At 38.5% G+C, this 144,179-nt stretch overlaps 3 protein-coding genes across 3 annotated transcripts; all 3 read right to left on the bottom strand.

The window, feature by feature from the left end:
- Positions 1-3,818: 3,818 nt before the first annotated feature.
- On the bottom strand, positions 3,819-6,286 carry ARL4A (ADP ribosylation factor like GTPase 4A). Its single transcript, XM_055115717.2, has one exon. It carries the CDS (start codon positions 6,284-6,286, stop codon positions 5,684-5,686), a length of 603 nt encoding a protein of 200 aa, XP_054971692.1. The 3' UTR covers positions 3,819-5,683.
- On the bottom strand, positions 3,819-8,919 carry LOC100986273 (centromere protein S). The gene is given in 6 exon segments (XM_003825003.5): positions 3,819-6,375; positions 7,498-8,578; positions 8,581-8,631; positions 8,634-8,732; positions 8,735-8,796; positions 8,798-8,919. Coding segments are annotated over 5 exon segments (399 nt in total). The 3' UTR covers positions 3,819-6,375; positions 7,498-8,513.
- A 26,576-nt stretch (positions 8,920-35,495) lies between these two features.
- On the bottom strand, positions 35,496-120,181 carry SCIN (scinderin). Its single transcript, XM_003825001.4, has 17 exons — positions 120,095-120,181; positions 117,411-117,931; positions 110,164-110,318; positions 107,152-107,313; positions 83,261-83,410; positions 65,003-65,095; positions 62,750-62,882; positions 62,039-62,127; positions 61,090-61,305; positions 58,666-58,787; positions 52,928-53,018; positions 48,593-48,763; positions 44,794-44,971; positions 44,404-44,525; positions 39,571-39,648; positions 37,216-37,276; positions 35,496-36,523 (listed from the first exon to the last, which is right to left on the bottom strand). The coding sequence occupies exons 2-17, from the start codon at positions 117,607-117,609 to the stop codon at positions 36,396-36,398; spliced, it is 2,148 nt and encodes a 715-aa protein (XP_003825049.1). The 5' UTR covers positions 117,610-117,931; positions 120,095-120,181; the 3' UTR covers positions 35,496-36,395.
- Between the last annotated feature and the right edge of the window lie 23,998 nt (positions 120,182-144,179).

Below are 144,179 nucleotides of genomic sequence, written 5' to 3'. Positions count from 1 at the left end.
TTTACCTCCAGTGAGATATACCTAAAGGACAAAGGTAACTACAACATTCTTAAACCACTACCAGTCATCAAATTATTGACAGTAGTATTGCATTGAGATTAAAGTGGAATAAAGCAAATAAACAACTGTGTGTTGCTCGTAACTAATATTTTTGGCATGAGTGAAAAGAGATAATAATATCACTGAAACTAAATAAATGCCTTATTCTGAATGTAAATCTTTGAATTGGAACTATCACTGTGAATTAATAATGTATCTAATCTTAAAAAAATAGAATTCTAGTACTATCCACTGAAAAGGCCTAGAAACAATGACAAATCCAGTAATAGACTGTGGACTCTAAATACCATTTCCTAATACAAGGAACCTGACATCCTAGAAAAACAGATCTGGGACAGGAAATGTACACGTTAAAGGACTTTGTGTTAAATGAGAAATCAAAAAAGCCATCAAAAACTACTAGGGTTCTGTGAAAAAGACTCAGCTCTCTCTAAAGATGAGACAATTTATGCATAAATGGGAATAATAAGCTGCAAGAGATAGAAATATATCAATATATCAAATATATATATATTTTTTGAAATGGAGTTTCGCTCTTGTCACCCAGGCTAGAGTGCAATGGCGCAATTTTGGCTCACTGCAACCTCCGCCTCCTGGGTTCAAGCAATTCTCCTGCCTCAGCCTTCCGAGTAGCTGGGACTCCAGGCATGCACCACCACGCCCAGCTAATTTTCTGTATTCTCACGCCTGTAATCCCAGCACTTTGAGAGGCCGAGTTGGGAGGTTCACGAGGTTAGGAGTTCGAGACCAGCCTGGCCAACATGGTGAAACCTCATATCTACTAAAAACACAAAAATTAGACCTGCGTGGTGGCAAGTGTCTGTAATCCTAGATACTGGGGAGACTGAGGCAAGAGAATGGCATGAACCCAGGAGACTGAGGTTGCAGTTAACTGAGATCATGCCATTGCACTCCAGCTTGGGTGAAAAGAGCAAGACTCTGTCTCAAATAATAATAATAATAGAAATCTAAACACTGGATGGATATTTGGTTATTTTGAAGAAGCATTTTTTTTTACATGTGATAGTGAAATTTTTTTGTGATTATCTTTTACACACATATACCACAATATTTATAAACGAAATGTAATTTCCAGAACTCACTTCAAAATAATCTAGAAGTGGAGGAAAAAGGAAGGTGGCATGGAAGGAAGTGAATGGAAGTATAGAGGAAACCAGATTGGCCCTGAGTTGATAATTAATGAAACTAGATGACAGATACTTGGGTGTTTGTTATATTATTCTACTTCTGTATAAGATTGAAATCTGTCATAACAAAAAGTTAAGATTTTATCTAAAGCTAGACCTTCACTGAAATGAATCAACTTCAACATCTCTCTTCAACCACTAATACAGGTAATCTCCACTTCAGTGCAACATAAACAGGAGACATAAAACAAGACCAAAGACTCAAAGTAACTGGAAAATAACACAGCACACATAATCACCCACAAACACAACCACCGTCATCAACCAGATGTGCCCACAGATACTGCAAATTTGATCTTATCATTAGATCAAATTTGTGAATTATAGATAACAATCTTGAGGCATTTTGAAGAACCATAACGTATAGTTTCAAATTTTAATGTCTGAAAAGTGAGGTATTGTATTTTGATATATGCCTACACCAGAAAATAACCGAGATTTTAAATTAAATTTTATCTCTTACAGGGAAAGGTAAGATAATATTGTGTTACAATAAATTGGTACTTTAGAAACCTAAGTACCATATGATCCCTTGAAATGATCCATATTTCAAGGGAGTTCAGCATATTTAGACTTTCACTAAGTTCCACCAAGTTGCCATTTTGTGACATGTATGAGCTCACTATGTTATATTCCCCTGCCAAAACAAGTATTTTCTTTAAATACATTGATCATAAGGTATTCTGGCTATTAATAACTATCAATTGAATGCTTACTAAAGTGTCAGTTACTCTGCTAAATATCATTGCTTGATTTAATCCTTTTAATCAGTTATACCCCAGTGGTAGATATATATAATCCACACTTTACAAATTAAGAAACTAAGGCTGCAAGTAAATTGCCCCAGATGAAATAATAAACATATTGATTCCTACTGGTTAACAATAGTAGGTCGGTTTTTATCAAATGCTTGGCAATATGTGAAAGTTTGTACATGTTATTTCAACACTCTCAAAATTCTATGAAACAGTCTTCATTTAACCAGGAGGGCATTCTCATCATAAGTTTCAAGGAATTTGCTAAAAGTTCATGTGTAATAACGGGAGAGCCAAGATTTGAACACTGATCTGACTCCAAAGCTCATGTTTTTAGCCAGTACATTTAACATCCTCCTAGCTTCCTGTACAGGTATTCCCATATTTTTAATATGCATGCACAGAATTGAATACATACTCTGGCTGTGGTTTGTTGAGACTATTACTTCTGATCTTCATAGATTTTAATATTAACATTATGATTTTACATTTCCAGAATGTTCTGCCAAATTTAAACCTTAAAGGTAAAATTCCAGCTTCAAATGATGGTGTACTCAAGATTCTCAATTGCATCAGCTGAATGCTGAGTTTTACATCATCTAAAGTTTGATAAAACTTTTTTTGCATCTTTATTATTGCTGATGAAATCATTGTTTACATTACAGAGGAAATTGTTGTATTAAATAGAATCTTGAAAAACCAAAGATTTCCTTCAAGGTCACCATGAATTATTAATGGAGCAATCCTTGCATCAAATGTCTTGTACAGGCTGGGCATGGTGGCTACTTTCTGTAATCCCAGCACTTTGGGAGGCTGAGGCGGGTAGATCACCTGAGGTCAGGAGTTCAAGAACAGCCTGGCCAACATGGCGAAACCCCATCTCTACTAAAAATAAAAATTAGCTGGGCATGGTGGTGTGCCTGTAATCTCAGCTGCTTGGGAAGCTAAGACAGGAGAATCACTTGAATACAGGAGGCAGAGGTTGTAGTAAGCTGAGATTGTGCCACCGCACTACAGCCTGGGCAAGAGAGCAAGACTCTGTCTCAAAAAAAAAAAAATGCCTTGTACAAACAAAGTCTATGCCTTTCCCTCTGTTGATAAACCATCACTCATTTACAGACCAGTAATTATTCTTATATATACATATATTTACATTAATAACTTCATTTTTTTGTCTCCCTATATTTAGTTCATTTTTCCATGATTAAGTCTTAGTAAACTTCTGATGGTTTAAGAATACCATTTATAAACCATTTTAAGAACTCTGAACATTTTAAAAATTATCTTTAACTATCAAAAGGTTTTATTTTTCTTACACTTTGTTCTTTGATATTAACTTGGATTCAGTTGAGCAGTCCTTAATATTTTGTATTAAACCAAGTAACTTCAAATACAAGAAAATATTTTAGAACTATGCACTAGAAAAGGTGCGCCATAATAAGAAACTAGATATGAAAGCATAGTCTAAACTCTTCAGAATTTAAAGACTCATTATACTACAGTGTTAATAACTAGAATAGGTGGTAGGGAACTTGAACTTAGCAAGCTAGAAAATCTTAGGATGGGTTTTATAGCTGAAATTGTCTTTTATAAACCAAAGTTTGTACAGTGTTCATGCCATTTTCTCTTTTGTTGTCCATGAAATATGAAAAACTTAGATAACATTAATTTGTTTATGTACTTAGGCTACAAAGGGTCAACACACAAGCTTTTGAAATAGTTAAAAACAGCACTATTTTATATAGTAGGTAGACAGAAAGTACAGGCAAACTGGTAAATCTAATTGATACACAGATTTTTTTTTTCAGCAAGCTTTATTAATCCATCATGGATCTACTCATGTTTGCAGCAGATACCATGATTTCAGTATCAGTGAAGGGAGGAAAAAAAAAAAAACAGCCTTCAATGCCTGTCACATCTGAGCAGATCTAAACTACTATGAGACTAAATAGACTAGCTGGTCAATTGTTTTTACACATCTGATTAAAAGCTTCAGCAAAAGTGGAAATACATTAAAATTCAAAGTCAAATACTGTTCTCCTAGTGCCTCAAGTAGTTTATTGGCAGTTATTATCCACATTTCTATAAACATTCTAAGTGACCATCACTAGTGCAGGAATATTTAACATATGAAGGCTCCACATCAAGCTACTTCATTCATTTTGTGTGACACAAGAATCAAGGTTCCAAAAACTGTTATGCCACTGGAAAAAAAAAAAACAAAAACCCAAAGCCAAAACAAATCCTGCTAGCAAAGTGCATTTCTTTTGGTGACTTTTCAGAACAGCTGTTGCTTTAGACATAAAAAATAAGCTGATTTAGTAAAATATGGTCACTGGAAGTAAGTGTCTGTAGATAAGAATTAGATAAAGGTCTTTCCTCCTTATAGAGCTTTTTATTCCAATGTAAACAGCACCAGTGAATTTTCACAAAACAGGTTTGTTATTTTCCCCTCATTTTCTATAATTGTAATTCTTATCTGCCATACTGTTACCATTTCTTCCTCTCTATAATCAGGACTGGACAGCCCATGTAACACTGTTCAATTTGTAAACAAAAAATTAAAGCTCGGAACACATACAGGTTATCTTTTACATTTTCATTCTACAGCGCATCAGGTATATTTATAAAGCTTTTGCTCTTCTCAACACACTACAAAAATATATAAAAACCACATTTGTTTTTAGCCAGCAAATATTAATAAAACAAATATCTTGTAACTGGAATATTTTAGAGACCACATATTTTAATTACATCCTCTTGACTAAATCAATTGCCTTCTTCATAAATCCATATATCTATCCAGTGCATATTTATTAGTTTACATGCCCATATTTACTATGAATGAGTCAATCATTTTAGGTTCTTCAAGTGAAAGTGCTTCTGACAACAAACTATTCCTATAATAGCCCTAAATCCCCAAAAAAGTCGTTTTAAACCTGTGTAGAACGATGCATAGCTATTTCTAAAAAGTAAGACTACACACCAAAACATGCTTTGTCAGGAAAACTAATCCATGCACTTGAATATACCCCAAATATCTTATTTTTAATAAAGGTAGACCAACTTAAACATTGTCTAGAATTAAGCTATACTATTAAATTACTTGATTCCAGAAAGCGTCAAAAATCATTTGGCCAAAACTTAAAAAAGAAAATACTTACTCCTTGTCCCTTACTTCAAAAAAGGACTGGTTGGACCAATGTGATCAATATAACTGCACATATGTTAATCTACCTTAACATTTCCATCGATTAGCACTTGATCGTTACAAAGCCTTGTATGCAATTTTCTTGCAAAGGCTTCCCCCCGAAAGATGTAAGCACAAAACACTAGGCAGACACTCTTTAAAGTTTTATTTCACTAACTTCAGGCCAAATTCCCACAACTGTGTTCTGGTCAATTTACTACCCTTGCTTGGCTTCCCCAAATGGTAGTACCAAAAGATTTGTGGGGTAGGGAGAAGAGACCACTTTAAGAAGCACTGCATTTACTCATCTTCCACAAGGCAACAGAGTTGGGCATCTGATTGTTCAACAAAACAAAGCTTTAATAGCATCCAGGAGGGCAGACAGGCAAACCACGCTGTAGACACTCTTCTATTTGTCAAAATCAGACCAGAGAAAACCTACTCCACACAGATATAATAGGTACTGATATTCATCTTTTCTTTTTCTGTTGCCGCAACATTTTTCTTCTTTTAATGATCATATCATGTAGTTTCTCAAGTCCTTCCTTTAGGCCATCTCCTATGATTGCACAGGTAGGCTGCAAATGCCAAGGAGTTGATGAGCTCAGTTCACCCATTGCTAACAATTTCTCAATTTCTGAAAGTGACAATGAGTTCCTCAAATCTTGTTTGTTAGCAACTATAAGTACAGGGACTCCTTGATTTTCTGATATCCTAGTTATTTTGTGAAGTTCAGTTTTGGCTTCTTCCATCCTTTCGACATCAACAGAGTCCACAACAAATACAATGCCATCTGTGCATCTGGTATATGACTTCCACAGTGGCCTTAATTTCTCCTGACCACCTACATCCCAGAAGTGAAAAGTGACTGTTTTAGAATTTCCCAAGGTTACCTTAATTTTCTCAGTGTTAAATCCTTTGGTAGGTACGGTATTTACAAATTCATTGAACTGCAGCCTGTATAAGACAGTTGTCTTTCCAGCACAGTCCAAACCCAGAATAACAATGTGGAAGGACTGAAATGAAGGCAGGCTGGACAGGATAGAAGTCTGGTCTGACAGCCCATTCCCCATTTCCAGGTGCAAATAAATGTCCCAAATTGAAATGCTTTTCTCTTCTTGGTTTAGAACTTCTCTTGGTAGCTGATCCAGCTATAAAATTGCTGGGAGAGGGAAGAAGGAATAAGTTATTCTCCTGAAATAATACATTAAAACAGGTTTGCTCTACTTTGCTAAAATAAACAACACGAAGAACTTACTATAACTTGCTTCGCTAGACAAACCAGACGAGATATGAAACGTACATGAAAACACACACAGTCCAAGACAAACGATGGAATAACAGTGATTGAAATTATCTGGTTTACTTAAATTGCAGTAATATGTACGTTTTTCTCCTGGGTCCCCAAACCTCAAAGACCTCATTCTGGAAAGAACCCAGTCACCAGTATCTGGTCTAAGTGGCCGTAACCACAAAGTGCCTATTTGGCAGAAAACTCATAGCAGATAGTCCTATCTTCGGAATCTAATTCCACATGCTTAACAGCATACCCAAGATCACTATTACCTCCTACCCCTTCCAAAATAACAACGTTCTCACCTCCCGATCTGGAGTCTGGGTCCAAATGAGAAAGCATTGGCAGGCGTTTCTACGCAGGGATAAGCACCCTTCCAGCTTAGCTCTCCAAGCAGCTCTGGCAGTTGCCGCACTAGAAACGTCGGACTCAGACTCCGACCACGCCCACTCCTCCCGGTCCACTCATGATCCCAAATCCCATTGGTCACCCGCATCAGGGTAGCCATGCAACTCCCGCCCCCGCTCCCTAATTGGTGAGGGTAACTGCCGCTCCCAGCACGGCGGAGCTGAGCGCTCTCTCGGTCCACCGGCACCACCTGTTGCCCTTAAGTTAGAAAACGCGGCGTTCCCAGAGGGAGCCGAGCAGCCGCTGCAGGTGAAGGGGAGCCTCGGGCGGTCAGGTCGCCGCCAGGCTGCCGGCTCCGTTCGGCCCGGCGCACCTGCAACGCAGCCAGGGCGCCAAGCCGAGGCTCTCACATCCGGGGCCCGCAGTCACTGCCAACGCGTTAACCCTTTGTCCGCGGGCCCGAGGGTGCCGGCTGTTGCCGCGCGGGCCCCTGAGGCGCTAGAGATCCCACCGGGCGCGCCCGCCGGGATAAGCCCATCCTGCCCGAAGTGGGATCCCTTCACCCTGTCCCTCCGCACACGACCGGCTCTTCTCCCTCGGCAGGGCGTGGCCGCCCCGGCCGCCCACCCCGCCGCGGCTCACCTGACTAACCGTCCTTCCTTCTTCTTCATTCAGCGTCTCTCCCAGCCGCTGGGGAGGCGCGCTGATACCTGTTACCTGGCACCAGGGAGGCGTGGGCGATGGCGGAGGACTGGGCGCCTGGCGGGCGCCGCGCGCCAGGCTGCCCTAACGGTGCTCGCCCGGCAGCTCCACGCGACAGTCCCCGCCCCCTGCCCGCGCGCCGCTCGGGCGCCGGCCTGTAGGGGGCGCGCAGGAGCCGCGTCTCCTAGCAACGCCAAAACAAGGTCGAGTTCGAATCGGCCTAGCGCTGGCTGCCCGCGAGGTCGGATGGGACTTCCGGCCTCACCCCTGAGCGGTTGCTCCGGGTAGCTCTGTCTGCGGCGGCCCGCCAGCCTGGCACAGGCCCCGCCCGGCACCGCCTTCCCTCACGGCGTCTAGGGCGTCCGCGGGGCAGCAGCCACGTGATTCGCGGTTAGGGATTCCATAGTTCACGGGTTACGGCACACACGGGTTACGTATATATCGAGGTGACGTGGAAGTCCCCCAGTAGTTGACCTTAAGCAGCCTGGGTTGACTGGACTGGTAACTGCGCCTTCATTCGCTTTTTGTAGAGCAAATGAACGCGCTGTCTCACGTGTTTCTGGCAGCATCCCGGGGAACTGGCCACAGATAGAAATATTCCAGTTTGACACATAAGGAAATACACTCTGAAAGATGAAAGGGATGTTTCTTTTTTTCTTTTTCTTTCAAATTGCTCACACAATTTTAATTGCAATAGATATAATTTCCAATATACCATTCAACTATACCATTTGTATGTGCTGGAGTGAGACAGGAGTATTTTGATTGAGTGTCCAGTTCTCTTTAAAACTAGCGTTTGCAGTTAACGACTTGGAAAATACAACACAAAAAGCCATCTAGCCTTTTTTTTTTTAATCTCTATTTATCCCTTCAAAATTCCCTTTGTGGCCATATACATACTAGGTGGCTCTACCTGCAGAAAGCTGCATTTTCCAAGCAGCGGGAGAGTTTAATTCTTAACTTTCCTGTACTCCAGCCTCTGCTGGCTCCCTTGCATTTTTGTTTCCATCCTCTTCTTTGTCTTCTGTGCCTTTCGTTCTAGGTTAATCTGAGCAAGCTCTTCACTTTTGTCTGAATGCATTTTAGCGGTGAATTACTCCTTCTGGCTAAGAGCTTCACATCTTCAGTGTTAACGGTGGTTCTTTTCGCATGTCTTGCACACATTTCTAGATCTTGCACTGTCGAAAAGTCAGCTCCGAAATTGCTGCAATGATAAGTTTGCTGAACTGCATCTCTGCCCAATGCCACTTCCTCGCAAAGACAACCCACAGTGTAGTCCACTGCTGCTTCCTTTGGCCTCTGTTGGTAAGAAAATGGCTAAGAAAATCGCTGCTGCTCCTCCACCTCCACCTCCTCCTCCATCAGAACGGGGAGGCAAACGCGCAGAACAGAAAGGGGCTGTGGGGCAGCGGCCAGATTGGATTTTCCCTCCGCAGCCCCAAAGGGATGTTTCTTATGACCCAAGGAAAATTAGCGGTGGTTCTGGAACTGTTCATCTAAGTCTACTAGTCATCAAATGCAAAATGCTTTTCATTGGATGATTCTGACTAAATGTAACTTTGTCTTTGATCAGTAAGTTCACAAATATTTATTGAACACCTAATAGGCAGTAGACACAATTCTGTGTGCTTGGGGATAAAATGGTGAGCAAAATACACTGTCCCTGCCCTTGTGGAATATTGGAGTCTCTATGGATGACTAAATTTATAAAATGTTTTCAGCGGTAATTTCAGGGTGCTTATGACAACCCGCAAAAGAAGTAATGACTTGAAGTTGTAGGAAAGCTTTAATCGACAAACATCTTTTTGGTGAAGGCTGTAAGATTGTAACTTGGAAGAACCTATATGGTACACTTTTTTAAAAGTGCTTTTTTTCTTTTTAAATATGGATTGGAGTTTCCTCAAGAAATATCCTAGTTTTTCTCAAGACCGCTATTGCCAGTGATATTTCTTTTATGACTAGCACAGGAACATGCGTACTTGTCATACCGGATTCTTTAAAAAGTCGAGACCAGCCTGGCCACCGTGGGGAAACCCCATCTCTACAAAAAACACAAAAAATTAGCCAGGCCTGGTGGCGGGCGCCTGTAATCACAGCTACTCGGGAGACTGAAGCAGGAGAATCGCTCGAGCCCGCGAGGCGGAGGTTGCTGAGCCGAGATAGCGGCATTGCACTCCAGCCTGGGCAACAAGAGCGAAACTCCGTCTCAAAAAAAACAAAAACAAAAACAAAAAAAACGACGTAAAAACCTAAGTTCTAAGCACAATGCATAATCTCAAGACAGCCACACTAATTTTGGGAATAAGAGCTAGAAATTTCAAATGGCATATTCTATAAACATGAAACTATTATAAACTAAGGATTGCCTGATTAGTTATAATTGTGAAATCTCATTAGCAATTCACATAATCAGCTAATAATTGATAAAGTGCTTAGTGCAATAACCTATTTCCTTTTATTGGAAATTCAACAGGGATTCTTTATTAAACTGGGATAACTTGCAGATCCTCCTTAAGTCAAGAATTTAGAGCAAGGAAATTCTGTGGCCACCCTCTGTTTACAGTAGTTTTGAAATCACTAGGTCCTTCCAGTATTCCTTGCACAGTCTTCCCTGGAGCAAAAAGGGAAAAAAGGAAAACAAAAATACTGAGGGCTTCCAATCTTGCAGAATCGTCCTCACTGAATTGCACTTTAATGTTATACCCTAGGTTTTAAAACTACAGTGGTGGTTGGCAAACTGCAGCCTGTAGGTCAAATTCAGGAGATAAGATGGTTTTTACAAGTTTAAAGGGCTGCAAGAGAATGGATAAGAAAAGAATATGCAATCAAGATCATCTATGCCCCCCACAACACACACATACAAAATAAATGTGCTCTCTGCCTCTGTAGAAAAATGTTTGGTGTGCCTGTTCTATATATAAAAACCATATGAAAACAGCAACAAATGATATTAAAAGCAACGGAATTTGTGGAACACAAGGTTCACTTTGTTGCCTGATCTTATAGAAGGCCCATTCAGAGCTTTTACTTATATTCTATGCCAGAAAAAAATTCCCTTTAGGCTGTAGCTTGTAAATAGTGCTTTAGTGCCCTGGGGTGCCTCAGAATTCCTAGGGGTTCTGTGGGATAGTTTAACTTTTTGAGGGAAACACAGTGACATCTGTTGGACCATATTAACAACTACAGCTATCAAGTTTGGATCTATCAATTTCATAAATAGAAATGTTGGCTATTTATTTTGGCCTGAGGTACCATGAAAAAGTACTGAGGCACTAGGGCCTCTGGGAACCTCACCTTTAATTGTGGTTTTCCAAACTTGGCTAATGTTGAGAATCACCTGTTAATGCTTGTAAATGTATAGATTCCTGGTTCCTCCTATTTCAGACCCCCCCAAATCAGAATCATCAGGAGAGGAGCCAGTGATCTGTATTTTAAGTAAGTATTTCAGATAATTAATGATTAGACACTTTGAAGAAATACTAATCATAAGAAATGGGTAAGTTTTCTCCTTTTAAATAACTACAACTGAGTAATTTACTTTGATTCTCTTTTTGAATTAAATATCAGGACCCAGATCAAATCTGATGCCTGTGTTCTCACTTCTAAGTAGAAGCTAAACAATGGATACACATAGACATATAGAGTGGAATCATAGACATTGGTGACTTCAAAAGGTGAAAGGGTGGGAGAAGGGTGAGGAATGAAATACTACCTATTGGGTACAGTGTACATTATTTGGGTGATGGCGACACTAAATGCCCAGACTTCACCACTACACAATATATCCATGTAAAACAACTGCACTTATACCCCCTTCATCTATGAAAATAAAAATTAAAAATCAGATGCATGTAACATTCTTCTTCTCTTCCATAGCCTGATTTTTTATGATATACATAAGTTAAGCATGCACATACTGAAATCGTGTCCTTCCTCACCTTTGCCACAGCCTGTGTATGTGTGTGTATGTGTATAGATAGATATAGATGTATATGTTTAGGATACCTCACTTTAGTTGTTTCCATGCATATTTATTATGAGAATAATAGAGAATTTCTTAGAGAATTATTGAGAGGGATATAAACATTGATTCCCTTGTATCATTTTATTAGCATCCTTGCTAAACACATGGCCTTCCTCTTTTAGTTCCTGTTTTGGTTGACGGCAATTTATTCAGTAGTCCCAAGTGGAAATTTCAGGGCCATTTAAAAAATTATCCTATATCCCACTTATGATTAGCTATCAAGCTCCCTTTAATTCATGTCTTTCCATTCCCATTTCCACTACTTGGATCTGGTTTTTGTGACCTCTCACCTATACTAATTTACCTCCTAACTGATTTTTCAGCTAAAAAGCAGTGGAGCAGGAGTTTGTTTCCTGTGTCTGGCTCCGAGTCTCTTCTCTTACCCACTGTATTCTAGGGAGTTCTCATTTAGGTTAATTCATTTTGATCCATGGCAGCATAGAGCCAGGGTACAATTTTTGACAAAACTTTAGAAAGAGGATGTCAGAAGGGAAATACAACCCAAAATTCACTTGGAATGGGTCCTAGATAAGAATTTCCGGAGTCCACAAGTCTAAACCCTCCTCCTGAACTTCTTTTATGGACAGCTTCAAGGCCTAGCTCCACCTAGTTTCAAGTCACAGGACAGTTTGCCCCTTCCTCTGGAAAGCCTTCACATGCATATCCATACCTGAGTGCAGGCCCAACTGCCAGGAGGCCCAGTGGTAAAAAGGCATTATGCCACACTACAAGAGGCAGATCCAAATATAAGAAATAGGGACATAGAAAGTGAGTCTTGGGTAGTGTGGCATGATGCCTTTTTACCACTGGGCCTCAGAAGTCAAAGCACGAGACGTGAGATGTAAAAGGAAAGCAGCTTTGTTTCAAATGCTGACAAATGGAAGAATGGCTGGGCTCAGGCCTCGAACCATCTCAAGCTTTAGGCTGGGGAGAGGAGTTTTAAAATGGGAACCTGGAATGGAGGCAAGTGGGAGTAGTGCTGGGTACAAGGTCTATGTGTCTTGGTCTGGTGGCTGTCTTGAGTCATGGTCTACCTGGAGTGCAGGCTGGCATCAGAGTCTCAACAATGGCCAGGTTGTAGATTAACCACCTTGAGGTAATCTCTGGAATTTCACAACTGGGTCTTTGTGTCTAGTTTGTCTCAAGATTAGGCCCTGGGGCCAGGGCTTGTGGCTCACGCCTGTAATCACAGCACTTTGGGAGGCCAAGGCGGACAGATCATTTGAGGTCAGGAGTTCGAGACCAGCCTGGCCAAAATGGTGAAACCCCGCCTCTACTAAAAATACAAAAATTAGCCAGGCGAGGTGGTGGGCACCTACAATCCCAGCTACTTAAGAGGCTGATGCAGGAGAATCCCTTGAACTCTGGAGGTGGAGGCTGCAGTGAGTTGAAATCGTGCCACTATACTCCAGCCTGGGCAACAGAGTGAGACTGTCTCAAAACAAACAACAACAACAACAACAACAAAAACGTTAGCCCCTTGAACTTCTAAGTAAGCACATAATTAGATAAGCTAGCAGGGCAAGGCAGTGTCTGGTGTGAAGGGCCGGAGACAGTTTTAAAGTATGTTTCAAGGCTAAAAGCAAGAAATGAAAAAAGTTTCAATATGCATTTTGAAGCTAAACTACTTGGTTACACTGACATGATTGACAGAACATCCAGTCCAACAGGGCCTCAATAGGGGGACACATCAGAACAAATGAGTCCTAATTCTTTCCAGCTTTAACTAATATTGTGTGTTATATTTTATTTCTACAGTCCAGATCTGTGCACGCTTTTGTGCATTTCTGTCTTCTTCCATGAACATTTTAATCCTCTCTGTCACAAGTTTCCATGGCCTCTTGTTGGAGTACTCCAAGGCTCCTTAGGTCTTTATACTTTTTCCTTACGTAATTTCACCCATACCAGGGATTTAAACAATCTGTATTCTCCCAAATTTGTCTCAACGTAGACATCTTTCTTGAACTCTACAAATGAATGGCAGTTAAGCATCTCAGCCCCTAAACCTGCTCTTTTCACTCAATATTTATCTCATTCATTAGAACCCAATATATCTACATCCTCATACATCCAACATGACCTCTCAGCAAGTCCTGTTGACATATATATTCAAACCTGACCACTTATCACCACCACCACTGCTGTGTCTCTAATGCCCATCAAAATTCCAGAGCCTCTCATGTAGTCTCTCTGCTTCTGAGGTTAAGCTCTTTCCCAGGCTTCAATATCACCTCCTCAGAGAGGCCTTCCCTGAAAGCCTTATTTAAAATATCTGCCTTGTACCCCTCTCTCCACCAGAACTCTCTATTCCTATTCCTTACTCTGCTTTTGTTTTTCTTCTTTGCACTTGTTACTACCTGACATGATTCATATCTGTCTATTGTGTTCCTTCTCTAACTGTCCCCCTCTTACTTCCTATTGTAAGTTCCAGGAAGCAAGGATAATGTCAATTTTGTGTGCTGCCTTCTCCCCCATATTTACAGCAATGTGTGTGTGGCATACAGTAAGAATTCAGTGGATTTATTGAATGAATGCTTATTATCCTAAGAATAACTACTCAAACAAGAATCCACAGACCTCCACAAAAAAAGTGATAGTTTTTTTTTTTTTTTTTTTTTTTTTTTCTTTCTGAGATGGGGTTTTACTCTTGTTGCCCAGGTTGGAATGCAATGGCACAGTCTTGGCTCACTGGAACCTCTGCCTACTGGGTTCAAGTGATTCTCCTGCCTCAGCCTCCCGAGTAGCTGGGATTACACATGCGTGCCACCATGCCCAGCTAATTTTTGTATTTTTAGTAAGGAAGGGATTTCACCCTGTTGGCCAGGCTGGTCTCGATCTCCTGATCTCAGGTGATCTGCCCACCTTGGCCTCCCAAAGTGCTGGGATTACAGGTGTGAGCCACTGTGTCCGGCCAGAAAACATGATAGTTTTGAAGGCAAATTTTCATACAGAGAAAATACAAATGACATATACCTTTTTGTTCTTAAATAGACATGAATCCTGGAGAAACCACTTTTAATGCAATATTACACAATAGAATGCCTAGCTTTTCAATGTAAAATATCTGCATTAACAGTTATTTCACTATTAGTAAAACTAATAGTCGGGTACTTGTTATGTTGTTATACCTAATGGTCCCATTCAAGGGGTTTTCTAGGCCGGGTGCGGTTGCTCACGCCTGTAATCCCAGCACTTTGGGAGGTCAAGGCAGGTGGATGACCTGAGGTCAAGAGTTCGAGACCAGCCTGGCCAATATGGTGTAACCTCGTCTCTACTAAAAATACAAAAAAAAATTAGCTGGGCGTGGCAGCGTGCACCTGTAGTCCCAGCTACTCAGGGAGGCTGAGGCAGGAGAATTGCTTGAACCCCAGGAGGTGGAGGTTTCAGTGAGCTGAGATTGCACCACTGCACTCCAGCCTGGGCGACAAAGAGAGACTCTCTTCTCAAAAAAATAAAATAAAATAAAAATAAATAAATAAATAAAATAATAATAAAGGGGGGTTTTTCTAAATCCTAAAAGCAGGAGGCCCCAAAGGAATATTCAGACTTTTACAACTTTTAAGGCAGAAACTAATTATAATTTTGAGAAAAATAATTTTTCTCTACCTTCAAACCATCAATGTTTAACTCACATTTCAGCCACATTTTTTCTGTTTTAAGTATTTCTGGTTTAAACATTTTTTTTGTTTGTTTGTTTGTTTTTATCCAATATATGTTTATTTTATTACTGTTGGTCATCCTGTGATGGGGTGGAGGCAGAAATATCAGAGTGCATATGGTTAACACTATCACGCTATTCCCCTCCAACAAGAAGTGAAAAAAACATTTTACCACCGTGAGTTGGAAATGGGCAGAAGTTTCCCTTTTTAATTTCATAAAATGTATTCCTTATACATTTATCTGTCTAGATAAAGCAAAATAACTCTTACTACCAAGGGTTCATATGTGCCTGATATAAAATATATAGCAATCACTGTTCAAATGATTGTTTAGAACAATCATATATAATTGCAAATGCTCCCTCCTTTGTGAAAAACAGAATAAAGCTGGGAGTGGTGGCTCACGCCTGTAATCCCAGCTACTTGGGAGGTTGAGACAAGAGAATCACTTGAACCTCGGAGGCAGAGGTTGCAGTGAGCTGAGACTGTGCCATCGCACTCCATCCTGGGCAACAAGAGTGAAAATCCATCTCAAAAAAAAGAAAAACAAATAAAGAAATTAGATAACTAATTTCAAATTATCTAATCTATACCATCTGTATAGTTAATGAGAGAAATTTAGTTTTTGCTCAAAAGAGAATTTGTATCATAGCACTTTGGGATGTTTTAGTTAAGACAAAATATTTTTATATCTAATGAAATGATACAGAGTAGAAATATTGCCTTAAATACCAACAACCCCCAATTTTTAAAGAATTCCTAACAATTTAAGATATCTTTAAATGAACTCTATGGATATATACAAAACAAATAAACAATATATTAGTTCTTTTTGCAAGGGACTACCCACTGAGTAATTTTATCAAGACAATTTAAAAAGACCATGGCCTAAGATTCTAGGGAAAATAATGGGAAGAGAAAGTTTTATTACATTTCTCTTAAACCTATTTTATTAATTCACTTATTTATTTTATTTTATTTTTTGAGACGGAGTCTCACTCTATCACCCAGCCTGGAGTGCAGGGCGTGATCTCTGCTCACGCAAGTGCCGCCTCCCGGGTTCACGCCATTCTCCTGCCTCAGCCTCCCCAGTAGCTGGGACTACAGGCGCCCGCCACTACGGCCGGCTGATTTTTTTGTATTTTTAGTAGATATGGGTTTTCGCCGTGTTAACCAGGATGGTCTCGATCTCCTGACCTCGTGATCTGCCCGCCTCGGCCTCCCAAAGTGCTGGGATTACAGGCGTGAGCCACCGCGCCCGGCCCAATTCACTTATTTAAAGACAAATCCCACAAACATGTTATAAAGCAGTGGGCTAGTACTGGAACAGACGCTTAGAAAACTGTAACTTGGCCAGGCGCAATGGCTGGCGCCTGTAATCCTAGCACTTTGGGAGGCCAAGGTGGGCGGATCACGAGGTCAAGAGATTGAGACCATCCTGTTCAACGTGGTGAAATCCCCTCTCTACTAAAAATACAAAAATTAGCCGGGCATGGTGACGTGTGCCTGTAGTCCCAGCTACTCGGGAGGCTGAGGCAGAAGAATCTTTTGAACACAGCAGGCAGAGGTCGCAGTGAGCCGAGATTGCACCGCTGCACTCCAACCTGGAGATAGAATGAGACTCCATCTCAAAAAAAAAAAAAAAAAAGAAAGAAAACTATAACTTGAACTTTGTCATATTGCGTGTGTGTGTGTGTGTGTGTGTGTGATCGTTTGTACCTAATGGAAGTGGAGGAGTTGACCAGGTGAAGCAGGTGATAATGTGGAAGACAAAGGATAAATCAAGTAATTTTAGGATATCCTTGTTAACCTTCTGTCTTGTTGATCTGTCTAATATTGACAGTGGGGTGTTAAAAGTCTCCCATTATTATTGTGTGGGTGTCTAAGTCTCTTTGTAGGTCTCTAAGGACTTGCTTTATGAATCTGTGTGCTCCTGTATTGGGTGTATCTATATTTAGGGTAGTTAACTCTTCTTGTTGAATTGATCCCTTTACCATTATGTAATGGCTTTCTTGTCGCTTTTGATCTTTGTTGGTTTAAAGTCTTTATCAGAGACTAGGATTGCAACCCTTGCTTTTTTCTTTGCTTTCCATTTGCTTGGTAGATCTTCCTCCATCCCTTTATTTTGAGCCTATGTGTGTCTCTGCACATGAGATGGGTCTCCTGAATACAGCACACTGATGGATCTTGATGCTTTATCCAATTTGCCAGTCTGTGTCTTTTAATTGGAGCATTTAGCCCATTTACATTTAAGGTTAATATTGTTATGTGTGAATTTGATCCTGTCATTATGATGTTAGCTGGTTATTTTGCTCATTCGTTAATGCAGTTTCTTCCTAGCATCGATGGTCTTTACAATTTGGCATGTTTTTGCAGTGGCTGGTACTGGTTTTTCCTTTCCATGTTCAGTGCTTCCTTCAGGAGCTCTTGTAAGGCAGGCCTGGTGGTGACAAAATCTCTCAGCATTTGCTTGTCTGTAAAGTATTTTATTTCTCCTTCACTTATGAAGCTTAGTTGGGCTGGATATGAAATTCTGGGTTGAAAATTCTTTTTTTTTTTAAGAATGTTGAATATTGGCCCTCACTCTCTTCTGGCTTGTAGGGATCCTGCCAAGAAATCAGCTGTTAGTCTGACGGGCTTCCCTTTGTGGGTAACCTGACCTTTCTCTCTGGCTGCCCTTAACATTTTTTCCTTCATTTCAACCTTGGTGAATCTGACAGTTATGTGTCTTGGGGTTGCTCTTCTAGAGGAGTATCTTTGCAGTGTTCTCTGTATTTCCTGAATTTGAATGTTGGCCTGCCTTGCTAGATTGGGGAAGTTCTCCTGGATAATATCCTAAAGAGTATTTTCCAACTTGGTTCCATTCTCCACATCATTTTCAGGTACACCAATCAAATGTAGATTTGGTCTTTTCACATAGTCCCATATTTCTTGGAGGCTTTGTTCATTTCTTTTTATTCTTTTTCTGTAAACTTCTCTTCTCTCTTTATTTCATTAATTTGATCTGCAATCACTGATACCCTTTCTTCCACTTGATTGAATCAGCTATTGAAGCTTGTGCACGCGTCACATAGTTCTCATGCCATGGTTTTCAGCTCCATCAGGTCATTTAAGGTCTTCTCTACACTGTTTATTCTAGTTAGCCATTCGTCTAATCTTTTTTTTCAAGGTTTTTAACTTCCTTGCGATGGGTTCGAACATCCTCCTTTAGCTCGGAGAAGTTTGTTATACCGACCTTCTGAAGCCTACTTCTGTCAGCTCGTCAATCTCAGACTGCTGCGCTAGGAGTGAGCAAGGCTACATGGGTGTGGGACCTGCTGAGCCAGGTGCAGAATATAATCTCCTGGTGTGCCATTTGCTAAGACCAATGGAAAAGCACAGTATTAGGGTGGGAGTGTCCTGATTTTCCAGGTACATGGCTTCCCTTGCCTAGGAAAGGGAAATCCCCTGATCCCTTGTGCTTCCCGGGTGAGGTGACACCCTACCCTGCTTTGGCTCACCCTCCGTGGGCTGCACCCACTGTCCAACCACCAATGAGATGAATCAGGTACCTCAGTTGGAAATGCAGAAATCACCTGTCTTCTACGTCATTCACACTGGGAGCTGCAGACTGGAGCTGTTCCTATTCGGCCATCTTGGAATGGAATCTGGAGATCTTTTTATCATTGAGCATAAGGTTCTAGAAGCTGGATTTTACAATTTTCCCACTCAGATCTACTTAATCAGATTATCTCAAGGTAAGGTCTTTAGAAACTAATAGAACAAGAAGTAACTGGAAATCACTGACTGAAGCTGTCAGAAGTTGGTGCAGGATAAATTTCAAGTCACTGATAAGATGGAATGTAGGTGATAATACTAAAAAAGAAGACGGAAACTTGGAGAAAAGCCTATATTTTCAGGTTCCTAGAATTTTTAAAAACCAGATTGCTTTGTACAATTCTTTAATTGTTGGGAGGGAGTCAGAAGAGATGGTGCCAGGTACAGGTGCTTTTACTCTGGCAGGGGAGACTGCTTCTCTACTATGCTTACAATGCAGGCCAGTATGAATCCATATTGTGATCTTTGTCTACAGAACTAAAAGACGGCTTGGACAGAGGTGGAGGAAGAAGGAGTTGCAACTGCTCAGCTGTATTGACAGCAGGACTGTATGTAGGTCTTACTTTCACTTGTAGTGAATGTAGGTCATCCCTAGCACAGAAGGTTGTGTTGCGAAAAGCAAAACAAGCTTTCAGGGAAGATTCAAGATAGGAGTGGTAAGTGCGCCCTCTTTAGGTTGTGCAGGATCAAAGGAAGAATCAAACAGGACTGCAGATCTCATAGTTTCTACCACTAGTTCCAAACTGGGCAATTGATAAGCGTTTAGAAAAGATTTATAGAATGAATAAATGAGCAAATTAAGTGTGCCTTAGAATCTTTGTGCCTCATTTTTCTTACTGGGTTGTTCTGGGGAGAATGAATGAAGTTGCTTTAGCTGTAATATGTTAGATAAAATAGTACTTTATTGATACATGATTACTTTTACTTTTTAGGTTTCTGAAGATCACAGAACTTAACTAAAACAACATATTTGTCATAAGCAGTTAAGATTTAAGCATTACTCTAGACTACGGAATTCTTTTTGGTGTAAAGCAGGTAAACTGAGTAGTGATGCAGCATAGTTTCTGATCTAGTGAAGAGAAAGATAAAATCGCTGGCTATCTGCAAGTAATTTAATGACCAAACTGAGATCTAAATTTGACACTTGAAAAAAAAATTAGAATTTCTCTAAAAACCAACATATGTTAAATAAATGAATGCAAGGCAGTTAGTTTACAGGGTTTTTTTTTAGTTTTTCGCATTTATCAATTATCCTCAAAACTGTCCTCTAGGGAAAGCAAGATCTGTGCGATTTACCATTATTTTATAAATGAGGAAACTGAGGCTTAGTTAGGTTAAGAGATTTACTTGCTGAAGATTACTAAACTAGTAATTTTTGGATCTGTAACTTGGCTTACTTCAGGTAAAAGCTCTGTCCTGATTACACACTGACCTGCTTTGGGATGTGGAATGCAGGTAACTCATCATGAGTCAAGGAAGGAAGAAGATTCTTTCAGAAAGTTTCAACTATGACAGATGAGGGCAGAAAAAAAAATATGGAAGGTCAATATATTCTTGTTTTGAAAGTACATTTCCTGTTTTTAGCACAATTATCCCTTAGTATGCTTCATTTATCATAAAGATGTAATGTTAAAGGATTAATAACTAACAGTCTGGAATCTTTGAGAATCGGCAGCAAATTGCTGACATACTCAATCCAGAAGAATGTTATGGTCTTAAGGCATCCAGATGTAGTTTCAAAATCAGGGAATGAAATAAAGTCTAAAGTTTAACACTCACAAGAGAAATAACTGATGTTGGGGACTGTCATGCTATCTTCTATTTAAAGATAACTGCCTAGTAGTAGAAAATGTGATTATCTTTTTTTTTTTTTTTTTTTTTTTGTGAGACACCGTTTGGCTCTGTCGCCCAGGCTGGAGTGTAGTGGCGCAATCTCAGCTCACTGCAACTTCTGCCTCCTGGGTTCAAGCAATTGCTTTGCCTCAGCCTCCTGAGTAGCTGGGACTACAGGCGCGCACTGCCATGCCCGGCTAATTTTTGTTTGTGTTTTAGTAGAGACAGGGTTTCACCGTGTTGCCCAGGCTGGTTTCCAACACCTGAGCTCAGGCAATCTGCCCACCTTGGTCTCCCAGAGTGCTAGGATTACAGGTGTGAGCCAACACACCTGGCCAAAAATGGGATTATCTTAATGCCCCATGTGATCACCAAATATTAAACCTATATGAGTCTTTGTATTTTCCTTAGAACAGCAACTCTCTATGACATAAATTGAAAATGTGTTTGGTGGCTCATTTAAATTCAGAGTCAATGTGATTCTTCAGAAACTTTAAAGATTAAATGAGCCTGAGAGACTGATAAATCACTTCTGTTGTAAATAATATCTTAAGACATTAGATAGAAAGGTTGTACAAAGCCAGATTTTCAAACATTTCAGTAATTCTGCAATTAAACTTTTCTCTAAGGTGTCCTGGTACTAAGTACAAAAAGACAAGGGCATGTTTCAGGAAAAATCTGAAATATTAGGAAGTTATGTGTGTAATTTGTGTGTTGAATGATTACAAAGATAAGTGGTGTTTAATTTGAAATCCTGCTATATAGACAATAGTTTATGTTCTAGACTAAAAAACAGAACTCAATCCTACTGTTTTTGTCTCACACTGGAAATAAACTTATTTTATTCTAAAGCAGAGGTATAGGGAAAGTACAAATGATTCACCAAAATATCTTGGGATGACTACAGATCTGTGTGTTTGTGTGTGTATGTGTGTGTGTATCAAAATCAGATCATAATAATGGTTGCTAAACTATTAGTATCAGAAGACCAGTTTAAAATGTATCTTATATCTAAGAGAAAAATTTTAATTCTTAGTTTTATTTATTTGCATATACAAGTGGTAAACACCTGGAAAAGATTAAGAATTCTGTATATTTTATTAAAAATGGAAATTATGAATGATAGGCATGGTTAATATTTTCTGCTTTCTGTTACTAAATAGACTTCCCATTTATTAAGAGGTTATAGGAGCACATTGAATTAACTCATAACACAGGAAAGAAAGGCAGGCTATAATTGGATCTTTTGAACTTCATGTACAACTTATAATCTTACAAAATATCATTATATGTAATAAAGCAAAATTCCTATTTAAAGAAATGATTTTTTTTTTTTTAAGAGATGGGGTCTTGCCATATTCCCCAGGCTAGTCTTGAACTCCTAGCCTCAAGAAATCCTTCCACTTTGGCCTCCCAACGTGCTGAAATTACAAGTGTGAGCCACTGCGTCTGGCTGGAGAAATGGATATTAAAATCAGGCTTTAAAAAATCAATTATTGTGGTGTCTCACACCTGTAATCCTAGCATTTTGAGAGGCCAGGTGGGTGGATCACTTGAGGTCAGAAGTTCGAAACCAGCTGGGCCAACATGGTGAAACTCCATCTCTACAAAAAATACAAAAAAATTATCCCAGTGTGGTGGAGGGTGCCTGTAATCCCAGCTACTCGGGAGGCTGAAGCAGGAGAATTGCTTGAACCCAGGAGGCAGAGGTTGCAGTGAGCCAAGATCATGCCACTGCACTGCAGCCTGGGCGACACAGCAAGACTCCATCTCAAAAAAAAAAAAAAAAAAAATCATTTAAAATTTTAGATTATAAACTATAATTTCTAAACAGTTAAAAAATTTTCTTTGTTTAGATTTTACTCAAATATTAAGGAGTATTAAATATATAAATTCAAACTTTTTATGAATTCCAAGAATATAAAATTATTTTGATGGCTAAAAAATTATGTGCAAAGCTAACGGGAATATAAAATGGTACAGTCACTTTGGAAAATTTTCTGATGGTTCCTCAAAAGGTTAAACATAGATTTGCCATATAAACCAGTAATTCCATTCCTACGTACATACCTAAGAGAAATAAAAACGTATTATATTAGTCCGTTTTCACACTGCTATAAGTAAATACGTGAGACTGGGCTATTTATAAGAAAAGAAGTTTAATTGGCTCATGGTTCTGCAGGCTGTATGGGAAGAATAGCAGCTTTTGCCTCTGGGGAGGCCTCAGGAAGCTTGCAATCATGGTGGAAGGCAAAGGGAGAGCCAGCACTTTACATAGCTGAAGCAGGAGGAAGAGAGAGGGGGAAGGTGCTACACACTTTTAAACAACCAGATCTTGTGAGAACTCACTCACCATCATGAGAAAGGCACGGAGGGGATGGTGCTAAACTATTCATGAGAACTCCACCCCCGTGAATCAACCACCTCCCCCAGGCCCCACTTCCAACATTGAGGATTACAATTGCACATGTGATTTGAGTGGGGACATAGAGCCAAACCATATCACATATGTCCACACAAAAGTTTGTATATGAAAGTTCATAGCACCATCATTCGTAATAGCCCAAAAGTGGAAACAATCCAAATGTTCATCAGCTGAGGAATGAATAAACAAAATGTAGTGTATCCATACAAAGTCATATTATTTGGCAATAAAAAGAAGTGAAATACTGATGCATGCTATAACATGGATGATGCTTGGAAACATTATGCTAAGTGAAAGGAAGTCACAAAGGATCAAATGTTGTATGATTCTATATCATATGTATGTATGACTCCATATAAATATTGTATGATTCCATATATACACATATATATGGATGTCTCGTATAGGCAAATCCATAGAGACAGAAAATCTATTAATGGTTGCCCAGGGCTGGGAAGGAGGAGAGTTAAGAAAAAATGGGAAGTGACTGCTAATGGGTGTGAACTTTCTTTTTAGTGTACTAAAAATATTCTAAGACTGATTTTGATGATACTTACACAATTCTGTGAATACACCAAAAATCACTGAACTGGGGGGAAGAAAAGCAAAAGCAATCTCTCAAAACTAAATGGCTTCTATCGGTAAACCATGTTTCTTTAAAAAGACTTGCACACTTGCCCATGTACAAGGAGTTTTAAATCTAGCACATGTCTACAGGTTAAAAAAATTTGCAATACTCTAGCTCCTCAGGATGTATATGTAGGCTATTATCCATGTCATGTTTAGGAGAACTGAATTTTGATTGAATTCATTACAGTTTTTTTACTTCAAAGGAAAAAGATCATCAGGCTTCAATAGATCTCACTAAGTTTTTGCATCAAAATATCCAGTTATCTGAAGAGTAAGATTTGCTGACTTGCAAACAATTAGCATATACTAACTGATTATCTCCTGTGTCATATACAAGACTTCACAAAACAACAGAATGCCTTTGAGGGGTTCAATTTAGGTTAGGATTGTGTCCACTATGTTTTCACGTCACAAATAATTCCATTCCAAATAAAGTAGAAAAATTGCACTGCTACAACATCAAAGAAGAGAACTAAACAAAGATTAAGCAAAGGTATTTGGCAACCCATTGTGCCAGCACATGGAAACACAAGTCTCCACTTTGGCAGCTGTGTTTGTATACATTCCAGTCCAGGCTGAACATTAGGACTCCTTACTAAACTGAACACCATGTGACTGGTGAAGCTTCAGCATAAACACAGACAGTGTTATGTATATGGATTCACTTTGCAACCTGATATTTATGTCATGTAAATTAAATATGCATTTGTACAAAGATTGAATATATCAATACATATGCACAATATTTAGAGACTGCCTTCTTGCCAGCACTGTACTAGACTGGACAATTATAAACACATGACTATATCCTAGCTATTTATAAAAACATGCAAAATAAATACAATACGTTTTCAATCATTGTCATCATGTATCTCACCACATATTATTTTTCTTCATAATTTTAACCCTAAACACACTACAAATTATTTAATTAATACATAGGAACACTAAAATTTAAATTTGCTTTTTTTCCTTTGTGCTTTTTCTATACACATGATTCTAAGTAAGTTAAAAGGGCCCAGACTTCTCTTTTTCCATCCTAATGATCTCTGATAACAAATCATTTCACATATAGAAGGGAGAAAATGTTGTTGGCTTTTTCTTAAATTTTTGATGTTTCCAAAATTATTTGCGAAAGCCACTTTGGGGACTCTTCTGAGGTTGTGGAACTTTCTGCTTTATCCACTAATGTCCTGGAACCACAGCCTTCATTGAGGTCAGAATTATAAGTGACTATATGGAAAGATCTTTTTTTTTTTTTTTTTTTTTCTTCTCAAGAAACCCTCAAATCCAACACTCTGGTCTGCGTGTATATGTCAGGGTTCCTAGCTGCCAACAAATGAAATCAGTTCTGGTTAGTTAAGCAGAAAGTAATCTTAAAAAGATGTTAGGGAACCCTCTGAATCTGCTCGGGTGCCAGAGAGCCAGGCTTAGAGCCTGCACAGTCAAGAACAAAGTTCTAACTTAACCATTGATTAACTGCCAGCAAAGACAGACCTGCAGCCATTGTTGGGCAATGCCACCATAGACTCATACTTCTCAGGATGAGCCCTGGACAAGACTGCCACAGCCTCAGCCATGGGCACCTCCACAAACTGGGCACATCCACCACTGTCCTCATCAAAGTAGATCCCACGGTGCCATTGTCCCTGGCTCCAAATTTAAGCCTGATATGCTTGCATTTGACAGGTGGTATTTAGGCCCCATGCTTGTGCCCCCCCAACCCTCATCACTAACTGCAAGGACAGATGGGAACACTGGCTTCTAGGTTCTCTGTAGGAGATGGGCTGTCAAAAAGTAGAGAAAATGTTGGCCAAAGAGTTGGATGACATAACAGTCTAAAATATTCGACGAAATATGTAAAATCCCACATTGCTTTTTAGGTTACTTAGCTCATTTGTGAGCAATATCTTTCCTTGCACTGAGAACATAACTTCTAAGATAGATGGAGAGGATGGGAGAAGGGGGTTTGAATTAACGATTCTTTCCCAACCATGTTATTCCCTGACTCAAAATTCTTCTATCTATTTATTTTCTTATGTGTAAATTTCAGCAACATAGAATTTCAACTCCTGGAGTATAAGATTTTATAATAAATTTTGTGGTAGAAAATTTGAAAAAGAGAAAATAGGGCAATTGAAAATCTGGCCAAAGAGGCAATGTGTCTCTGCCTTCTTTATGGGCCTGGAATGCTGCTGGAAGTAACTTAATTATCCACCCATAATAATTGAAACTTATACAAAGCCATGGTTATAAAACACATCTGGGCTCTCATCACCTGCCACCCCACCCCAACTTGCTTCCACATTTTTCTTTCTTTTGAAATATCCTTCTCTCCATAGTGGTTATCTTAAATCTTTTCTATGTGCCTCATGTTCGAATACACCATGTCCTTTCTCACTCTGTAGATAATCATACCTCCCCAAACGTTGTGGCACCATTCTTTTCTCCGGTGACACTGGAAGTGAAGAGCCATCGGCCTGAGGCTAATCTTGCTCCAGTGCCTAGATCTATTTACCCCTGCTTTTTCTCAGTACCTACCATCTCTTATTTAACTTTATGCTGTGTTCTGAAACTTTACATTTGTACTAGTTATTTCCCTGCAGTATGTAAATATTTTCAAGGGTTTTGCATTCTTAAAAAATCTGCAACCCCAGATCCTGCTGTACTTACTGAGCTTTCCATTGCCATGACTGCCAAACTTCTTCAAGAGTGTTTCCTGTATTAGCTTTTTCTGTTAACTCCTTTTCCTGAATCCAACGAATATTTCTGGGATTTTTATCTTCCTTGAATATGCAGCAGCTTTGACAATACTGACACCTTCTCTTTTTCCTGGATTTCTTTTTTTTTTTTTTGAGATGGAGTTTCGCTCTTGTTGCTGAAGCTGGAGTGCAATGGTGCGATCTCGGCTCGCTGCAACCTCTGCCTCCCGGGTTCAAGTGATTCTCCTGCCTCAGCCTCCCGAGTAGCTGGGATTACAGGCATGTGCCACCATGCCTGGCTAATTTTGTATTTGTAGTAGAGATGGAGTTTCACCATGTTGGTCAGGCTGGTCTTGAACTCCCGACCTCAGGTGATCCACCCGCCTCGGCCTCCGAAAGTGCTGGGATTACAGGTGTGAGCCACCACACTCTGCTCTTTTTCCTGGATTTCTTTGATGCCTCAGTCTTTTCCTTCTCCCCTCCTCCCTCGTCCTCTTCCTCTCAGGCTCCTTTGCAGATTTTATTTTCCGTATTGTTTATCTGTCTGAGTTCATTTGGACTGCTACAACAGAATATTATAAACTGGTTGGCTTATAAACAACAGAAATTGATTTCTCACAGTTCTGGAGGCTGGGACATCCAAGTCAAGGTGCTGGCAAATTCAGTATCTGCTGAGGGCCCACTTCCTGGTTTATAGACTACTGTCTTCTCCCTGTAACTTCAGATGGTGGAAGAAGTGACAGGTCTCTTCTCTCTCAGACTCCTTTTATAAGGACATTCTAAAGGGTTAAAGTCAAGGATGTATATCGCTCAATGATTTCTTACAAAGTGAGAACCCCCTAGATCTCTGCAGTGTTGTATTTTTGGGACTTGTGTATATGTGTGTATTCTATTTTATGTGGGTTTTTTTTTTTTTTTACAATGAACATGTGCATGGGTTGAATTATGCCTCTAAAATGATTTGTCCATGTCCTAATTATCAAAAACCAAATATGTCCTCATTTAAAAAAAGGATGTTTTCAATGTGATTAAATTAACAGTTTTGAGCTAAGATCATCCTGGATTAACTGAGTGGGCCCTAAATCCAATCACAAGTATCTTTACAAGAGAAGACACAGTGAAAAAGGACATAAAGGAGTCAGAGATTGGAGTTATGATGCCACAAACCAAGGAATGCCTGGAACCACCAGAATCTGAAACAAGGAAGAACTCTCTCCTAGAGCCTTTGTAGGGAGCATGATCCTAAAGACACCTTGATTTTGAACTTCTGGCCTCCAGAACTGTGACAGAATAAATTTCTGTTGTTTTAGACTACCAAGTTTGTTAGGACATTCCTGGGGAAATAATACAGCATGTATAATCGTTATGACAGCAATAAAGTAAATATTATTAAATTACAAGATTTGCAGTCCTCCCCCTCCCCCTACCTTCTAAGGAGGCAAGCAGCCTTTGCCAGCTGAGCAAGCTTCTGATTGTTGTTTTGTCCTTGATCACGTCGAAGGGTAGAATTGAGCTGAAAGCTGAGGATTAAACTCTGATTTTTTTTTAATCTTGCCCAAATTCCTATCTAAGGGGTCTGGGGAGTCATGCCCTCAGATGGGTTTTATTTTACCCTATATACCATGATTTACTTTCCAGCCTGACTCTGGCATAACATTACGAGACAAAGAAGAAAATCAAAATATTTTACCCCAAAACATGTTTCTCTGCCATATTTTGAAATGGCCCTGCAAAGCTGTTCTTTATGGGGGAAAATTTGTATCTGTAAAGAATCTCTATTAACATAGCTAGATCTTTTTCTTCCAGACCCTCCCACTCCTAAAGAGATTAAGATCTGAATAGGAATCATTTGTCATCTAATGTCTCTAAGGGCAGCCACTTCAGAAGAACTTTGGTCTCCACGATCTTTATCTTAACTTGAACATTCCCTTTCTATCAATCCCAGGTCTTTAGACAAACTCAACCAATTGTCAACCAGAAAAGATTTAAATTCACCGATAGCCAGGAAGCCCTGCCGCTTTGAGTTGTTCCACCTTACTGGACCAAACCAATGTATTTCTTAAATGTATTTGATTGATGTCTCATGCCTCTCTAAAAATGTATACAACCAAGCTGCTCTGGGACCACCTTGGGCACATGTTCTCAGGACTTCTCGAGGGCTGTGTCACGGGCCATCATCACTCATATTTGGCTCAGAATAAATCTCTTCATATATTTTAAAGAGTTTAACTCTTTTCGTCGACAAAGCCTAGGATAATGAGGTTGGGATATGAATGAAGAAAAACGTTAGAAAAATGAGCAGCTTCAGGAAAGAACAGAAGATCTGGGGGAAGGCTTGCTCTGGGTTATAGCCCCAGTGGCCAATTTACCAGAGAGTAAAAGATGAGGCCCAAACATGACAATATCTCTGCTCTGACGTTTTGATTTTGTTAATTTTCATTTGATATCAATGAGTGAAGCCAGCATGAGTATCAAATACCCATATGCAACAATCTACATAACTGAAAACTCCAAGGCCACATGTGGTGTGTCATGCATGTCCGTGTGAAGAAGACCACCAAACAGGATTTGTGGGAGCAACAAGGCTGTTTATTTCACCTGGGTACAGGCAGCCTGAGTCTGAAAAGAGAGTCAGCAAAGGGTGGTGGGATTATCATTAGTTCTTACAGGTTTTGGGATAGGCGGTGGAGTTAGGAGAAATGTTTTGCAGGCAGGGGGTGGATCTCACAAAGTACATTCTCAAGGGTGGGAAGAATTACAAAGAACCTTCTTAAGGGTGGGAGAGATTACAAAGTACATTGATCATTTAGGATGGGGCAGAAACACATCACAATGGTGGAATGTCATCAGTTAAGGCTATTTTCACTACTTTTGTGGATCTTCAATTGCTTCAGGCCATCTGGATGTATATGTGCAGGTCACAGGGCATATGATGGCTTAGCTTGGGCTCAGAGGCCTGACATGGTGTACTCTGTGTAAAGTGGGGAGCTAGTTATTTTGCATAGGGCAGTCCATGGTCAGGATTTGCCACTGTGCCATTTTAGCCAGCCACTGTGGCTCTTTCAAGACACTAAATATGGCTCAGACTAGGGACAGTGATTTGCACTGTTTACCTGTGATATCTGTCTCTGGGTTAAATATGGTATATAAGTTATGTACGCCATTTTCTTCCCCTGGATGACCATGGATATACTTATCCTGCAACTTATTTCCTTCATTAATATAAAGCCATCATGGTGGCTTTAGATATCCATGCCAAAATGGCACATGTTTGGAAGACTCTTTATCCCAACTGCAGGCATCACCAGTTAAAGGAATCTCCTGCTTTCATGGACAAATCTAGCTACCTGATTTCTGGCTTCTGGTTTTTGAAGGTGCTGTTCAAATACAGCCAAGTCTGTATTTACCTGTCTATTGTTTACCAGCTCATAGAGACATAGATTAAGTCCATAGACAAATGGGTGGTAAATGGTGCTTTTAAAAAACATAAATAGGGCTGGGTGCGGTGGCTCATGCCTGTAATCCCAGCACTTTGGAAGGCAGAGGAGGGTGGATCACAAGTTCAGGAGTTCAAGACCAGCCTGGCCAACATGGCAAAACTCCGTCTCTACTTAAAAATACAAAAAATTAGTCAGGTGTGGTGGCGGGCGCCTGTAATCCCAGCTACTCAGGAGGCTGAGGCAGGAGAATCGCTTGAACACGGGAGGCAGAGGTTGCAGTGAGCAGAGATCGTGCCACTGTACTCCAGCCTGGGTGACAGTGCAAGACTCCATCTCAAAACAAAACAAAACAAAAACAAACAACAACAACAAAAAACATAAATAGTGGTGTCATTGCCTACTTTCACCCCTCTGAATTTGTATGCTGAAAAATACAATAGCCATTCAAAACACTATACATTCTACAGTAATTACAATTTCTACTCGTAATATTCCATGAGTTGCCCAACTTTACTGATAAACTCTAATGCTATCTGTATCTAAAATAAACGATAGGATGTATATTATTACCTTGAGGACTCCTTCCCACAGCAGAGGGTGCAGCCCCAAGCTAGAGAGGAAAATCATACAAGAGAGTCTTGCCATCACCTTTCTGTACAACCAGGTTCCCCAAGCACCTGGCTCCTTCAAAATAATGGAGATAATCAAACAACATCAGTTGCCTCCCTTTCTTGTTTCATTGTATCCTCTGAACTCTGCCATAAACTCCATTATGCATGCCAAAACTCTAAAATGTGGAAGGTATTGGGTTACTGAAGAATCCAGGCTCAGGTTCGTTGGAAAGGGAATGCGTTAGGAGAGATTTTCACCTACATAGCATCTTTGGTGTGTCAATACTCCGGTGAAACCCTGCCCACATTCACCTCTTCCTTTGACCTTTCTAAGGAGTTAAGGGCCCTGCTCTATCATTCTCACTGCTATTCCAGTTAAAGCTCATCAGTTCCCCGGGAGGTGAGATCTGGCAAAATATATTCCATCTAAGGATCACAAGCTAATGACAATGTCAAATAATTAGGAAAACTCAAATTTGCTTATTCTTGTTTACTATTTACCTAGAAGTTGGCGTTAGAATGATTTGGATAACATCAACATTAGTTTTATTTCATGAATTATTAAAACCTTAGATTGAGTCACAGTGAACTTGCAGGGATATTTTAATTCAGTATTGTTTGCAATCAGCACAGAAATAATGGAAAACAATTTATGATGAGACATTTTTAGTAAAGGTGTCATTTTTATTATAATAACATTAAAAATAATCTCTCTAAATAAGATGGAGTTTGTCATGTTAACTAAATTAAAGCATCAATTTTTTATAGGCAACAGGAAATATGACTACTGAATTCTTATTCCTATATTAGAAGAAAAGTATATTAGAAATTATCATTCCGAAGAAATGGAGACATGATGAAATGCATGCAAATGCCATAGTCAATTATAAACTAGAAATAACATCTTAATAAGGGACTGATGTTGTCAAATAATACTTGGCTGCTTTTCACATCAATATGAAAAAGAGAGAAACAACACAGGCTGCAAAGGCCCAAGGGAAAATAATACCTCTGATTTGTCTTCCACTGATTGCATTATACAAGGAAATTGCTAAACAATATCTTTGTTTTTTTGTCAATGCAAAAATATATATAAAACTTAAAAATTCGTGTCCAGATGCGGTGGCTCATGCCTGTAATCCCAGCATATTGGGAGGCCAAGGCAGGTGGATTTCCTGAGTCTAGGAGTTCAAGACCAGCCTGGACAACATGGCAAAACCCCATCTCTACAAAGAATTAGCTGGGCGTGGTGGTACGCACCTATAGTCCCAGCTCCTGGGGAGACTGAGGTGGGAGGATTGCTTGAACCCAGGAGGCAGAGGCTGCAGTGAGCAGAGATCGCTACTGTACTCCAGCCTGGGCAACAGAGTGAGAACCTATCTCAAAAAAAAAAAAAAAAAAATCATATTATATCCTTTAGTACACACATGTATGCATTTTTGTTGGGTATACACCATGGAGTGGGATTTCTGGATTATAGGATATGTGTATGTTCATTTTAGTAGAAAATACAAAAACTGTTCAAACCCATTGTATCAATTTATACTTCCCCAGTAGTGGATGTAAGCTCCAGTTTCACTATATCCTCTCCTGTATTTTTACTTGGCATTACCAAGTAAAATATTTGATTTTAGTCATTTCCTAATGAATATTAAAGTTGAGCCACTTTTTACAGGTTTTTTTTTTTTCTTCCCCCGAGACGGAGACTCTCACCGTCACGCAGGCTGGAGTACAGTGGCGCGATCTCGTTCGCTCCAACCTCCGCCTCCCGGGTTCAAGCGATTCTCCTGCCTCAGCCTCCCGAGTAGCTAGGATTACAGGCGCCCGCCACTACGCCCAGCTAATTTTTTGTATTTTTAGTAGAGATGGGGTTTCACTATGTTGGTCAGGCTGGTCTCGGACTCCTGGCCTCGTGATCCAACCGCCTTGGCCTCTCAAAGTGCTGGGATTACAGGTGTCAGCCACTGCGCCCGGCCTTTTTACAGGTTTAATGGCTACTTTTCTATCAGTTTTTGTGAAGTGCATTTATAAGCCAGTTTTTTCTCTGAGTTGTCCGTTTTATCCAAGAGCAAGAACACGGAATGAATGATAATTCTACATATGCGGGGCATTTGTAGGCTTTTAAATTCAAGTTCAGTTCAAATAAATTAGGTTTAAAATAAATGTTTAAAATAAATAAATTAGGTTTAAAATAAATTAGGTTTAAAATAAATAAATTAGGTTTAAAATAAATTAGGTCTAAAAGAAAATAAAATAAGTGTTTTGCTTTCAGTTCAAAGTAATTATCTACTTACTTTTTCAGCAGAAGGGCTTGTGTCACTACACAACAGTATAAATTCACAGTATATAGCTTTGGAGAATGATTGGGACAAGAATTGCTTGATGACTGAATAATGAGTTAAGTGGACAGATATTTTATGTTTATAGTGTGCTCCTAATCATTACTGGAGGCCAAAACATTGTTCAAAATACAATGTGAAGGCCATTCTCTTTACCAGAACTGCTAGAAATAAGTGGTGGGAAATATTATTTGATGAGCTATCTAAGACGAGATGAGAACACTGAGGATTGTGCTTGAGAAGATACAGAGGATCTAAATGGCTCACAAGGCTCTCCGGCACCAAGAGGTAAATGCAGGACCTCTGTTTGACTGAGTTGAGTATGAATTTCTTGAATCAGAGAGAAAAAATGAGGCTGACCTCTACTAACAGTAGGCTTCCTGGGTCTTTCTGTTCTTTCTTTCTTCTGATTAAATATTAGATAAATATGCCAATATATTGGTTTGAAGAGACACAAGCATATTAACTTGCTAGGGAACACCTGTACCTCTTTCACCACATGTACCCAGTCTAATGTGTTTGGTTTTAGATTAGTACATACGTTTGGCAAATATATAATATTTTTTGTGTATGTTTACAAAAGTAATACTGTGCTATGGATCAAAAAGTTTTGACCAGTTTATACATCTATTAACAGTGTATGGGTGAACCTGTAACCCTACATTTTGATGACCACTAACATTTTAATATTTTAACATTTGCTAATCTGGTAGATAGATAAAAGTATGATTATTTTATTGTGAATTTATTTAATTAAGAGTGTCTTAGAACATCTTTTCATTATTTACTGGTCATTTTCATTCTTTTCTGTGAACTTCTATGCAAGTCTTTTGGCCATTTTTCCATTGGGTTGTTGACTCATTGATTTGTAAGAGTTTCTTTTCAGTGAAAGGAATTCCTTATGTAGCTATAACATTAGCTGTATGTATTACATATTAATTTCTAAGTTACTCATCTGTTTTGGGTATAGATACAGTTGATTTATCATATCTGTGGTTTCTACCTCTGCGGATCAAAACTATTTGGGGAAAAACAATAAAATAATACAACAATACAAAAGTAATGCAAATTAAAAAACCAATATAGTATAACAACTGTTTACACAGCGTTTACACTGTATTAGGTATTATAAGTAACGCAGAGATGACTTAGAGTATACAGGAGAATGGTATAGGTTTTATGCAAATACTACGCAGTTTTATATAAGGGACTTGAGCATTCAAGGATGTTGGTATCCATGGGGGTCCTCGAGCCAGTCTCCCGTGGATACTGAAGAAAAACTGTATATCATATTTTCATGTAGTGAATGTATCATATTTTTAATTTTATGCTTCATGAGTACATGCATCTTTGCCATGATGCATTCAGAAATTATGCTTATGTTCTTCTCTTTCCATCCTTTGGGCAGGTTAAAACCCTGCAACAGAACTGAATAATCATTTTAGGCTCTTAGCAACTTTTATTCTGCCTTATCATCTTGCTGCTGATCTCATTTTTGATAATGCCATTCAATAAATATTAACTGAGACCCTACTATATGCCTCGGCCTGTGCTATAAATTGGAGATGAGAAAAACCACTGGCTAAACTAGAGAAACATCGTCAAATACAGTGTACCCTAAGCCACTCACCTTGCCCTTTACTAATTTTGTGAAAAAGTACTACTTATTAAATCATTTTATTCTCATCATCCTTCAAAAAATATTCAGCTTGACCCAGAAGATATTTATAAATATTTTTAAAAATTATTTTTCACTCAATGACATTCCTAGAAATGTTAAATGTCTACTTACATCATTTTTGTTGCATGCAGGACTAGTGCTATATTTATTAGTACAGGTTACACTGCCATAGCAAGAAAACGCCTTTTTAGGTAAATTTTCCTTTAGGCAAATGTCAGAATTGGGTCACATGGTCATAATCAAGTTGAAGTAAGGCTGAGAAATCTCATGCCTGCCTGGACGGCCACATTATCTGCTAAAATATCACTGAATTCTATGATTAAAAGAAAATAGAGATATTCAATACTAAGGGACAGCAGCTTCTACCATAGTCCATTTGTGTGGTAAGTCAGCTGTCTCTTTAGTTTTTTCATTCCACATGAAGGATGAGAAAAATTCATGTGGGATGAATTGTTGGACCCTACATTGTTCATCCTTTAGGGCCCAACAATTCTGAGCTTTTGGCTAAGAATCTAGAATCTCTACATGAGGCAAAGTTCTTTCCATGGGTTCTAACGTAGCTTCTTCTTTTTCAATGACCTATATGGATTAGTAGATAATGTAACCGCCACTCAGTGTATCAGTATATACTGATATACAATGGTATATTGGAAATAAAATAGAATGAAATAATAGAATAGAATAGAATGGAATGGAATAGAATCAGGGTAACTGCGATAAAAATTATTACTTGGAAAAGGGAAGAATGGAAAACATAAAAACTCACTTTTCTGTAGCTTTGCTGAAATCTTGCAGGACAAAAATTGCTAAGATTCTCTAGTGGCTACCTGCCAGTAAGTAACTTGATATCGTTAACTTACTTGAACTTGGCTCTGCTCCCTGGGATACTCCCCTGTGCATTCTCTTTTTGATCTCCTGTGATATTAAACATGTACTGTACATGTACATGTATCTATCTAAGTGGATAACAATACAATTCATTTTGTCATGAAAGAGCTGTGTTTTCAAAGGCTTTTAATAAGGTTAAAAAAAAGATAAAATTCCTCTTAGAAAATAACACTTAGCAGTTAATGGCACCAAAGTCACATTGACTAAAGAAGGAAAATAGCAACCAATTGTTAAAGCCACCTTAACATAAACCTTATTGCAAGTATACACATCTTTTGAACACAATCTATAGAAAAGAGAATAACTTCCAAGGCATTACAACTTTTTCTCTGGCATGTTAAAAAACAATTCTGACTAATGGCTAATGCATTATAAAATTTCCTATCTGACAAATCTTTCTAGATTATGCATAGTATTTTACTTCTGAAAGGTCATAAAAAAGATATAAATCAGTTTCCATAAGAGCTAATATTGGCCCATAACGAAAGTTTCCTTCAGGTTATTTTAATGTATTAACGCAAGAAAACTCCAGCTGAAGAAGAATTTCAAGCCAAAACTAAGCAACTAAGCATTAAAAAAAAGGCGTTTGGTTGAGGTTAATTTTTTTTTTTTTTTTTTTTTTTTGAGACAGAGTCTCTGTTGCCCAGGCTGGAGTGTGGTGGCGCAATCCTGACTCACTGCAACCTCAGCCTGCTGGGTTCAAGCAATTTTCCTGTCTCAGCCTTCCAAGTAGCAGGGACTACAGGCGTGCACCACCACGCCCAGCTAATTTTTTTGTATTTTTAGTAGAGGCGGGGTTTCGCCATGTTGGCCAGGCTGGTCTCGAAATCCTGACCCCAGTGATCCGCCTACCTCATCCTCCCAAAGTGCTGGGATTACAGGTGTGAGCCACCGCGCCCAGCCTTAATTTTCAAAAGACAAATAAGCAAAAAGCTTTTCCCGTTCCTCTCCCAAAACAGCAATGAGATAACTGCCTTGTAATGTTTGTTTGCTTTTTACAAATACCAATTTACCACTTGCTGGAATCCCAGCCCAGGAACCAGCCTGTGAATGTGGGTGGCTCATGGCCCTGTTTTATGATGACAATTGGTGTCCTCTTGTCTCTTCCAGAAGGGTCTGTCTCAAGGTACATTTTGGCTAAAAAGAGTTGTAAAGACATATAAATTCAGTTAGTTTGGGTTAAACTAAAGTAACTGCAGATTGAAAATTCTCCGAATAAAAGTAATAAATTAAATTTCCAGAAGAACAAATAAATATTGGCCACATTGAAAATGAAAATTCTTTGAATACAATTCTTCAAATCAAAGTAATAAATTAAATTTCCATTGACCAGGTAGACAAATACAATCTCTTTTTGATTTCTCTCATCTGCCATGAAAGGCAACACGTGAATCTCATTAATGCCTGAAAGAATTCCAAGTTTTATGGAATTGTCCTTGTGGCATAATTATTGTTATACGTTTCAGTAAAAGGAAAATTGTGCCAGAAAGAACAGCATAGTCAAAAGGAAGTTTAAAAAATCTGGCTTATCGCAGTCATGGAGGTTTTACTCTTATAATAAAACAAGGGTTGAAATGAATTTACGTTTTTCAGATTAAATTGATATAATTCTATTCTAGATTAGATAACAAAACATATCTTTTTCTTGTGCCCATTTGGAAATTCTCCAGTTCAAAAAATCCCATTACTCTTTAGTTTTGAGGAGGAATGCTAAGCTACTTCTTGATTTTGAAATGTATTTTTGTAAGACATGGTGGCAAAGAGCAAGTCAGACACTCGGTCATAATGGTGCCCGGTTACTGCTATAATTGTCCATCGATTGAGCTTACCAGACTTCAGAGATTCTTTTTTCTCAACTTCATTAGCATCTTTGCCAATCCAAATAAATATCTGAAAAATGAAACAATAACAATATGTATGATTTCTGGGATGTTGATTCAGTGCTAGGCCCTATGTAAAGTGCTTCACACACACATTGCTCATTCAATCTTCACAATATCCGCAGAAGTTAGGGACGTGGAGGTGGTGGCCCAGAGAGGTACCATCACTTTCCCAGTGTTCACACTCATCAGGAGACACCTAAATCTACATCCAGCCTGTTTCACTTCAGATTTCACACTTGGATATTTTATGTTTACATGGTATTTTCTAGTTTGTAAAGTGATCTTTCACAAAAAAAACAGATTGTCTGGGTGGCCTTTTTTTTTTCATCCACCCCCTAGGGTGTGACAGCAGTCGAAGGAAACCAAAATATTTCACCTCCGAATACACTTCTTTGACATATTTCGAGATGGCTGTTCAGAGGACTTGCAAACAGAAATAGCCCTGCAAAGCTGCCTTTTGTAGGGGAAGATCTGCATCTGTAGAGAATCTGCAGTGGTGCAGCCGGACTTTCTCTGAGGCCCTCCCTTTTCAGGATCTAGGGAAGATTAACTGAGAGTATCACACTCTTAAAGGTCTGAAAGAAACATTTACCATCTATACTTTGTGTGAGATTTTACCCATAACAAGACCATCTTTCCTAGCCAGGCCTCTTCTCTCCCTTCCATAAGCAGTTTTGCCATCCTGCAATCCCCCATTCTTTCTGTAACTTCAAAATGGTAGAAAAGCATCAACCATCCAGCCATTTATTTAGTTCTTGCATTCTGTATGACTCCTGTGAACATTAATATATTTGTATGCCTTTTCTCCTACTAATCTGCCCTTTATCAACTGATTTTTATGTGAACCTTTGGACAGTGAAGGGGAAATTTTCCCTTGGCCCTTACACAGTCATTATCCCCATTTCCTAGATGTGGATCTTGGCTGGAAGAGACCACATGTAGACCACGTGTAGAGCTTGTCTGTGGGTGATCCCAGACTCCCTCTAGGAACCTTTGATTTAAGGTTAGTGTTTTTCTCCTCTAGTAGCTTGCCCTCCCTATAAGATGTTGGTAAAAATGCTATAATGTTTAGTATTTAAATAGCAATGTGTTTTTTAAAAAATTGATATAATTATACCATCTGTATACATCCTCCTCCTTGTCAAGTGTGTGGGTGGGGGTACTTAAACGCTGAAAAAAATTTCCTGAATTACCTTATTTTTGAAATCACTTTAAAATCACTTGTGGCAGAGCAATTTCGGTCACTTACATTTAGATTGTATTCTATTTCATACTGAAAGTGCTGAAACATTTGTGTGCAGGGAACAGAACAAACCATGAAAGCACGGTAATGTAAATAAAAGGTATGATTTTAAAAAATGAAATGTGGCATGGTAAATATTCTAAAAAGTATCCATGATTACAGAAACAGGAGTTGACTACAAATGAGAAAAATTAAATATATGTCTGAATAAGGAAGTATAATTCTTAATTCTTAAATACACAAGAATGTTTTATTGACCTGGAGATTTAAATCTCATCTAGAAATAAGTAATCCATTCACTTGGCAAGAATCTGAGCCTGGGCCCTCAAGTCAAACATGGTCATTGTAGATCAGAAGCTAGGGTGTGATATAACTGAATGGTTTATCAATTGGGAACAAACTTAAAAGGAACAATCTCTGTGCTTGACTCTACGACTAGGCCTAATTCAGATAAGCATTTCACACTTGTTCTATATAATTTAGTTCATAATATATTTACTTTTCTCTTTCACTGTTAATTTACATAGAGGTTAAAAACCTATAGATGTGGCATGTCAAATCACCACTAATTTCCTTGAAAATTAAGATAAATAAAACAGTAACATATTTTACTGTGTAGATTCAAAACTATTCTGCCTGTTTCTTCCCCAGGGGAGGGCTACCCATGACTTCTTGTCAAATTTCAAAAGCAACTTTGAATATGTCGGTTTCCTCAATGGCATTGTACCCCCATGACACTGTACACACGAATGCACTTATTAGTTAAATGAATTATAAACAAATTAGGAATGAGTAACTTTTACAAATAAATGAAAAATAAAAGTTTTTTGCCTACAACTGTAAAGCCAAAGATGGTAGCTCTGGAATTATTTTCATACTAAGAAATCAACTTGCCATATGTGTTAGTTTCATTTTTTACCAAATGTGTGTGTGTGTTTTTAAAATACAGCCTAAATCTCTAGGCTCATTTATATCCAGACTTACCATTTCTCAGATCAAGTTCCGTCATCTCCCAACCAAAAATGCATTCTCTTCTTATGAACAAAATGTAGTTTTACCTGTTCCCAAGCATCTAGTAACATGACATCATCTTCTGCTAAATCATCCTGGGTGAACTCTCCTGGAACCTCTTCAATCTGAAAGGTATAAAAAGCTATATGAGCAAAAAGTAAAGCAGTAATTTTTCTAATACATAGGATAGAAATGCCCTGTATTTTTTTTTGAGTATAGTGAAAATAAAATTTGGTGGTAATTTTTTTCTTCTTTTTCACGTAATAAAAATTTAAATAATTGTTCATTGATTTGGCATCACAAACTAGTAGTATTTTATTTGGCCAGCACAGTATTTAATATAAACATTGCATTTGTGAAATTAAATAATTCAAATATAAAGCTAGTGGAACCTTAAATTATTCTGAACTTTGAGAGGAATGTGGCTGTGTGGCCTGAGTCTTGAGGCATGCACTTGAGCTTTTGTCTTTTTTTCTGCAAATAATTAGGAAGACCAAAGAGTGCCAGAGATAAGACCCCCTTCAGATCACCACTCCTCACAGAGTAAGAAAGTACTCTTCCTTGGAATGTATTCATAGCAATCTGTAACCAATCAAATCACTGTCAGTATACACTGGTCTTATATAAAAAATTACATAATCCTGCTAAAATTTCTCTGTTTCTGCCTATTGTCAGTGAAACTTTAACTCCTCCACTTTAAAATGCTGACCCCATTCATTTGGAGTCAGTGTTTTCTGGGTGGCTATCCTCAAGCCTTGCATTTCAATAAACTATATATTTAATCGTATTTTCTAAATCTCATCCTTAGGGTTGACACATTTGAATGCCCACATATATAGTCAATTTGCTCACAATCCTCTGTACTTCCAGTCCTTTATGAATAGTTGTTTCACAGATTTATGTTGCCTATCTAGTTCCTAAAAACATTTGAGTTTATGGTCTGAGTATTAAATTATCTTTCATTTTGTAGGTCAAGATTACTTTTAAAAAGTCAATAGGGCTGGGCGTGGTGGCTCATGCCTGTAATCCCAGCACTTTGGGAGGCCGAGGTGGGTGGATCACGAGGTCAGGAGTTCAAGACCAGCCTGGCCAACATGGTGAAACTCTTGTCTCTACTAAAAATACAAAAATTAGCCAGGTGTGGTGGCAGGCGCCTGTAGTTCCAGCTACTTGGGAGGCTGATGTAGGAGAATTGCTTGAACCTGGGAGGTGGAGGTTGCAGTGAGTCAAGACCGTGCCACTGCACTCCAGCCTGGGCAACAGAATGAGACTCCGTCTCAGCAAAAAAAAAAAAAAGAGAGAGAGAGAGAAAAAGTCAATAGGCCTGGTCATTTTAATAAATCAAAAAATTTCAATAAGATGACATTATAACATAATATTTGCATGTACAAAATTTTTTTTATTTTTAATGGGTTAAATTGTGTTAAATTATAGTTAGCATTAAAGGGTAATGGAAGGGTTAGCTTCATCCACCCAATACCAATGGGCATGTATTAATCTAAAGTTCAGTATTTTTAGAGAATTCTGAGTGAAAACCCCCCTGATCCTTACGCAGGAGTTTGGATTATGGTTCCCCATTCTTTATTCACTCCCTCTGGCATGTGACTTTGCAGTGCTATGGAGCTGACTGGGGCATTGGCCATGTCATATTAGCAAAGGTGACTCAGCAAGGGCCTTTTTGTGTCCTTGACTTTGTCACTGGAAAAATATGTATAAACTCAAAACATGCGCCCAGCATAGATAAACCTAGTTCCTGGCAGCCTGCAGACATCTGAGCATGACAATTCATGTTTGTTGTAATCTGATGAGATTTTGAGATTGTTATACAAAATAAACAAAACAAAAAACCTTGACCATTTAGAAGGCAAAGGATTTGTTTATATTATCTTTTTAGAGGACACATACCAATCACATAATCATTTTAAAAAGAAAAAGTTTAGCACTTAACTTGATGTCAGGCACTGTTCTAATGTTTTATATGCAACAGCTAAGTTAATATTCACAACAACTCTATGAAGTAGGTACTAAGATTACCACCATTTTAGAGTTGAGACAACTACAGCCCAGACAGGCTCAGTAGCCAGCCTAAAGTCACACAGCCAGCAAGTACTACCACCAGATAAGTGACAGCACATGGGCAGATTGGTTCTAAAAGTTGTGCTTTTAGTTAATAAGCTCTGCTGCCTTGTAGCTGCCTTGTAGGAATCTATACGTGTAAAGTCTACTTTCTGATAGTAATTATAAGATCAAAGATTTGTTAGCAACAATCCTTTGCCTTAAACTATAAAGGGAGCAGAAGGGGTTCCAAATATCAAACAAGAAAATAAGTTGGTGCAGAGGAAATGTATATTTCTCTTAAAGGCTAATATATACGCATAACAAAAAGCCAAAGCCTAACAGATCTTTTGTCTTTAAACACACTGAGAACAAAGCCTAGGTACTTATTTTTGTAAAATACATTTTTCTTGGAAACAAACATCTAATTTATAGCAATGTTAATAAATAATTCTAATAAGAAATTATAGAAGCATGTGCTGAAAAATAAGTTGCTTGGATGCAATATCAAGTTACCAGTCAAAACAATAAAACAGCAGATTTTTCTGATGACAAATCTATAAAATATAGCAAGTTCAGGGATTTCCTGTAAAGTAGGTGAGCAAATTGTGGTATACAACAACCAAATATTTATCTCAATGCACTGTTTAAATCTTTAACTTGTAGGTCAAATCATTTATAACCTTCAAGGGAGACTTGAACCACTTCATCTCAAATAATTTTATTTCTAGTAATCAAAATATCTGACAAAGTACGTGGGAAATTTTGTTTCCTGTGTTGAAAAATAAAGTTTGCATTTATTCACTAGGGCATGTTGACCAAAATCTGTGGATCAAATTTTATATAAAAGAAGAATTCATTCTTTAAATGAAAAATTTACCAAAAACTTAGCATGTCAAACAGAGAAAGTGTAACTTTTTTTTTTGAAATTTAGGTGAGAGGCTGTGGTTCAGGATGATATTTCAGAGCCCAGTGTAAAATCACTCCTGTATTCTTTTGTATTGGATGTTTGTTTGCCTCCAGAATTCCTATGCTAAACCCCTAGCCCCCAATGGCATGGCAGTAGGAGGTGGGGCCTTTGGGAGGTAATTAGGTTCAGATGAGGCCATGAGGGTACAGTGCCCCTGCTTAGTGTCTGTCTTTATAAGGAAAGAACACGACTAGAGCTTGCTCTCTTGGCCATGTGAGGACACAAGAAGGCTAGACAGTGGTCCCTCACCAGACATCAGATCTGCTGTTGCCTTAATCTTGGACTTCTCAGCCTTCAGAACCATGAAAAATAAATGTTTGTGGTTTAAACCACACAGTCAATGGTATTTTTGTGATAGGAGCTTGAACTAAGACATGCATACACATACTTCTAATTTTACTTCTGACTGGACTGGAAGTCAAAGCTTGTAAATGACTATGAAATAAAACATTCCTGTTGATATCAGTTAATTTGTAACTGCATATATAGCTTTCTGTGATTTTTGCCCAATGATCATAATATTTCCATAATATTTTTAATTCAGTCAATATGGTGAAAATTTTTACTCCGCTGGGAAACTGACATGTAAAATTTACATAGTTTGATCAGAAATAATGATTGCTGCCCACAGAAAATGCCAAATTATTAAATTAACACATCTAGCCACATATATATTCATACAGCAACTGCATGCTCACACAGGTGTAAAGTAGCTAGGACTTTTAAGAACAGCTTAATCTATTTAGGACATCACAACATTAATGCTTTCACATTAATTATATCATTAATCCTTAAAATACCCTGTGTAAGGAACAGAAAACTAAATACTGCAGGTTCTCACTTATAAGTGGGAGCTAAATGATGAGAACACACGGACACATAGAGAGGAACAACACACACTGGGGGCCTGTCAAAAGGTGGAAGGTGGGATGAGGGAGACGATCAGGAAAAATAACTAATGGATACTAGGCTTAATACCTGGGTGATGAAATAATCTGTACAACAAACCCCCACAACACAAGTTTACCTATGTAACAAACCTGCACGTGTACCCCTGAACTTAAAATAAAAGTTAAAAAAAAAATACCCTGTGTAGAGCAAAGGTTGTCACCGTGGTTTGTAGGCAGGCTGAAACTGAGATTCAGAACAGTAGCATGTCTGAAAGTGTCAGAGCCACATGGGAATCCCCCTCCCGGCGTTGTTAGGTTCCATCTCACTGTTTTTTGTTTTTTGTTTTTTTTGAGATGGAGTCTCACTCTGTTGCCCAGACTGGAACACAGTGGTGCCAGTGGCACGATCTTGGCTCACTGCAACCTCTGCCTCCTGGGTTCAAGAGATTCTCCTGTCTCAGCCTCCCAAGTAGCTGGGACTACAGGCACGCACCACTATGCCTGATTAATTTTTGTATTTTTAGTAGAGAGGGGGTTTCACCATATTGGCCAGGCTGGTCTGGAACTCCTTGATCTCGTGATACACCCGTCTCAGCTTCCCAAAGTGCTGGGATTACAGGCATGAGCCACCGCGCCCGGCCCTTTTATTTTTTTTTTTTTTACGGACTTTCGCTTTTGTTGCCCAGGCTGGAGTGGAGTGGAGTGGCGCGACCTTGGCTCACTGCAACCTCCGCCTCCTGGGTTCAAGTGATTCTCCTGCCTCAAGCCTCCCGAGTAGCTTGAATTACAAGTGTGCACCACCACATCCAGCTAATTTTTAGTAGAGACGGTTGCTACATGTTGGTCAGGCTGGTCTCGAACTCCTGACCTCAGGTGATCTGCCTGCCTCGGCCTCCCAAAATGCTGGGATTACAGGCATGAGCCACCGCACCCAGCCCTATCCCACTGTTTTTAAAGACACTTACAACAAATCTTCCAGTTTTGTTAGAGCAGCCATAAAGCCGAGGTGGATGGTCTTCAGCCTGGGTTTCCAGTAGTGGTGAGGTCTGGTAGTCTTTTTTCCCTCCAAGGGAATTCCAGAACTCCTCTGTGGAAAACACACTCAGTTATCCAGTGCATTTTCAGGGACATACGCTTGCTGTTGCTTTATATGAACAAATATTATCTCACCTTGATTTCAACGTTGAGAAATTACTTAAAGAAATCAGGTACCGTCACCCACCCACCTCTGCAACTAATGGAGAGATTGTTAACCCTTATAAGCCATTAGAAAGTGACTTTTTGGTGAAAAAAAGATGATTAGCAATCATATCAGTATAAATTCTAGTTAGTGCCCTTGGCCCCAGAGCACACACCTGGCTCCTCGCCTTCTTGGATCCTTAAAGTTTTGCACTTGAGGACACTTGCTACATACTCTGCTCCTTTCTCCTCCTCCTGGCTAGCACCTTTTCCTACCCAGATGTAGCCACTATTTTGCGGCAGTTTCAGGACAAAAACATCGTTAGAATTCAGTGAATTTGCATCAACATCAACCTGGAATATGAAGAAAAATAAAACAATGATTCAAATTCATTGCTGCTCCCTCAATAAACATGTCCCAGAAGCTGTGACTGTGGCAAACCATACATAGCCTTCTGCCCTATCCCAGGAAATTGATTCAGAGCAGCTCTGGGACACCACTATGGTGTTTTAAACCCTAGAGTAAGAGCACTTTGGTCTGTGTCACTTGTGAATTTGTGACTCTGTGTCTGTCTCTGTGAGAACTGTCTGACCATATGACTGTGCTACTATGTCACTGGTATGACTTTCTGTATAATTGTCAAACAAGTGTGATGTGTGATTCCAGAAAGAGGAAGAAGAACCAGTAAGCAAGACTGAGGGGGAGCAGCTGAGACGGAGGAGGAAAACAAGAGTGTAAAGTGATCTTGAGGCCAAGTGAGGAAAATGCTTCAAGAAGGCAGGGCTGATTTGCTGTGCCAAATGGTGCTGCTTGGCCAACCACACTGAACTGCCAGGATGAAGGCAACCATGATGTAGAGAGTTGAATTTCACCAGGTTTGTCAGGAGCCTGTTGAAGGAGAGAACACTAGAGGTGGAAGGAATGGCTGTTGGAAGGTTTAAAGGAATGTCCAGGAATTGGGAACATTCAGGAAAATGGTTAAAGTCCTCTCCCAGCAGGAATGAGGCCTCACAGAACAAGCTCAAAGGAATCTATCAGATGTGATTATGGAGAATTACAGGAACCAAGTCTGGCTTCCAGGGCTTCCAATTTCTAATATAAACATCTCATTATGGGTACAGAGGAAAGAGCCAGGATGATGGATAGAAGCTGACAAGAGACCTGTGCCCAGACTGGTGTGAGATCAGGAAATGAGATCTAAAACAGAATCTTTATAAAGCCTTAGCCTGCCGGGAGATGAAGACAGAAAGACCTGTAAAATGATCTTGACTGGTGCATTTCAGAGAGGTGGGGAATGTGAAAGCTGGTTTGAGAGGCTGCAAGAAAATAAAGAGATGCACAGAAAGCAGCTGATGAGGTCTCACAAAGGAATGTCCACTGGGGAAGAGATCAGAATGTAACAATGGTGCATTTTGGTTGACTTTCCCATCTGAAATCAACTGAGAATGCCCGTAGATAATGAATGCTTTAATGTCATTTTGATAGTTTTTAAATGTCAAAAAAAATAGACATAATTAAACACAGAAGAATCCGTCCACAGAAGGTTCCGGATGAGATCAATACATATGGTAGCATTTAAACCATGTGACTGAATGAGACCACAGTGAAGGGGCCAAGGCCGAGACTTGGAGCGCTCAAGAACTTAGAGATCAAACAGAAGAGGAAAACGCAGCAAACTAGCCCGAGAGGAGTGGCCGATAGGTTAGGAAGAAACCATAGTAAGTGTGGGGATACATTCACCTAGTGAAAAAAGAATTGCTCAATAAAACTGGAAAGGCCGACTGGCAAATGCTAGCGGGAGGCTGAGAAAAATGAGATCAGAAAAGTGACCTTTGTTTGTGGCATGTGGCAGGTCATTGGCAAACTAGATAAAAACCATTTCAGTGGACTAGTGGGATGGATACCTGATTGAGGTGGCTTTAGAGAGAACTGGCTTTAAAAAGTAGAGATGGTGAGTGAGTGAAAACACTCAAGACAAACCTTTCAATGATATGTGCTCTTAAGAAGGACAGAGAAATGATGCAGTAGCTGGAGAAGGTCATGGTCAAGGTCAAGACACAGTTTTTAAAGAAATGACAGGAGGTTTCTGTTACAGCCATCTTTGTAGTTCAAAGTGAATGATTCCAGATAGAAAAATAAATTGATAATACAGAATGAAAGGAGATTACTGCCTGCAATCATGATGAAATAGAAATGGAATAAATGCACGGGAAAGACAGAAATCCAGGAGATTCCTTAGGAAAGCAAAAGAGGGAAGGATCCAGACAGAAGTTGGTGGCCAGATGGGTGGGGGAGGAATTGGGCCTTAGATAGGAGCAATAGTCTATGTAATAAACATTTAATAAATTATTTATTGATATATCACTGTACAAAAATATATTATTTATTGCTAATTTATGGATAATAGTATATATATAATACATATAGTATATAATATTCACTTATAAGACACTTCATCATATGGAAATTCCTAATATAAAATATTAACTTAAAAAATAAATAAAAATTTGATATTGATTTCATAAAAGAGGAGGGAAAGAGAATATATACACAGATGCAGACAAATTGATAAAGTTGCAGGGGAGTAGATAAGGTGATTTATGCCTGATTTATCTTCTCTGTGAACTCTGAATCAAAGTTATCAGTAGAGAGAAGGGGATGCTGGGGATCTGGGGAGAAAGGAGGACATGAAGCATGGGGTGTGAAGGAGGCAGCGGGTTCATGGATTCAGCTATAGGCCTGGAGAATTGCCAGAATGTGCATTCTGGAGTAAAGGAGCCAAAGGACAGGAGAGAGTTGTCAGAGATTAGATGACTGAAACAGATTTCTGAGGAGCTATAGTTATTGCAAATGGCAAAATTTAGTATAGGACCATGTGAGTGTGAGATGAAATGCGGTCAAGGAAAAGACTGCTGGAAGAGAGAAGCCGGAGAGATGGAAATAGTGAGATAATGGCTGAAGTCATCAAAGAAGAGGAGGACTGGCAGTTCAGTCTATGAAAGCACAAGAGGTCTAGAGGAGGGAAAGTCTGATATAAAGGAGAGAGGCAAGATAAAATCAAAGAGGTAAGGGTGAGCAGGGAGGGAACTTGTCCAGCCCCATCCCTGAGGCCATGGTGAGTGGGTCTTGGGAAAACACAAGTTCCACTTGAGAGGGCTGCCAGGGAATCTGTCCTCAGAGGACAGTCGTAGAGAAATCAGGTGCAGGGAGAGGGAGGCTTAGAGAAGAAGTTGCAGGTGGAGGGATGAGATGACCAACCCAAGTTTAAGGGGTCTGCTGATTGACTTGTATGGAGGGCAAGTTTGAGGGACAGCTCTAGGCTTGATATGCAGAGCATGCCAGGCAGCGTAAGGGTGATGTGGAAGACCTGGATTTCAATGGTGACTGGGGTGACAGGATTGTCCTAAGGTGAAAGCACTTAGCCATTTAAAAACCTGGGCAGGCTGGCCTTGTCTATACCTGGAGGTCTTCTTATCTTATGGCACCATGGCATGGGGTTTGATCCCAGCTGCCGTCAGAAACAGCTCATGGGGCCAGTTCAGTTATGGTTCTGGTCCATTGTGGTGGGACATGCCTCCCATATTTGTTACACTTGTGCAAACGAGGGACTTCCCTCTCAAATGTCTCCAGTGTGGTCAGTCACCTGACCATCACCCGTGATCCATCCACCTAAGGCCTTTCAAGATGGAGCTTAAGCAGCCTCATGCTTTTGACAGCTAATTTGTGACAGTATTCTTAAAAATTTATTTGTTTGGGTTTAATGTAGTTGAAAATTGCGAAAGGCCTGGTATCTGGAGTTTTACTTTTTACTCAACTCTGCTGCTTTAAGTGTTTTTAAAATTTTGAACAGTGGATTAATTATAGGAATGAAGGGAGTTTATTTGCCAAGTTTTTAAAGTCTAATATTTGCTGATGGCTCAGGTCCATTGGGAAGTCCATAACTAGGGCATGTTTTATGGAATGCATGACATTACCTCCACAATTCTGGTGATAGATGCCAGGTTTCTCCGGACTTGAAAGAGGCGTGTAGGGGGAGCAGGTGCCTGACCTCCTTTCTTTGATGTTCCATTCTTGTAAATAATGAGCGGTTTGTCTTTGAACAAACTCAGTAGGTGAACAGGCTCTTTGCCTTGGGAGACTCGGATCTGATGGGGGAGAGGGGGAATAAAAGAAATATAATTAAGAGTGCTGTGAAAGAAGGTTTTAGTTCCAAATGTGTTCTTATGTTGTCTTTTTGAAAATAAAACAAAAAATAAAAAGTCAAGAGCAGGAGGAATGATGATTAACAGAACATATAGGTTAATGATAATCAATTTTCCCTGTTGACTTGAGAATCTTTTGTTATCGCAGGCACGGTGTCCATGAGTAGTTTCTTGTCAGGGGAAACATCACCATGCTCCAATACTTTCTGTTTTTGAAAAGTATGAAGATGTAAGTCTGTTCATCTACATCTCCGAAAGAGAAAAGGTAACACCAAGGTGCTGGTGTCTGCGACCTTATGTGAAAATCACTCTCCTTTCAAGGGCACCAGTAACACTTACAGATATTCACAGAGGTACTAGAATCTCACGTGTTTTGGATCTGGTTCAGAAGGTTAAGAGATGTGCATTCAAATGCTTCACAACATAAGATGACCCCAAATCATACCCATTATTTCTATATCTCTGTATTTGTAAAATAAAAAAATTACACACACACACACAAAGATTGCTATGCAAGCACTAAAAATGGGCAAAAATAAACAGAATATGTTTTCTACTTTTTAACTTACCTATAGAAATGTAATAGTAGATATGCTCAATATAAGAAACTTTAAAAAATACAATATAAAGACTTTTCAGGATGAGGAAATTGAAAAAAAAGGGAAATTATTTGCTTGATTTTATTTATTAGCCCCAAATATTGGATTAGAATTTCCTATTTCTCACACAAACTATTGATGCATTTACATAAAGAGTTCAAATTTCATGTCAGTCTCCCATTGTTTTCATTTGTTCTGCCCTGTGCTAAAATTGAACTGTCTCACTTCCCCTGGTTTGTCTTTTTCTAGAAGCCAGGTGGATGGGAATGCTGATGCATGTACTCACTACATGCATATACATACCTGCATATAGGGAGGCCGAAAGGCATTGAAAATAATTGACTTCATAACTATATTTCAATTAGTAGGCATTCAAATAAGTGAGCAGCAAATTATGGAAACGTTTTGTCAGTCATAGTCTCACAAATACCTAAAACTGTTAGCTTAGCATTTTATATAACATGGAGAAAACTTTAATTGCCAACATGAGAGAAAGAGAAACACTGATTAAGGCCCATCCCTTACTGTCAAAGGAGAATAAGAAAGAAAAAAGGTTGATTAAAATATGTTCAATATGGTTAATATATTCTACAAAGGAGCGTTGAAAACCGCAATACTTTAGTTTTTTCATGCATTATTGTAAGCTACTGCCATCTAGTGATTAAACTAAAAATTACCATTTTGTTGTCAATTTAGGATTCAACCGGCTAACAATTCATGGTAATTCATTAATCGAGTGCATCAAATATAGTACTATGAAATATGAAATATGTAAGACAATGCATGTCTTCAAAGTTTTTTAATAGTTTGGTAAGTAATACCTTAAAGATCAACTAAATTCCATAGAATTGAGTGCATTTAAAGAATTCAGTCATTTCATTAATTTATTGATTAAAAGTAGCAAGTTAACTTATTTTTAAAAAGTTAACATGCGCCTTTAAATTTAGATTTAACTTGCTTTTTGTATCTACTAACTTGTATCAAGATGGAAAGGAGACCAGCTGGAAGACCAACTTCAGCCTTCACATCTTATACTTTATGTTCTGAAGTGTCTAACTTGCCTCTCTCTATTTAATTATTACATTAAAATAAGCAATTACACACTTACGAAGATTTGAAAACAAGACAGAAAAACCCTTTTGTACCATATAGAGTCTTAGCTCCCTTGACACCAGGAATGAGGAAGTTAAACAGGCACAACCATGTAAAGGGAGTGTTTAATTCTGCTGTATCAGAAACATCACTGCATTGGCCAAGTAAGCACCTGCTTTCAGTTTGAACTCTAATCTGTAAGATGATTTTCCCACCAGATGGGAGCAGATGGCTTCTCAGAAACTGGCCAAAGACAACAGGCAGGCAGAAAACAGGCAGCAGTGTGTGCAGCTCCAGCTAGGAAGACACAGGGAATGAGAGAGAGGGAGAGAGAGAGTTCCAGCTAGCTGTAGGAAAAAGGAACAAGCAAGTACTCTCTCACAGAATGAACAAGAAAGCAGACAGACACATTGGGGCACACTAGAGGAAAATACGGTCTTCTTGAAGTCTGTATGTCAGTTACACTGTAAGGGACTCTAAAAAACAAAGACCCAAAAACTTTTTCATGTTAACTAATAAGGGTCCTGAAACAAGTAGCAGATACTCCACCTTAAATATAAAAGGAGGAGCAGTTGACCTTAGGAGAGTACAGAAGGTTGAACCAGGCTAGAAACAGCAGTCTCTTAGACACACTGAGGAGATCTAGAACTAGACATTGATATTGTCTGATATTGTACAACATTTAAAGTTTTATAACAAATAAAGCAGCATATTATCTCTTCCTGTCCCTTTTTCTCTATCTTAATCTCTGTCTCTAGATAGAGATAGATAAGATAGATAAGTTAGATAGATAGATATACTAAAAAGTTGACTAATTTATAATTACATGAAATTTTCATTTTGAATTTGGATTCAGTCATTCTTGACAAGTAATTTTTTATTTCAGAAATACCCAAGTAAAAAAATACATCTCTCCTCCCTCTCAATCTCTCCTCCCTCTCACGCTATCCTCTCCCTTGCCCTTCCTCTTCTCTCCTCCTTCTTCCTTGTCTCATTTCTTCCTCCATGATTTCCCTCTCTTCTCTTCCCTCTCCTCTCCTCCTATCCCTTTTCTTTCCCCTTTCTCCCTATCTTTTCTTTGTCCCTCCCATTTCTGTTCGGCCTTTCTCCCTCTCCACCACTTCCTCCCTCACTTTTGGGTGTTGGACTTTGTTTCAGTAAAGATTCTGGTACCTAAAAGGGAAATATAAGGACCCATGCTATTTTATCAAGATTTATTTCTGTTTACTTGTGCAAAACATAACTTATGCATGTTTACGATTTCAGAGTGTAAGAAAATGCATATTTTTTAACCTATTAATTCGAATTGTTAATCTGTGCTCGTTCTGTACTGTTGTATTTATTTCTCATTGTTGCTGTAACAAATTACTATGATTTAGTGGCTTAAAACAACACAAATTTATCATCTTACAGTTTTGGAGGTCATAAGTCTGAAATGAGTTATGGGGCTAATTTAGTAACTGGGCTAAAATCTGGAATAACAATTTAGTCACAGGACTAAAATCAAGCTATTGCAGGGCTATAGTCCTTTCCAGAGGCTCTAGGAATCAATCTATTCCTTGCTTTTTCTGGCTTCTAGAGGTTGCCCATATTCCTTTGCTGGGGACTCTCTTCCACCTTCTTTTTTTTTAAATTTTATTTTTTAATTGATTAATAATAATTGTAGATATTCATGGGGTACATACAATGTATAGTGATCAAATTAGGGTAACTAGCATAACATCATCTCAAATATTTATCATTTCTTTGTGTTGGGAATGTTCAATATCCTCTTTCTAGCAATTTGCAACTATATAATATGTAATTGTTCCCTCTATCCTCAAAGCTAGCAATCGCTGGTTGAGTCTTTCCCATGCTGCATCCCTCTGACTCTGTCTGGCTTTCTGTTTTACTTACAAGAACCCTGGTGATTACGCTAGGCCCACCCAGTAATCCCAGATAATCTCCCTAGTTTAAGATCTGCTGATGAACAACCATAACTCCATCTCCGACCTTAATTCTCCTTTGCTTTGTAACATATCACACTCACAGGTCCTGAGGATTAGGACATGAACACTTTGGGGGCATTATTCTGCCTACCGTATCTGTTGAACAACAGCTGGAAACAGTAATACAGATAAAACCGTTTTAATGTGCAGCGACTATCATTGACATAGGGTGTGATTCTAATGGGAAGATTCTTTTGGAATCTTACACCTGTTGATAGATTTTTGTTGTTTTTGTTTGCTACCTCCTTTCCAGAATCTGAGATAATTAATTGGAAATGAGAGTAGGAATATTTGAATTTCAAAATGAAAACACAGTTCATATCAAGAAAATGTCAAATTTCTATCCCAACTTGGGAGGGAGCTATAGCTATCCATTGAGCTAGCAAGACTTTAACTTGTGTGACTTTTGGGGGTAAAAATATCCCAACCTGCACAGCCTGTCCTCCGAGGGACCGATCCAACTGAACAGTCAGGAACGCAGATGTCGTCAGCTCATCTCGTGTGGCATTTGCTCCTTGCCTAGAGGAATGAAAGTGAAACGAATTAGCTTGCCTTTAAGTTTTAAGATCGTCACATGTAGGCATTGCAAGCAGAGACAAGTTATTATGAAAGATCAAGAAGCGAACTGTTTTAACATGATATGAGCTGTTAAGCTATTGTTTTTGTCAAGGTATCTAACATTTAATTGTCCTATGTGTTGTCTAGAACTGTATATGGTAGGCATTTTTATCTCCATTTTAAAGAAATTGAGTTTTGCTCCTTACATAATTTAGCTAAGTAATCGGGTTCACCTGATTTTAAGTTGGAGCTGCCTCTTTTTTAGAAAACACCTCTACAGTGAAAAATAATCCATCTGAGATGAAAATACGAGCCAAACTTATTAGGTTGAATGTTAGGGGCATTTTGTCTTTCTTGCCTTTTTTTTTTTTTTTTTTTTTTTTTTTTGAGACGGAGTCTTGCACTGTCGCCCGGGCTGGAGTGCAATGGTGTGGTCTTGGCTCACTGCAACCTCCACCTCCCGGCTTCAAGCGATTCTCCTGCCTCAGCCTCCCGAGTAGCTGGGATTACAGGCGCCTGCCACCACACCCGGCTAATTTTTTGTATTTTTAGTAGAGATGGGGGTGTCACTATGTTGGCCAGCTGGTTTCAAACTCCTGACCTCATGATCTGCCCACCTCGGCCTCCCAAAGTGCTGGGATTACAGGCATGAGCCACCATGCCCGGCCTACCTACAGTTACTTTTGCACCAATCCTAATATATCTTTTCTTCTAAAACTTTGACAGTAAACTGTTCCATACTCGGAACAGATTAAAATAACCTGCCACCTTGGGCAACACCCACCCACCTCCGCCCAAAACACTGGGAACAGGGTGTGTATCTTATCACAGAATTTTCCATTGGACCAGAATAGGCAAATGGTTGATGTAAAAATGTTCTACAGAGGGGTGCAAAAAAAAAAAAATGCACACAAATGTTGATAAGAAAATAAAAAATGCTTTCCCTAATAAAGGAACTACTAAAAACGTAGTGTTTTAATGTCAATAGCCTACATTTCCCAAGAGCCTATAATGCTAGCCAACACATCTGTGTGCACTGGAAGCACAAGGTGAGGAGTTACACAGAGCTGCATGATGATGGGCCACCGCAGGGTCTGTTATCATGCATTGTTTCTTTGTCACATCTGTGGTTTCCTGAGTTCTCGCTTCCAGCTGTTAAAAATGTCTGCTTTCCATTTTGCTTTTATTCTGGAGGGAAGAAATCCAACCACCGAACAGACAATATTACCTAACTTTTGTCTTCATTTTGCTCCTTTTATTTTTTTGGAGTATTTCAACTAGCAAACCTGAAAAACATCACTAAGTTCTGCCTCATGACACCCTGAACAAATACTTCTCTACTCATCTTAAACCTCTCTTCTGGATCCCAAGTACCATACTGCTATCCACACAGATTCAAGTATTCCACTCCAATCAAGAAATAACGCAGTCACTCTTTGTTTCTAATTCTGAAATTGTATACTGAACAAAAAAAGCAATCTACTTTGACATATTTTTTCTTTATAAACCTGTGGTGGTTGTTGCTCATTAAAGATGAGTGCTGTGTAAAAATGGGAGTTACTACTTCAAGAGATTCATCATTGTCATCTGTTCAATTTTAATTACCTGTTATTTCAGATAAAAGATCATTGCTGAATTTATTTTTGTCCTGTCATTTCAGAATACAAGTGGTTTCATAACTGATTTAATTCTAGTTTCTCACCTATAACTCTGCCTCTTGGACTTAACGTGTTTATGTCCCTGTATTGAAATTATCACATAAACTGGAAAGTTGTTTAATTTGAAAGCCAGTCTTCAATGGAACTGCTTATTTTCTGAAAGCCTGTTCACTATCTTTATGGAAGCTTTTGAAGTTCCACAAACCATACAACACTAACAAACTTACATACTTCACATCCATGATTTCAAATGGTGAAGACTCCCAAGAGGACTCTGAAGTATCTAACTTACATTCTTGATATCCCCCCAATATATACATTCTTATGATGGAAATATTGAACATTTCAAATTGGAAAGAAGAAAACTAAATGACCATCCCCTCCAGCCGCATTCCAAAGACGGTAACTTTTACCGATGTGGTGCCTTCTATTTCTCTTTTTCCTTTTGCATTTTTTTACAGTGTGGGCCAAACCTGTCTTCTTAAGATTTTTAATCTCAGGAAATAAAACACTACCCATTTATGCTCAGACCAGAAACCCAGGGGTCATCCTCAACTTTGTCTTCTCCATTCCCCATTAACAGTTTTTCTGGTGCCAATACCTTAACACCTTGCAAATTTGTTTCATTCTTTCCTTCCCTGTTGTCACTACACTAAATTCAGGCCACATCATTCAGCTGGATTATTGCAACACATTCCCAGTGGTCTTCCTGTCGCTAGCCTTCCTCCACCAATCCATTCTGTACATGTCAATCAGAATAATTTATCTAAAATAAAAACCAGGCCAGGTGCAGTGGCTCATGCCTGTAATCTCAACACTTTGGGAGGCCAAGGCAGGTGGACCACTTGAGGTCAGGAGTGCAAGACCAGCCTGGCCAACATGGTGAAATACTCTCTCTACTAAAAATACAAAAAATTAGCAGGGCATGTGGTGTGCGCCTCTAATCCCGGGTATTCGGGAGGCTGAGGCAGGAGAATAGCTTGAACCCGGGAGGCGGAGGTTGCAATGAGCCAAGAGTGGCACCACTGTACTCCAGCCTGGGCAACAGAGTGAGACTCTGTCTAAAATAAAATAAAATAAAATGAAAACCAATCATGTAACACCCCATACAAACTCTTTGAGTGACCCCCAATGTCTTAAAAATAAATTTTGTCCTCTTCAGCATGGTTTATGAGGCCATTTGCAATTTGGCTCCTTCTAATTTCCCTCGTTTTATCTTTTGTTCCCTAAACGTTCTTCAGCCATACTCTATGACGAGTAGATTGGAGCACACTATTTTCCTGCATTTCTTGGATCAACTTCTCTATTTGCATGCCTGTCTAGCTCCCACTTCAATGTCACTTTTTCTAGGAGCCTGTCTTAGTTCATTTTCTGTTGCTTATAACAGAATACCCGAAACAGGGTAATTTATAAGGCAAAGGAACTTATTTTTACAGTTATGGAGGGTGAGAAGTCCACAGCCAAGAGATCACATCTGGTGAGGGTTTTCTTGCTGGCAAAGACTCTGCAGACTCCTGAGGCAGTGCAGGTCATCACACAGTGAGGGAGTTGAGTATGCCAGCTCAGGCTTCTTTCTCTTCTTATAAAGCCACTGGCCCCATTCTCATGATAACCCATTCATCCATTAATGAACTCATCCATTCATGAGAGCTATCACCTCTTAAATGCCCCATCTCCCAATACTTCCACACTGAAAATTAAGTTTCAACATGAGTTCTAGAGGGTACAAATATTTAACCAATAGCCTAGGGGTATGGTGGAGGGTCTGTATATAATTATCCAAAGATCACTCAACTTGATCTTACATAAAATCCTTTATATTGCACTAAAAACACCTGTTAATCATCTGTTTCTCATTACGTATAAGCTCCTGAAGGCACGGGTTATAGTTTTCTTTCCACCACTGTATCTCCAGAAATTAGTACAATGCTTGGCACATAAAGTGCTCAATAAACACTTTCAAATGATACAAGAAATAGCTACTATATAAAACTCAAATTTAGCATTTAAAATTTGTAACCTGATTTATTCTATTTTAATATGTCCACATAGGCATTTATATGGGTTGCAAATTGTTAATTCCTCAAAACACTCTTTTGCATTACTTGCTTAGTCTTTTTTCGTTTAATATAAGTACTACAATCAATTATGTTTTTCATATTCAAAAGAGAATTAAGAGGAAGACCATGAAATAAAATGCAAAAGAAAAGTTAACTGGGAATAATTAATTTATCCCTATAAATGCCATGATTTTGTTGCACAAACACTTTTCTGAATTAAAATTTTAGAAAAGGAAATTGCAAAATAAGGACATAACTACCTGGTATTGATATACTCAGGCCTTAAAGAGACCAACAGATTAAGATTTAAAATGTTGCTTTACCAGTTACAACAGCTGTGACTTTGAATTAAATTACTTAACCTGTCTAATCTCCCCTGCTCCACTCTTTTTGGAAAGAAAGAAAAAATACAAGGAAACATCTGGCACTTTGCCAGCGCAAACATGCTGCTCACAGAATGGTTGCTATTAAGACGACATGTTAATCGCAGAGCTAAATAGCTAAATGTATTCGTCTAGGACAGCATATGGATTGACTGTGGCGTCAGAGTGTTCTGGGTGCGGTGGTTCACACCGATGTGGTGGTATAGATTAGAATCTCAGGATTCTCCCCAGCTGAGATTTTGATTTATTTGGTGTGGGTGACAGCATTTGGATTTATGAGAAATTGTCCAGGTTATTCCAATATGCAGTCAGTGTTCTAAACCACTGCCTGAAGCAGTGCCTGTCAATCATTAAAGTGCATATGAATTACTTGAGGTCCTTGCTAAAATGCAGGTTCTGCCTTTGTGGGTCAAAGGTGGGGCCTGAGAGTCTACATATCTAAGAAGCTCCCAGGTGATATTGATGCCTCCGAGTTCCCAGACCACTCTTTTGGTGTCATGCCATCTCCTGAACTTGACTGGGCTCAAGGCACTGGGCAGTGTGGATAACCAGACTATGGGGATGCATGTGACTCTGTCTCGGTGTAAGGTTCACCAAAAAGATATGTCATCATATCAGCAGAGGACTGAATGCATCTATATTCTATATACCTATTATAGGTTGTTATCACTATGTAGGCAAAGGTAGGCATCTGCCCTGCCTTTGTACCTTACGCCCAAAGCCCACATTTCTCTGCTTGAAGATCTTTTTTAAGAATTATTTTCTTTTTTCCAGCCGTCTTAGCAATATTCTATTTTTACCTGATTTCACTTAATAAAAAGTTAGAGAATTTCACATTATATAATTTGTTGCAGAATCCCTATCCCTTGACATATCCTGGCATGGTGTATGCACATAAATTACTTGGTTGGACATTTGATCATTTCCTCCTTGAGCAGGGCATTGGTAAATTTAGACTTCAATTAACTCAAATCATCATGCAAAACCATGTAAGATGAAAACACAGTTGCATATTTTTTTCCATTATTATTGTGAATTTAATGGAAACAAGAATAAGAACTGCATCAAGTTGAGCTATCAGTGGAATCACAAATTGTATCTCCTACAGGTTTTGCCATATTGCAACTTTACAGTTCCAATTAGGATGGACCTCTGTGAGTTTTAACCATAAGAAACCATGGTACCTGACACTTGCTGTTGCAGTGTTAACCTGCATACAAGATGAGATATTCAACTACATATCCACTAGGAGAACATCACTGGTTTAGGATATCAAAACTTTTTCCCTAGACTAGATAGCATGATCTTTATGTGATTCCTGCTGCCTGTGGATGGCAGCTGCAAAACATAGTCAAAATCATGTAAAAAGAAAATACTATATGCATGCTATACAAATCTCACTGGGGTGATTATAGGATTATTCTACCCCATAATGCATAGAATTTAATACTTTGGAGCAAAATCTGGCTCCTGTGGAACTCGAGATCTTTGCCCGGTATAAACTCACCACGTGTAGATAATCTGTCCTCTGGGGTAGGTGTAGAGTATGATGTAGCAGTCACCACCATAGAATTCACCATATGAGTTTTGGTCAACTTGGATCCTACCGTTGTTTTCTACACGCCAAATCTGGAAGGAATGGAATATATACAACAAATTACAATTTTCTTGATCTAATAATATTTCTCATAAGCTTTAAATAATTTTTGGTTCAAATCCATTATTAAACAACTTTTAAATTATTTTTTAACTAGTTTACAAATCAAGCAAAGAAATTGTTATCAATTTGCCAATTTATTGACATTTTAACTACTTTTATGTGTCTTTTGCTTCCTCTACAGTATTAAGCTCAGTTCCGAGCCCATTGATTAATAAATACTTATTGTTTCATCTACTAGTGGAAATAACATGACACTCCAGTGGAATAAAAAACTGCAAGATTCAGCTCAGAAATATATATCTATTTTATAGTAATTTTTTTCTTCAATTATGAAATAACATATATATATATATATTTCCCTGTGCTTTAAGATAGCGGACTATTATTTTCCCAGGCAAAACTTGATAGACTGTGACCAAATACTAAAAATGCTACAACACACTGAATGTTTGAGTCCCTCCACAATTTATGTTGAAATCCTAACCTCCAGTGTGATGGTATTAGGAGGTAGGACCTTTGGGAGGTAATTAGGTCATGAGGCTGGAGACTTCATGAGTGAAATTAGTGCCCTTATAATCAGAAAGCTCTCTAGCTCCTTTTCCACCATGTGAGGATGCAGCAAAAAGTCTATGAACCTGAAAGTGGATCCTCCACCAAACACTGAGCACATCAAAACCTCGAGCCTAGACTCCCCAGCCTCCCAACTGGTGAGAAATACATGTTTCTGCTTAAACCCCCAATCTATGGTACTTTTGTTATAGTAGCCTGAACAGACTAAGACCATGCCAATAATATGACTTCTGTTTTTAAAAGGTGCCATCCAGGAATAAGACCGAAATGTGATGCTGGGAGAAAAGCAGGCAGAACCACTTTCATTCTGCCTCCTTGTCTTCAGCACAGATTAAAGACCCTCCAAGTTGGAGAGATGAGAATTGTAGATGAAACAGGAGAGTAACAAATGAAGGAGAGGCTGCCAGGCACTGTGTGTGTACATGCAAGCAAACACACACACACACACACACACACACACACACACACACATACACGCACACTTGCCTAAGTTCTCGGTTGGGAAGGGCAGACTCTTTGCTTTGAAATCTGAAGATAAGCAAGTGGACAGGAACAGTGCAGTGCTTCTAGAGAGAGGCCACCCCATACTATCCTAGTGAGCAGAAGCCTTACATCCTAGAGAGAGCACAAGATCCTAGAGAGAGCCCCCGGATTTCAGCAGCCCTAGGATGGCACAGGAGAAGGCTGCAGCCAGGACACAGCTGGTGCTGGGGACCAAGTTTGCCAGGAGGGCTGAGCTCCGGCAGGAATGTCTGAGCAGGAGACAGACGCAGACCCAGAAGTCAATACCCCTCTGACAACAGCCATGAGGGACATTTGTGACCTTCTCCCTTGGCACTTCCCACTCTCCAACACCCATGCCGCTTAGATTCACGCTTCATGTCTTTGAAAAGAGGAAAAAGTATTTCCCTAATTTCTTGGCCATATACTTTGGTCCCAGAATTGTAGTAAGCCCTAGGAATATAGAGATGAAATATTTCATTCCTGTCCTCAAGGAATTGATGAGAGGTCTAGGAGAAATCTGGCAGTAAATGAACAACTCTGTGGTAGGTATATGATAAATTATGTGAAAAGTATCGCTAGAGGTTGAGCACAGAGAAAGGCCACTTCGGCGCTGAGGGAAGCCTTCTCAGAAAAGGTATGGCTTGTGATTTAACTGAGTTGCCAAGGAGGCGTAGGAACATTAGCTAGATGGCAGAGGGGAAGTCAGTCCTCAAGGCAGTGGAAGGGTGAAGCCAAGGTGACGGAAAGGATCAAGGGTCCAGCTGAAGATGGATCTTCTCAGGAAGGCTGTGGAGAGCCATTAAATATGTATAAATATATTTAGATACACATTTATAAATATATATGTATATATACACACAGATATATGTGTATATATACACATTTATGTGTGTGTGTGTGTGTGTATACACACATTTCTCACTCTGTCACCGAGGCTGGAGTGCAGTGGTATGATCTTGGCTCACTGCAGCCTCCACCTCCCAGGCTCACACGATTCTCATGCCTCAGCCTACCAAGTAGCTAGGACTACGGGCGAGCTCCGTCACACCTGGCTAATTTTTGTATTTTGAGTAGAGGTGGGGTTTCACCATGTTGGCCAGGCTGATCTCGAACTCCTGTCCTCAAGTAATCTCCCCCGCCCTCCCCCTACATACACTGGCATTAATGGGCTTGATGAAAACAAAAAAAGGTAAATACCTCCACTTTGCCAGAACCATCATCCACCATATTGTGCTGGGCTGCCATCTGCGGAGAACTGTGTAATTTTGAGGCATCAAAGGGAATTTGTTTTATTTGAGCCACTTTCTCTGTGACATAAACTTTCCCGAAGCCATCACTCTGATCTTTATCTCTCCAGTCCTTAAAGAACTGTTTGAAGATTGGTGTTTCACCTCCTTCTGGAAGAACTTGAATCTGAAATTTAAAATAATAATAATAATAAACAGGAAAATAAGAAATTAAGGGAAAATATGAATCTGGCAGTGGAGACAGAACTAAGGAAATGGAAAATTATCCTGGTTTAGCTATCAAGCTCATATAATCCAAAATTGCTTTTTCTCACAACTAAAGTAATTGCCGCTGAATTTGAATATTTGAGAGAAGAATCAAGTTCTTTAATATGTTACCCCTGCAGTAAAATAAGTTTGTCTTTCTACATAAGGGTCACAAGAGCTCTGTGACCTGGAAGAAATGATCTCATTGTGTTCCTTGTGCAGGGACATAAAAATGAGGAGAGTAGATGAGGCTGAGAGATTCGGAAAGGAAAGGAGTAACTAGCCAGGGTCTAAATTGATTTCGATGAAGACAAATATCATCTGGGTTTCAGGCCAAGTCTGCACAACTTGCTCTAAGGAATAATAACTCTTAAGTGCTCTTAGCCAAATCTACTGTGGTTTACTATCTTGAATTAAAGGCTGTGGAGGAAGTGAATGGGCAGCTCTATGGAAAGTCTGATGTGCAGTTTCTAAAAAATTCTAACCCCCACGCAGATAAAGAAGAGGGACACCAGATTGCAGCAGACAGGCAGGTGGAGAATCACTTCACATACAGACGTTACTTTGACCCAAACTTTTTCATGAGTTTCGTGGAGATGTCATGAGCTCCCATGTTTTCTATTTTTTTCTAGCCAGTTCAGTTTCACACATACTTGGGTGTTCTTGGAATAATTCATTTGCTGTAGAAATTCTTCAGCTGTCTTCATTGCAGCCTTCCTCTCTTGGGGATTAGCATCTTTACCTAAAATACAAGGTAAATTAAAGAGAAAGAACTTCAGAGAAGGAAGACATTCTATGATTAAGAAATACTTGTGTACCATAATGAACATGATTATAATTGAAGTTAAATACAGCAGTAAAAGAATAGCAAAATTGGCCGGGCACGGTGGCTCATGCCTGTAATCCCAGTACTTTGGGAGGCCAAGGCGGGTGGATCATGAGGTCAAGAGATCGAGACCATCCTGGCTAACACGGTGAAAGCCCGTCTCCACAAAAAATACAAAAAAATGAGCTGGGCGTGGTGGCGGGCTGCACTCCAGCCTGGGCGACGGAAAAAAAAAAAAAAAAAAAAAAAGAATAGCAAAAATTTCCTGGTATATTAAGTGTATTTAACAATACAGGAAAAAACGTTATTTGTAAAACAATTCTTTTTATATTGCCCAAATGCTTTTTTTTTAACTCCATAATCCCTGGTATATGATGTTGGTAGGAGGAAAATGGCTGCATTTTATGTGAGGCATTTATAGATCATGTCTTAATTAAAAGGTGGGCTTTTTTTTAAAATCAAAAAATATATTTTATTTACCCTTATAGAGGAAATATCTATAAATCTGAAATACAGCATCGTCAATGGAATTTTTTACCTTTCCATACGAAAATTTGTTTTGCAGCCCCGTGGTCCAAAATAAAGCATTCTTCAGACAGCAGCATTGCCATTGAGAAGGGGTTTTCTTCTGCCACCACAGTCACTCTCATGGAGCCACTTGCATCTGAAACCTAATATAAAAACCATGACCTCCATGTTTTCATTTGGGGATGATAAGGATGTTCTATAATTAGATTATGGTAATGGTTGTACAACTCAGTAAATGTCATGAAATAAAAATCATTGAATTGTACACTTTAAATGCAAGAATTTTATGGTGTATAAATTATATCTCAATAAAACTGTTTCAAAGAAAATGAAAAGAACCCACAAGACTAATTATACTCTAATTTTTTTGAAAGTCCTTTGGGGTAAAGGAACTACAAATAAAAAGTTAAGTTTTGACACTGTGCCTAAAACATCAGAAAAGAATAGTGATGATAATAATGGCTGAGGTCTATTCAGATGCTCTTATGTACTAAGCATCATGTAATTAACTTTACATGATTATTTCTTGTACATTTTAGAGCAATCTTTTCAAGTAGGTAATAATCTTAAAATCATTACATACACACAAGATGAAGTTTAAACAATCACTCAGTCAACATTTACTATCTACCATATACCAGTCGCTTTGTTAAGGAGGATATTGATATAGTTTATGCACAAAGATTTTTTCAACATAGGTCCTGCAATTTAAGTAAACTTTGTATAAATTATCAAAGTAAATTTCTTCTGTCACATTTAGAAATGACTACAGACTATTAAAACAAATTTTTAAGTGGTCTTACAAAATTGAAAGTGATATTCATGTGCAGGTTAGGATTTACTGGTTTTCAATGGCCAGCTTGCATGCTACAGTTTAGTTATTACCTATTATACAGATTCCAGAGCCCTCCCTAGATTAGTGGAGTTTTGCAGGACCAGGGTGGAGTCTGAATTCTGTAGTTTTTAAAATGCCCCAGGTGATTTTGCTTGCCAGCCTTGTTAAGAAACCCGAATTATTTTCAAAGGAACTTTATACTTTACATCCATGTAATACAGCATAGCTCCACTAGAGGAAGCTATGACTCAGGATGAATATTTTCCCATTTAAAAATACTTCTTTAGTTCATAATGCTGTCCAAGAGGGAGAACAGTTTTGGTTGATGATGTGAAATAAAAGATATTTGTTAGGCTGTTGAAAATGAGTTTTAGAAATAGTAATTTTTAAAAGCAGTCACAAAATATTTAGCTAACACTTTCTGTATGGCTCATATTAAAATTACCAGTATTTAGCAGAAATGGTAACCATATTTCCTTTTGCATCTAGCAGAAAAAAAATCCACTTATTCATTATGAAAAGGAAATTACGCTAAACAAGTTATTAATTTGGTCTTCATGTAAAATCACAGAGTTTCGGAGCCAAAAATCCCTTAAAGAGCAGCAAATATAGTTTCTTTCTGTTACACATGAGAAAACTACTAAATTCTGTATGGAGATTTACGATCTGCTCCAAATCACACGCTTAGAAAGTTGCAAGGGGAGGGAACACTCGAAGAATACCACTGTAGCAACCTCCTTAACTGGAGTGTCTTGCAGTTTTTGTTACCCTCAACAGAAAAAACAAACAAACAAAGAATAAAAAAAACTATAGAGTTGGAAGGAACCTACTTTCTTTTTTGTGTGTGCATAAGAATACTTAGACCCAGATTGGTTATGTCCTGTGCAAAGTCATGCTCCTAATCATGTGCTATAGAGCTGATATGGAAGTAGGTATGTTAATGCCTGGAACAGAACTGTTTTTACCCTGTTTCCCTCCAGCTGTTTCATTTGGTAGCTCAGCCCTCCTGTAACAAAGAACTCCTCCATTATGGCTAAAGACAATGTTTTAAATAGGGTGAAGACTTTACATTCTTATCAAGAATTTATAAGAAAAAGCTGATAAAATATTTTTACTCCATAAAAGAAACATTGTATTGAGTATTATATATCAAAAGATTGTTGCAAACTAGTACAGCAACAATATATAATTTTATGTAAGTCACAGCAATAAGTTCACATATTTGTTGTTTTTCATAAAAATAACAAAAAGTATTAAAACTTAATTTAAAAAACATACAAGAGCAAAGAACTGATTCTACCTACACATTGCTCTTGGAGAGCAATGATGAGAGTTCTCAACTGCAGCAACGGGAATCCCGCCCAATACAGGCCTCCCTAGCTACATCCAGTACTGTAGAAACAATAAATTTGGTTACAGTGAACTCACCATGTATAGTTTAGCCATTTTCCTGTTACTTATGTCTGCTATAATGTCATCATCATCACCTCCATCTGGAAGCTCTGGCTTTTCCCCTAAGACCTGGAAAAAAGTGAGCAGTGGATGCAAAGATAAAGATCTCCCATTGAAGGATGCAGAGTTAGAAAAATACACTTATAAAGACATGGATTATAAAATATTTGCAATTAAAATGACCAGGCTCAAACACTTCTCATCAATGCATACAAGGTAGTCCTTTTCATATAGGCCAAATCAATCAATTGCATTAAGTAAACAAGCACTGAGGTTGCTTGTTTGCAACCTCAAACAATGAATTTCAAGAAAGGAAAATCCCTAATTTGAGAGCCTAGCTGTCCATATTACTGAAAGCTAGAAGGAATTAATTAAAATTTGAGCTCTATGTTCAGCTCTGCAGCAGAATTTCTTCTATGACCTCTGCTTCTAGAAATAATCTCTCAGTTTTATGAGTTTATTATAAAAAAGATTTGAATCAAATTACTATTTGGAGGTAAAATACTACTATAATTATTGACATATAGGATAAAGTGTAAGCTCTTGATCACCCAAATCATGCTTCGTTTTCTGCTGTATCCTTGGCACTTGGAACAGTTCTTGGGACATAGTATACGCAGAGTAAGTATTTGTCAAAATAATGAATAAATGAATTTATCTATTCTGTGCATATGTGATGCAATCCAAAAGTCCAAAAAAGTGTTTGGTAGAAAATACATTTGAATCTGCTTTGAATTTCTTTATATTAAAATAAAAAATATGTCTGTGAGTACCTTAATTAATTTATTAATTAACACAAACAGCATAGAATGTCAAGGACAGGAATCAAATATAAACTTATTTTAAATAATTTAATTTTATAATATAGATATAAATTCAAGTTTAGAAAATGCAAAGATGTTCATTTAGATACAACAAATATTTAACACACAATAAGTTCCTTACGTAATGTGTTTTATATTCACTATTCCTTACAATATATTGCATAAAAATGTGTACTGCAAAATACCAGAAAACAATAAAAATGTACTTTAATCCTTGCATGAGTGTAAGTACACTCTCAAATTTAGAGATGCATCAGAGAACTTATGTCCTCTGGGAATATACCTATCTTTTTATTTGTACTGTGATCAATAAAATGTTTTAGATAGTGTACATGCTAAATGATTGTAATGCAGTTTTTCTTTTTTTGCTAAAAATAGAATCAAGCAAAAAAAAAAAAAACAAAAACTAAAACACTTGTGACCAAAAGCTTTTTAAAAAAACATTTTTGCTAGAAGTATGTATAGCTTGCAAGAGCCATCAAAGATCTCCTCACATATACTTTTCTAATTCTCCTCCAACTAAGACCATAGTTAGGAATAAACAGTTTGTGTTAAGGGCATATCTAATACTAGGAAACCTCCCAGTGGGCGGACCCAGTCTGGGATTTGAGGCACACTCTAACTCTTAATTTTCAGACCACAATTCCCATATTAGCCAGGCATCTTAATTAGCTTCTCAAAGGACCGCAGCATAGTTGGGAATTGAACCCAAGGGATTTAGCAAAAACAGGCTTAACTCCAGAGGTAGAGAGATGCCATATATTGTCAGGTATCATCTCTAAGGATCACTTTAAAATTGAGCTCAACTAAGCATTTATCAAATATTTGAGGTCACTGGGGTATATAAATGAGTTTCTAACCACGTTGTCCAACACTTAAGGACTTTACATCTGGCGTAGAAAGAGCAAAATAACTAAATATGTTCACTTTATCAACTAGGCCATACATTTTGATCTTTGACATAAACTGTAAACACAGCTTGGAAGATCATGCCTGAATGTGAAACATTTTCATTTTAGGTTGCCCACGTGATTGGCATTTAGCTCATGTAATCCTTTGTATGTGAAATAACATATATTTTGACAATTTGATGGGGTAGAAACACAGAGAAGCCTCATTTGAAGGTGTTACATAAAAATTTCATCAGTTGTTCTAGCCAAGATGTATCTTGCAAGTTTGGAGCTCCTCTTTCAATTACTTTCTGTAAGTTCCTGTTTAACAGTATTGCCGTCATCTAAATACTCCAAACTGAACTTATTTTCTACAAAATTAGCCACTGTCAATTCTCCATTTGTGTCAATGTATCTCTATTCTCTCCTCTTTATATGGACTTAAAATTATGTGGTCAGTTTTAAATACTTCCTCTCCTCCAATTTGGATCTCCTACCCACTTAGTCATTATTATTATTTTTAATCATGGTTAGTCACTGATTCCTGTTTATTCCTGGACACTGGCTGCAAGGCCCCTTATTTCACATTACTCCTATGTTGTAGGACTATGACTCTAGATCAAGGAAATCCTGTCATTTGCAACAACATGGATGAACCTATTGTATATTATGCTAAGTGAAATAAGCCAGACACAAAAAGATAAACAATGCATGATCTCATTAATATGTGGAATCCAAAATATCCAATTCATAGAAATAGAGTGGTAGAATGGTGATTGCCCGGGGCTGAAAAATAGAGGAAATGGAGAAATGTTGGTGAAACAATTCAGACTTTCAGGTATAAGATAAATAAGTTCTGAAGACAAAGTATAGTATGATGGTTACAGTTATTAATAATGTAGTTTATACTTGAAATTTGCTAAGAGAGAAGATATTAAAATATTTTCATCACACACACAATGTGAGGTGACAGATGTTAATTATATTGATTGTGGTAATCATTTCACAACTTATACTTCTATCAAAATATCACATTTTGTATATGACATTTTGTATATGACAAAGTTTGTACATATATGTCTATCAAAATGTGATATTTTGATAGACATATATGTACAAACTTTGTCAATTATCCCTTTATAAAGCTGGAAAACATTTAAAATTTATTTTTAAATTTTAAAAAACTAAAAAATAAAAAAGATTTATATTTTACATCTGCTGCAGTGGTTCCTGAACTTCAATGTACTCAAGCAACACCTGTGTTACTTTGTAAATACAGATTCTTAGCTGCCAGGCATTGAGTCAATAAACAGGTCTATGGTGAGGCCCAGGAATCTGCAATCTAGATTATTCTGAATTGGGTGCTCCCACTGACCCAAAACTTCTGTCTGAATCCCAAGTCCCCTTCAGATGCTGAATGTCATCTACCCTGCCTTATTTCTCAGCATTCCTTACCTTGTACCTGTCTCTAATCAGGCTGACATACTCGGCATTCCCTATGGAAGCCATGCCCATTCTTTCCCCGTAGCTAGCTAGGAGATTAATAATCGACCAGCTTCAGAGTTTCTCATGACCTGTCTCAAGACCACCCTTGGTGTTTGTTTATTTCTTTCCCTACTATGATCCAAGGTGAACTTTTCTTTTTAAAACTTAAGCAGGCTTACGTGGAAATTTGTATTTTCAGATAAAAGGATCAGGCAGCCAAGAAACAATTGCTATACTCTTTTACTCTCTTAATCCTTAGTTTTTCACAGCATGTACATCTGTTTTTATTTATTTATTTATTTTTTACCTTTTAGTCAACTTTACCTACTTTGGATAAAAACTTCCAACATTTACACTGGCTTGTTCTCAAGATGTGGTTTCCCTTCTTTATACAAAAAAGTCAAGATGTTTGGCCACTTTAGAATAAATATTTGTAATGCATCATAAGAAAACAATAATGATGCATGACCTTGAAGAAGCACAATATGTAACTCAAAGCTACATATCACTGTGGATGAAAATGTGCCAAGCTGGTGCCAAGTCCTAAAGGCATTTATCATTGAGGGTCTTATGTGCTCCCAGCAGAACTCTGAGAGAGAGGCAGAACCTGTATCATGATTACTTTAACTTCATAGATTAAGAAAATGAGCCTGAAGGAAGTTAGGAGTTTTGCCTTAGATCCGTGTCTCATAAATATTAAAGCAAATATGTAAACCCCAGGCCTTCTAACCTCTACTTCAAAGGTCTTTATATAGAAAATGAGGCATTTCATTCTTCTCACCTTAATCATTTTAGGGTAGATGACTCTGTTTTATTTTCACTAAAAACAGAATCAGCTCACAGGTTCCAAGAATGAACATTTTAATTTGTAAATTCTGTATCTTACTTCTTTTCCTTAACTGAGAAACAATCAGTAGAGTGTAACATATGGAGCATAGAAATAAATTGTAAGAGTGAAGCTAATCCTTGTTGTTATGGTATATTTACTTGCTGCAAGGCGTCTTATGCCTTAGGTAAGACAAATATTTGATATTAGGGAAGATCCACAGAGATATAAAATGACCAGTGATTCCGAGAAAGCTGTGGTCTTATTTAGCCAGCTACACCCACTCTGGATATAAGATTCCAACATTTACTCTGCTGCTCTTTCTCAGTGATGGCCTCAAAAATACCTTTATTCCTTTATTCATAAATAAAATAGAGGGTGATTTCATATATTAAAGAATGGATAAAGGTATTTTAGAGGAGGGAAAGCATGTGAGGTATTTTAGAGGTAGGAAAGCATATTTGGATAAAAAAACAAAGTGAACTGGGCTTCTGCAAGAGGTTTAGCTATAGCGCAGTGCTGTCCTGTAGAAATTTCTGCAGTGATGAAATATTCCACACCTTTGCTGTCCCACACAGTTCTCACTAGCCATTTGTAGCTAATGAGTACCTGAAATGTGGCTAGTGTGACCAAGTAACTGAATTTTACATTTTATTTAATTTTAAGGAATTTAAATGTAAACTTAAATAGTCACTCATGTCGTGAGGATGCCAGACACAGAGTGCAGCCCTAGAGGCCTCAGGGAATGCTGTGGCAGTGGGGAACTTATCAGGCAGGACTGGGCTTCAGCATTCCTGGAATATCAGTGTATTAGAGGATAGATGTTGAAGGGTCAAACTCATAAGAAAATTACCCCAAAAGTTACTATAATATGGAAAGTTACCTTACAAGTTACTATAACACAGAAGGCAAAATCACAAGTCATTAAAAGCCATAAGCCAGAATGCCAACTTATTAAACAAGAGCAGTTGTTTTCACTGGCTGCATATTAGAACCATCTGGGCTGATATAAAAAAGAATGCCAATGTCTGAATCCAATCTCTAGAAATTCAGATTTATTTATTCTGATTGGAGCCCATGCATTGTATATTTGAAAAGCCTTCTAGGCCTGCTTTGGTGATGTGATTCAAGTGCTCTGTGGCATCAGCTTTGCTAGCCTGGTTTATCTACCTCAACCATTGGGATAGGTCTGCCGAGCATTTCTGAGGTTCACATTAGCTTGTTAGAACACATCTCCCCTGGACAAATTATTAGGGCCTGGTGGTCTGAGAGCTGCTCTGGGGCAAATCTCAGGTATTAAGATTTCAAGTCATTTGCCTTTTCTAGACATCACCAAACCTTTTTCCCTAAGGCTTCAAACCCACTTTGGACATTTCTGTCTGATCAGTGCTTGGATGAATGCTTCCGAAACTTGCCTTTGGGGTTCCTAATTTCTGTGCATTCCTCCATTGTCTTTTTGACACCTCCCTTCACTTGGCAGGATCAGGCAGGCTGAGCTGGGTGGAGCCGCTACTAAGAGTCTCTGTAATCTTATTTCCACATTTAAAATGGTATAATAAATAATATGGCTCAATTATCATGTGATTATTACTATGACTAGCATATGGTGAAAATTCAACAAATGGTAGATCCTGTACCCTTTCTTCACCTTTATATATGCAGAGTCAAATCTTTCCCTGGTCAAAGCATTACTCTTTCTGTCTTATACAACCCTGCAAATTACTGGAATAATCCTTTGCATAATGATTTTACCACTGGACTTCTTGCCACACACCTCCTCATGGACTTACACTTTATTATTTGTTCACGTACTGATCTAATGATTTTATAAAGCAGTCTATATGTCTTGGTAATGTACCTTTGTCAAAATCTTATATCTTAGATTTAAACTACAAATTGAATATAGACCTGTATATCCCTCTCCAGGCAAAACCTGGAGAAAAGTCTTTTATGCAATCAGCAGAAGAGTAGGTGACAATGATGAGAAAAAGGAATATGATATAGTAATCTCTTCCTTTCATTGAAGTCCACAATTATGTTGTCTATGATGTCATTAGTCCTTGATTATAAAACGAATTCTCTGATCCTCCTCTGTGTTTCCATCATATTTTCCCATATAGTCTTGTACATACGACCTTATTTTGGTGAGGCAAGATATATCTGTTATGTAAGGTTTATTTCTTGAGTGTCTATAATATTCTGGCTCTGTGGGAAAGAGCTGAGTCTACAATGGTTAACAGGTTAGCTTTGATTCCTGCTTTAGGTGAACTAACTTTCAGTGCAGTGTTTTCGCTGTTTGGAGTTGCTATAACAGAATACCACAAATTAGGTAATCTATAAAGAAAATAAATTTATTTCTCACATTATGAAGTCCAATATCAAGGTAGCAGAATCTGGTGAGGCCTTCTTGCTATCTCATCTCATGGTATAAGGAAGAAAGGCAAGACAACGTGGAGAGCAAGAGAGCAAGAAGGGGCCAAACTCACTTTTATATAATAATAAGCCCACTCTCGAGAAATAACCCACTTCTGCGATAATAATGTCAAACTATTCATGAGGGCTCTAGTCATCTCTTATTAGGTCCCATTTCCCAAAACTGCTGGGTCCATAAAGATCATTCTCCTCTCACCGCTGGGGCTTCACTACAGTGTCTCTGGTAACATTATTAGTCTCAGTAACTTCTTGCTTATTTTCACTGATTTTGGAAAAGATTACCCTCTGGTACTCTAAGTTGGATAAAAAACTAAGTTGGATAAGGGGAGAAATGGAGAAGAAAATAGGGCACCCCTATAATGAGAACATGAGCTAAACCTCCAGGAGTATTTTTTCACTGCCCTGTATCACCATATACATATACATATACACACATTTATATGAACTTGTTTAATTTTATCTCATCTTATCCTTTGAGGAGAAGGTACATAAACCTGATTTATATATAACTTTTAATTCAATTTGGCCAAGTTTTGTTTCAATGGCAAGGGAGTTGGGAAAACTTTTTTATCTACATAATCCAGAAAATTTCCAAGCATGAAATTCTAATTGAGCAAACTCAAAAATGGCTTTTCAAGTACTCTGAGGCACTTAAAAATATTTGCATACCTTCTATGCTATACATTAAGAAAATGTATATTCTTTCCAAAAAAAAATGTGTACCTCAATTACCCTAAACCTAATGCCCCTGTAATTTGGATGAAGGGCTGAATGCTAATGGTAAGAGATAAAAAACAAAGGGGTAAGCCAGTTGAATTAGTCAATTTTCACACTGCTATAAAGAAATACCTGATACTGAGTAATTAATGAAGAAAAAAGGATTAATTGACTCTCTGTTCCGCATGGCTGGGGATGCCTCAAGAAACTTACAATCATGGCGGAAGGTGAAGGGGAAGCAAGGCACATCTTATATGGCAGCAGGAGAGAGAGAGGGAATACACAGGAAAAAACTACCACCTTTAAAACCAACAGACCTCGTGAGAACTCCCTCACTATCACGAGAACAACATGGGGGAAACTGCCACCATGATCTAATCACCTCCCACCAGGTCCCTCCCTTGATGTGTGGGGATTACAATTACAGATGAGATTTGGGTGAGGACACAGAGCCAAACCATATCACCAGTCCACTGAGTACAAACACTGTGCTATTAAAACTAGTAATTATTATATGGAATATATAAAATGAGGCATAATTATCAAACATTTCTGGCAAAGTTTTTGAAGTTATAAAATAACTTCACAGCAGTTGGGATTTCCCTTGCTCTGTATGTTTAAGATCGCAGTGTCTGTAAGATAGTTTGGGTGTGATCCACAGATTTCTTATTCTTATTTCTACTTAAGCAAGTTACATAGCCTCTCTATGACTCAGTTTCCTCATCTGTAAAGTAAGGATGTAGCAGATGCTATTGGTGCTCTGCCCATATCACCTTGATCTAACTTAGAGGTCATTTGCAGATAGTGTCTTAAAGCTCTAAGTCTTCTGCTCTCTACATTGTGGCATTATCTGGCCATGGAGCTGTCTATAGATAGTATCTTAAAGCTCGAAGTCTTTTGCTTTCTATCTGGTGGCATTCTCTAGCCATGGAGCTGTACTGTGTCCAAATACAAGGCAGACTGCAGGTTCTGGGACATTAAGAACCAAGGAGCAATGCTCAAGCAATGAGGGATGGGAGTTACTGGCTAGACCCAGCAACCACTCAGCCTTCTGAGGGCTAATGCCTGAGGGTCTCTTTGGGACTCAGCCCCAGTTGCTCACTGTAGTAAGACACCTGTTAACAAAATGTTGTCTCACTTTACTCCTACTTGATGCTTTCAGGATCACCTTTCAAATAACAACCTGCCCCCAAGTGCTTGTCTCAGAGTCAACTTTTGGAGGAACACAACATAGATAGGGAATAAAAACTGTCTCCATTTCATAGTAAGGGTTTTAAGAATTAAATCCTGTAAAGCTCCTAAAAGAGTGCCTCTTCTATGGTTAGCACTGAATGTTTGCAGGGTAGTAGTTGTTAGCTCTTTTGCAGCAATTAAAATCCATTTCCTAGATTATTTAATTCCTGTGTTAATAAGAAGAAGCACTTGTATGCCATCAAGAAAATGTAACAAAAAGATAAAGGAATGAACAGGAAGTTCAGCCTACCAGTGAGCCATCTACATTTACCCTTGTAGAACACAAGATGAGAGAAGTCGTGCCATTCCCTAACAATAGTGTTCCATAACAGTGAATATCACAATGCAATTGTAGAACATTTGCTCCTTGTTTCAAAACTGTTTTTAATCAATGTATTTGTCTTCTCTACATGCACTCTATCAGACATCGTTAAGATGTATTTTTGACAGCAGATTGCAGACCATTAATATTTAATTTCTCTGTGATACATGGTACATGACTTCACTTACCAACATAGTTCTATGAAGCTTTTTTGTTTACATACAGATATTAATATATTTTAGCAGCATGTTAATACCTTTTTCATGATTAGTAGATTATGGGATATCTAACACTGAGAATTTCCTATTGGTTTCCACTGAGCAGAATACTATATTTACATGAACAAACCATCCTTTCCTTACAAAGTCACTTTAAAGCCTTTAAATAAACATATTATTACATACACATTTTTTCAAAATAATGTAATTCTAAAAATTGTGATGCACTAGATGCCCCTGCAAACATAATAGCAATTCTGATACAGTAACACTAGTTTATACAAGTGCTGTCAATATAACCCAGTTCCAACACTCTGTGATTCTAGGCTCTGGAAAAACAGTACTTGGAAGCACAATCCAGATGGCCACCATTTTAGGAACCTCTTTCCAATATGTGAGCATATTTCCTCATGATATTAAACAAATGCTTATTATCAAATACATACTAAGGAGATATGAATGGCTGAATCTTGCATATTTAACATTTTCGTATCTGGGCTTGGCTAACTCTAAGCACAATATGTAAGAGGAAACTGATATAAAGTAAATACTATTGTTTATTATTATATACTTAAAAACTAATTTACAAAATGAATGCAAGAAATCATGAATCACTGAATCAGAGACCTGGCCCTTTTATATCTGTGTTTAGCTGATTCTTAGCACAAAGGATAAGATGAACTTGACCTAAAATTACTGAAAAAATACAGTCTGACTGTTAAGTTTTTTAAAAATATATTATCACTATTGTGACAAGTGGAACACTAAAAGGATAGAATAGAAACTGCCATTATAGTTCAATATTTATATTAGCTTATCAGTTCAGATATACGTCTTGTGGGGCAAAGATCCATCCCTCTCCCCTGTCCTACCCATTAAATCCATCTGTCTTGGAACTGCATTATCCTATTTACAGAGTCTATTAATATTCCCTCACTTCAGCTGCAAGCTAAAGGGAAAATTACCTCATTCAGAGATGATTGCCAAGTGGTGTTAATTTGGACTGATTAATATAACAGTGGTACCTTGTCTGTAAGGTTACAAGTCTTCATGATGAAATTTGGTGTGACAAAGGGGGAGATTATGTGAAATGTTATCACTTTATTGCAGCATATGATAAGCTGTTACTGTGTGAATTTCTTATCTTTGTTCAGAACATTTCAACTTCCCCCACTGGATGAATTGGTGAGGAACAAAAAGGGTATCCAAATTCAATACTAGAAATCCAAGCAACAAATTCATTAAATTAAATAACAAGAAATGAATAGTGTCTTGAACAATGCCTGGCAAACAGTAAGCCATCAATACATGGTAGATCTAAATAGCTAGAGCAACACTAGTGTTCTAGAGAGCGTCGCAACTTGGGGCAGGTACTCCTTATCACTGTAATACTGTGGATTTCAGGAGTGTACTAAGTATTATTGCAGTAAAGCAAAATGGAGAAAATGCATTAATTACAATGCAGCAAAGAGGAGAAAGAGAAAGATTCCTACTTGCTTGTATCTCTGATAGTTCATCTCTTCTCTATATGCAGTGCAGCCTCAGGACTAATTTAGAGAGGGTTGCAAATATATTTGCTCCCTTTAACTTAAAAATCTTTGAATGGTAAGTCGGTAAATGGACCTCCTCTTTCCCAATGACTCTCATAATAATGTTATTTCAATCAAATGACAAATACTTGATGAGCAGTGCCTATGTGTCAGGCACAATGCTACATGAATGAGGGATTACAAAATATTTAAGACATTGTTCAATTTCCCAAGGACTTACAAAAAGTCATAGGAAAATAAAAGCAGGATAAATAAGGAAGCTAAAACTACTTGGAAAACACACAAATATTTAGACCCAACTGATAACTCAGACAATTCAAATTTCCATTCTTACAAAGTACAGAGTTTCGACTAGAATGAAAAAAAATAGGAGGGCAACAGAAAAATAGTTTAATGACTTATTTTTTGTGTGGGTATTACAAACCCATAAAGCAACCTTAATCTTTTTTTTTTTTATTTTAAGAGACAGGGTCACTTTATGTTGCCCAGGCTGGAGTGCAGTGGCTATTCACAGGCATGATCATAGCTCACAGCATCCTTGAACTCCTGGACTCAAGCAATCCTCCCACCAGAGCTTCCCAAATAGCTGGCACTATAGGTGTGCACCACCAGCCTAGCTATATATTTATTTATACCATTTTCCTATAAAGCTTTAGACTCTTTCAAAAATGCTAAATATATTGTTCCAAAGTGGTAGTGAGAGGGATTTTCACAAAGCTCCCCATTTCAATTACTAGTACTTCTTTGGTTCATTCGATACAACACTATAAAGATAAATGGAGAATGATTGATTTATCTAATCAAAGATCACGCCCCAGAAATAAAGCTCTTTCCTCTCTCTGTAGTATCACTTTCAAAACAATCATTCTTTATTTAAATGTACAACTATATTTTCATTAAAATATTAAAATATAAACCCATGTAAGTCTAGTAAACTTAGGACAAACATTTCCACAGAAAAACTTTAAGGAATGCTGACAAAATCCTAAGCTTGCAAATTCCAATTTGATTTGGTAATCTTTTACTTTGTATTCCAAAATGTATGAATGTTCCCATGATCAAATTATTAAAATTTAAAAATCACTCATTTCTGTAAATTTAAAAGAACTTTGGAAGCACTAGCAATGTGCACAGCCTTTTGACATTAAGTTTGGGGGAAGAACAAGACAAATGTACTAGATGACTCAGTAATAAAGCACTACATCTGTGTAGATCCTTGGAGTTCATGGAGCAAATTCACCTTTAGTCCAGAGCAGTGAGCAGTGGTGGCCCCAAAAGTTCCCAAAGAGGCAGCACTGGAATTGCAGGCAACAGCCAATCAGGGTAGCCAGGCCAGCGGGCAGCAGTGTTACATGCTGTCCTGGCAAAAAAAGAATTGGAGTTTTGTGGCTGCTGGATTCTAAAAGGGGTGATGACCTGACCTGAGAGGGACGTAAGGTAACATGCATTTTAATTCATAGATGAAGAGTTTTAGATACTAGCTACATGTTTCCTACCGTGTGAAGCACTTTCACTTGGAGTATATGCCATCTGCCTAATATGTGGGACAGTATTGCACTAAGTATAAATAAGCTCAAGACTTGCTTGTTGTTTTTCGAGAAGCTGGTTGTAATTATGACCTGAAAAAAGAAGAGGAGCAGAATATTTGAATTATCCTTTCTAAGTACCAACTGCCTTTCTATGTAAATCTAGTTGGTCTTAAAACTTACTTTAATCAGCATATGACTTTGTTCATGTCTACATCAACAATATCACCTAAAACAAGGGAATTTTTTAAGCAATACTATCCCCTAAAAAACAGAAAAACAAGCATACTTAGTTTCTGGAACTACATATTTCACAGTTAATTGTCTTAATTATCCAAATACGAGTGGGCAATGAGTTAGAGCTGTGAGGGCTACACAAATATAAAGGCAGTGCCTGCCCTCAAGGAACTTAGTATTGATAACATGTGAATTTTATTTTGCAAAGTACTTTGAAGAAGTATGGCTAAAAATTTACTCTTTGCCTTAATAGGCTTTGTAGAGTACCTCTCTAAAAGATAACTTAAGAACTATCTTCACTATTCAACTCTAGTTTTTACTAACAGGACAACCGGATCAGCATAGAGTAAATATCCCATCAACTTTCCAAGAGAATGGCTGAATACATTCTTTTGTTTTCATACTGTGAATTATGACTTAAAAAACAAAAGGAACACCTTTTCTATCTTGGGAGAACCTTTGGAGTTTAATCTAGACTATATGCTAACATCATGAAGTCTAAAATAGGATTTTCATCATGAAAAGTCTTCCAACAAATTGTGGTGTTATTCAGACCATGCTCTCTGGCCTCTGAGGACCCTCACGATTCTATTCCCACACTTTCTGACTATTTTCTAGTGCATGCTTATCTCCTCAACCAGACAATAAAGTAAGCAGAGTCTTCAAACTTCATTGGGAACCAACCCTGCACTTGATAAACAGTTATTAATGGAGACATAATATGTTATTCTGATTTTCTTTTTTTTTTTAGGTCAAAAATCTGAAACAATCATTGCATGTATGACTTTCCAGAGAGCCTTACAGTCATTTTTATAAAAGCAAGAGTTCAACAACAGTTCAGCAACACAGCATCTGCCTACCATCTCCCTGTAGAATTTTTACTGCCAGTATTTCACCACCAGCATTTACAATGATTATAGGCTTAACGAATTCATTAAACTATATTTAAAAAGTCTTTCCAGAATAAAAAAAATTGTTGTTGTTTCAAACAACTTGCCCTTTCTTCATCTTCATTCTTTTTATATCTACCAGATGCTGGGTTTTTTTCTTAATGAAAGTCTATAAAACATAGATTTTTTTTTCCTTGGGTTTTTTTTGTTTGTTTGTTTGTTTGGCTTTTTTTTTTTTTTTTTTGCTTTCCTCCTAATGTTTACAAAACGATTAATCAAGGAATAAAGTTTGGGACCTTAGGGCTAGTGAAATATTTAATTTTTCTTCACATTCACTGATTATTTTACATATGAAAAGAAGAAAGATCACGAAAAAAGCTTTAAATAATTTATGTGCAGTCATTTACGGTAAATATATTTGCAGCAAAAACAAGCTCAGAGTAAAATTTGACTTTAGTTAACAGAGTTTAGTTTTTTCCACATATAGGACTGTCTTCCTATTTAGGCACATGGGCTTTTAAAAGTACTAAAGATACAGAAAGGAGGGTGAGCACGCATCCTGTTTCCCCAGACAGTCTTGTTAATGATGGTTGTGTCCTGTCTCCTCAGTGCCCCCTTTTACTCTACAATGTGCTTTGCTTTGGAGGATAAATTTATGGTCACCCTGGAGATAAGCCATATAAAAACTGTGTGAAAATAGTGTGATCAATAGCTGGAATACTTCAAACTAAAGATAAATTTTTCAAAAGACTCTCAGAAAAGTTTGAGTTTCAGTGTTGAGCACTTTAATGTGTTAGACAAGTTCAAAAAATTCAGCGCTCAATACAGAGTAATGAAAACAGGCTCATTTAATTGATTAAAATATCCGTGCTTTCAAGCCATTTCTAACTTTCACATAGAGAGACTTTCAAAGCTTTTAAAGTTAATAATTTTAAAAGAACCCCATTAGAAATGAGTCTTTTAAAAGGTCAAATTTAGGCCGGGCGCGGAGGCTCACACCTGTAATTTCAGCACTTTGGGAGGCCAAGGCCGGCAGATCACAAGGTCAGGGGTTTGAGACCAGCCTGGCCAACAGAGTGAAACCCCGTCTCTACTAAAAATGCAAAAAATTAGCTGGGTGTGGTGGTGGGTGCCTGTAATCCTAGCTACTTGGGAGGCTGAGGCAGGAGAATCACTTGAACCCGGAAGGCGGAGGCTGCAGTGAGCCGAGACCGTACCACTGCACTCTAGACTGGGTGACAGTGCAAGACTCCAGCTCAAAAAATAAATAAATAAATAAAACATCAAATTTAAAATATATTTGAAAAATTTTTAGATTTTCAGACTCCATCTCTAGTAAAATCAACAGTTGCACTAGAGTCTCAGAAAAAGAAAGGACATTTTCAAATTTTAAACAAGGATACTCTCTGTGTGTGTGTGTGTGTGTGCATGTGTGCATGCATAGTATAGACTGGTTTGGAACACTTCTGAAACCTATTAGTTCCCTTCTAAGAAAAATATTTGCTAAATGCATAAAACAAGATACAAAGTATTATAATGGAAATAAATTACATTGAAATGCAACTATTAAAATATCAAAATATATATTTTAAAGTTTGGTAAAGTAATATAGGAGCTTTTCATTAACTCATTAAATACTAGTGAGCAGAAGATCTAATAACAATAATAATTACCAAGTAGCAATGAGCATAAACGTATTTTGAGGTTGTGTACAATAGCTATAATGTGAGCTGAAAAGTCACAGGACTGTTCCTGCTACTCACATTTGCTTATTACTTTCACAATTGGAGGAAAGGTCGTATTTCAGTTAAGAGGTTAGTGAAAATAAAGTTGTAATTCTTCCCAACCAAGTTCATGGGCTTTTTGTATTCTATCCTTATCATTACAACACTAAGAAAGCCTAGAAGTCAAACAAGTTTGTTATAGGTGCTCAATTAATTAATCAAATAATTACTCTTTCTTATAATCAGGCTACAAAACTACATTTCCAAAAGCGAAAAGCCCACTGAATGCTTTTTTTTCCTTATCTAATAAAGGTTTTCACTGAAAATTCATCTCAGTTCATTGTGTGAGTGAAAGCAGTCAAATAAAATGTAGTATAGACACTGAATGTATTGAATGAAAACAAAGTGGGTGCTTTGTAGGATTTTTCTAAAAACCAAACTGAGGAGTCTTGGAAACACAGACATCACATTTTATCTTAAGCATTATATCTCTTTATCCTTATCACGAATATTTTAAAGCCAAATTATATTTTTGCACAGTTTTTCTTCATGTGCATTTTCTTATTTTAATTTTACAGTGTAATGTATTGACTGTTTACACTTTCTTTTTCAAAACATTGAATGAAATCCAATAAGCAAGGACACCACATATGTACATGCACAGCAGGGTCCCTCAGCTGCAGAAGCATCACTTCCTGGAACAGACTACAAGTGGCAAATGAGTGGTAATTAAACACAGCTGCTGCCCAAGAGGTACGGTAGAAGCATAGATCATTAGAACCTAAAGGGACTGGAGAAGCCATTTTGTCTAACCCTTCACTTTGCAAATGAGGAATCAGAGACAATGAATAGTCAGGAGACTTGCTTTGGGCCAAGGGTGACCCTGGAGAAGCATGAGTGATGTTCGATAGTTAATGTAACACTCTTCTTACCACTTCACAGGGCAAGTCCTGTTCCTGAGTCTGCTTCTATCCAAGCATAGCTATTGAGACAAGGGGTTATAGTCAACTAGAAATACATCTTATTTATAGATTTTTGCTTCCAAATATGCCAAGTTAGAAGACTTACATGGTTGATCCCATCTCTAGAACAGAGGCCTTAAAAGAATATTAAAAGATCAAGAATTTGTTTTGAATAGTTTTCAAAGTCTGATTTATTAGCTATGTTATTCTAACCAGTGAAAATCCAGTAAAACCATCCCTAATTTTATCTTAATTTTTTAAATGGCCTTTTTTTCTGATTATAAAATGAATCATATATGTTAATTATAACAAAGACAAATGAAGAAGAAAATAAGCAGCCACATCCCAAGATGTAATACTGGTAATATTTTAGCACAATTTTCTAGGTATGTACATATGTATGAATACAGAGCTATATACACATATTATATATTAGTATAATATTGCATATAAAATATTATATTCTGTCTTTTCTCCTAGTATTATACCATGAGAATTTTCCCCACTGAATTAAAATTATTTCCAAAACATCATTAATGTGAAAGTCTGTGTCTGGGCATTATTAAAGCAATAAAGTTTAAAGACATTACAATACATAAAGTTATTTCATATAATTTCTGATCACTGGATTTTTAGGCTATCACTGGACCATGTAACTACTGCATTAAATTTCTGTAAGTCAAAAATATTAAAAATGTTTATGAGATAGCCTTTAGATAGATTTAAATGCAAATCTAAAATTACTGGAGGAATATGTATAATATTCCAGGAAATCAGAGAAATGAAAACTCAGAGATACCACCTACCACTATTAAACGCAGAAGTTTCAAAAAGGTATTATATCAACAGATTTTGACAGGGCTCTGTAAAGTCACGATGGAACACAGTGCTCGTACAAGGAAGTAGCAACTGGTGCAAACATTTAGTGCCTGGCACATTGCAGGAGTACAATAAATATTTGTTGTATGAACAAATGGAAATTAATTTGTGAATACGTATGAAGATATCTTAATATAGTTATACTCCTTAACTGATAGTCTTATTTAAGGGAATATATACAATATATACACTTAGGTAGTCACTGCAATATTCTTAAAAGACAAAGTTTGGTCACAACCAAATGCCTAAGATTCATATAATCATTAAGTAAATGATGTAGGGTCTATAGAGCCATGAACACTTAATTTTCACATTAATTTAAGAACTACACTAAAATCATAAGTGTGTTGCGTGTAATTCTTAGCTTAAAATGATTGAAATATTTTAAATACTGGCATATTCAATCTCTTGGTATAAGATTTTATTTAATTCCTTTAACGAAATACCGGTTGAGCATCCCTAATCCAAACATCTGAAATTAGAAATACTCCAAAGTCTGAAACTTTGAGTCCTGATGTTATGCCACAAGTGGAAATTCCACCCACAAGTACTTAACACACATTTTGTTTCATGCGCAAAATTATTTAAAATATTGTATAAATTTATCTTCAGGCTGTGCATATAAGGTATATGTGAAACATAAATGAGTTTCATGTTTAGACTTGACTCCCATCCCCAAGATATATCATTTTGTATATACAAATATTTTCAATACCCCGGAAATTCAAAATCTGAAACACTTCTGGTCCCATGCACTTTGGAAAAGGGATACTCAACCTGCAACTGTTAATTTTAAAATTGAAGAAAACCACCGTGTTTGAAAAAAACCCTGAGAAGGCCGGGCAGGGTGGCTCATGCCTGTAATCCCAGCACTTTGGGAGGCCAAGGCGGGCAGATCACAAGGTCAGGGGATCAGGACCACTGGCTAACATGGTGAAGCCCTGCCTCTACCAAAAATACAAAAAATTAGCCAGGTGTGGTGGTGGACGCCTGTAGTCCCAGCTACTCGGGAGGCTGAGGCAGGAGAATGGCATGAACCCGGGAGGCAAAGCTTGCAGTGAGTGGAGATCGTGCCACTGCACTCCAGCCTGGGAGATAGAGCAAGACTCCGTCTCAAAAACAAAAACAAAAAAACAAAAAACAAGTAAAACCCTGAGAAGCCCAGATGAATAGATGAAATAACTATTAATATTGTCTTCCTTCCAAAATACATTCTTACAGTCAATTTCGGAAGTGTCACTCATTTGTTTCACCTCATATACTATAGAAGATAGGGCCAGGGCTCCTTTGATAGTGACACCAACGGTGAGAGAAAGTCATGACTTTCTGTTTTCCCAGTTCCATCACTTAGATAACCCTGTTGTTTCCTCTTACTAATTGTAGCTACGCTGACTATTGAAACATGTGTTGAATCTCTTTCCCCTTCTTCCCCACCCTGCTGCCTTACACACACACACACACACACACACACACGAGTTGGAGTGGTAACCCTTTAACAAACAACAGGAGTCACAATACCTTTATAAGTTCTGAGGGTTCACTTCCTTCTTCCACGACAATTAGTTCAGACCTTCCTTTCCTTTCATTGTACCGAATGCCAGTAGCTACCTGGTTTGCCTTCAGACGTTCATATTTGTTGCACGAGGAACCACACCACTGATAAATTTCCTAAAAGAAAGAGACAGATCTGTTGACCCTAAGAATATGAGGAAGACATTCAGCCTCAGTGTAATACTTGTGATTAATTAGGAAACAAAAAGGAAAATTAAATGACCTATTGTTGAGGTGTATACATAATTGTTACACTTCATTCTGCATCCTGCTGCTTTCAGTTAGCATTATAAAGTAAGCAGTTTTTAAGCATGGAAAACATAAATATATATATCACCATTCTCTGTGTATATAATCTATAAATTACAGTTTATAAAAGTAAACATATGGATTAAATTTGAAATAATAAATATACCACACTTCAGAAAAGTAGTCAAGAATCTGTAAAAATATGATACTCTTGATGATCATAAAATGGATATAACACTTTTGTAAAACTATTCATGTTTTTAAATTGACAAATACATGTTGTATGTATTTATTGTGTATAACATGATGTTTTGATATATGTATACATTGTGGAATGGCTGAATCAAGATAATTAATATATGTAAAGCAATTTAACAATTCTTATCAAGAGCCATTAAAAGAGTGATATTGTCCCAGTAATATCACTATCCGGCATTTACTTTAATAAATTATTCATAAAAGGAGAAAAAACCACACATATAAGGGTTTTCATTGCTATGTAATTATATTGGTGAGGCCTTGGAAAGGCATTAATTGTTCAAGAATAGGATAATAGTTATATAAATTATGATATATAGGGAACATTTGATACTTAACTGTTAAAATTAAACTTTAACATCGAAACATGAAAAAGTCGAAACAGAATAACAGTGTGACATATTGTAGAGATTATATTAGCTACCATTTAGATTAAACTACTATATATTTTAGATTGTAGATTTTGGTATAGTGTCCAGAAGGTATAAGGATACAAACGTAAAATAATAATGAAAAATTATCTCCTCCATTAACATTGTTTACCAAAAGAAAGAAAGAGAAGTTGAATAATACCCAGACCTGGAGTGGCTGTAGGAGTGGGCATAATCACCCACTATTTGGGTGGTATAAACTGACACAGGTTTTTTAAGGGTGGTTTAGCATCATTATAAAAAAAATTAAGGTCAGGCATGGTGGCTCATGCCTGTAATTCCAGCACTTTGAGAGGCCGAGGCTTGCGGCTCGTGGGTCAGGAGATTGAGAATATCCTGGCTAACACAGTGAAACCCCGTCTCTACTAAAAATATAAAAAATTAGCCGGGTGTAGTGGCGGGCACCTGTAGTCCCAGCTACTCAGAAGGCTGAGGCAGGAGAATGGCGTGAACCCGGGAGGCAAAGCTTGCAGTGAGCGGAGATCATGCCATTGCACTACAGCCTGGGGGACAGAGCGAGACACTGTCTCAAAAAAAAAAAATTAAATGTGCTTTTAATATCAAGAAATTCCATTTATAGGAATCTATACCACAGAAATATTCGAACATGGGATATAAAAACAAAAGAAACTGTTGCGGGAAGTCAGGGACCCCAAACGGAGGGACTGGCTGGAGCCACAGCAGAGGAACATAAATGTGAAGATTTCATGGACATTTATCACTTCCCAAATAATGCTCTTATAATTTCTTATGCCTGCCTTACTTTAATCTCTTAATCCTATTACCTTCGTAAGCTGAAGATGTACGTCACCTCAGGACCACTATAACTGTGTTAACTGTACAAATTGATTGTAAAACACATGTGTTTGAACAATATGAAATCAGTGCACCTTGAAAAAGAACAGAATAACACTGATTTTTAGGGAACAAGGGAAGACAACCATAAGGTCTGACTGCCTGCAGGGTCGGGCAAAAAGAACCATATTTTTCTTCCTGCAGAGAGTCTATAAATGGACATGCAAGTAGGAGAGATATCGCTAAATTCTTTTCCTAGCAAGGAATATTAATATTAAGACCCTAGGAAAGGAATTGCATTCGTGGGGGGAGATCTATAAACGGCCGCTCTGGGAGTGTCTGTCTTATGCAGTTGAAATAAGGACTGAAATATGCCCTGGTCTCCTGGAGTATCCTTAGGCTTACTAGGATTGGGCAATTCCAGCCTGGTAAATTTTTGGTCAGACCAGTTCTCTGCTCTCGAACCCTGTTTTCTGTTGTTTAAGATGTTTATCAAGATAATACGTGCACAGCTGAACATAGACCCTTATCAGTAGTTCTGTTTTGCCTTTTGTCCTGTTTCTTCAGAAGCATGTGATCTTTGTTCTCCTTTTTGCCCTTTGAAGCATGTGATCTTTGTGACCTACTCCCTGTTCTTGCACCCCCTCCCCTTTTGAAATCCTTAATAAAACTTGCTGGCTTTAAGGCTCAGGTGGGCATCATGGTCCTACCAATATGTGATGTCACCCCTGGAGGCCCAGTTGTAAAATTCCTCTCTTTGTACTCTTTCTCTTTATTTCTCAGCCAGCCGATGCTTATGGAAAATAGAAAGAACCTATGTTGAAATATTGGGAGCGGGTTCCGCCGATATCTGGCTCCCAACCTGGGGCTTAAACCCAGGACCCTGAGATTAAGAATCTCATGTTCTACCGACTTCCCCCAATAAGAAACAAAACAAATGCCCATCAATAAGAGGATGGCTACATAAATGTCATTGCATGAGTGCTGTCCACTCCTCTTCAGTAGTTAAAAATTAAGAAAAATGTTTAAATACTGATGTAGAAAATTAGTGAAGGTATATCATCAAGAATACAATAAAGACATAGAATAATATAATTACATTTAAGTAGAAACAAAAACACAAGCTCTGGCTCTGTGTTTGCACAAAAAAATGATAAACAGTTTTAAGAGATTCAGAGGGCATGCATATGCAGAAAGAAAGCCTTCAATGTTTACTGTATCTAAGTCAGTGATTTTTTTTTGTTTGTTTTTATGTCACATACATTACTCACTGCTTATTATGCTGGGGATACAGAGATAATTAAGAAAAAACTAGCAAGGAGAGGTGGACTGGTAGAAAAATTGGCTAATAATACATTTGCACTGTGCTTGGTTTTCACAACACTCCCACACACGTTTCATCTAGTCAACCATGTAGAGTTGTGGTTAAGTGTGAGGGAAATGGACCTAGGCTGCCACTTTCTGGGTATTTGATAGTGTGTTTGAAATTTTTCAAAAGAGTAAATAAATTAGAAATAGCAAAATAAAACATCCAGAGAAATGGACTCTTCTCTGATTAAATTTCCAGCCCAGAGTCATTTCTTCACTCAAAAAATGGTTTACTGAGTGACTAAAATGGGGCAGCCTCTCCTGTAGGTACTGGAAGCACCATTCTGAACAAAGTAGGCTTGCAACAGTCTCTCTGACCCCCGCTTAACATTCCTGATGACCTAATCCATGGTCCTCTTTAAGAATAAAATACGCATTTTAGGAATGCAAAACTTTATAAGAAACAAAATCAAAAGGACTACGTCTAGCAATCTCCTTCTCTCAAGAATCGAATGCAGTTATTTAATATGGTCAAAGGGTGTTTCTTTCCTATTTCTAAAAGAATAGTGCACTTCTATTCTTTCTTTTTAACCTCTTTTCTACATCTGGGCATTGGAATATGAGGCTTACATGTGGAGGTCATTTGAATACCATGACAAAGTTAGCAGTTACAAAGAGTAAAAATAAAGGGCTCCCAGTGATAAGTCAACTCTTAGCCACTGAGCACTAAAATCAGATAATAGAGTAGCAAGGTAATTTTTAAAAATACAGAGATGTGAGCCCTATCCTTAGGAAATCTCAGGTGTGTTCTGGGCAGCTGTGTTTATTAAAAGCTCCTCAGGTGATTCTAGCATTCAACCAGTGTGTGCCAAGTGTGATGTACTCTGAGCACACCACACTTGTGCACAACACGGAATCTGTAACATCTAATTATCCAGTGCAACTCAGTAGACTTTTCTGCTGAGCCCAAACTAATGTTTTTGTTTTGAAAACATTTTACTTATACTTGACTCATGACAGAAAAACATTGACCCTATAAATCAGAATATTTTTTCCTACACGTATCTTTGTTTTTGTTTTAAATTTTTAAATTTTTAATTTTAATAGATTTCTGGGGAACAGGTGGCATTTATTTAGATGAATAAGTTCTTTAGTGGTGATTTCTGAGATTTTGGTGCTTCCATCACCCGAGCAGTTTACACTGTACCCAATGTGCAGTCTTTTATTCCTCACCATCCCTCACCCTTTCCCCTGAGTCCCCAATGTCAATGTATTATTCTTACGCCTTTGCATTCTTATATCTTAGCTCCCACATATAAGTGAGAACATATGATGTTTGGTTTTCTATTCCTGAGTTACTTCACTTAGAATAATAGTCTCCAATTCTATCCAGGGTGCATGCGAATGCCATTATTTCGTTCCTCTTTATGGCTGAGTAGACCTAAATCTAAGACCTGAAACCATAAAGATTCTAGAAGATAACATTGGAAAAACCTTTCTAGACATTGGCTTAAGCAAAGACTTCACGACCAAGAACCCAAAAGCAAATGCAACAAAAACAAAGGTAAATAGATGGGACTTAACTAAACTAAAAAGCTTCTTCACAGCAAAAGAAAGAATCAAGAGTTAACAGACAACCCACAGAATGGGAGAAAATATTAGCAAACTATGCATTTGACAAAGGACTAATATCAAGAATCTACAAAGAACTCAAAAACACATCAGCAAGAAACAATCCCATCAAAAAGTGGGCTAAGGACATGAATAGACAGTTCTGAGAAGAAGATACATAAATGGCCAACAAACATGAAAAGATGCTCAACTTCACTAATCATCAGAGAAATGCAAATCAAAATCACAATGTGATACCACCTCACTCCTGCAAGAATGGCCATAATGAAAAAATAAAAAATAAAAATAGATGTTGGTGTGGGTGTGGTGAAAGGGAACACTTTTATACTGTTGCTGGGAATGTAAACTAGTAACAACCACTGTGGAAAACAGTGTGGAGATTCCTTAATGAACTAAAAGTAGATCTACTGTTTGATCCAGCAAACCCACTAATAGGTATCTACCCAGAAGAAACGAAGTCATTATATAAAAAAGATACTTGCACACACATGTCTATAGCAGCACAATCTACAATTGCAAGAATATGGGACCAGCCCAAATGCCCATCAATGAGTGGATAAAGAAAATGTGATACACACACACACACACACACACACTCACCATGAAATACAAAGTAGTGTTTTGCTAAAATTCCTCTTCCTATCTTATTCCATGATATTTTGCAAGTGATTATTTTCTCTGCAAGTCTGAGAATACAGACTTCTAATAATTATATTTTACATTAAAATGAAAGATCAAAAGTAGATCAGAATTTAGATCTCTAGAATTTTTCAGATTTATTAGCAAGTTTCACAACTGACTTACTGTGTATTTATATAATCATTTAACAGACGTTTATGTTTTTGTTACCTTAGTTGTATATATGACCTCTCATCTACTTCAAAGAGATTATATAAAATCACAGTAAATTTTATTAGCATCTGTAAAACATTACGGGAGCTTGGTAAAATGTGTTTTAAAGTGAATGTGAATGTGATAATTTTACAAACATAATTATTATTTAACATAGGATTCTACAATATTTTATGGATCCCAGAATATTTTCTACGATATTACTGTGAGTTGGGAGTTTTATGTGCATATCAATTCAGAGGTAAATTTAGTTATAGAAATATTTCTTACCATTGCTTAGAGACCACAGTTTCTCTAATAGTAAAAACATATCTAGGAAATACTTGCAAAAATAGTACAACTTTAAAAGTCAAGTTTTCTTTTTACCTCAAAGGTGACTAAATTACTAAGCAAAGTGGTTACAGAAAACTTCTTACTCAGCATGAAAATGAATGACTTGTGTTCTCTTTTTTATTTTCACCTTATTTTATGCCACTATTTACATACAAGTGATATATTTTCCTATTTAGTAGACTTACTTTTCAATGGTTGATATAAAAAATTTAATAAAATAATAACTTTAATTGTAAATGGCTAAAAGTCAGAATGCTTGACAAGTCATTATTAATTAAAACACTGTTTTCTTTTCTTTCTCTCTCTCTTTTTTTTTGAGACAGAGTCTGGCTTTGTCACCTAGGCTGGAGTGCAGTGATGCAGTCTTGGCTCGCTGCAGCTTCTGCCTCCAGGTTCAAGAAATCCTCCTGCCTCAGCCTTCTGAGTAGGTAGGACTACAGCTATGTGCCACCACGCCTAGCGAACTTTTTTTGTTTTTTTGTTTTTTGTTTTTTGTAGAGATGGGGTTTTACCATGTTGCCCAAGCTGGTCTTGATGTCCTGGGTTCAAGCGATCTGCCTGCCTTGGCCTCCCAAAGTGCTGGGATTACAGGCATGAGCCACTGTGCCAGGCTGATAACACCGTTTTTATTCAATCTAATTAAATGTTCATTCAGTGGTGGCAGCAGTACATTAAAACTTGCTTTAAAAACACAATTTTAGTATTTCATCAAATTTGAAAATGTATATTCCACCATGTGTGGATAGTGTGTTTAGGACATCTCATTTTAACAGAGCTCTACTGTGCTGAAGTAAGTGTGTGTAGTTTTATTAATAAACTGTGCTGCCCAACACTTACTCTATTCAGAGGTAGTTAGTTATGACTACTTCACCACTCTGGCACAAGGAAACTTTGTATTCATTTGGCACCATGCTTGAAAAAAACTCTGTTCTTAATTCACCTTACTCTGTTTCCACCAGGGAGTAGCCTTAAAAAATAAATTCCTTCATAAAGTTAAAAAAAGTCTGAATAAATGTGATAGGTAAATACCTATTACTACAACAGAAAGTTTTCACTATAATCTAAGTTATTTTATGTATAATGCTTTAACAGAATTTAGTTTAAAAACCATTCATTGACTTGATTTAAGTATGCTAGACACTGAAAATTGTAAAGCAAACAGTTTCAGGGGCAACTATTTCACCATCTAAGATCTTAAGGCATTTAACAACTCAACACTAAATATCATATCTCTCTAGGGAAGCAATGTTTAAAAAAGCCCTGTAAATATGAAATTATCCATTTATAAATAATTTGGAATGAAATCCACTTAAATTCTGGCAGAAAGCTGATGTACATATTGTATATGAACATCCTCTAGCAGAAGTTTGTGAAACTATAATTAACTCTTAATATACAAACTATTAAAGAAAAACAAAATTATTCTGCACAATTGGAAAAGGAAGAAATAAGACTATAAATACAATCTGTTACTGGCAGTTAGTCTGGTCCACTAGTTACAAGAAATAAGAGCAAGCAAGTTATATTTATAGAAACAACCACATTTGGGGAGGGGAGTCCTATTATTGGTCTTGAAAATCAGACGTTTCTAAAATTTCTTTAAACTATGTGGTGAGTTAATAAGTGCAGCCAGACATCATTTGAGGACAGAAAATAAGGGCAAAAATAAAACAATGCTCAATGGTGCCCTTGAGGAAAAGCCAGATTTCAGAGGCTGTGTTTAAAGGAGCACCCAAAACAGCCTATGCGATGTTGACTCAACACATGCAAGGAATTCAGCATAGGCTTGCTGCTCTTTGGTCCTTTTCTAAGTTATTATTCTAAATACATCTAAAATTTGATTAAAGGAGAACGTGAGGCCAGACTTCTTCCTCTTCCTGGCATCTATTGGCTTTGTCTTTCCTGTGTTTAGCTTTCCCTTAGATCTAGTTACCCAAATATAGAAATTCATTAAGATGTATCTTTAGCCTAGAGGTTCTCTAAGTATAGTTTAAAAACAATGATTTGTGAGATAACTCCACGAACCTTTTTTATTTTAAAAGTTTAAAATATGACATCTCGTTTTTGAATAAACAAATGTTTCTTTATATCTATTTTGTTGTCTCCTCAAAGCCAGCTCAACTCAATATCCTTCAGTTACGTATGTATTGAAAGATATTGTGTGTGTTTTTCAAACTACCTCTGAATGAAGGACGCAAGATGAATGGAGTGGTGTGCAGGGCCACTGAAGGCTTGGTGACCAGAAAGGAAGCAACTACATTTGAATTAGGGCAGATCCGTGGTGATAGAGAGAAGAGAAATAAATATTTAGAAGGTCTAAGCCTATAGGATTGGTCAATAATGCCATTTGGATGTGCAGTAGAGGGACAGGGAAAAGGAAAATGACTTGGACAATTCTAGCTTGGTTGCTGGTAGTGACGCCACTCACCAGGACCAGATGAACAGTTTTGGGAGGGATCTTTGCGTAGCACCAGTGAGCACAGGTGAAATTATATTCTCTTACTAGTCAAAGTGTTTGCCAAACCAAAAAAAAAAAGCTTACAGTCATACTTTAACAAAAAGCATTTCTGCCAGCCACCTAAGTTGGTGACTCAACTGCTCAATCAACATCAAGAGTTACTGCTTCTTCATGCGTATTGTTGCAGGTAGTTACGCAGGCATGAGTGGGGCAGGAGAGAGCCCTCCCCCAACCACTAGGAATGTCAGTTGATGGTTCGGCAATGATCACATTGCCTCTCTAAAAGTGATAAATTGGCAGCTGGCACCAGAAAGAGGCCATTTCCTGAAGGTCCACACCTGTTGCACTAAAGTGAATGCAGACATCAGGGAGGCCATTTCCTGATGGTCCACACCTATTGCACTTAATTAAACGCAGACATCAGGGAGAAGCAACTTCTTGGGGATGTGCATGAAGAGACAACATGGTGGAGTATGACCTTCTGGGGACACACCACTGGAAAAAGGAAGAAAGACTCAGGTTGGCATGTGTACGACTTCCTAGACACACTGCATATTCTCACCTCCCAAGGGTAAGGAGGGCACTGCACATGCAGGCAGCCCACCCTAAGGGAAGAATCATGGGAAAGGAATCTATAAAGTCCTAGGATCAAAGTAAACACCGCGCTTGACCTTGGTACCTGCTTGGGTCTCTTCCAAGCATATGTTCCTTTCTTTTCCTTCCTGTTCTAAGCTCTTTAAAAATAAACTTCCACTCCTGCTCTGAAACTTGTCTTGGTCTCTTTGTCTGCCTTATGCCCCTCAGTTGAATTCTTTCTTCTGAGGAGGTAAGAATTGAGGTTGCTGCAGACCCATATGGATTTGCCACTGGTAATTTGGATACCTTCTACTGGTAACAATACGACCCTGAATTGTCCAGCATCTTTAGAAATTTTCTTGAAGTGATTTTCAACATTCAATGTACATTATGTTATGGTATCCTGGAGGGAAGGAGTCTTAAGAAGTCCAAACACCAAATTCCAAAACTTTAAAATCAGAATCTTCAGGGGTCAAGTCACAGTTACCAGTACTTTAAAAAACTTTTCCAAATGATTCTAATGTGAAGCTATGGCTGAGTATTAAAGTACAAATCGTAACATCTTAAGAGTTGTCTTTCCTAGTGCCTGCTCCTCTCCCCTCAACCGTTGCCCCTATCCAGCAAGAAGAAGCCAGATGACAACGGTGCCCCTCTCATATTACCTATTAAAAGGCTGGAATGTTAGGAACAATCTGCCCCAGGACCCCTCCCCCTGCCCCAATGCAACTGACTCTTACCCCAAATACTCTGCAGCTGCATTCCTGGACCCTTATCTAGGCCTACAGCAAGGTCACCAGACTTGCTTACAGCCCTACGGGCAGCATGGGGGAGGTCACGAGAAACGTGGATAAACCTAAGTTACGCCCTCTTGTAAATTCCTATATTGAAACCTGGTCACAAGATGATATGTGGTAAAGTTAACTCACAAACAACCCCAGGGTCTCTCTGCCCCATATAAACCCCTCATTCTGTAAGCTCAGCGCTGCCTCCTCTGACTGTGGTGGAGCAGCTCGGCAGGATAATAAGCTTACTCGCCTGACCTTGGGTCTCTCTCTCATCCTTTCTCTTGGCTAACCTTCATTTTGGTGCCAAAACCCAGGAAGGGGATAGGCTCTGGCTGGGCATCCTTAGAGGATTCTCTCTCTCTCTCCTATCATCCCTTACCCAGCCAACCTCCCCTTCCTGAACCTGCTGAAGACCCTAAGGATCTCCCAAAATTCTCCCATTGTTGGCCACCTCATCCACCATCAGAGCCTCTGAGAGGGGTGAGTAAGACAGACTTTTGCCTATTACCCGGAACCCTTGACCGTCTCTTCACTCCCAAAAGACCCAGCGCTGGGCCAAGGGCTTCCTCTGGCCTCCAGGCCTCTGGTTCCTCTGTTTCCTGGACGCCTGACTCGGCAGCTACCTCCTCTATTCCATACAAGGCCTGCGAGACAGGGGCCGCCCTCTCTCGTTTTTGTCGTCTGTGGTCCCTTCTTCCTCTACCCTCACCTCCTCCATTCACCATGGGAGCCTCTCAGTCTACCCCTCCCAAGACCACCCCCCTTGGGTGTCTCCTCCGCAATCGCAAGGCTCTCGGCCTCCGTTCAGGGATCTGTTCTAAGAGGCTTATCTTTTACTGCAATACTGCATGGCCTCAATACCAATTGGACAATGGCTCCCAATGGCCCGAAAATGGCACTTTCGATTTCAACATACTTAGAGACTTAGACAACTTTTGCCATCGCAATGAGAAATGGTCTGAGATTCCTTATATTCAGGCTTTCTTCATTCTCCGTAACCACCCTTCTCTCTGCCACTCCTGCTCTACTTTCCAAATCCTACTCACCAGCTCAAAACCTGACTCATCTCCCGTCACCCCACCCACAGACCCAGCCGATGACTCCTCTTCCTTTGACCCCGTGGATTTTCTCCCTCCCCGACAGCATCACGATCCTCCACCAGAGCATCATGATCCTCCACCGTATGTCCCTGCTCCGGCTCTACCCCTCTCCCCCACTCTCTCCAATCAACCCGCTTCTGACTCTGAGTCCTCTCTGCCTCCTCCCCTCACCCGCTCTCGGGCCCAACGTGTTCAGCAACCAGCTCCCTTGCTTCCTCTCCGGGAAGTAGCGGGAGTCGAGGGGATCGTCCATGTCCACGTCCCTTTCTCCTTCTACGATCTCTTACAGATTGAAGAACGTCTCGGGTCCTTCTCCTCCGATCCTGATACTTACATCAAAGAATTTAAATATCTTACTCAATCTTATGAACTCACTTGGCATGATCTCTACTTTATCCTCTCTTCTACCCTCCTTCCAGAAGAGAAGGAAAGAGTGTGGCTCGCAGCACAGGCATATGCCGACGACCTTCATCGGCAGGATCCTACTAAGCCCGTAGGAGCTGCTGCTGTTCCCTGGGAAGAGCCTTCCTGGGAATACCAACCCACAGACCCTGGCCAAGTGTACTGTAGCCATATGATTACTTGCCTCATTGCAGGCCTTAACAAAGCTGCCCACAGGCTGTAAATTTTGAAAAACTTAAAGACATTTCCCAAAAGGCAGATGAAAATCCTGCCCAATCTCTTTCCCGCCTTACAGAAGCTCTCCAAAAATATACCCGCATCGACCCTGCCTCCTGAGAAGGAACTATTGTTCTTTTTTAAAAAAATTTTATTTATTTTTTAATTATTATTATACTTTAAGTTTTAGGGTACATGTGCACAACGTGCAGGTTTGTTACATATGTAGGAACTATTGTTCTTAATACCCATTTTATTTCCCAATCTGCCCCTGACATCCGGCACAAACTTAAAAAGTCTGAAGATGGCTCTCAAACCCCACAACAAGACCTCCTTAACCTGGTTTTCAAAGTCTTTAATAACAGGGACGAGCAAAATAAATTAGATAAAGCCCAAAGAGATCGTGCTAAATACCAGCTTCCAGCAGTGGCTATCTGTCAGCCTAGCCATAGTACCCAAGGGCACAAAAGACCTGATAGCAGCAACTCTCCTGGGCCTTGTTTTAAGTGCAGCAAAGAAGGCCACTGGACGCAGGCACGTCCCCACCCATGAGTGCCGAAGAGCCCTTGCCTAGTCTGCCAGCAGATGGGCACTGGAAGTCTGACTGTCCTCTCAACAGATGGGCAGACAAGCATGCTCCTCAGAGCCACCATCCCTTCAACAAGACAAAAAGTGAAGAATCACTTGCACTCCCACAGCTCCTTGGCCTAGCCACTGAAGACTGATGAGGCCCAGGGCCCCTGGCCCCCGGCTCCCGGCCCCCACTGCCATCACTGCATCGGAGCCCAGGGTAACTCTACTAGTAGCAGGTAAGCCGATCTCTTTTTTAATTGATAGTGGGGCCACCTACTTAGCTTTGCCTGAGTTCTCAGGACCCACTCATCCCTCTCAAGTCTCAGTTGTGGGGGTTGACGGACTCATCTCTTGCCCGCTTGCCACCAGACCTCTTACTTGTTCCCTGTTTGATGCCATTTTCTCACACTCTTTCCTTATCATGCCTCGTTGCCCCACCCCCATTCTAGGCTGAGACCTTTTAGCCAAAGTCAAAGCTTCTATCACCTTTTCTTGCCCCCTTCAACCAGAGTCCCCTCCTGCTCCTCTCTGCTAGTCCGGTCCCTGACCCCTTTCCCCAGTACCCACTTCCTGCCTCTCTCGTTAACCCTTCCGTAGCTGCTCACCATGACCCCATCAAAATCCAGTTAAAAGACTCTTCCAAATTTCCCAATGTTCCTCAATACCCCATCTCTCTAACCCACCGAAAGGGCCTACAGCCCATCGTAAACAAGCTCTGCTCACGCAGTCTTCTTAGACCAACACACTCTCCATATAACACCCCTATCCTCCCTGTTAAAAAGTCTGATGGCTCATACCGACTCGTTCACAACATCCGAGCCATCAGTCAAGCTGTCCTCCCTATTCATCCCATAGTCCATAACCCCTATCCACTTCTCTCTCTTGTCGCTGCCAACACCACCCTCTACACTGCAATTGACCTGAAGGATGCCTTCTTTACCATTTCCCTACACCCTGATTCCCAAAACCTATTTGCTTTCACCTTGACTGACCCTGACACCCTCCAGTCACAACAACTCACATGGACTGTCCTCCCTCAGGGCTTCAGGGATAGCCCTCATTTCTTCAGACAAGCTCTAGCCCGAGACCTCACTTCCTTAAACCTGTCTCTCAGTTGTCTTCAATATGTGGATGACCTTCTTCTTTGCAGCCCCTCTCTAAAAGACTCTCAAACTCACACGGCCACTGCTCTCTTAAACTTTCTCGCTATCAAAGGGTATAGGGTCTCCCCGTCCAAGGCCCAACTCTCCATCTCCATGGTGACTTACTTAGGAATTCAACTTTCCCCTGGGGCCCAGGCTATGACTCCAGCTGGGGCAGCATTAATAGAAAATCTACCCCCACCCTCCTCCAAAAGCGAAATCCTTTCCTTCCCAGGGCTAGCAGGCTTCTTTAGAGTATGGATTTCCAACTTTGCCCTCCTAGCTCGTCCCCTCTATGAAGTGGCCAAAGGCCCTCCCAATGAACCCCTAAACCCCTCACATAACATACTCCCCAGCTTCCACAAACTCCAAACTGCTCTTGTCACTGCGTCAGCTCCGTCCTTACCTGATATCTCCCAACCTTTCACTCTCTATACTGCTGAAAGCTGAGGAATAGCCCTCGGTGTCTTAGGACAACAGAAAGGAAATCCTCCTTCCTTTGCCCCTGTAGCTTACCTCTCTAAACAACTAGATAACACAGTCAAAGGGTGGCCAGCCTGCTTTAAAGCACTAGAAGCAGTAGCCAGCTTAGCTCTAGAAAGCAGGAAACTAACTTTCAGCCAGAATACCACCGTCCACAGTTCTCATAATCTACAAGACCTCCTCTCCTCCCAAGCATTAAGCTCCCTTCCTCCTTCCAGTATTCAATTACTCCATGCCCTCTTTATAAAAAATCCCAAATTCAGTGTTGCCAGAAGTGCTTCCCTCAACCCAGCATCCTTACTCCCCGTATCCTCTTCCCTTCCTACTCATTCTTCCACCGATATCCTGGACCACGTACAGCCACATTTCCCAAACATTTCCTCCGAGCCTCTCACCAACCCCGATGATCAACTATTCATAGATGGCTCCTCTTCCGGGCCCACCGGCTCCCCGCAGATTGCTGGATATGCAATTGTTTCCCTTGACCAAGTAATTGAAGCCAAGATCCTCCTCCCAAAAAGCAGAACTCATAGCTCTCACCAGGGCCCTAAATCTTTCCAAAGGCAAATGAGTCAACATTTATACAGACTCCAAATATGCCTATCACATTCCTCTTTCCCACGCTGCTATCTGGCAAAAGAGAGGACTCCTTACTGCCAAAGGAACCCCTATCACTAATAGCCCCCTTATTTACTAACTCCTTCAGGCCACACACCTCCCAGCTAAAGCAGGAGTTATACACTGTTGAGGACATCGAACACGTTCACATGAAATCTCAAGAGGCAACAGAAAGGCCGATGAGGCAGCAAAAGAAGTCTCCCTTTCTTCTGCCTCTGCCCCTCTCCTTCCTGTTATCCCAGCAATCCTACCCAAGAACTCTCCCACCGAGAAAGCTTTGCTACTACAGCAAGGAGCCTCCTTTCAAGGGGACTGGATAGTCAAAAATCAAAAGCTCGTCCTCCCCTAAGAGCAGACCAAAGAAATTCTGACATCTCTTCACCAATCCTTCCATATCAGTGTGCGCCCCCATACCTACTCCTTCACCCTATTTCTCCTCCCCCCATCTATTCACCTCACTAAGAGACATAACCTCAAACTGTCCTATATGCTCTGTTACTTCCTCCCAAGGGGCCCTCCACTCTCCCTCCATCCCTACACATCCCCTCAAAGGAACACTCCCAGGGGAGGACTGGCAAATAGACTTCACCCACATGCATCCCGTCAAGAGGACAAAATTTATTCTTACTCTTACAGACACCTTCTCTGGGTGGGTAGAAGCATTTCCTACCTCTTCAGAAAAGGCCGCAGAAGTCTCCCAAATTCTTGTAACAGAAATCATCCCTAGATTTGGTCTCCCTGGCTCCATACAATCAGACAATGGCCCCTAGCTTCATCTCCCAAATCACTCAACAGGTTTCTCAGTCCCTCGGCATCCAGTGGCATCTCCATATCCCATGCTGGCCCCAGACATCCGGAAAAGTCGAAAGGGCAAATGGGATCCTTAAGGCTCAGTTAACCAAACTCACTCTTGAAGTCCAAAAACCATGGACCTCCCTTTTGCCTATAGCACTGGAGACCATTAGAGCCAGTCCAAAAGCACCCTCCTTCCTCAGTCCATTTGAGTTAATATACGGACGCCCTTTCCTCTTACAAAACAGGCCCCCTTCTAACTCTCAGCTAGGAGAATACCTCCCAACACTCTCCCTCATGCGCCATCTCCTCTGCCAACAAGCAGACCAGGCCCTCCCAAAACCCCACGAAGGGGTCTCCAATCCCAAATAGACTTGCTCTCCAATTCCAAAAGATTCTTTAAGCAGCAGTGACACTTCAAAACCATCGAGGTTTAGATCTCCTCACTGCCGAGAAAGGCGGACTGTGTATCCTTTTAGAAGAGGAGTGCTGTTTCTATACTAACCAGTCAGGACTAGTGCAAGATGCTGCTCGACGAATAAATGAAAAAGCTTCCGGCCGGGTGCAGTGGCTCACGCCTGTAATCCCAGATCTTTGGGAGGCCGAGGCGGGTGGATAACGAGGTCAGGAGATCGAGACCATCTTGGCTAACACGGTGAAACCCCGTCTCTACTAAAAATAGAAAAAATTAGCCGGGCGTGGTGGCGGGCACCTGTAGTCCCAGCTACTCAGGAGGCTGAGGCAGGAGAATGGCGTGTGGCGTGAACCCGGGAGGCGGAGCTTGCAGTGAGCAGAGATAGTGCCACTGCACTCCAGCCTGGGCGACAAAGCAAGACTCCATCTCAAAAAAAAAAAAAAAAAGCTGCTGAAATCAGGCAGCGCCTTTCAGATTCCTGGCCCAGGTGATTTCGTCACTCCTGGGCACCCTGGCTACTGCCCTTCCTAGGCCCTGCCATTCCTCTCTTCCTCCATTTAGCACTTGGCCCATGTCTCTTACATCTCCTTACCCAGTTTTTACAGGACCGTGTTAGAGCCTTCATCCATGGAACAGTACAAGACATGATGCTACTCCGAGAATACCGACAGCTCCAGGAACGGCAGTCCCTACTACCCAGCCTCTCCCCCCAGCCATCGCCCCTATCCAGCAAGAAGCAGCCAGAGGACAACGGCGCCCCTCTTCTATTACCTATTAAAAGGCTGGAATGTTAGGAACAAGTTGCACCAGAACCCCTCCCCACCCCCCCACCCCCCACCCAATGCAGCTGACCCTTACCCTGAATACTCTGCAGCTGCATTCCTGGATCCTTATCTAGGCGCTACAGCAAGGTCACCAGACTTGCTTACAGCCCTACGGGCAGCATGGGGGAGGTCACGAGAAACGTGGATAAACCTAAGTTACACCCTCTTGTAAATTCCTATATTGTAACCTGGTCACGAGATGATATGTGTTAAGGTTAACCAACAAACAACCCCAGGGTCTCTCTCCCCCATATAAAACCCTCATTTTGTAAGCTCAGGGCTGCCTCCTTTGACTGTGGTGAAGCAGCCTGGCAGGTTAGTAAACTTACTCTCCTGACCTTGGGTCTCTCTCTCGTCCTTTCTCTCGGCTAACCTTACAGCGCCCTCATCCATTCTCCAATTATAATGTGTTTACACCTTTCCTCCTGCACGTCTCACATTTTACCTTGTCATCCTCTTACTTGTGTATGTGTCTATGCCTCCCAGCATTTGACAGTACCTGAAGGTCAAAGCCTATCTGCTGTTTACCCTTACAATTCTATTCACTCGGCACACACTAGGCACAGAATAAATGCCATTCATCCCTACTTTTACTTCAGGGTACATTTTAGAGATCTAAGATTTGGTGTATCTTTCCCATTATCCATTCTTGTTGCCTCAAGGTTCTCCTCTTGTAAATCTAGTGGTATGCATTACTTTGGGGGTAAGGACAAATTTATCCAGAACAGAGAAGATTTGGTTCAGTCTTTAGTTTTAAAATAAGCATTTTTAAGTAACAGCAGAGACAAAAGTCTGAAAACCAACATAGTTTTAATTTAAAAGAAATTTGATTTTGCTACAGCTTTTTGGCCAGGAGTAAGTGAGGATGCTGTTTCGAAAGCTGGTCTTGCATCTTAAGCAGTACGGTGTGGGTCTTAGGGGCTGGAGTGTATCTTGCAGGAACCACAGAGTAGGCAAGAATGTGAGGTGGTGTAAGACTAGTTTGTCTGGTTCAAAAAGTAAAAAAGAAGACTGAAAAAAGTAGGAAATCTAACCCAAAGCAATCAATCTTTGAGAAGAGCCCAGCACACTTCCCTTCCAATTGATTTGTCCTACACCCCTCCATGAGCCTAAGCATTAGAGCAGAAATGACTGAGGGTAGCATCCAAGCCATTGGGCCAAGGGGCACTGGTACGATGAGGATACAGTGTCCCACAATTCCAGGGTAGTCTGGGAAAAACAAAGCAGAGTTCCTGAGAAGAGTGCAGTAGTGGCTGACAGAACCAGAAAGGGTGTTGTAGTGATATGTGGCCATGACATCAGAAGACTAAAATGAGGCTATGGATATTCCCTAGCAAATGTCTTGGGAACAGAGGCCAAAGCCGAAAGCTCAAGAATTAATGGAATGACTACACCTCAATGAAGGTTATAGATTAGTGAGGACTGATGACTACAAACCAGACTCACACATCCATCCTCATCCTCACTCCCCACCCCCAGGCTACAATATTACATATATGTCCCCTACTCCTGAGGGATGGAAAAGAGGATGGATAGGATAAGTTCAAACTGCTTTAATGGCTAACAAAATTCACCTTTATTCCCTTTTATTTTTAGGTGACATGTAAAAATTGTACATATTTATTGGCTACAGAGTGATATTTTGATACAAGTATAAAGTGTGTAATGATCAAATCAGAGTAATTAGCACATCAATCACCTCAAATAGTTATCACTTATTTGTACTAGGAACACTCGAAATCCTTTTCTAGCTTTGAAAAAATATACAATAAATTATTGTTAACTGTATTTACCACATAGCACTATAGAACAGTAGAACAGAATTTATTCCTCCTATCTTGCTGTAATTTTGTATCTGTTAATTAACCTCTCCCTATCCTCCCCTCCCCCTACCCTTCCCAATCTCTCATAACCACAATTCTACTCTCTAGATCTATGAGCTCATTTTTTAAGTCCCTGCATTTGAGTGAGAAGATGAAGTATTTATCTTTCTGTGCCTGACTTGCTTTGCTTAACATAATATCCTCCAGATTCATCCATGTTGGTGCAAATGGAAGGATTCCATACCTTATTTTATGGCTGATTATTGTTCCATTGTGTGTATACCATATTTTCTTTATTCATCTGTTTATGGATATTTATGTTGATTCCATATGTTTGCTATTGTGCATAGTGATGCAATAAACATAGGGGCATGCATATCCCTTTGATAAACTAATGTCCCTTCCTTTAGATAAATACCCAGTAGTGGGACTGCTGGATCATATGGTAGTTCTATTTTTATTTTTTTTGAGAAACTTCCATAATGTTTTTCATAATGGCTGTAGTAATTTACATTACCACAGCGTATAAGAGTTCCCTTTTCTCTGCATCCTCATGAGCATTTGTTTTTTCTGTGTGTGTTTTTGATGACAGTCATTCTAACTGGGATAAGATGATATCTCATAATGGTTTTGCTTTCCATTTTCCTGATAATTAGTGATGTTCAGCATTTTTTCATTTACTTATTGGCCATTCAAAATTCATTTCAATAAATCAAAATTATTTTTAAACCTTCTGGGGAAATAGGAGCTTGAGAATAGGGTCCAGTTGAGTTATAAATGAATAAAAAAACACTCTAGACATGTGACTGCATGAGCCATATACTTTAGGCTGGATAGATATACATTTGTTGAAACATTTGTTGAGTGACTGTAAGTTGTAGGCTTTATATTTTAGAAACACAGTGACTGAGGAAGGCTGATAAGTAAATGGACAGGCAATATAAAAAAGGCTGAGAAGCAAGTCTCTGCATAATGACAGGGAAGTTAAGTCTAAATCTGACCCTAAAGGGCTGGGACACTGGACAGTGGAAGCAGAAGAAAAGGTCAGGAAACAAACTATGAAGAAGACAATATCTGACGTGGATATCAAAGGATGAGAAAATATTGGATGCCTGCTGGAGAAAGGTGCCAAATAAGAGGCGAGTATTCTAGCAAAGGAATCCATCTGCAACAGCAAAAGTCTGGTGACTTGAAGGAATGTGTCAGGCACTGGGTACTAAGAGAGTATCAACAGCAATGAAGAGAACAGGAAAGATTCAAGAGATAATTAGAAGGTGGAATAGGCTAGGATAGCAATTGAATGAATGTGGAGCACTTGGGAGAAGTCAGGATGACTCCTGGATTTTGGCTTTGAAAATCTGAGTGAGTGGTGGCTCCATTAATAAGATAAAGACAATTAGAGAAGAAATCATTTTCTAGATGTGTTGAGTTTGAGGTTCTTATGACACACATAACATGAAATATCTGAAACACTGACTTGGAGCTCAGGCAAGAGGTCTGAGTTAGATTTAAAGTTTAGATTGACTCATGGGTAGTAGTTGAAGCTCTGGGTGGGGATGAGTTTGCTTAGGAAGAATGTATAAAAGAAGAGACAATAATTAAAATCCTTTAAAAAAACACTTGAAGGTGTGGGCAGGCCATGCAAAGAAGAATAACAGTGGCCTGAGAGGGAGAAAAACAAGGAAGCCAGGGGAGGAGTGAGGCTGGATAAGCTGGGAAAAGTCAAAAGTGTGGGTTGCAACACAAGAATCACGCGCATAATGTCACGGTGTCCACTGGATTTAGCAGGGGTCATCGATGCCCATGATAAGAACATTTTCCGAGGAACTGTGGGAGTGAAAGTCTGACTGTGGGTTAAAGACTGACTGGTAAATGAGGAAGTGGAGACCGTTTTTTCAAAGCAGCATGACTGAACAATGGGAGAGGGTGTGATCGATTATAAATAGTGAGGAGAACAGGGTAAAGCTGCATCACTGACCAATCAGCGAGGAAACAGAACACGGGGAACATCAGGATCAGTAACTCACCACAGGAATTCCTACTCCTGGGAAATCGAACTCTTCACTAGTGGCTGACTGTGACATATCTTTCCAAGAGTTAACCCCAGACTCCAAATCTTAAGAATATGGACTTTTCTTCCACTATCATTCACATTCTGCAGTTACTGGTAGTATTTTACAGTATTTTCAGATGTAATTTCACTAATTTCTAAAAATAGTTCATATCTTTAAAAATCGTGGGAAAATCATGACTAATAAATTCACCAACTTTAAAATATATTGTTCAGAAGTGTTTTTCCAATGACTCTGTAAATTGGTAAGATCTAGCCACATTTCATGTTATTGTCTAAAAATAAACTAACTATGAGACAATGGCTCTAAATCATTCTCCAAAATATTGGTGATGTTCTTCACTTTCAAACTGGCTAAACTGATAATTTTACTATCTTATGCCTCAGGCTGAGGAGGTTATATTGTAATGTCCGGGAATATTTACTATAATTTAAAATTCAATAAAAGGACAAATGTTTCTAAGAGATATGGAATAACATATTAATAATAGTGACTGTTGATCAAAAAAGCTGATTTCTCTGATATATGATCAAGGTATGGGATTTAGGTTATATCCATAACCTTAGTTTTGGCCAGGTGGCCTTAGCTGGGTGATAACTGGATGTTTAACCTAAGTTTTTCATACCTGGGTCATAATACAAACTTGAAGAAACTGCACTGGCATCCTTTTAGGCTCTCTGATGCAGAAGGTTGTCTTTAAATAACTAGCGCAATGACTACTATTAAAATATTATGGTACAGAAAAGTTTAGTTATGTGTATTTCTTTGTTTACTGACATACCCCAAAATAAAGTTGCCAAGGTAGTTCAAGATCTTATCACCATTCAGAAACTTTTGGCAACATACCAACTGGTTAAAGGTTAATAACACAAACACAGATCCTGGAGGTATTTGCCGTAGATTATGTAGGAATCTGGTGCTTGATTCTCACCAGGGTATCCCTTTTGAGTATAGGAAAATTCCGGAATATAATTGATAACCAAGCACCAGTACCTCTGCAACAAATATCTCTCATTCCAAATATCTCTTTTACAAGGCACGGGAAAAGAGAACTTGAAAGTTATTAAAGATAATTAACTATATAAAATAAAAATAATTTACTATTAAATAGATGAATGCCCTGGAACCTTATAATAGAGACTCTGACCCTATTACGTGAACCTGGATTTGTGGCCCATACTCCCACAGGTTGACTATGGGAAGAGAGTATATGGCACAAGAACTACAACCTGTCTACCACCACACCCAACTACCTAGCCCATAGTGGAAACTCGGTATTTGTTCTGCAAAATAATAAATGATTTAGTGAATACTACTGCTTTCAGTGGTATCTCAGCAGATTAGGCATCATCAGTTCTGAATTCAGCAGATTCTGAAACTGTCACAAGACATTCTATTACCAGGCCATACTATCTAATATTACTACCAAGTTAGCTTAGTGTGGTGAAAAAAATGTAAAGTAGGAATAGAAAAACCCAGGACCCATCCTGGGTCATCACGCAACTGGCATGAATGTGGAGTGACTTGCACATACCTTCTAAAGCCTAAGGCTTTTGTTTCCCCTTTTGAAACTGGGATGATAACTGCCATTTCCCAGATGTGACTGTGTGTCAGATGAGACTGAATCATAGTCAGCTAAGGATAAAAGTGGTATCAGAAATCAGAGTCAAGATGTAAAAACAAATGAGGAAGTTAAGGCTCAGAGACATTAATGAGTTGCCCAATATCATAGCAGATAGTTAGAAAGCTGAATTGGAAGCTATTCATGATAATTGAATAGATTATTATATTTACATAGCAATTACATTATATATAACAAGTTTTTTTTTTTTAAGAAAAGAAATACTTTCAAGTAATGGCAGCAATTAATTACATTATCACTGGGAAGCGCCCTTCTGGTTAAGGGACCCTCGCGATCACCTACTCAAATATTTGCTTTTACAGACGAGAACCTCAGAGTACAGCAACTGGAATGAGAACTGAGGTCTCCTTTTTCTAATAAAAATGCCATTTTATTTTCAAAAGCACTTATAAAGGGCTTTAGAGTGCAAGTGGTGGAGATGAAAGTTGAGATAGAAAATTATTGTGCATAAGGTTTGACAGACTGAATGCTGCAATTGCTTTTGGTACTGTGTGGCTGTAGACATTTATGTGCACGAGTTATTTATTTATTTATAGTGTAGGGGGTGGCGGCGGTAGGGGAGAATGAAAGGGTGGAACAGTATGTGTATTCTGCCTAGATCTGAGAGTCAGGACTTAAATCTGTTAGGAGAATGAATTAGCTATTGAAGTTGAAAAGGACTTTCCCATGAAATTTATTGTGAGATTCAGGGCAAAGGTACTGCCATTTAGGGTGTAGATGTCTACGTGTAATATTAAGAATTGTACTTTGGGCATTTATATTATTGTGATCTCAACTTTGCCCACAAGCTGGTATGATCCAAGACAGTTGGATTATGTATAAGTAGTAATAAAACTATAGATGCACACTCACTTAAAGAAACTGAGGCAGTTTATACTTTGGGGTCATTATCTAAATAATGTATAACCTTAGTACATTTAATCTCTGTACTGTTGTTAAATTAATATTGCTTAAACAGAATTTTGTAACTCTATTTTCAGAATCTTTTGTGCCCTCCTCTATGCAGCTGGAATAAGCTCTTTTGGCTTCTGTCTACTGCTTTATCCCAAAATACTGCCCAAGTAGATGCAATAAAACAAAATGCTTCATGGGGCATCAGATATGCTGAGAGTCTAATCCTGCCTTCACCATTTACTGACTTTGCAACCTTGAGCAAATTCCATAGACAAGCCTCATGCTAACTGAAGCAATGCAGGTCAGCTCATGACTCTGTTACAACGTTTGGCCCAGAAATGTTAGGAATGATAATTAGAATGTTGAGATGTATGGTGTGATGAAAATGATGATAATGAAAAGCAGGAAGAGGAGAGCCTTATAAGTTCTGTGCTTTCTTGCTTTCATTGCTTTTGCACATGGCTTTTCAGTGGAGGGAAATGCTCTTTATTTCTATTATAAAAACTTCACAAAGTTTTAAAGACACAACTTATATTCTACCTTCTAGGGTCTAGCAAAGGGTCTTGAAATAATGCTTCTTTGCCATGACAGTAATGATTAATAAGTATACCTGATATTAGAGGAGCATCTTTTCCAGGAAGAAAACATAAGTCAGATATAATATACCATTGCCCATGCCGTTAAGATAATACTTGATATTTGTACTTGTGCTAATTGAAAAGTGTGAAATGGTATGGTGTGTGTATATACGTACGTCAAAATATGTCTTTAAAATTCTTTAGGTGGCTGTTTAGATTCATCTTATGTCCATATTATATTCTAGAACCTTTTGTTGCTGGGGGAACCAGTTTCCCCCTCAAGCTATGTTTTCCCATGCACAATTAGAGACAAAAATAATTAGAGGAAGCTCTGTTCAGAGAGAAGGGGAAATGTATTAAAAATTAGTCAATTTCTGTTCTATGGTAGGAAGAACTAAATCACTATTCTAAACCTATCAAAGAAAATAAAAACTTTGAAGTCTCACTTCATGTGTCATTTAAATACTTGGCAATTACTCAGCTCACATAAACGTGGCCCCTTTCTGGTGTGTAGAAAAAGTGATTCTTTTCAATGACATGTACATATGATTTCATCTGAAAGCAATTCACTTTTCTTTAGACATCGATGTGTATATATGAAACTTACGGTGCCAAGGTCAATGATGAAGCAGTCACCCTTGTTGAAACTGTCCCAGCTAAGGGGAACTTCTGTGGCTCTCACCACTCTACGACCCTTCACATGTAGGAGCCTCTTGGCTGTCAGGTCGTTAGTAAGAACATGATTTAATCCAGATGCCACGCCTCCAGCCTGATGAATGAGGGAAGACAGACACACAAGAAACAAACAGAAAACTGATGAGGTGTCTACCTAGACAAAGCAAAGCACAATAATACTGCTGGTGTTTGTGCCAAAACTGTACCTGTCAGGCCAAGTTAAAATAGCCACCTATTCCATAAAACAAGAGAGAACCCCTTGGTAATCAACAGATTGTGTTTGTTTGGTCTCTTTATTCTTTCTGTTTTAACCATTCAATTGACAACTGCAAGTATTTACTGAGAACCTTCAGTGTATAAAACGCTGCTGCAAAAACAAAAAGAAGACGCCATAGCTCTTGCCATTTGGACACTAATGATCCCCAAATCAATAATGAGCAAGAAGGCAAAGATTTCAGAGAAGAAGGTGACAGGTGGCTAGAGGAGGGTCAGAAGTAACACGTACAGATGACAGCAGCCAGAGAAGAAGGCACCCAAAAGTTCACACTGGTACAGGGTTGGGACAGAGATGGTTGTTGAGTGCTGGCCAGGAATGGGTTGATCTTATGTATGGTCCTTGTTTTTACATTTAAAGTAATCAAATGTCTTCTTTATTTTCTGGTAAACAGGTCTTACTATTAATAAACATGCTAGGCCTGAGTGTTTTTACTGTAAGCTAGGAGAGATGCAATATCTTGGCTGTACATCCCCAACCAAAAAAAAAAAAATAAAATGAAATACAATCACCCGAATTAAAGAAAGATATTAACTGTATCAACTACATCTTCTTATATTATTTGCAATGATCTTTTACCTTTTCATTTTTTCTAATTAAATGATATGAACCATATCTTTATTTCTACTATTAATTATAATTAATTATATGTGAATAACTGAGCTACAGTATAAACAAAACTGTCATTGATAGATCAAAGACCTCTATAATAATAATGGTACGGAAAATTAGAGCTAATTTGTCATTAGCACATTCTTTTCCATTGACTTTAAATTTCCACCATTCTCCAATAAAAGTTGGTATAGATTAAATGTTAATTTCAGGACAATTAAAACTTCAAATTAAAAAAATATATAAAATTATTTCCCAGTCCATAATTTTACAACGACTGCTACATTTCTTGGTTGAATAAACTAAGTATTATATAATTAAATAAATACAAGTTTTCATCTATGTACTCCTGTTTTGAGACGGAGTTTCACTCATGTCTCCCAGGCTGGAGAGCAATGGCACGACCTCGCCTCACTGCAACCTCTGCCTCCTGGGTTCAAGCAATTCTCCTGCCTCAGCTTCCCTAGTAGCTAGGGTTACAGGCACATGTCACCACACCCAGTTAAATTTTGTATTTTTAGTAGAGGGGGTTTCACCATATTGCTCAGGCTGGTCTCAAACTTCTGACCTCAGGTGATCCGTCTGCTTTGGCCTCTCAAAGTGTTGGGATTACAGGCGTGAGCCACCACGCTCGACTACAGTTACTTTATTATTTAATTTATTCCTTAATACAACACCTGTATGAGGAAACTGTTATAATATTCATTGTTTGGGGAAACTGAGCACAGAAAGCTCAGTATTTTCCCTAAAGCAAACAAGTCATATGTGGCAGAAATGGGTTCATAACTATGATGGTGTCACAGCACCTGCTTTTAGTAACTACAAGACTCAATTTATTTAAAATGTTGAGTTCACTGACATAAAGGAAGTTTCAGTATCATTTGTCATAAACTGTAGGAGCTCCTGTGAATCAAATAAAATGAGAGGTAATAGTTTTGTATTTAGGGTAGTTCATAGCCTAGAATAAAATAATCATTTCAAGAGACATAAGAGAACCTATAATGTATAAGTGTTTTGTTCTGATCTCAATAGTATCACAAAATATTCAACGAAGACTCTGAACAGGTAAAGGTATAAATAAACCTCGCCATGTTAGTAAGCGGACTTAGTATTACAGTCAGAATTGTAGTGAAGCTCTAAGGTTTCAGGTCTTCACTAGGGTAGCATGCTCACAGGGCAGGGCAGTGGGGTGTGCAGAACACTTGCTGGAGCGTGTTTGATTTCGGAAATCTGTGATGTTTGTCTGGGGAGGGTATTCCTCACACTTTAACTGAACACGTGTGGAGGGGTGAGTGGCAGGAATGGTGAAGGGAGGGCCAGTCTGGAAAGCTAACTAGGAGGATGCCAAAAAAAAAAAACAAAAAAAACCTGTCCTATACTGAAGGCTGCCTTAAAGGGATAGAACCATTTAACTATTTGTTCTTGTTTATTTTCAGAAGTAAAGCCAATTCATCAGTGTTTCAGACCAGTGTGCATAAACTGTGTATGTGCGTGTGTGTAGTTTACCTGCAGAATTTTAAGCTCAAAATTTTCATCTGCATCCCTTCTAAGATCAAACCACACTATTTTGGAAATACATGTATAGTTCTTTACAGTTACTAAAATTATAATTATTATAAATACTGTATTAATATATTCCAGAACAACTGAGATTTTGAAGGCTTAGGTTACTTGCAGAAACTTCAGAGATTTTCTAGAATAGCAAAAACGAAAACTTTTAAGACCCAAATTACCAAAATTTAAATGTTGAAATAGCTACAAAATATTAAAAAGGTATCTTGTGAAGACACAACTGAAAGCTCTTTTAAAAAATTAACCTATCAAATTAAATTTTCACAATATTTCACATATCGTACCACACAATTCACAAACATTTATTGAACACCTACTTTGTATCCAGCAGGTACTGGGGATAAATCCATGAACAAAACAGATTAAAACAAAAGCAAATAAAACAAAAACCCCTGCCCTCAACGAACTGTCATTCTATGAAGACAGGAGGTATGGATGGACAAGAGGAGAAAGGGATTCATAATGGAAACTGAGGGAGCTGCTTACCTTGTATTTCAGACCGCCTTTGAAATAGCTAACAAAGTCATTAGACTCATATCCTTGAAGTTCTCTATTCTGCACTGGCTTGCCACCCAAATAGTCATCCATCTGAACAGTGAAGATGGCAGCAGCTGTGCTTTCATCCTGGGAACACTCCTTTCCTAAAACAGTGAACAACAGCACCTCAATTATCAAGCAAGAGAAAGGATTAAGGCAGAATTTCTGATATGAAAGAAGTCAGAAATTTTCATTTCAATTATGTATCAATCCAACAGTCTTCTACACAAAGATCTTTTAGCTAAAATACTGTATGTAATACATTATTTTGCTAATAATTAACAATTTTTTTAGTCTATTTTTTTTTTGAGAGAGGGTGTTGCTCTGTTGCTAAGCCTGGAATGCAATGGCGTAATCATAGCTCACTGTAACCCCAAACTCTGGGGCTTAAGCGATCCTCCTACCTCACTCTCACAAGCAGCTTGGACTACAGGTGCGTGCCACCATGCTTTGCTAATTCTCAAAAAAGTGTTTTGTAGGGAAAAGGTCTCCATATGTTGCCCAGGCTGGTCTCAAACTCCTGGCCTCAAGCAGTCCTCTGGCTTTGGCCTCCTAAATTGTTGGGGATTACAGGTATGAGCCACCGTGCCCGGCCTGTTTTTGTTTCTGCTTTTTCCAATTCCTTTAAAAATTTTAAAAAGAAACACTGTTGTGTGAAGTTGCTCAAGAAGATAAAACAATCTATTCCAATGAGATTTAAGTAAGCATTAATTTGGTAAGGTCAATAAGATCAGACTATGAAAACATTTGACAAGTGGTTTAGCCTTTATTAGGATAACTCTTTGATTTTATGATATGTCAATATGTTAACTGATGTTTGTGAGAAATATGAGCATCAGAGCCATAATTAAATAAGTGGTTTTTACAATGGGAAAATGAATATAATTTAATTTTACCCCTATTTTTTGGTCTTTTTCCCTACTTCACTATCTGACTGGTTCTGTTTGAATGAAATAATGATCTCTGGAGGAAAGAAAGAGCAAAGGAAGCAGCACGCTAACATTTATTAAGTGTTAATGTACTTGGTATTGTTCCAGGTATTTCACATACAACATACATTTAATTTTCACAATTGTAATACACATCACATCCAGGTAACTTCACTAAGGTCAAAACAATTCCTAAGAACCAGTGTCTGTAGTGTACATAAAGGTTACAGTACGGACAGTCAGGAGGGGCACTCACATTTTATGGAAAACACTTCAAACTCTTTACTACATCCAAGCTGTAATAAAAATCTTAAATGACTCTAGAAATAATAATAGCCAACATTATACATTTATACTACCCCTATGGGCCAGACACTATGCCAATGTTTTACATGGATGATCTCATTTAATCTTCAAGCAACCTCATAAAGCAGAACCTATTTTCTACTAGATTGGAACAGAGAAAATGGAGGCTTAGAGAGGCTGGGTAACTTTTCTGAGGTCATAAACCAACTTTTGGGAGAAAAAGACCAGATGTAGGTTTGTGTGACTCTGAAGCACAGGTTCTTAAAAACTCCAGTACACTTGTGGGTATTTTTTTGTACTCAGGCTCTCATTAGCGGTACAATTTTATAGTGACAAGGTATGTTAATTTCTTCCATAGATAACTGATGCATAAAAGCTTAGAAGCTGTAATAATTTAATAGTTCACATGAACAACCCTAACTGAGAGTATTCACCAAAGTTGAAGAAGGGAAATCAGTCAGTTGTATTAAAGAAAGAATCAGATTTCCTTACAATTCCCCTCTTACTCTCAAATGAGACTCATATACCAAGTATCTTCTGAGGGGAAAAAACAACAACAACAACAAAAAAACAACTCAGTAGCTAGAAGATTACTTGACGTGATAACAATTTTGTGAACTTGCTGTGGTCAAAGTTAAGTATTTGACACACCGGCAATTTTGCAATCTGAAAGGACTCTGGTGTCATTCTTCTGCTGATTTGGGATCCGAACCCTAACTGAGAATACCATAAAGATGCAGATGTAGATTTTTATGATGCCTTAAGAGAGATGCTTTAAGAGATAACTTGGAATCAAGGTTAACATCAAAGGTGTTAAAGATGATGTATTTGACATAAGCGTCCTTACCTGACTGCAAGTTGAAACCTGAATCTCTTTAGGTAGATGTAAATGGACAGGCATGAAGTTAATGAATGAACTGAAAGTAAGTTAATTAAATTATCCTATCATTTGCTGATGCTTATGTAATGTGGTTGGCCAGGGAATATCTGTATGAATAAAACAGGATGCCTGAATGAGGTTGACAGTCTTGATGAAGCCAATGTCAGCCTTTGGATGCGAAAATTAGAATCAAATCCAGTTGTAGCATGATGGAATTCCAGAAAGTGTTTAGAAACTTATGAACTTTGTGTATAAAGTCTGCTTAAGAATCAGTTTAGTTTTCCCCTATGAATCTGCTTATGATTTCCATTTGTTGTTTCCCTACACTGATTTTACCGGTGTCTTTTATGTTCTGTTATACTATGCTGTGCCGTGTTATTTTATATTATGTTAGACTTGTGTACATCCTATGAATTTCTATAAGTATTTTGTGGATGTAATGATTTTATAGATAAAAAGAGAGATTTAAAACTAGGTTAATCCAACAGCCATTCATGATAAAATAAAATAAGTCAAATTAGGAATAGAGAGGAACACCTTCAAACGATAATTAGAGTCAACAAAAAACACAGAGCTAACAATGCTGAACAGTAAAAGACTAAATGTTTTTCCCATAAAATCCAGAAAACGGGTGTGCACTCACACCACTCTTATTCAACATAGTACAGCAAGTTCTAACCACTGCAATAAAGTAAGAAAAAGAAAAAAAAAGGCATACAAATTGAATATGAAGAAATAAAAAGGTCTCTATTTAGAGACAACAATATTGTTTACATAGTGAACTCTAAGAGACCTATCCAAAAAAAAAAAACAACTCTCCTAGAAATAAAAAGTACATTGAGCACATTAGCAGGATACAAGATTCATCAGTAACACAAAAAATCAGTCACATTTCTATATAGAAACAATGAACATGCTGAAACTGAAATTAAAGGCGCAATGCTATTGACAATCACTCCAAAGAAACTGAAATACTCAGGCATGTAGTTTAAAAACATGTACAGGATCTGTATGCTGAAAATTACAAAATGGCATGCAAAATATCAAGGAAGACCTAAGTAAATGTAAACGCTTAGTGTTCATGGATTTTAAGACTCCACATAATAATGATGTCAATCCTTCACAAATTGATCTATAGGCCTAATGTTATTCTTACCAAAATCACAGTAAGGTTTATTATAGACATATACACGCTTATTGCAAAATTTATATAGTGAGGCGCAGGCCCTGGAATAGCTAAAATAATCTTGACAAACAAGCATAAAGTGGGGGGAATCACTCTACCTGATACTAAGGTTTACTACATAGCTAACGTGATTAAAACAGATTGGTACTATTGAAGGATAGACACAGATCAATAGACCCAATTTCCACCAGTAGTGGCAACTTTGTAAAATTACAGTATAGCTTAACATATTAATGTATAGTACAGTATAGCACTGAATACCACAACCAGGATATTGGCATTGATATAATCCACCTATTTTATTAGTATTTTCTCAGTTTTACTTGTACTCGTGTGTGTGTGCATTGAGTTCTATAAAATTTTATCACATGCGTAAATTCATACATCTGCTATCACAATCAAGATGCTGTATAGTTCCACCAAAAACATCCTTCAAGTTGCCCTTTTATAATACACTCTTCTCCTGCCCACATCATCCCCTCTTCACCCTATCTGTAACCAACGGCAATGCCAAATCTAAAATTTTGTCATTTCAAAAATTTTATATAAATGGGATCATACAGTATAAAGCCTCTTAGGGTTTTTCACTCAGCATGATTCCCTGGAGCTTCATCCAAGTTGTTGTATGTATCAATAGTTTGTTCCTTTTTATTGCTGAGTAGTATTAGTTGGTACAGATGTACAACTTGTTTAACCAGTCACCTGTTGAAAAGCATCTGGGCTAATTCTAGTGTTTGTTTATTCAAATAAAACTGCTGTGGACATTCAGGTACAGGTTTTCATGTGAATACAAAACTTCATTTTTCTGGAATAAATACCTATGAATGCAATTGCTGACTCATATGGTAGTAGTATATTTGGTTTTGTAAGAAACTACTAAACTCTTTTCCAGAGTGCTGTACCATTGCATGTACCCACCCCCATGCTCCAGCAATGTAAATGATCCAGTTTCTAGCCAGTCCTTCGTATAAGTTCTTTGTATCGTATATTGTAATCCAATCCTTTGGATTCCCAGGGCATTGCACAAGGCCTGGTATAGCCCACTTATAACATAAATGTATACTGCTTTAAAATATATTTGTGTGAAGTTTAAAACTGGCAAAGAGAAAGAGTGAGGATAAGTGTTTGTACCTTAGGTTAGGGATGTGACAGGGAGCAGTTTTACTATCTAGACCTACCCATTGATTTGGCGCTATAAGGAACTACAAACAGAAGGTGAATGGATGCATTTAAACTGCTAGGTGCAAAGCTGAAATGTTTTTAAAGAAGGGCTAATGCAATAACATTTAAGTTCTTTGCAATAAATTTTTACTTTCATTACATTTAAGCATATGATGTTAATACATTTAAGCATGTAATGTTAATACAATAAAATAATCTGAGATATGCCAAGTGTTATGGAAACACTGAGGGAGAGACCAGGAAAGACGACTCTCCCCCTCTGTTCTCTCTTGTTCTAGGTCCAACTTCTTCCTGTTTCCCCTTTTTGCCTCCCATTTGGCCTGTTTCTTCATTTCTATGCTATGCACCTTTTTTCATCTCAGTTTAACTTTAGTTTCTCTTTCTTCCGGCTGATTTCCTTTAACCAAATGTTCTTTTCCCCTGGAAGTTCAGCTCTCTCTCCTGTGACTTTCTCTAAATCTGTCTCTCTGATGAATCCTCACGGATTCATCCTAATTTAGGTCTTAGACTACACTATTTTGGATGAAATTCTGTTTTCTTAGGGAACTGAAGTAGGAAGAGCTGTTGGGCAATCCCATCTGAAAGTCCTGTTGACTATTTTACTTGAAGCTTTTTTTCTCTCCATGATTCTCTCTTGACACAAAAACACTTCCAAGTACTCTCATTTTTTTTTTCTCTAAAGGCTTCTGTTTCCCAATAACCACAGAAACTTTGTGCTTTCACAGTAATTATCACATTCTACCTGTGTTATATCACTTTTTGTCTTTTTGCACCTTTGAGGTGATGAACTTTTAGAGAAGTTTCATTAATTATTCATATCCACAAGTGCCTTGTACAGTACTGGCCATATTGAATAATTACTGAATGAATTTGCTTGTTATTAACATGTTATTGACTTCAGTTTTAGCATGTCTTTAAGATTATAAATGTTTCTGCCCAAACCATTTTCTATTATATTTCTGAAATTTATGGGCATCAAGTGGATAGTTAAGTAGATAAGTAAGTGAATAAGATGAATCTGTAAACCCTACAAAATATAGTAGTTAAGAGGTCAACTTGGATAAAAATGTATAGAATTAAAGAATTGTGTTCAAATCTCCCTTGCGGTCATCTGACAAAGTCAAACTTAACTGCTGTCTACAGTAAGATATGGCATTATTTCACATTTTAATTTACTCAAATGGCAAATGTGGCATTTCAAACACTTTCATTCATACTAGATTTAAGTTCTGCATGGAAAGTCCTCTGTAAGGACATCATTATTCTATCTGGCATCATTCATTCTTGAACATGGGTTATAAAAGTTTCAGTCTTTTCTGGCAGAAAATACAAATAGATGACTGTGTATTACAACATTATAATAGGAATAACAGCAATGCAACAAGAAGCCAAAATGTGTTCAGAACTCAGGCTGAGCCTTCTCTGCCTCCTCAAGCTAACACAAATTTTTGACTCCAAATGTTATAATTAAAAGTCTTATCTTCATCTACGTATTTTTCATTTCTCATTTCTCAAATGCCTGTTCCAGGTGTTTGCCAATGTTTAGACAGTCACTACTCAATGTTTTCTACTATTTTGTTTCTTAAAATCTTCAAATGTTAGAAATTACAGTGTTGGCTTTCAGGGACTCAAAAATGTGTAAGTGTGTGTGGTTTTGTGTGTTTTCCTCCTAAGCTCAGGGATAAAACTAAACAAACACGAGTACTGGGCAGGCTAGCTAGTTTTAAAAGAAGGCAAAAAGGCTCAGAGAATCGGCATGTTGTTAGACAGGGTGTGCCCACTGGCACAAGACCTCCTGGGGAGAGGCTGGACATTCAGGATGTTTATGAGTAAAAGTAGAAGGTGGAAAAAGAACACACAAGGCCCAGTGTCCTGACAGCCTGGCACGAACGCAGCTCAAAATAATTACTACTGCTGAAGGAGCCGTTTCTGTTCCATCTTGTGTCCTTGCTAAAATAAATAATAAATAATAACAATAAAGCAGTCTACATAAATATATGAAATACCCATATAGAGCTATTTATTTGTATATAAAATATCTGTATTTTTTTCTTGCTTCTATCTGAGGACGCCAGCTTCCTAATGAAGCGGAGTTTTTGTCTACCAGACCCACAAGCAGCATGGTGCGGGTAGAATCCTGTTTTAAAGAAGCCCGGAACAATAATTCCCGCAATCATAGAGAAAATAAGCCAGTGCCCGAAAGCAACAAATAAAAATAATGTGTGAAGAAAAAGAAAAGGACTTCTTCCTAGCGGCGGCAGATGCCCCCAGACTTTATGACTTCCTCTCCATCCCGACAGGGAAAGCAGGACTGAGTTTGTCGGAAGGTGAGCGGGGCTTGGCCAGAGACGGTGTGCGCTGAGGCAGCGCCCCTGGACAAGAGTGGCGTTTGGATACTTGAAGGTGAAAGGGGAAGAAGCCAGTCACCAGCTCCAAAGTCCAGGAACTACACCTGGCAAAGGTCAAAGGCTGCGAGGTAAGTCAATTGCGGACAACGCCTGAGCCCCGCGTTTGCAGCCGGCGAGTTGACTTCGGTAGGGAGAAAGTGGCCGGCCCCAAAGGGCAGCCCCGTGGGGGCGCGAGTGGCGCGACAGGTCTCCAGCCTAGCTCAGTTTGCGGTCCCCTTTACTCCCACGCCTGCAAATCTCAGACCCCTACGTCCTCCCCTCGCCGGCCTTGGTGCGTCGGGGTCCCGCCGCCCGCCGTCCCTTACCGAGCCAGAAGTGCAGGCGGTAGGTGAAGCCTCGGCTCGTCTTGGCCGTGTGCAGCACCAGGTAGGCATCCCCGACGTAGAAGTCGCCGTGAGCGCTCTGGGGCACGGGCACCAGCTCCAGCTTCTCAATCCTCCAGACCTGCAGCCCCGCCTGCTTGCCCGCCCGGGCGAACTCTTCGTGGTATAGCTCCCGCGCCATGGCTCCTGCACGCGGTGCTCCGGGGGACGCGTGATATCGCTGATCTTGGACTAAACCGAGAGCAGCAGGAGGAACCTTATTCGCCGCCACTTTATAGTGTTTGCCATCCGGGGAGGCGGCGCCCTGAAACGGGAGGGGCTAAGTGCCCAGGCGCGAGTTGACGGAGGAGGCGATCGCTTCCCACGGGGAGCGCAGCGCTGGCTTCCAAGCTCCCACGCCCTGCCCCAGGCCAGGAGCGGAATCGGCGTCCCAGAAGTCTTGAGATTCAGAGGGAGTTTATAGTAACTCGTGCCAATGCCTCCTCCAAGGAAAGACATTTTCTCTAGCAATAGACGAAGAACATTAACGATTAAAACTGCTTGGCACTCCTTTGTGCATACCCATCACCACCGTCCTGCATATTTCCCCTTCTCTCGCTAATCCTGTTATTTCTGGATCTCAGTTGTGCCTGGCAGGAGGGGTGAGGTGAGGAAAGAGCGCGCCAGCCCTGCAGAGTTGAGTCAGCGTTTACTCGGGTGGAGTAATACCTGTTCTTTCTGGCCCTCTAGAATAATTCTTAGAACAAGGCTTCCTCTGCTAATAGCAACACCTGCCGCTAGGCAGCAGAGGAGTGTGCCACATTAGCATGCTGGAATAATTTTAATACATCCTTCTTTAAAAAATGGGCTTTTTGAGTAACAAGCATCCTAATGATCAATTCTGTCATTTCATTGGGCAATCTCTGCATTCCTGATGACCAAAGTTTCTGTCTCGATCTTCCAGTTTGAAAATACCATGAAAAACAGCATGTCAGATTTCTTGGACAGGAAGAAAACCTGGAAGAACGGCAGTCTTACCCCAGGTGACAGAGCCCTGTAAATCTCAGAGTTCAGGAGCTGTGGTTGAGCTCTCTTAACACCTGCTTCCTTTGGCCAAGAAAGATGAAAACAACAACAACAAAAACCCAGCAGCCACCCTCCTGAGATGTTCTCTGCAGGGCTGTTTGTGGCTGTAATTTTATGCTTGGCCGGACTTCTGGGTTACCTGTTACCTAGCTTCAAGGTGATAATTTTCTTTGTTTTACCTACAGGTTTTGCTTTTGCAGCATGGCTAAAACACTATGGAATACAGATGGAAATTTTACTCTTGATTTGGCATTCATTTAACAAGCTGGTATAGCAAAGGATTCTGTTACTGAAAAAGGCAAATCACTCAGGATGTATAGAGTAAGAAAGCTGAATTTCATGCATGTAAAATTGTTTTCATTCAATTTCTCAAATTACATGAATCCCTGGAAGGTCAATAATAATGCAAAATTAGATTTTTTTCCTTAATTAAATTATGTTTTAATAGGTTATTACATGACCATGGTAAAAAAATTAAAAGTACAAAATGTGTGCAATAAAAAATTATCTCCATTTCACCCTGCCACCCAGTTGCTTTCCCCAAAGGCAATTACGTTACCAGTTTCTTATGTATTTTTCCAGACACTCAAATTTTGTCAACAAGAATATAGGTAATGTAGTTATTTTAAATTTTTAACAGAAAATGTAACATATAACCTTTTCGAATCCCCCCCCCCGTGTGTGTGTGTGTGTGTGTGTGTGTGTGTGTGTGTGTGTGTCTGTGTATCAACACACAGTACTCATAGAGCTACCGGTTTTTACTGACCATATGGTATTCCACTTTATAAACATACTAATTTATTTTGTCTATCTCAGTTCATAGTGTAGGGGCCAAGGGAAAACTTCCCCTCTACCCTCTGAAGTTTCACTGAAAAATCAAGTCACAAAAGGCAGATTAACAGGACAAATGGCATACAAATTTATCAGCGGGCATGGGGGAGAATCACAGAGTGATTGGCCAATATCCCAATGAGGTACAGAGGGTTGTACCTCCTTATTAGAGGAAAGGCAGATGGGTGATGTTTGGGTGATTTGGGGGGTTAGAAAATGATTTTTAGGGGAATTCAATGGGTTTGAAGAACATACAGTGGCCTGAGACAAAGTATGTTAAGCCTGCAGAGCTCTCCGTGTGTGTTGACAGACTTCAGTCTTTCTTTCTGCAATATGAGTTCAGTTTGTGGAAAGTCAGGGAAGAGACCAGAGGTAACTGTTTTCTTCTTTGGCAAGTCGAGACTTTAGGCAGATAAGGGAACTTCAGAGAATACCTTCATTCTGTGCTTTGGGAAAGAGAGGATTGGTGAAGGAAGGTCAAAGAAAACTTAAGCCTTCTTCATTTCAGCATGTCAAAGTGTCACATTTTGTGATATTGGTTTCCGAGCCCCAACATTAGGCATTTAAATTTTGTGTATATTTTGCCAATACAGTGTTACAAATAGCATATTGAACATACTTTATTATGCATTCGCAGTATTATAATCGAGATAAAACCCTGGAAATATAATTGGTTGGGATTAAATAGCTTTTATGTAGTGACGATAATTATGAAACCAATTACTACCACTTACTGATCTTTGACAATAACAGGCTATAGTACACATTACCTTGATTCAATTCCTGCTTTCATCCTTAGTTCTGAGACTTTCAGGAAGTTACTTAACTACACACAGCCAGCCTCATGTTCCTCATCTCTAAAATGGGAAAATAATAATATTTGCCTTATAAGATTATTTGGTTTAAATGAGTCGACACATATAAGGTATTTGTGTCTGTTACACAGAAAACACTCAATAATTAGGAACGATTTTTATGTGGTGGTGAGCTTCCTTTTGCTCCTTTAGATATCTTCTCTATCCTGCACCCTTCCATCTTCCCTTGAGGTTGATCTACAAGAGCTAAATCAAGTGGGCTCTGATGTCCTCTGGCTTGAGGCTTGGTTGGAGACCAGAGGGAGAAAAGAGAGTGAGGCTGGAGTATTTATTTCCTTGGCTCCTTCGGCAAAAAGTCACTGTTCTTTTAAAGGCGAATAACTGTGTCTGACTTTTTGTCTCCTGTTGGGTTATAGCAACTCTCCCCTTACATGTTTTATTCCTTTTGTTTTCTCTGCCTCTGTTCTTTTGTATATAGCTTCCTAAAAATCTCCTGGAATTTTCCTATTTTGCATGCATGCTCTGTTATAAGTTGAGATCCTGATGGATACATTTTATTAGCTACATTCTTTTTTTGTCTCCTGACCAAAACAGTGAGAGGTGGATATGAAGCCTCATTTTATTGATGAGGGAACTGAAGCATTGGAGTTTGCCGTAGGTCAGTCACCCAGCTGATGAGTAGCCAGAGGGAATTCAAGTTCTCTCTCTCATTCAAAAGTACTTGCTCTTCCCAAAAACGTATTCTTTCAATCTAAATTATTTGGCCAGGTGTTTTTCCCTGAAGCATACTTTATAATTTTATTTTCTTCAAGGTTGTATCTAGAGAAGCTTCTGATCTAGTATGTCCCATGCAGCACTAAGAAACTTAGTTTTAACTTTGAGCCATTAGGTCTCAGTTTCCTTATCTGTAGACTGAAATCATGTGTTCTCTTCCTCCTGACGAAAAAAAATATAAGAACTGGTGCTCTAGACTTAAGATAATTTAAAAACCAGAGGTGACTCAAGTTCAGTTTCAATTTCAGTGATCATTCCTTTCTTGAAGAAATAAAAAGAAGCTTTGGCATAGATGAAAGTGAAATTCCCTCTAGGTTAGGCCAGAGCTAGTGTGAGGCAAGTAAGACAGATGCCTAGGATGCAAAAGTTAAAGAGGCACAAAAAACAACAACAACAAAGTAGCATTCAAGATAAATACTATTTTAAGGTGATATTTTAAAGCTCAAAATTAATGCAAAATATCATGATATAACATTTCAAATAGAGACAGGATTGTTAATAGTGCTGTACAGGCTGAGACAAAGGAAAAGTACTGATCCTTCCACTACTTAAAACTTTGGGCCAGGCGCGGTGGCTCACCTGTAATCCCAGCACTTTGGGAGGCCGAGGTGGGCGGATCACGAGGTCCGGAGACCGAGACCATCCTGATTAACACGATGAAGCCCCGTCTCTACTAAAAATACAAAAAATGAGCTAGTTGTGGTGGCAGGCGCCTGTAGTCCCAGCTACTCGGGAGGCTGAGGCAGGAGAATGGTATGAACCCAGGAGACAGAGCTTGCAGTGAGCCGAGATCGCGCCACTGCACTCCAGCCTGGGAGACAGAGCGAGACGCTGTCTCAAAAAACAAAACAAAACAAAACAAACAAAAAAACCACTTTGATAGTTAATAGTTTTGGCATTTTGATATTTAAAAAAGTGCTGCATTGAAATACCATTTTATATACTAAAATACTTGATTTATTTTTTTCTTTTTTTTCGTCCTATTAATTTTGTGCATGAGGCAAGTGCCTCACTCTCCTGACCCTAGTCCTCTCCTGGCTAAGTGAGCTCCAGATCTAAACTTCCAACTCCCTGATAGATATAGCTACCTGATTGGTCCTGCTGAGGTCAGGTTCAACATACTCACAACAATCTTATCGTTTTATCCAAACATACTTCTATTTTTTTCTAATTTCACTAACAGCATCATTTAATTTTGACCTAACACTCTCTATCTCCATATTCAATCAACAACCCAATCCATCCCTAGTAGCCTACTCTCTTGCTCCTCCTCTGATCTTCAGTAGAGACATGCAGTGAAAGTTAAGCGGCCTAACTTAAAATATGGCTTTGACCTAGGTTGAATCCTTGCTCTCCCCCATTTCAGCTCACTGAGCTGGGGCAAGTTACTAAACATTATGTGTCTCAGTTTTCTCATCTGTGGAATGGGGATACTGACAGAAATTTCCTTGTAGAATTGTCATGAGGATTAAATGGATAAATACATATAAACCTGGAAAAGTACCTGGTACATAGTAAGTGGCAGTAAACTCCACTGAGACTAACAAGTGATTAATTCATTTCTCCAAATTCAATCTTCAACGAATAATGTTTCCAGAGTCCAGATAAGGACTGCCCATTTTCTACACAAAAAAATGGTCACCAAAACCAAGTGCCAATTTCCTTTCCAGGCCTTTATTTTCTCTTCCTCTCTCATACCCTAGTTTCCTAAAAGTAAATAATTTCCTTCCATTTATGTTATTGCCCTTCTTCCATATCTGTCTGTTAAAGTTCCTAATTCTTTAAAGTCTGCTTCCTTAGGGTCCTGATTCCCCCGGATCCATTAAACTCCAGCATCCTCTGTGCTCCCAGCACTACAGATCTGCTTACATCATAGCAGCTCCCACACTCTGAAGTGTGTTTTCTCTCTCAAGTTTGAAGGTTCACTTAGAGATTCATGTCTCATTATTTGATTCCCTGGCTTTATGGTAATACATGCTGACTAGATATGATTGAATTGTTTGTTTTACATTAAATTACATTTATATTTTCATCAATTTACAAACCTCAGTCCAAGAAGAAACACCCAATGTGAATAAGTCTTTACCAAGAGTCAGGAGGTTTGAGGTTTGGGGCCATGTGATTGGACTCAAGGTAAGTGTTCTAGAATATTAATACCTAGAGGGGAATGTTGCATATGTTATTCTTCTGAATAAAAAACAATGTCAAATAATATAATTGATGTATTGTGCAATTCACTAAAATGGGTTGGGAAAAATGAATCAGCTTCAAGCGATCTTCATTCCTCAGGGATAGAATCTCAGAGTTGAGAGACATTTTATTTATATCATTGCATCGTGATCCCAGAATTGTTGAAACTAAACAGACGAAAGACAGGGACTGCACTTTTTTTTCCCCCAGGAGAGGTAAATGCTTTGAATGTGCTATTTATTTGCTTTCTTTTTGTTATGTAAATAATGAAATAATGTAATTAAAAATACATTTCTTTTACTGGTAGTCCTGCTAAATTGTAATAACTTAACGTTTGTTTTACCAAATTATTTGAGGGTATAAGCATGGAACCTGGAATCAGGGGACCTGAGCATTGTGAGGATTAAAAGAGATTATGTATGTCAAAGCCCTGAGCACACAATCAACAAAATCAGTTGATAATCAGCAAGCACCCTTTTTCCCAGTACCTATCAAAGCTTCACTTAGAAGTGAAAATACATTCCAGGGAAGTGTATTTCTATCCTTTCGGCTCATTCTAAACAAACTAGAGCTTAAAAAAAAAGCACTTTTTTTTTTGTTTGTTTGTTTGAGACGGAGTCTCACTCTGTCACCCAGGCTGGAGTGCAGTGGCGCGATCTCCGCTCACTGCAAGCTCCGCCTCCCAGGTTCATGCCATTTTCCTGCCTCAGCCTCCCGAGTAGCTGGGACTACAGGCGCCTGCCACCATGCCCGGCTAATTTTTTGTATTTTTTAGTGGAGACAGGGTTTCACCATGTTAGCCAGGATAGTCTTGGTCTCCTGACCTTGTGATTTGCCTGCCTCGGCCTCCCAAAGTGCTGGGATTACAGGTGTGAGCCACCGCGCCTGGCCCAAAAAAGCATTCATTTTAAAAAAAGCTTCAATCAGGATTTTGGACCTTCCCTTTCATAAGTCAATTATTTTTGAACTACACATAACACTATAACTATAAAGTAATACTGAGCCGTGAACTATCATAGTCCAAGGTTCAGTACTAAAGTGAAGGTTTTATTGCTGTTGAATGTCTGCTGGTGTGATATATGGTCCATTTTTGTAAACCTACTTACTACAGAAGGTCATAGTTGGTTGATTTGACATTTCTTCTGAATACTGTCATGTAGTATTTTATTATGTAAGCAATTTCTAACCCATGTTTGATTATTTACAGAAGACATTATCATTACTTTAGAAGTTTATACATTGAAGAATGCTTATGACCAAAAGAAAGGTTGAGGATGAAAGTTTCATGAAAATCTATGATTTAAATGTATTTTTTTCTTTAAAATTATATTTGTATAAATGGAGATCATATCATCTAAAATATAATAAAATTGAGGCTAATGGTGTTTGAGCCTGTGTCATCTTTTTTGCTTGATTTTTCTAAATGTCTCTATTTTACTAATAATCACAATTAACAATTTATTCTGTTTTGCTTGCTTATTTGTAGCCCTGGCATTACCACTTTGTGAGAAATAACTTCAGATTTTCAAGGACTAAGTCAACAATACTTGAATGCTAGAACTGTGTAACCATAGAAAATGATGGAAGTCAGATATGATCAGATTATCATTTTGTTGTAAAGATACTTACAAAAATAAGGTTAATTAATTCATTTAAACCAAATAGAAGGTTGTTTTTAAAAGTTAAAGCTTGAAGATTTTTTTCTGCTAGCCAGAAATAACTTCCTTTAGCCAATTCTCTTTTTATCACAACCTCCCTTTATATGAGTTGAAATTATGCAATTTGACTGTAACTCCTTTTACTCTTGGTATTTTGAGGCTTCCTTGAAATCACAGGCTTCTATGGAGTAAGCAAACTGACTGAAAGGTTTTCTGAAGATACTTTATTTTACATACTTCAGAGAACAGTGCCTTTTGAGGCTGGCAAAGGGAGCCTCATTAACTCCGTATCTACCCAATTCCTCTCCTGAAATGACAGAATTTTAAAATAAACAGCTTAACAAGTATTCCCTGGACAGCTGGTACTCACACTTCTAGCTGAGGCCTACTAAAGAAAGATGGAGAGCAATTTGCTTCACCCAGGAAGTCTTAGGGCATTGGGATACTTGGGGCAGTAAACATGAGGGAGAATTCTTTTTGTTTTCCCACCATTTCTTTATCTCAGTACCTACATGGCATTTTTTTCTGATTGCTGTGGTTACACATGTTTACTGAAGACAATTTTGAAAATACCAATTACAAATGAGATTAAAATTATCCCTAATCATACAACCTAATCATAGAACACAAATAAAGTTCTTGAAATAGTTGTATGCTATGATATGCTCTGATAACGTTTTACACAAAATTAAGATCATGATATAATACTGTACATTTCCATTTATAATTTGTTTAGGACTCATACTACACAGATCTTTTCTTTGAGTGGTTGGGGTTAAAAGCAGAATTCCCAAAAGTTCCATCCTTCCATTTGGGAAACCCTGACTTGTTAGGCACAGAAATATTCCATGTCATTTTAGCATCACTCAATTGTATAATTTTGACATTTATTTTTATGTGAAAATTATAGAACAATTACACTCATCCATAATCATGTCTTTCTTGCTCGCTCTCTATTTTAACAAGTATTATGTTATTTAAGAAGTTCAGTGCCCTTGGCCCGGCGCTGTGGCTCACGCTTGTAATCCCAGCACTTTGGGAGACCAAGGCGGGCAGATCACGGGGTCAGGAGATCGAGATCATCCTGGCTAACACGGTGAAACCCCGTCTCTACTAAAAATACAGAAAATTAGCCGGGCGTGGTGGTGAGCGCCTGCAGTCTCAGCTACTCAGGAGGCTGAGGCAGGAGAATGGCTTTAACCCGGGAGGCGGAGCTTGCAGTGAGCCGAGATCCCGCCACTGCACTCTAGCCTGGGCGACAGAGCAAGACTCCATCTCAAAAAAAAAAAAAAAAAATAGAAGTCAGTGCCCATCATTGACTCATAAAATGCCATCTTTTGGAGGTTACAGCATTTTAACAATTTGATATCCCTTTCAAATTGCTGAGTTGATAGACATGCCCATGCATTATCTTTCTGTCTGTCTGCCTATCTCTGTTCCTCTATTCAACCATTTCTGTTCCTCCTTCCATTTCTCTCTGTATTAGTGGTTAAGAGCACAGGCTCTGGAACTAGCTGTCCTGAGTTGAGTTTCCTGTTCTGCGAGTTCTAGCAATGCTGTGGCAAGTTACTTTGCACCTCTATTTTATGATCTCTAAAATGGGAGTACTATGTGATAGAATTGTTATGAAGGTGAAATGAGTTAACACAAATAAAGTTCTTGAAATAGTTCTTACCAGCTAGTAAAATGCTCAGTAAAGGCACATTACAGTTATTCATACATAAACACACATACACATCTACCCACAGGTACTTCAGCCAAAATGGAATGCATATCAGCATCCAGCTACCTTTCATTTAAACAAAATCGTATTAATAGATTATGAACATTCTTTCAGGTAAGTATGTATGGATTTACCTCATTAAAAATAATGGCTTTGCATTCCATTGCATTAAGTAATATGCAATTTCCTTATTTTGGTACTTTTAGATGCTTTACATGCATAAATTCAAATAATACATTAATAACCTTCCATACATCTTTCTTTGTGTACACATGTTACTATTTCTGTAAGATAGATTTCTAAAAGTGGAATTTCTAGGCCAAATTATTTACACTTTTTTTGTTTGTTTGTTTTTTTGTTTTTTTGAGACGGAGTCTTGCTCTGTCACCCAGACTGAGGTGCAGTGACACGATCTCGGCTCACTGCAACCTCCGCCTCCCAGGTTCAGGCGATTCTCCTGCCTTAGCTTCCTGAATAGCTGGGACTACAGGTGCGTGCCACCAACCCTGGCTTATTTATGTATTTATTTTGAGACGGAGTCTCGCTCTGTCACCCAGGCTAGAACGCAGTGGCGTGATCTCGGCCCCCTGCAAGCTCCACCTCCCGGGTTAATGCCGTTGTCCTGCCTCAGCCTCCTGAGTAGCTGGGACTACAGGCGCTCGCCACCACGCCCGAATAATTTTTTGTATTTTTAGTAGAGATGGGGCTTCTCCGTGTTAGCCAGGATGGTCTGGATCTCCTGACCTCGTGATCTGCCCACCTCGGCCTCCCAAAGTGCTGGGATTACAGGAGTGAGCCACTGCGCCTGGCCTTGCCTGGCTAATTTTTTGTATTTTTAGTAGAGACTGGGTTTCGCCGGTTTTACACATTTTTTTTAAAGGTTTAAGGATATCACCAAATTATATTTTCTAAGTCAGTGGATAAAAATGACCATTTCCCTTATCTTAGTACTAAATTCTAACAATTTTTCATTAAAAATTCATTTCCAGTCTAATGCATGAAAATTATCTCATTTTCATAAAGCTGTATTTCTGTGTTATTAGTGAAATTTAGCATTTTTATATATATTTGTTACTATTTTTATTTCTTCTGGAAATTTCTTACTATATTATTTGAACATATATCGACTGAACTCATATTTTGTGTTAGTTTGTGTGTTAAGTATGCTAATTTTTCCTCTTAGATGGGTTGCAAACATACCATTTATTTTCCTTCTTTGTTTTCTCCTTAGGAAAGCTTTCCTAACGTGATGTTAAATAACATTCTCATATACTCTACTGCAATAATTTTGAAACTTCGTATTTTTTCCTTAGATCTTTACTTCATCTGAAATATATATTTGTGTTATAACATAATTTAAAGATATAATTTTAATCTAAATTTATAACCACATTTCTTAACAAGATTTGTTAAATCATGTATATGTACTGATTTGAAAGCTATTTATCAAATGTAAAATTTTTATTTCTTAATCTTCTATTTAATCTACTAACTTATTTATTCATTTATCTGTAGAATGCGCTTTTATATCACACTAATTATTTGTTTCCCTTTAATCTCTGCCATGGCAGGTCTTCACTGCTTTTTTTCTGTCTTAGCAATGCTTAACATATTTTTCCAAATAAAATTAAAAATCAATGGAACATTGTGTTTTAGCACTAATTTAATCTACTCTTCTGGGAACATTGTATAATTTTAGCATTTGATCATATCTTGGCTTATAGTGGTCAATAATATTTCAGAATCTTTTAAAGTTCTTATTTCTAGACTTTTCATAAGTAAATATAAGACATTTTTGTTATAATCTAAGCAAGTAAATGTCAATAAATTTGAAATTGAAGAAAAATGAATATAGTTCTAGAAAATGTAAAAATGCCAACAATGCAGTAAGAAATATAAAATCTTAAATACATGTTAAATTAACAACATTGTTTTAAAAGCAAAAACTTCCCTCCTACAAAATACAAGGCCCAAAAAGTTTTACATGTGATTCACCTTTACTTCCTATTGTACACTAGTTGATGTAGAAAACACAATTAAAGAAAAGCTGCTAAAATCATTTTGATGAGGCTATTATAGCTACACAACCCAATAAAGGTATTCTAGAAAATATAATTATGGTTCAATTTCATTTATGAATATCAATGCCAATGTCATAAATAAAATTTTCTCCAACCAAGTAAAAAATGTGTTTTGTTTAAAGAAAAAACAGTAGGATTATCCTACTAAAGTAAAAAGTAATAAAAGTCTTCTTTTTCAATATTCTTAGAAGGTTACATAGAAGGGAACTTTATTAATGTAATGGCATAATAATAAATTGCATTAATAACATTAAATAAAAAAACTTTAGAAGGATTTCATCTATGGTTGGCAAAAATGATAGAAAAAAACATTAAGAAATCCACTATCTCACTACTGTTCAAGAGGGTACAGAAGTCTGACAATGCAAAGACTGGAAAAAGACACACAAGATATTAAGAATTGCTAAGAAAAATAAAAACTCAATATTTGTAGATGATAATCGTGTAAATAAAAGGTCTAAGAAAATGTACTGACAAATGAAGAGACTTCACAAGAAACTATAGTGATTATCAAATGATTCAAATAATGTAAAATGAAATGTAATAATGTAAAATATAAAAAATGAAATAGAAATTCAAAAGAATCAAAATCTATAAAATTCAATGTCTTTATGAGTTCAGAGTAGAAAGGGCTTTCTTAAACAAAATCCCAAAACAGCATAAAGTACAAAGGGAAGAATGGATAACTTTGACTACATCAAACTAAAGATGTAACTTCAAAATAAGACAACAAAGATGAAGTTAAATGTTGGCTGATAGACTGTGTAAAAATAAAAATATTTTCTATTAAATAAGTATATCAGGAATATACATATAAACAAAACGAATTCAGCAAGAAGAAATTCAATAAATCTTATGGAACAGTAATTTTGAATATTGATACAGGAACTAGAAAGAAATTATTTAGGCAGATAGTGAGGGTAAGAGAGTCCTCGGTAAGGTTTCTTTTTAATAAAAAGCAGCTTCAGGCCAGGTGTGGTGGCTCACTCTTGTAATTCCACCACTTTGGGAGGCCAAGGCGGGTGGATCACCTGACGACAGGAGTTCGAGACCAGCCTGACCAACATGGTGAAATCCCATCTCTATTGAAAATACAAAAATTAGCCAGGCATGTGGTGCACGCCTATAATCCCAGCTACTCGGGAGGCAGAGGCATGAGAATCGCTTGGGAGTCAGAGGTTGCAGTGAGCTGAGTTCGTGCCTCTGCCCTCCAGCTTGGGCGACAGAGCAAGACTCCATCTCAAACAAACAACAACAAAAAAGCAGCCCCCAAATCATTTCTTTTCTAACAAAATGCAACCTGAAAAATCACGCGGCAAGCGTAAACAAGCTAAAAGCTTGCATAGGTAAACGCCAGCAGCTCTGCCAATAGGAAAGGAATACCTGGAAACCAGGTATATTCAACATGGAGGTTCCCTCTTCCCTTTTCTTTGCCGCCATGTGTGCAGTAAAAAAGCAGGCAACATGGCACCAGCCAGGTAGAGACCCTATCTGCATAATACAAGATTAGGGTGGGATGGCCAGCTTCTTCCTGTACTATGCAAACAGCACACCTGGTCCAACCAATCTCTCAGGTCCTATGTAAATCAGACATTACCTCCTCAAGCTCGTCTATAAAACCCCCGTGCATTTCACCACAGTACTGGAAGACCCACTCGGGCGCCCCTCTCTCTCTGCAAGAGAGAGAGCTATTCTCTTTTTCTTTTGCCTATTAAACCTACTCTCTTAAATGCACTTTTTGTGTTTCTGTGTCCTCGAATCCCTTGACGTGAGACAACGAACCTCAGTTATTTATCCCAGATGATGCCGATTCAATATGAAGTAATGTGAACGGCCAGTAAAGCATGAAGAGTACTCAGTGCTTGGGTCCTCACTATTAACTGTAGGAGTCACATAGCCAATATTTGAGTGTTTACAATGGCCAGGCTTTACTAAATTCTTTTAAAATATAACTGTTCTGATACCTATAGCAACTTTACGAGCTATGTATTATTATTATCTCATTTTACAGATCAGAAAACAGGAACAGAAAGCGACATAAGTATTCTACCTACCTAGAATATGAATCTAGGTAAGGTTTCTTTGAGCCCATGTACCTAATGACTGTGGGATATGATGAGGTTTCTCTTTGAATAGCCTGATCAATCCTTTATTCTTTAATTCACAATACCCCTCCCCCCTTTCTCTTTTTCTCCTCTTTCCTTCCTTTCTGCCTTTGTTACATGCCCAGACATGCCAGAGTACCAGGCATTATCAGTACCAGCTTGCATTCCTTTCCTTATTTGGACAGAAGACTAGTCCTCTAGCTCATTTCAGACACCTCTTCCCCGTTTTCTCTCTCTCTTATGTGCCCACCTTATCTAAAGAAAATTCAAATGTTTAGCCAAACCGGTTAGTTTAGATTGTGCGGCCCAACTCCAGTCAATGGAGAAAGGGTACGGGGGCAGGGTTTGCGTCATGAATAGAGGCTCTCATGCCCCTTTGTTCTGGTGTGCTCTCATGGCGACTGGCCAGGGAGAAGCACCCCTCTGTGCAGAAGTAAAATTGCTTTGCTGAAAATCCTTGGTTTAAGTGTTCAATTTCCTTAGGATTTTGAGCATTATTCCCAACACCACTACAACCACTATGATTCTACTTCTATTACACTATTTTATAGCTATCAGTTTGTTAAACAATTAGAAAGATTAAAAAGTTATATAATATGAAAGGCTGGTGAGGATGTGGGGAAATGAGAAACCTCCTACAATACTGAGAGAGGCAGCTCCAACATGACATAGCCATTTGGAGAGCAATCTGGTAGTATTTACTGAAAACTGTAAGCACATACTTTGTATTCCCAAATTCCACTCTTGTATTTGTACTTTAGACATGCTCTTTACAGATGCACAAGGAGACATGTATAATGATGCCTGCCAGAGCATACTGTGTCTATAAATAAGTTGAAGGCAACCTAGGAGATCAGACATAGGTAAATGTATGAGTAACATGTGGTATATGGGTATGTATGAGAGAACATACAGCGTCAGAGGCAATAAACAGCATGGAAGGAATAGCAGCGTAGACAAATTTCAAAAAAATAAAGTTGAATAAAGTAGTAAGAAACAGAATGCAATACCAGTTATACTGAGAGGTGACAGCGTGCTGGCAGCCCTGGCAACCCTCTTTCGCTCTGGGCGCCTCCTCGGCCTCTGCGCCCACTCTGGCCACGCTTGAGGAACCCTTCAGCCCACGGCTGCACTGTGGGAGCCACTTTCTGGGCTGGCCGAGGCCAGAGCCGGCTCCCTCAGCTTGCGGGGAGGTGTGGCGGGAGAGGCGCTGGCGGGAACCGCGGCTGCGCGCGGCGCTTGCGTGCCAGCGCGAGTTCCGGGTGGGCGGGGGCTCGGCGGGCCCTGCACTTGGAGCAGCGGGACCGCCCCGCCGCCCCCGGCAGTGAGGGGCTTAGCACCCGGGCCAGCAGCTGCGGAGGGTGCGCCAGGTCCCCCAGCAGTGCCGGCCCACCGGCGCTGCGCTCGATTTCTCGCCGGGCCTCAGCTGCCTCCCCGCGGGGCAGGGCTCGGGACCTGCAGCCTGCCATGCCTGAGCCTCCCCGACGCCATGGGCTCCTGCGCGGCCCAAGCCTCCCCACCAGCGCCGCCCCCTGCTCCGCGGCGCCCGGTCCCATCGACCGCCCAATGGCTGAGGAGTGCGGCCGCACGGCACGGGACTGGCAGGCAGCTCCACCTGCAGCCCCAGTGTGGGATCCACTGGGTGAAGCCAGCTGGGCTCCTGAGTCTAGTGGGGAGTTGGAGAATCTTTATGTCTAGCTAAGGGATTGTAAACACACCAATCAGCTGTATTCAGAGTGAATACACTCTGTATCTAGCTGAAGGTTTGTAAATGCACCAATCAGCACCCTGCGTCTAGCTCAAGGTTTGTAAATGCACCAATCTGTGCTCTGTGTCTAGCTAATCTATTGGGGACTTGCAGAACTTTTGTGTCTAGCTCAGGGATTGTAAATGCGCCAGTCAGCACCCTGTCAAAACGGACCAATCAGCTCTCTGTAAAATGGACCAGTCAGCAGGATGTGGGTGGGGTCAGATGAGGGACTAAAAGCGGGCTGCCCAAGCCAGCAGTGGCAAACCGCTCCAGTCCCCTTCCATGCTGTGGAAAGTTTGTTCTTTTGCTCTTTGCAATAAATCTTGCTGCTACTCACTCTTTGGGTCCATACTGCCTTTATGAGTTGTAACACTCACTGCAAAGGTCTGTACTCCTGAAGCCAGCGAGACCACAAACCCCCCGGGGAAGAACAAACAACTCCAGACGTGCTGCCTTAAGAGCTGTAACACTCACCGCGAAGGTCTGCAGCTTCACTCCTGAAGCCAGCGAGACCACGAACCCACCAGAAGGAAGACACTCTGAACACATCCAAACATCAGAGGGAACAAACTCCGGACACGCCACCTTTAAGAACTGTAACAGTCACTGCGAGGGTCCACGGCTTCATTCTTGATGTAAGTAAGACCAAGAACCCACCAATTCGGACACAATACCATTTAGAGCACATCCATATTAATAAAAACAAATTTTATGGAAGAATGTATTTGCAAATGGCCATCAACTATGTGGAATGTGGTTTGGAAGAGTGTTCATTGTCTGCATGTAAGTGGATGCCTGGTGGAGATGGGAAGGGGATGAATGATGCAATAATTAATGGGAAGAATCTCGAAATGAAATATAAAATAAGGGAGGTGCACTGTTAGAATAAAAGCCAGTCATGAACTAAGCAGTAATGCCAATTTAATTCTGTGGACTTGAAATCCAAGATCCCAAAGCAAAACAAAATAAAACTTGCAACATCAATTTCAACATCGATTTTGTATCTCTATTTTAGTGATAGATTTTAAAAAATATTAGTATATCAATATATAAAATTTAGACCTGATATAATAAAAATACTTACGGATTTAAAGAAATTTTGGGAACCGGAAGAATAATACAAAGAATTATTAGAGATTAGTGTAGTGGTTCTGGGTTCACTTTTTCCTGTGTATACTTTTAGCTCCTATGACACAAAGAAAAATCTTTAGCTCCGGAAGTGTTTCACATGAACTGTAAAACCTCGGTTATTAATTTACTATTTTATTGCCATTTGGTTTAACAACATGTAGAAAAATGTTTGTTCTTAAGACCTGAAATCCTGCAGCCTTACAAACTTACAAATCATTTGAACATCACAAAAAAGTTCAAATGATTAAGGCTAATAATGTTCTATATTGCATTATTTTGACCTTTTTATCTAATTGCAAATCTTGTAATGACCCGCTGAGCATATTTACCTTTTGAATCAAGGAAGCAGCAAGAAGCAAACAGTTGGGTAAGTACTTATAGAAAGAGAAGGCAGAAAAATGAAGGAAAATGTTTCCCTTTCAGGTATATTCTTTCCAGTTGTCTTAATTACTATGCTCTTGCATTTATGGCTTTTATTAAGTTATTGCAATATTTAATTTTTCAAACAATAACAATGAAAAATTATAGTGTATTAATATATTCCTTAAAATAAGAGGTAAAAAATGCGTTTTTTCTCATCTAGCGATATAGTGAAATATTTGTGAATAAAATGATACAATGTCTGGGATTTACTTTGAAATATAAAGGGGGGATAGATGAGACCGTATTGCCAAAGTGATTGATGATAATTGTTGGTATTAAGTAATGCGCATATAGAGGTTCACTATTCTCTTAGATCAACTTTTGCTTATGTTTAAAACTCTCCATTATAAAGAGTTTCTCTTAATAAAAGGATAAACTTAGGTTTTGTGTGGTTTTAAAAATCATTTAGCTATAATCGACTTCTGAAGTATTTATGAAGTGAATAAAGCTCTTAGCATTGTGTGGCTGGATATATTTGTCAGAATTTAAGGTGCCAGTCCAACTAGGCCCACCATATTCAGGGCTGACATTTGTATTCCTTTTCCAAAACAATGGGCAGGTGTGAGTTGCTTTTCCTTATGTGAGGTAATCATTGGTAACTTTTCTTCCTCTCCAAGTTTGTGTATGGCAGATCTTGTCTACAGATGTTGCTTTTTCTCTCATCAAGCAATTGCACAATTAAACTGTCAAGTGTGAGCTGCTGCTTCTTATGTGAGGTAATCATTGGTACTTTTCTTCCTCCAAGTTTGTGTAGGGCAGATTTTGTCTACAGATGTTGCTTTTACTCTTATCAAGCAATTGCACAATTAAACTGTCAAGTAGTAAGTATCTAATATAGTCCAAAGACTTTGTGAAGGAAAAAGCTAATTTATAAAAGACAGCACAGAGAACAATTGTCCAAAGGAGATTAATGAGCAAAACTGGCTCATCTTATTGAAATGTTTAAACTAATGATTATGTATTTTTAGGGAGAGTTTTCTACATTAAAACGCGAGTTGAAAATTGGTAACATTTATTGCCACATTTATTATGAAAGTTCATGATAACTTAAACATTTTGAATGGTGAATACTAAAATCTGAAAGAGAATGTCCATAGGCTGAGGAGAATAAATAACTCTGAAGGCCTCTGTCATTCAGGCTTTATATTGTGAGGATGTAACTTTTTGGCTTCTTTGTCCTGTTTTTTTTTAGAGAAGGGGAACTTCTGCAAAACATCTTCAGGGGGTTAATTTTCCTTTGGGTCATTTGGCTGACCCAAGCAGATTTTCAACTTAGCCTTCAACTTTCCCTTTTGGGACTATGAGATTGAAAGTGAATATTTTCTGCAGAAAGCGCTCTGCTCATCTGTTAAGGGCAGTTTAAAAGTTTCATAAATGAAATTAAAATTTTTAAATATTTAAAGTCCTATCTCAATGAAAGGAAAACTGTTGAAAATTTGAATATTTTAACTTGTGTTTCAACTAGTGAAAAAAATGGAATGTTTCTCTACAGTCAATAAAAATATGGTGATTATCTTTAAGTTTTCTATCTTAGAAAACACAGAAAATGTATTCTTTAACTCAAAGAAAAAATACCACTTTTCACTTTGTGCATTAAATTTTGTAGAAAAATGAATATGCCAAATTCTTAGTAGTTTAGGAGCTATGATTTAGCAGAATAGTTTTCTAGTGATAAAATTAGAGATGAAAAGACACTTGAAACCTTTTCTTGCCATTAACATGCCTAAACTCTAGAGACATTGCGTATAGTGGTTAGGAATCTGGACTTTGCAACCTAAAAAATAAAAACTACCTGGGTTTGATTTGCAGATGCTCCATTTATAAACTGTGTGAAGTTAGGCAAATTAGTAACTTCCTCTACCCCCCCATGTGTAAAATGGTGATGATGAATCCATATTCAACACATATATAGGAAACATATGTACATTGTCATAAAGATACAATTGGACTATGCATACAATGCACATAAATAACTAGAACACATAAAATTTGCTCAATAAGAAGTAGTTATTATTTGCTCTGGGACAGCATTCACATTTAATTTAAAATATATAGTAATGAATATGTTTGGTACAATAATTGTTTTGAAAACAAGTTTTAGAAAAGTATTTGCTTTATAGAAAAAGGCAAAAATGCAGCATTTAGCTACAAGGCTGAAGGATTCTGAAAGTTATCCTGAAATCAACTAAAATATACTCAGTTTTTTAAAACTATTTCCTTTGAGTTTTAACATGCATCTGGTTTGAATTAGCATTGGAAAACACTATTTTTTTTCCTAAATAAGGGCTTGATAATCTCCACATAACACTGACAATAATACCATTTAATTTTTTACATAGTCACTTTTTCAAAACTTGCTCAAAATTTTCACTTGCTCAAAAATTTTACAAAAGGAAAATACAAGCAGCAGTTTATACCTCGGCCTTAACCAATTGCTAATGTAATTATTTGACCAAAGAGTGGAACAGGTTCATCTTTCGTTCACCATTTTTGTATAGCTTTATGCAAGTGCAGGCCATTTTCCCTCATTGCTTTAAATTCTTAATTATTAATATTCTCAGCAAGCATAGAATTAAATCAATTTTATTGTGTATCCAATGGAAAGCTTTTTCTGTCAATCAAATGTCAGTATTTTCTCCAAAAGCAGCATTCTTTTTCTTTTTCTTTTCTTTTCTTTTTTTTTTTTTTGAGATGGAGTCTTGCTCTGTCACACCTCACGAGAGTTCAGTGGCACGATCTCGGCTCACTGCAACCTCCACCTCCTGGGTTCAACTGATTCTCCTGCCACAGCCTCCTGAGTAGCTGGAATTACAGGCACTTGCCACCAAGCCCGGCTAATTTTTGTATTTTTAGTAGAGGTGGGAGTTTCACCATCTTGGCCAGGCTAGTCTCGAACTCCTGACCTCGTGACCTGCCTGCCTTGGCCTCCCAAAGTGCTGGGATTACAGGCGTGAGCCACCATGCCCGGCTCAAAAGCTGCATTTCTTATCTAACAGAATCTTAATATTTTAATTTCACGGACCTTCCATTTTACTCCATAGAAGTATTGATTTAGAGATCAAAGTTAGAATTCAGCGACCTGAATTAGAGAGCAAAAGGAGCCCAAGCCTTGAAAAAGGCAAGAAGAACCCTCAAAATGCTCACGCATGACTCAGAGGAAAGAATAAGATTCCTGGGATGTTAAGAGTTTGACAACTCTAACCAGGCTCTGTGGTCTGCTTTTGCTTTCAAGCTGATCCCAATGGAGAGTTTAAGAGGTGCAGGTTCCGGAGACCAACTGTATGAAATAAATTCCAACTCTATCGCCAACTGTGTGACTTGAGCAAATTGCTTTTACAGAGGGAGAATACTGATTTCTAGCTCAAAGGATGATTCTGAGGATTGAATCAATTTGTTATAAAATGTGGAGGATAGTGCCTAGCACAAGGTAAAGACACAGTAAATATTAGCTGTCATATATATATATATAGCTGGGACTACAGTCGCTTGCCACCACGCCTGGCTAATTTTATTATTTATTTATTTACTTACTTATTTTTTTTTTTTTTTGAGATGGAGTCTCGATCTGTCGCCCAGGCTGGAATGCAGTGGCGCGATCTTGGCTCACCACAAGCTTCGCCTCCCGGGTTCACGCCATTCTGTTGCCTCAGCCTCCTGAGTAGCTGGGACTACAGGTGCCCGCCACCATGCCTGGCTAATTTTTTGTATTTTTTAGTAGAGATGGAGTTTCACTGTGTTAGCCAGGATGGTCTCAATCTCCCGACGTCATGATCCGCCCGCCTCGGCCTCCCAAAGTGCTGGAATTACAGGCGTGAGCCACCGTGCCTGGCCAGCTATTATTATTTCATAAACGCATATATATACAGGCTAAAGCAAGTGTATGTGTGTATGCACGCGTGCACACATGTATGCAAGCATGTGTGTATACATGTATGTATATTTACACATAGGCCTGTAAGAATATACATATGTATAAGTATGCATACATATATATGCACCAAAATAGTGTGCCTTTTGGTTTTATCTTAAATGTTTTACTTGTCATGGACCAATTTTCAAGTAAGTATACATAGATTTATCTCATTTAAAAAAATTGCTGCCTTCTGTCACATTGTATAGATGTACCATTGTTACATTGGTGTACCTTTAGTTTTTCTTTCCAGGATTTTTGCTTTGCAAATAATACTTAAAGTTACAGGTTTCTATATATTACCTAGTATATGAGTATCATTCTTTCTGAAGAATAGATTCCTGGAAGTGAAAGTGATGGGTCAAATTATATTTATATTTTGAATTTTAATAGATTCTCCCAAAGTATTCCCCAAGTATATCATACTACTTCATACTCCTAAAAACTGTGTGTAAGACTTCATTTTTTCAGACTTTAGCCAGATAATGCTAACAGTTTAGTTATTGAAAATCCAGTGGATACAAATTGTATTGCATTTGGCTTTAATTTGCATTTTCTTGCCGATAGTGAAGTTGAGCATATTTATACTTTTTGGCTGTTTACAGGTATTTTGTGACTTTTATGTTCATAGTATTTATATGTTGGTCTATTGTGTCTTTCATTTCTTTAATCATTGTGTATGTTAGAAATATTAACTCCTTGTCTCATATATGTTTTACAAATATTTTATCCTAATTTATTGGTTGTATCTGGACTTTTTTCCTCTTTAAGTTGGACTTTCCACACTGAACTTAAAATATTCTCCCATAGTGCCTTCTAATACTTTTATAGCTTTATTTTTTCCCTTTAGATATTTAATCTACATATACTTATGCATATGATGGCTGAAAATACATAGTTTTATTTTCATCCACATGGGTGCTTGATTTTTTCATAGTAGAATAAGTACAAAATCTGAGCTAGAAATTGAGAAATGAATAGGATCTTACAAATTCCTTAGTCCATGGTTCCATTTCACTATTCAGATGACTAATTCCCACCAAAAGAAAACCCCAGAGTTTAAGGCAATTTGATTTGAATGTTAAAGTTTGCTGGCTCATCTGAAATTGCGTCATTTGGTCAGATCATCTCTTGCCATGACATTTCCTGCTGCATGGGTCTGCATTAATCAATTTGGCTTGTACTGTTTTCACATTTAGCTTCTCCTTCTAGATATCTTTGGCCTTCCCTAAAATTATACCCCTTTACACCTTTATTTCAAACAGATGGTAATGATTATTATTGCATCTTTTCTGTAAGATAATGTTTTGTTTTGTTTTTTCAAAATTCTGAGTTTCTGCAACTTCTGGTTTGGTTCAACTCTCTTGTGAAAATAACAAAGCTTAATATTCCATTAATAAACGGCTACCAGACAGGAAGATACTTATTTTTGTAGGCCAGGCTCAGGTAGGAAATATATATGAAATTTGATTTTTAAAATGTATGTATATCGGCACATTTGGGCAAAAGTTCTAAAGGGATAAGCCATGGTACAAGTTTTTATGTTTTATTTTTTATTCTTTTTAGACAGGGTCTCACTCTTGCCCAGACTGGAGTGCAGTGGTGTGATCACAGCCCACTGTGGCCTTGACTTCCCGGGCTCAGCTGATCCTCCTAACTCGCCTCCTGAGTACCTGGGACTACAGGCATGCATCACCACACCTGGCTAATTTTGTATTTTTAGTAGAGACGGGGTTTTGCCATGTTTCCCAGGCTGGTTTCAAACTTCTGGACTCAAGTGATCTGCCCACCTCAGCCTTCCAAAGTGCTGGGATTATAGACATTGAGCCACCACACCTGGCCACAAGTTTGTTTTTGAGAGGAATTGTTTTAATTTTTGTTAGCATTATTTATTAGCATTTATTGTTGTTTCAGTTTTAGTTGCTGAAGTAACCATATTGGTTGAAGAAAATTTAGAAAATAAAAGGGTAAAGAAAAATTATGGGCTGGGTGCAGTGGCTCACGCCTGTAATCCCAGCACTTTGGAAGGCCGAGGCGCATGGATCATGAGGTCAGGAGATGGAGACCATCCTGGCTAACACGGTGAAATCCTGTCTCTACTAAAAATACAAAAAATTAGCTGGGCGTGGTGGCAGGTGCCTGTAGTCCCAGCTACTCGGGAGGCTGAGGCAGGAGAATGGCATGAACTCGGGAACTGGAGCTTGCAGTGAGCCGAGATCACGCCACTGCATTCCAGCCTGGGCAACAGGGCAAGATTCTGTCTCAAAAAAAAAAGAAAAATTATGTTCTGACATAATCACTTTAAATATTTTCATCTATATCTTTTTTAGTTTTATATATACATATGCAGTTTTTGAACAAAATTAATATCATAATGAACATTTTTATTTTTTAAATTTACTTTTATGACTTAAAAGAGTAATTGAAAATTACGTGTTTAGCAATAAAACCTGGAAAGACTGATGGCAGTTCAACTTACAGTTTGCTCTTGCCCTTTGAAGAGGATGTATCTCTTTCACTTGATTTTACTTTTTAAAACTTTTCTCAATTCTTAATAATTATGTTTTCTTCCTCACTTTTTGAGAATACTGGTGTCAAATTGCTAAAAAAAATATCACCACTTTGGAAAGAAACCAGAATATTTTCCTTCAACAGGAATCTGGGGTGAAATGAATAAATTATGTAAGTTCAAGTTATTGAGCAATTTTTCCCTGTGAGTGGACAAGTATTTGAAAGAAATAAAGAATACTAGATCAATGCAGCAAGTGGATCTAAGAAAGTATGATGTACCATTATAGAATGTTTACCTGGCATTCAAGAAGATAATTCAAAGCTACTATAGCAATAACTAAACGTAAATATATGGTTTGAAAACAATGTTTAGATAGAAAAAAAGAGTATTAATTATCTAAACCTTCAAATAAAGGAGATAGAAAAAGAACCACAACATAGACAAAGAACAAAACATGAAATAAGGGAATAATAAAGATAATGCCACTAAAAGGAAATGGAAAACAGAGAGGTAATTTCCACAACTGAAAGTTATTTTTCAAAAAGATTAGTGGGCCAGACATGCATTTGAACAGATTGATCATTAGTAAGAATGTATATATAAACAAAACACAGAATGAAGTATTAGTAGATGAAATAACAAAAGATATAAAAGACATAATGAAACATCAACTTGTGACTAGTATAATAATTCGATAATACATTAGAAAGGCAAATGAAATGGGCAAATGATTTAAAAATGTAAAGTGACAAAATTAGTAAAACATAAAAAAAACTTGAATAGGCTAATAGCCACTAAATATATTGAATTACTATTGAAAATGTTTTTTTATCTGAGGAAGTACCAGAAAAAGAAAAGTCTACAGGCAATTCCTACTACATATTCATGCAACAATATTAATCCCTATTTTATACAGGTTTAATCAAAAATAGGAAAAGAGAAAAAATGTCAAAGTATTGTTATGAGGCCACATTTTATTGCCCTTGGCCACATTTCCTCAAGAAGACTTTAACCTTTCAAAACCATTAAGCAAGGAGCTTTTTCTACTTCCATTCTATTTCAATTTCTATTTCCTTTTCAATTTCAAAGGCCTTCAGAATTGTATTTTTTATAATGAGAATAAGAATTAGTTCCCTCTGTTTTCCATCTATCAAATAAGAGCAATTTACAAGTCAAACCTACAAAATAGTACTGAGAGAACAAAAGTGCTGAATTTTATTCCACTACAAAAATTTTAATATTAGCACTTCTCTCCCTTAGTAATGTTTTAACTACTGATGACAGGTTTTATAATTAGTCATAAAACATTTTAAAATAAATTCTTGCTATTCATTCTGGAAAACAGAAAAATCACTTACCTAGTGTAAAGAAAGAGTGGAAAAACCTTTGTTCATATGATGAATTTTTTTTTTAGAGACGGGATCTCCCTCTGTCACCCAAGATGGAGTGCAATGGTGCGATCATGACACACTGCAGCCTTGAAACCCCTGGGTTCAAGCTATCCAGCCTCAGCCTCCCCAGTAGCTGGGACTACAGGTGTGTACCACTACACCTGGCTAATTTTTAAAGTTTTTTGTAGAGAAGGAGTCTTGCTATGTTGCCCAGGGTGGTCTTGAACTGTACCCTCAAGTGATCCTCTCACCTTGGCTTCCAGAAGTGCTGAGATTATAGGTGTGAGCCACTGCACCTGGCCTGAATCCTTAATATTAATATATATATATTTTTGAGACAGAGTCTTGCTCTGTCACCCAGGCTGGAATGCAGTGGTGTGATCTCCGCTTACTGCAACCTCCGCCTGCCACATTCAAGCAGTTCGCCTGCCTCAGCTTCCCAAGTAGCTGGGACTACAGGCGTGTGGACCATGCCCGTCTAATTTTTTATATTTTTGGTAGAGACAGGGTTTCACATGCTGGTCAGGCTGGTCTCGAACTTCTAACCTCATGATCCTCCCACCTCGGCTTCCTAATTTAATATTAATTTGTATAGCAATTTTATATAAATTAATATTTAATTTGTATACAAATTAAATATTAATTTATGTAGCAAATGTTTAGTTATCTAATAGATGTGGGTTGGAAGAGCTTATGTTGAAGTAATCTCTGCATATAGCATAGTGCTTACTAGCTCAGGCTTTGTAGTTAATAAGCCTGGATTTTATATCCAGGTCTTCTTTACAAGCTGTGTGGCCTTTGGCAAGTTATGTAAACTCTCTTAGCCTCCTCATCTTTAAAATGGTAACATTATTTTAGAGAGTTTTTGTGAGAATTAAATTAGGTGATGAATATATGTAAGTTAAGAATAGCTGTCTCACAATAATCTTCATCTTAGTTATTTTCTGTGCTATGATGTTTATTGTTGGAAGAGTTCAATTATAATGTAAAGAATCTTTAGCTAAAAGTTTAAGCAACATAATATACCTGATTGACAAAAATGTCTTCAAAATAACTTTTTGAAAGACACATTTATTTTGCTAAATGAAATAATGCTGTAGAAAGATTCTACAGGTTTTTACTATCATCTAATGTCCTGGGATCCAATGAAAAAGACTAAAATTTGTGGTTGAAAAGATTTTTTAAAATCACCAAAAACTTGGAGATAAGGCCAATGAAGTACAGCATGACCTTTCAACATCAACCTGGGGAATTGGTTAATACACCCATCCAATTAATATCAAATTATTTAGAGCTACACTGTCCAATATTTTAGCCATTGACTATATGTGGTTATTGAGCACTTGGAATGTGGCTAGTCAAAAGTGAGATGTGGTTTAAGTGCAAAATTTTGGAGTACAAATACAATTTCCATTTTTAATGCAATGAACAAAGCATCTTAGTAGAAAATCTACCCACCTCAGCCTCCCAAAGTGCTGGGATTATAGGCGTGCACCACTGCGCCTGGCTGAGAATATTCTTGATATATTGAGTTACATAATTTTTTTGTTAAAATTTTTTCACTTTTTTTTTTAATGCACCTGCTAGAGAATTTCAAATCACATAGTGGCTTAAATTATACTTCCATTTGATGGTGGTGGTTTAAAGGAATGCAGCTCTGTATGACTCACTGTTTACCATTAACTAAGGTCCTGACTCTGTAAAATTACATTTTACGTGGTAGATTTAATTCCAGTAGGAATGCAAATGATTTCTCTCTGGTAGAGAAGATAATTCCATTGGTTATGATTTTACTGTCCTGAAAGATAAGCAGCTTTGTAAATAACCTAGGAAGCCCATAAAAACATTTTTTAAACATGTGTACAAATATCCAGAACTTCAAAATGGCCTTTTATCCACCTTTCTTATTTTCTTGATTCCCTCATTGAAGAGTTATAAGTCTTTGCTATGTGTTCAGGCTAGTGATTTAATAGATTTTTGTTTGTTTGTTTGTTTGTTTTGAGACAGAGTCTTACTCTGTTGCCCAGGCTGGAGTGCAGTGGCGTGATCTCGGCTCATTACAACCTCCGTCTCCCAGGTTCAAGCAATTCTCCTCCTCAGCCTCCTGAGTAGCTGGGATTAGAGGTGCAGGCCACTACGCCCGGATGATTTTTGTATTTTTAAGTAAAGATGGGTTTCATCATGTCGGCCAGGCTGCTCTTGAATTCCTGACTTCAAGTGATCTGCCTGTCTCAGCCTCCCAAAATGCTGGGATGACAGGCGTGAGCCACCGTGCCCGGCTTAATAGATATTTTAGAAGGCTTAAAATATTTCATTTTCAACTAATAATATACATGAAAGTTATTGTCTGCCTTTCCGAAAATTATATACTTTGATGCAGTTAAGTCCTTAT

The sequence above is a fragment of the Pan paniscus genome, chromosome 6, assembly GCF_029289425.2.
Source record: "Pan paniscus chromosome 6, NHGRI_mPanPan1-v2.0_pri, whole genome shotgun sequence".
NCBI classification, from domain to species: Eukaryota; Metazoa; Chordata; class Mammalia; order Primates; family Hominidae; genus Pan; species Pan paniscus.
This window is presented reverse-complemented; position numbering and strand designations above follow the sequence as displayed.

Bases quoted from the DNA above. Each gene is read 5' to 3' on its own strand.
- SCIN (XM_003825001.4), bottom strand. From the start codon at position 117,609: ATGGCGCGGGAGCTATACCACGAAGAGTTCGCCCGGGCGGGCAAGCAG. The intron at 62,883-65,002 runs GTGAGTTCACTG...TTTTTATATTAG, and splicing joins AAATGGCTAAACTATACATG to GTTTCAGATGCAAGTGGCTC. The intron at 44,972-48,592 runs GTAATGTCATGC...TTCATATTCCAG, and splicing joins CTATCACCAGAATTGTGGAG to GTTGATGTTGATGCAAATTC.
- ARL4A (XM_055115717.2), bottom strand. From the start codon at position 6,286: ATGGGGAATGGGCTGTCAGACCAGACTTCTATCCTGTCCAGCCTGCCT.